The 144,179-nt window shown below is 40.6% G+C and overlaps 2 protein-coding genes across 3 annotated transcripts in view; one reads left to right on the top strand and one right to left on the bottom strand.

Annotated features, from left to right (window-relative positions):
* Nucleotides 1–27,564: 27,564 nt before the first annotated feature.
* epas1b (endothelial PAS domain protein 1b) lies at nt 27,565–111,146 on the bottom strand. Of its 2 annotated transcripts, XM_058650896.1 has the most exons (16): nt 110,673–111,146; nt 77,432–77,622; nt 61,191–61,336; nt 59,138–59,225; nt 55,318–55,436; nt 54,726–54,925; nt 44,309–44,415; nt 37,681–37,828; nt 37,226–37,434; nt 36,935–37,143; nt 35,808–35,924; nt 34,684–35,219; nt 34,511–34,598; nt 33,774–33,867; nt 33,466–33,642; nt 27,565–32,641 (listed from the first exon to the last, which is right to left on the bottom strand). In XM_058650896.1, the coding sequence occupies exons 1-16, from the start codon at nt 110,696–110,698 to the stop codon at nt 32,490–32,492; spliced, it is 2,607 nt and encodes an 868-aa protein (XP_058506879.1). In that variant the 5' UTR covers nt 110,699–111,146; the 3' UTR covers nt 27,565–32,489. The 2 variants fall into 2 exon arrangements, with proteins under 2 accessions (XP_058506879.1, XP_058506880.1); XM_058650897.1 differs by lacking the exons at nt 77,432–77,622; nt 110,673–111,146 and adding an exon at nt 61,465–61,733.
* A 25,582-nt stretch (nt 111,147–136,728) lies between these two features.
* Nucleotides 136,729–144,179, top strand: part of LOC131474297 (uncharacterized) — an 8,602-nt gene continuing 1,151 nt past the window's right edge. The window contains exons 1-3 of the mRNA XM_058652092.1: nt 136,729–136,964; nt 138,389–139,184; nt 139,589–139,693. Coding sequence (XP_058508075.1) covers nt 136,762–136,964; nt 138,389–139,184; nt 139,589–139,693 — 1,104 coding nt within the window. The 5' untranslated portion in view covers nt 136,729–136,761. The remainder of the gene's footprint in view (nt 136,965–138,388; nt 139,185–139,588; nt 139,694–144,179) is intronic.

Below are 144,179 nucleotides of genomic sequence, written 5' to 3'. Positions count from 1 at the left end.
CGGGACAGAGGAAAGTATGCTGAGTACTGCCTATTTGTGAGAGGATGCCTCCGTCAGAGTAACTATGTTAAGATATCAATAGTTGGTGTATCTATGTTGTCCAAATACATGTCCATGTTTGGATCTGTAGGAGGGGGTTCAGAAGTATAAAGTTTGGAATAGTATGCTTTAAAGACTGCATTGATCTTCACCGGACACGTTGTCAGACCACTTGACTGATCATTAATTTGTGCGATGTGTCGTGATGCCACTTTGAGCTGGAAGGCCAGCAGTCGGCTCGCCTTGTCGCCATATTACATACAGCATCTCTTTAGATCTCAGTGTGATGCTGTGACTTGGTGTCTCGGCATCATGCGGCGCCGAGCGTGCAGTGCAGCAGCGTGTGTGTGTCGCTGTGGGTGGTTGCCACGGTGACATCGGTGTATGTGTGGGAGACGAGTGCTCACGCCAGCGTACCGTACAGCGGCAGTGAGTGGCCAGGACGGTGTCGGGCATCGCTCAGGGTGGCGTTCACGATCAAGAGAAGCAAACTTACCATCATGCCGGAGTCTGTCGGAAAGGGGAGCGCGCACCCTGACTGTAGAGCTTTATTCCGGTATTACCGGAAGTGAACATCCGTCAACCCCGAGTGCACAATGATAGGGGCCAATCGGTCCCAATTAACCTCAGTATTGCATGTATGTCCTTTATAATTAGTTTCATTTGATGTATTTTGCTTTTCTGTAACATCTACATTTTTTTGTTGGGGTTTGATTGAAGTGCATCAGTTGGAGGGCTGAGTTGTTTGTGTTCCGAGTAAAATGTCTACTCTAGACTTACTGTACCTGTAAGGTGGTACGGTCCACTATGGGTGCATCACCCAAGCGCCTTAAGAGAGGCAGCTCCTTCAGTCTGGGGGGGGGGGGGGGGGGGGGGATGAGAGGACGCAGAATGAAGAGTTGGCCTCTAAACTCAGTAGAGTGTTGTTGCGTAAAGGCCCCTGTTGTTACTTTTCGGTCGTCTACAGTATCATTGAGTTACTAGTGATTCCTTTTTTTTTCCACTGTAAATACCCGCACGGTGTCAACTTGGGAGCTGGACATATGCCAAATAGAACTCCTCTGTATTACAACCTCTGCTGAACCATCCTTGTCAAAAACAGACCTCCTGTCACGGTACCTTTCCACACTCAGTATGCTTTTTTCTGCATTCTCTGTAGAGATGAGATCAAACTCAGTTTGAAGATTAACCTTTTGCTGATGCAGCTCTGGTATAGGAGTTATCGCATATTGCCTATCGATTTCAGATATTTTATCAGTTAATTCAATTTGAGTCTTCCTGTATTGTTTCTTAGAGTAAAAGGAATATGAAATGATTTGCCCTCTGATGGTAGCCTTTAGAGCTACCCAAAGTAATGAAGAATTTATTTCTTCAGAGTAGTTAAAACACAAAAAGTCTTCAATAGCCTGCGTTATAGTAGAGCAGAAAAAAATCATTGGACAGTAGTGACGTATTGAGTCTCCATTGTGGGGTCCCCACTGAAGGGGAGTCAAATCTAAAATCAATTAACACAGGGGAATGATCTGATACAACTATTGCAGAATATTCAATGGAGTGAATAGATGGTCGTAACTCTTTATCAATGCAAAAATAATCTATCCTTAGAATAGGCATGATGTACATGTGAGTAGAACGAGTAGGCCCTGGTGTCGTTATGTAAGACTCTCCAGGGATCACAGCTTCCATAATCCTACATGAATGACTGTAGTGTTGTTGCCATTTTTGATAGATTGGTCACTCTTGGGCTTGAGTGATCCAGCTGAGTGTTCATTACACAATTTAGGTCTCTTCCAAAAATTAAATGATGCGTATACATATTTGTAATAGTGGATAAGAGCTTAGCCATGAATTCAGCATTGTCAAATTTGGGAGCATACACACATACTAATGTAACAGGTAAGTGGAATAATCTGCCTGAAACAATGATGAAGCGCCCATCACAATCAGGTACTATGCTCTCTGATATAAACTGGATTTTTTTAGAAATTAAAATGGCAGCCCCTCTGGCTTTTGAATCAAATAATGAATGAAATACTTGCCCTACCCATGGACATCTAAACCTTGTATGATCATTTATCATAAGATGGGTCTCCTGAAGGAAGACAATGTCAGCCCTAAGTAGTTTAAGGTGTTAAAACACTTTTGCCCTCTTAACAGGTCCATTTAATCCTCTCACATTCCATGAAATGAACTCGACTTGTAGCTTATCCCTCCCACCATGACTATTTATTTTACTCATGTAGGTATATTAATGTATGGGATAAACAAATAATAACAATAATAATAATAATAATAATAACCAGCTCTTAAACAGACGTTACGTAGATTAGAAAGAAAATGGCGTTCCAATAACCTAGAGGAATTTTATATAGCCTGGAAAGATGGTTTTGTAGCTTACAAAAAGCCCTACACAAAGCTAGAGTTGCCTATTATTCTTCTCTAATTGAAGAAAATAAGAATAATCACAGGTTTCTTTTCAGCACTGTAGCCAGGCTGACACAGAGCCACAGCTCCACTGAACCATCTATTCCTTTAACACTGAGCAGTGATGACTTTATCAACTTTGTTGTGAATAAAATAACATCAATTAGAGAAAAAATGGATCATCTCCTCCCTCATATTGGGACTGACTCATCTTTTAGCACAAGAGCTTTAGAAGCACCAGGTGCACAGTTAGACAGTTTCTCCCCTATAGATCTCCCTGAGTTAACATCATTAGTTTCATCATCTGAGCCATCAACCTGTCAGTTAGATCCTATCCCCACCAAACTGTTTAAAGATGTGTTTCCTTTAATTAACAGCTCTATATTGACTCAAATTAATCTATCCACTTCTATTTTATGAAATTATAATATTCCATACATGGTAATTATGTCATTCTTAAGGAGTGGAGGATGAATCAGAGGAAGGAGTGGTGTTGCCAGAGATCCAATGCCCTCGGTCAAACCCTGACCTTGTCACTCTTGAAGGGTTAATAAGTTCTGCAACATCAACTTTGACTCTTCGAGAACTCTACAATCACACTCTTTATTTGGTGCAACAGCTGTGTTCTCGGAGGTGAATAAAATGATCAAAGCTTAACAATTTTGTCATTTCTTTTGTGTTTTGACTTTTTGACACTCTGTGAAAGCCTGCGATGTAATGGCTTTAACAGCCAGTACATCTGGTTCAGGCATAAGGTATTTGAACGCTGTGTAATCTACACAGTGTGCAGTAGGGAATGTAATCGTCTGTGAGCACGCACTGACGAGTGGATAGCAGATTCTGTGAGTGGGCATCCTTTCGATACATGTGTGGTCAAAATGAACTGTGAAAGATTCCCTCTCTGCAAGGAGCAGGTGCCGGTGGGCCTGGCCAGTCAACCACTGCATTACATCTGGAACAGCAAGCAATCCATCCCTGGTTGCTAGGAAGTTTCAGAAAGAACATGTCAGTATAGATGAATGCATTTGCCTTATCCAAGTGCAAAAAAAGATGGTATTATATAATCTTTAATGCAACGAGCAATTAATACATACAATAAACCCACATGGGTAAGGGTTAACAAATAAACATTGCTCCGATTTCTTAATCAAACTAACCTTCATGATCTTGCAGAAAATCCTGAAAGTGTATTTTATTGAGCCACTTTCACTCATCGATGGGGACAGGTGAGACACAATGTACCTAGAAAACACATCAGGGTTAAGCATTATTGCATTTTATAATATATCCACAGTATACTTTACATAGGTGGGCATCCAGCAGAATTGGATTGTTAGGTACTTACGTCCATCTAATGCCAGATTTCCACTTTTGGGTCCCAGATTGACTTAAACAGAAATATATAGACTACTGTCTTTTTGTTAATTGTCATTCTATCTCTATAAATAATGTTAAATATAAAGCACCTTGGTCCTGCGATGGACTGGCCAACTGTCCAGGGTGTACCCCACCTTTCGCCCGATGTAGCTGAGATTGGCACAGCACTCTCCGCGACCCTCTGGTGGAGGATAAAGCGTAGATGATGACTGACTGATGACTGACTGATAAAGCACCTTTAATGTTTGAAGTACTAACCTCGCAGTTTTGGGTTAAGGTGACCTAAAAAACCATCTTGGGAAAATTGATCAGTCATTAAAATAAAGATAGTTCAGTCCCTCTTTAACTCAAATAATCATCTTAAAAGCTATTCAGGGATTTTCAAATGATATCGAACAATCAAATAAAAATATAAGCCAAGTTAACAAAACTAAATCTTTGCAGTTTACCTTATCATCACTTCCAGAAACAAAGAGGCCACAGCAAAGATCTTCATTCTGTTCCATGACATTAACTTTAATTAATAATTATAATAATTAACTAGCGTTAGCCTAACGCCGTTAGGTGAACGCCATGGTAGCATTACAAAGCAAAGCGTCGTATTGCTCTTAGTTACGTTAGTTATTCTACAGTTGACAGAGCTAATGTCTCAAAGATAATCTGACAAACGTTAGATACTTACAATTATTTAACTTTTTACCTAACATGTCGGCGCGCATGAGTGCAGCGGCTTATAGCTCCCGGAGTTATGCCCAAATTAGTTGGTTTCACAGCCGACTGTAATTATTCTGCTTGTGTAAACGAGCGTGCGAACTGACGGATTATATACAGCCGAACAGTACATATCGAGATAAGGAACTGTTTGGCTACGATTACAACAACGACAACAACAACAACAACTACAACCTCAGCTCCCGACTGGCATGTCTTCAGGGAAGCAGCTGATCGTCAGGGAGACATTGACCTGGAGGAGTACACATCCGCTGTCCTGGGCTACATCAGCAAGTGCGTGGAGGACGTCACAACCATCAGGACAGTGACAACATACTCAAACCAGAAACCCTGGCTCAACAAAGAGATCCGGTCTCTGCTCAAGGATAGGGATGCAGCATTCAGGTCAGGAGATGCACTGGCTCTCAGGGCAGCCAGGAGGGAGCTGATCGCAGGGGTCAAGAGGGCAAAATCCACCTATGCTCAGAAGGTCCAGGATCACTTCTCCTCCAATGACCCACAGAGCATGTGGAGGGGCATAAAATGCATCATGGACTACAACACTACAACAGCTTCTACGCTCGCTTTGAGAATCCCAGAAGCTCCAACAGCACCAGACTCACCCCAACACCAGGTTATGCGCCCCTCAGTGTGACCACGGCAGAGGTGAGGAATATCCTCGGGAGGATCAACCCCCGCAGAGCCGCTGGTCCCGATAACATCCCTGGGCGGGCGCTGAAAGGCTGTGCTGACCAGCTGTCGGAGGTGTTCACAGACATCTTCAACACCTCCCTCAGGCAGTCAGTTGTTCCCACCTGTCTGAAGACTGCCACCATCATCCCCATCCCCAAAGGCTCCACAGTGACAGGCCTGAATGACTATCGGCCAGTAGCTCTCACCCCGATAGTCATGAAGTGCCTCGAGAAACTGGTCAGGACTCACATCAAGTCAGTATCGACATCACTGTGGACCCCCACCAATATGCATACAGGAAAAACAGATCCACAGAGGACGCCATCTCTTCTGTGGTCCACACAGCCCTCACCTGGAGAGCAAAGGCTCCTATGTCCGCCTGCTCTTCCTCGACTTCACATCCGCTTTCAACACTATCATACCACAGACCCTGATCCATAAACTGTTTTCCCTCGGACTGAGCCCCCCCCTCGGCAACTGGGTCCTGGACTTCCTGACAGACAGGCAGGACAACGAGACTGAGGAACAGCTTCTACCCTGGAGCTGTCAGACTCCTGAACTCTCTGTAGCCCCCATAGCCTTGCTGCCCCAACCCCCCACGGACTGTACTGTTTGCACTGGTGCAGAAGGAGCGCATGTTGTGGGATTTCCTACCACGCGCAACTACGCGCAACTACGCGCAACTACGCGCAAGCAGGCACGCGATTTAAGTCCATGTGGACCAGGAGGAAGGTGTGAGACTGTGCGTTTAGGCCACAGGTGAACTGTTCATATTCCACTGCAATATGAACAATGCAATTGAATATGTCATTATTATCATTTAAAGTGACCGGTAAAAATTGATTATGACAGGATTTTTATGACCCTGTCAGTCAAAATGACAGACAACGAAAACGTCTAGCGCAACCTCTGCTCAGGACAGTTATTTAAATTCAATTACTTTACTCTATTTGTAACTCTTATACTCAGACAGCACCTTACCTCCAGAGGTTTTAAAGTTTTAAATCTTTTTTAGATTTTAGATTTTTTAAGTTTAAACTGTTGGTTCTTTTCTTTCTTACTTTGTTTTCTTTTTATTGTTGGGCTGACCGGGTTCTGGAGAGACTGAAATTTCGTTCTGACCTCATGTCTTAATGTGTGTTGGAATGACAATAAAGAAATCTTGAATCTTGAATCTATTTTAATCCTTGATGTCGACGGACAACGACTCCAAGCCCGTAGCGACTTCCGGGGCAATTGAGCTGTCGCTCCAAAACTCAGTAGCCAATCGGCAGACAGCTTCCTAAGGCCCACCTGCAAACAAAAATTCACGGCGCAAAGAACACTTCAGGGAGCGTAAACAACAAGTTAGGGAGCGCGAAGAACAAGTTAGGGAGCGCAAAGAACAAGTTAGGGATTGCAAAGAACAAGTTAGGGAGCGCAAAGAACAAGTTAGGGAGCGCAAATAACCACTTAGGGAGCGCAAAGAACAAATGTATTTTCAAACAATAAAATAGTATATTTTTGAATGATTAAATCAATATTTTTTTTGCTTCTAAAAAAGTGTTTCTTGCTTCGTGAAAAGTGTTGTTTGAAAATATTGGCACAAATCTAATTCCATACTCCTCACCTGTAGAACCAGCTCCCAATGACAGTTCAGGAGGCAGAGCCTCTCTCTGTATTTAAAGGTAGACTTTTTGATAAAGCTTATAGTTAGAGCTGGTTCAGGGAAACCTTGTTGCTCGTTCTTCTCTAACTAAACTGAATAGTCCAGATCAATTTGGTAAATGATTCGTAAAATAGTGTAATATTAACTAAAAAACCACATTTGATCATGTGCTGGTGAAGGTTAAATGTTCATATAGCTCAGAATAGGCTTTATGAATATAATTAACAGTGCTGTCAAGAAAATCAAGTGCCTTTTTCACATTATGTTTTTAACCTCTGAAGACCCAAGCTCTTGTTTGGTGTGTATTTTTAAGATAAGTATAAAAACTAAGAATCATCTTTTGATATGATGTAGTTTTGGAGAAAAATGTTGTCCACATACAGGGACACTTCAGAGAACACAATAAAGTCACCATTGTGTAATAAAGTGCAAAACTCTTCTCAACTCTTCCCCGCTTCTCAAACCCAGATCCTCAGGTTCCTCGACCTGCTCATACAGTGCATCTGCACCTTGATATAAGTCCAGCACAATTCCATCTGCTGTAGTGCAAACAAACTGGGGTTGGCTTCATTGGCAGATATTGTCAGCATGGACAGGCTCCTGTAAATGGGATCATCTGCTCATCAATAGACTGAGACCTGCAGCCTTTCAGAATGTGATCCAGAAAAGGCCTCACCTTCCCTCAGGTCTTGTTTCAGGGATCGCCTCAGTCTGGGTGAATCTTTCAGTGATGGTAGAGAATCAGGCTTTGGACTAGTTCATCCTGAGACACAGGTGACACAGATGTGTTGAGTAGGTCCCTACTTCTAGCCAGTGATATAGCATTAGTGCAATATACAATCATTTTCATCAAATCTTTAATGAATAATACTGTTCTTCATAGTCCAGTGGGGTCCAGCCTTCTCTGACCTGCTCGGTTTCCTCCCCCTGCTCACCTCCAGTGCATTGGACTGTCCTTGGTGGCTTGGTTCTGGTGTTGGTTCTTCAGGGCAATGGTTTGAGCCATCAGCCTCAACCTGCCGATATTAATGGCAACGTTTGGGAGTGCGTGATCTGGCAATGTCGCGGTCTGAACGATAACCACGGTGACGTTTACGCCCCCTGCTGGACTCAGTGGGCTCATCCCCACTACTGTCTTCCTCACTGTCTACCCTCACCCATTAAGTCCACTGTGTGGGATCATTTTGGATTCAGTGTAGACTCCGATGAGAAACGTATGGATTACCTGCCGGTACGTGTCCATGCAGCCGCACAGGAAGTGACTGCACAGTTGGAGAGAAGGGTCTAGCTGCAGACCCGCAGACCACTCAACGACACACTCCCCTCACACTACACGACAAGTGACTGGGTCTGAAGCGTGATGACGTTTACGAGAGTATGAAAGTATGAAGAGAGAGAACCCGAAACAACCAACACGGGAAAAACACCAAACGGTACAAAATGACGGAGTAAAAGGTAAGAATGGATAAAAAACACATTTTGATATTGAACACTGTATGAATAGTCATTTGTATGCATTAAATCAATTAAGTTGATTAATTAACCAGTAATATTTGCATGCTGTAACGATAGCGATTGTAACAGCAAGCAAGACGTTTTTTTCTTTTATTTATATGTACAGGTGTGGGTTTCAGCACCCACAGCGTGTTCAGAGGAGGAAGGAAGAGTCAGCTGGTGGTGGAAAATAAGGCTTTATTGTCCCAAAAGAAACGTCCACCAAAACAATCACACACAAGTCACCACAGTCGCTCCGACAGCTGAGAGTGTGCCTGTGTCCTTCCGTGTTTTCCGCCCGTCTCTGCCTCGCTTCTGTCTGTGTGCTTATATAGCTGACTGATTACCTGATTCTGTCCAGCTGTCTGATCACCGGCTGAGCCACTCCTCCCTCTCCTCCAGCAGCCGCCGCTCTGCCACAACAGGTTATAACATTGAGACAGAGGGTCTCATTTTCAACCAAGAAGTGTATAAGATAAACTATATGCTCTTTATATATTAGTATTTATCTGTTTTTTAATCTTTAAATGACTCTGAGAAGTTGCACACAGCTTTGCTCATTTGAAAACTTGTGACCTCAGTTATACAATTGTTCTACTAAAGCCTGCATATATTTTAGGACAGGGAAAGTCTTACAGGCAAATGCAGTCCAGATCATTACTACTTGATTCTGGATTAAAAATGTTCCCATGTTAAAAATACAAAATACAATTTTATTTGACATTTTCTCTTATAGAGCAACACTACGTTCAGTGAAGGAGCAGACCCTGAGCTGAGGAGATGTGATTGTGCCAAACAAAGGGGAGCTTGTGTCTCATCTGCAGGGACAGCGACGGTCAAGTGTAGAGTACGGTGGTAAGTCCGTCTATATTATCAAATATTTTTTCATTTCAATGCTGAAAGGCCTTCATTTCCCCATGAGCCTTACATGTTATGAACTATGATGTTATGTCTGTTTGTCCTGACCATGGATAACTGTGACCATCAGACCCTCATCTCTTTGAACATCAGACACTCACAATTCTTCAACTTAAGTAAACTTAACTAATGCTGGAGCCATGTCATCTATGTGTACTCTACTTCATGTGTGTATAATCTTTAGTCCATGTGTATTTTATTTTCACTCTTGTTGAGAATTTAGATTTTGAGAAAGTTTCAAGATTCCTGCATTTTTATGTGGTAAATCTGATAATAATGTGGGTGGAGTGGCTCAGTGGTTAAAAATGTATTGTTTTGTTTGTTTCTTGAAACTTATGAATCACTTTTCCTGTCTGTCTTTTAGAATACAGTGTATACAAATGCCACCTTGACTGTGTGCAAAGCAGCAATTGTCACTGTGGCTTTGTGAAAAATGTTTTGTCTGTCAATTTAAACCCTGCTGCAAGACAGCAACCACAAATATTACTGCAACTTTGGCATCCATGGTGACTCCAGCCTCCACTCCAGTTTCCACAGTGACTCCAGCGTCCACAGCAGATCATCAGAAAGAAACATGTATGTTTACTATGGTACTGTGTCATTCTGAATTCAACATGGATCTCTTTTGGAAGTTGTTGACATTTGCATTTGAGACATTATGTAACAATTGTGATTGTGATTAAATGCTAAATCTAAATCTAAATCTAAATGTTAAATCTAAATATTAAATGTTACACCTAAATGTTAAATGCTAAATCTAAATCTAAATCTAAATGTTAAATCTAAATATTAAATGTTACACCTAAATGTTAAATGCTAAATCTAAATCTAAATCTAAATGTTAAATCTAAATATTAAATGTTACACCTAAATGTTAAATGCTAAATCTAAATCTAAATGCAAAATCTAAATCTAAATGCAAAATCTAAATCTAAATGTTAAATCTAAATATTAAATGTTACAACTAAATGTTAAATGCTAACTCTAAATCTAAATGTTAAATCTAAATTAAATGTTACACCTAAATGTTAAATGCTAAATCTAAATGTTAAATGTTAAATATTAAATGTTACACCTAAATGTTAAATGCTAAATCTAAATCTAAATGCTAAATCTAAATCTAAATGTTAAATTTAAATATTAAATGTTACAACTAAATGTTAAATGCTAAATCTAAATCTAAATCTAAATCTAAATGTTAAATCTAAATATTAAATGTTACACCTAAATGTTAAATGCTAAATCTAAATCTAAATCTAAATCTAAATGCAAAATCTAAATCTAAATGTTAAATCTAAATATTAAATGTTACAACTAAATGTTAAATGCTAACTCTAAATCTAAATGTTAAATCTAAATTAAATGTTACACCTAAATGTTAAATGCTAAATCTAAATGTTAAATGTTAAATATTAAATGTTACACCTAAATGTTAAATGCTAAATCTAAATCTAAATGCTAAATCTAAATCTAAATGTTAAATTTAAATATTAAATGTTACAACTAAATGTTAAATGCTAAATCTAAATCTAAATCTAAATCTAAATGTTAAATCTAAATATTAAATGTTACACCTAAATGTTAAATGCTAAATCTAAATCTAAATCTAAATGTTAAATCTAAATATTAAATGTTACACCTAAATGTTAAATGCTAAATCTAAATCTAAACGTTTAATCTAAATCTAAATCTAAATGCTAAATGCTAAATGCTAAATCTAAATCTAAATCTAAATGTTAAATTTTAATTTAAATGTTAAATCTTAATCCAAATGTTAAATTTAAATCTAAATCTAAATGTTAAATCTAAATATTAAATCTTAATATTAAATCTAAATCTAAATCTTAAATCTAAATCTAAATATTAAATCTTAATATTAAATCTTAATCTAAATCTTAAATCTAAATCTTAAATCTAAATGCTAAATATAAATCTAAATGTTAAATCTAAATTCTAAATCTAAACGTTAAATCTAAATCTAAATGTTAAATCTAGATGTTAAATCTAAATCTACTGAAGGACACTGAAGACCATCCCTACAGCAAAGACTTGGTGAGTCTCAGCATTTCTTTCACACATCATCAACCACACACAATCCTGACTCTCTCAGTCAGGCTTATGTGTGTGTCCATTTAGAGCAGTGATGTTACTGTGGCCAGACAAGAGGACACGTCTTCAAAGAGTCTTGTGCTACATAAGGAAGTGCAAATGATCATGGAAAGAAAATGTCTTATTCAAAGTACTTCATCACATGCATTCAGTGTTGCATATTTATGCATTGTATCATTAATTTAAGAAATGTTGCCAAACAGCAACCGTGTGAGTCCAGTTGTCTGTTAATTCATGTCATTACTCAGGAGGAAGGCGTGCTGCAATACCTTAAGGTGAGTGACAATGGCATTTTGTGTGGTGTTTATGTATTTATATATGAATACCCAAGCTAAACACCTTTAATATATTTATAGAAAATCATCAGAGGCAAAATTGTGTCTCCCTGGGCCAAGAAGGAGGACAGGGTTTTTTTGAAGATGATGACCAAGTGGACCAGGTGATGCACTTGTTGTCTGGAGTGGTTGAAAGTCCACAGACAGATGAGAAGAGTGCAGATCCTGTGGCTTTAATCATACAGAGGTGAGATATCAGACACTGACACTGATTACATAATATAAACTGTTGTATGATATATCAAAATGATATAACAGTGTTGACTTTGACCTTGTTTGGATAAAAGAAGCATTTTTGTCCATGTGTAGAATGAATGAATTGAGTTTTCCTGTGTTCCAGCAGCCATGTTTACATGCACACTGATACTGTATTTATAATCACAACTTTTGACATGAATGTGACGCCATAGATGTTTGTCAGATAAAAAGAAAAATCCACCAATCACGTTTTTGGAAAACAATCAGGACTTTGAGAGATTCAGTCTAGTAGGGACGACAATGTCAACATAACAATAATTACAGTGTGTCTCTCACATCTTAGAAATGTACTGAGTATCTCAAACAGATACATACAATCCATCTCTTTTAATAATTAACACTGTTAAATCTGTAAAAACAGTGTTTGAATTACTGTCAACTTCTAACTGCAAGTAGGTCCAGCTGCAGACCCGCAGACCACTCAACGACACACCCCCTCACACTCTACGACACACCCCCTCACACTCTACGACACACCCCCTCACACTCTACGACACACCCCCTCACACTAGACAACACTCTGATTGGGTCACAGAAGAGACTGCGTCTGAAACGTGATGACGTTTCTAACGTGATAACGTCTACTTTTATTGAAACTTTATTTACACACGCGTATTTCACAGACACTTGTTGACAAGAGACTTTTATCCCGGTGTGCGACAGAAATGTGTTGACTTTTATGAACACAGAAATGTTCTTTCTGTGCAATTTGTGAATAATTAATGGAACTTTGTAAACTATGAAATGTTATAGCCAAACTGCTAAAATATATGTGTGTGTGTGTGTGTGTGAGTGCATTTATTCATGTGATCAATCACTTTTAAATTAGAAGAAGATACTGGCACATAGCTTTGCATTTTCCACTTTATAGATGAAAAGAAAGTATCTGTTAATCAGAATAAAAGATCTCTTCCATAGATGTGCACTGTCCCCCTGGTGGATCTTAGACTGCACTGCAAAAATGTTTCAGCCAAACATCTCAGTTCTGAGAGGAAATCTGAATGTGTCTCATAAAATCTGTATCTCATGTTACAGCAGTTTGTCCTGCTTATCACATGTGTAAACACTACAAAGTGACATTTCTGCCTTTTATTCTTCTTTTACAGGCTATAAATAAGTGTCAGCATCATAGACTTTTCTTTTTTCCCTCCTTAAGCACTTATATAACTGAGGAAGAGGAAGAGAAAACATGCAGTGACCAGGATTATTTGTGTGTGTGTTCTCTCAGTGCAGAATAATCACTGTCCCTCTGTCCACTTCATCCTGTCAAAGGGTTTATTTTGCTTCTCTTGCTGATAAGCCCTGAAACTCTGAAACTGAAGGAGTTGGAGGCGTCAAACACTCAGTGATTGCATAAGCTCTTTGTCTGTGTGCAGGACAATCGCTGAAAACACAGTCGTGAGCTGGTGACGCAGTGATTGTGTCGCTGAATGAATTTCCCACCGAAAAACAAAACACTCAATGATTATATTATGCAACACTTCCATTGTGTTTTTTTTGCCTGTTCCAAGTGTCCCCCACATCTACACATGAAGGAAACTGGTGTTTGAGAGTCTTAAAGGGATACTCCGAATTATTGTTGCATTTAGTACTGACGCTCCACCCTCAGCACATTCATGTAAGTCAGCGAGGGTTTATCTTCACATCTTTGCTTAAGGGAATTATGCACAGTTCATAGCATGTGACGAAAAAATGACAATACAAATATAAAAAATATAGACTACTCATGCAATCAGAAGACGGAAAGAATATGCTATTAATCTACTATTGATTCTTTGTTTGCATTATAATGACACACTTTTCCTGTTTAATCTATCTAATAATCACCATAAAGTAAAGTACATAAAATGAAAGGTCCCACAGGCATAATGAAGGTATGCAGCGTATGAGCAGTAAACCTGGCGTGCATTTAATTCAACCGTTCCTCATTAAATCCACATTTAACAGATCATTGAGGACTTTGAAAATTAGTACTAGAGACATTTTGTGACATTATGGACAAACTCTGGCACCAGGGTGACATTCATGCTGACGTGGTCGCTACATTATACAAGTTTATTTATACAACACAGCATTTCTCAGTGTAATAAAAAGAGAGAGAAATACAGCAGCAGCATCAAATATATGAAAGAAATAATAGAACACAATAAAAAGGTTTAAATACAGAAGAGAGATAAAGTTGCAGTGATGGCTGAGGTGCAGCAGTGATTATCATTTTACTTTTATTTAAAAGCAGTGGAAAACAGGCTCGATTTTAAATAATGGATTAATTTAGCAGACCTGCACTCTTCTGGGAGTTTGTTCCAGATATCTGGGGCATGAAGGCGGCTTCCCCATGTTTAGTCCTGGTTCTGGGGGCACAGAGCAAACCTGACCCAGATGACCTTAGAGGTCTGGATGGTTCATACTGAACCAGCAGGTCAGAAATCGATTTTGACCTCAGAAAGGCGGGGATGTGTTCCACCTTTAAAATCATCTCAGAGTCCATGACAAATTGAGTTTTTGGGTTTTAACACGAGGTTCAGAGGATGATGCTCCAGCTTTATCAACTGTGCAGTCGTGGGCAGCTGAATTCAAGAGTGGTAGTGAGAGCCTTGAAGATGAGCCAAGGTCTGGACGTCCTGCCACAGCCACCACCCAACAGACATTGATGTGTTCCCCACATAGTCAGTGCTGTCAGTATCCCCAGTGAAGGAGGACAGAACAAGCTTGGCATGTTGAAGGTTTGCCACTATGGGGTGCCGTTTGTAAAGTGGCTCACGCTGAAAATAACGGCAACATTTTGTCACCTCTAGCTTCAAACAATGTTTAAAAAACTGGTATGAATTTTTGAGGGTCACTTTTTTGCACATTTATAACAATATTTGTCAACTTGGAGATATTTTAAATAGCTAAATCCAAATATTAAATGTTACACCTAAATGTTAAATGCTAAATCTAAATCTAAATGCTAAATCTAAATCTAAATTTAAATCTAAATCTAAATGTTAAATCTAAATATTAAATGTTACAACTAAATGTTAAATGTTAACTCTAAATCTAAATGTTAAATCTAAATATTAAATGTTACACCTAAATGTTAAATGCTAAATCCAAATCTAAATCTAAATATTAAATGTTACAACTAAATGTTAAATGCAAAATCTAAATCTAAATGTTAAATCTGAATATTAAATGTTACACCTAAATGTTAAATGCTAAATCTAAATCTAAATGCTAAATCTAAATCTAAATGTTAAATTTAAATATTAAATGTTACAACTAAATGTTAAATGCTAAATCTAAATCTAAATCTAAATCTAAATCTAAATCTAAATCTAAATCTAAATGTTAAATCTAATATTAAATGTTACACCTAAATGTTAAATGCTAAATCTAAATCTAAATCTAAATCTAAATGCAAAATCTAAATCTAAATGTTAAATCTAAATATTAAATGTTACAACTAAATGTTAAATGCTAACTCTAAATCTAAATGTTAAATCTAAATTAAATGTTACACCTAAATGTTAAATGCTAAATCTAAATGTTAAATGTTAAATATTAAATGTTACACCTAAATGTTAAATGCTAAATCTAAATCTAAATGCTAAATCTAAATCTAAATGTTAAATTTAAATATTAAATGTTACAACTAAATGTTAAATGCTAAATCTAAATCTAAATCTAAATCTAAATGTTAAATCTAAATATTAAATGTTACACCTAAATGTTAAATGCTAAATCTAAATCTAAATCTAAATGTTAAATCTAAATATTAAATGTTACACCTAAATGTTAAATGCTAAATCTAAATCTAAACGTTTAATCTAAATCTAAATCTAAATCTAAATGCTAAATGCTAAATGCTAAATCTAAATCTAAATCTAAATCTAAATCTAAATCTAAATGTTAAATTTTAATTTAAATGTTAAATCTTAATCCAAATGTTAAATTTAAATCTAAATCTAAATGTTAAATCTAAATATTAAATCTTAATATTAAATCTAAATCTAAATCTTAAATCTAAATCTAAATATTAAATCTTAATATTAAATCTCAATCTAAATCTTAAATCTAAATATTAAATGTTACAACTAAATGTTAAATGCAAAATCTAAATCTAAATGTTAAATCTGAATATTAAATGTTACAACTAAATGTTAAATGCTAACTCTAAATCTAAATGTTAAATGTAAATATTAAATGTTACACCTAAATGTTAAATTCTAAATCTAAATCTACATGTTAAATCTAAATATTAAATGTTACAACTAAATGTTAAATGCTAAATCTAAATCTAAATGTTAAATCTAAATATTAAATGTTACACCTCAATGTTAAATGCTAAATATAAATCTAAATGTTAAATCTAAATTAAATGTTACACCTAAATGTTAAATGCTAAATCTAAATCTAAATGCTAAATCTAAATCTAAATCTAAATCTAAAGCTAAAGCTAAATCTAAATCTAAATGTTAAATCTAAATATTAAATGTTACAACTAAATGTTAAATGCTAACTCTAAATCTAAATGTTAAATCTAAATATTAAATGTTACACCTAAATGTTAAATGTTAAATGTTAAATGTTAAATGTTAAATGCTAAATGTTAAATGCTAAATCCAAATCCAAATCTAAATCTAAATGTTAAATCTAAATATTAAATGTTACAACTAAATGTTAAATGTTAACTCTAAATCTAAATGTTAAATCTAAATATTAAATTTTACACCTAAATGTTAAATGCTAAATCCAAATCTAAATCTAAATGTTAAATCTAAATATTAAATGTTACACCTAAATGTTAAATGCTAAATCTAAATGTTAAATCTAAATATTAAATGTTACACCTAAATGTTAAATGCTAAATCTAAATGTTTAATCTAAATCTAAATCTAAATGCTAAATCTAAATCTAAATGTTAAATTTAAATTTAAATTTAAATTTAAATTTAAATTTAAATTTAAATTTAAATGCTAAATCTTAATCCAAATGTTAAATTTAAATCTAAATGCTAAATCTAAATCAAAATCTAAATGCTAACTATAAATCTAAATGTTAAATCTAAATCTAAATGTTAAATGTAGATGTTAAATCTAGATGTTTAATCTAAATCTAAATCTAGATGTTTAATCTAAATCTAAATCTAAATTTTAAATCTAAATCTTAAATCTAAATCTAAATATTAAATCTTAATCTAAATCTTAAATCTAAATATTAAATCTAAATACTAAATCTAAATCTAAATGTTAAATCTAAATTCTAAATCTAAATGTTAAATCTAAATCTAAACGTTAAATCTAAATATTAAATATAAATCTAAATGTTCAATCTAAAAGCTGGCCTTTATGCAAGCGAACATGACAGATCAGTCAAAGTGAGCCCCCTGGTGGCTGGCTATAGTCCCATACCCTTCATAAAAGTGACACTGAAAAGTACTTCAAACGTCCAAACGTGTTTATTATTTAAGGTATTTATGATCACGATAATCCATGCCCAAGAGTCCATTTCCCCAGATGAGATGGTTTTTATTTGTTACTGGCATTTTGAATTTGCATTTTAGTTAAATGTTTTGTTTCACCCGAAACATTTACATTTAACATTTAGATTTAGATTTCGATTTAGATTTAGATTTAGATTTAACATTTAGATTTACATTTAACATTTCACATTTAACATTTAGCTTCAACATTTAACATTTAGATTTAGATTTAGATTTAACATTTAGATTTACATTTAACATTTCACATTTAACATTTAGCTTCAACATTTAACATTTAGATTTAGATTTAGATTTAACATTTAGATTTACATTTAACATTTCACATTTAACATTTAGCTTCAACATTTAACATTTAGATTTAACATTTAACATTTAGATTTAACATTTAAATTTAGATTTAGATTTAGATTTAACATTTACATTTAGAGTTAACATTTAGATTCAACATTTAACATTTAGATTTAGATTTAGATTTAGATTTAACATTTAGATTTAGATTCAACATTTAACATTTAGATTTAGATTTAGATTTAACATTTAGATTTAGATTTAACATTTAGAGTTAACATTTAGATTTAGATTTAGATTTAACATTTAGATTTAGATTTAGATTTAGATTTAGATTTAACATTTAGATTTAGATTTAACATTTAGATTTAGATTTAACATTTAGATTTAGATTTAGATTTAGATTAAAGATTTAACATTTAGATTTAACATTTAGAGTTAACATTTAGATTTAGAGTTAACATTTAGATTTAGATTTAGATTTAACATTTAGATTTAGATTCAACATTTAGATTTAGATTTAGATTTAAGATTTAACTTTTAGATCTAGATTTAACATTTAGATTTAACATTTAGATTTAGATTTAGATTTAACATTTAACATTTAACATTTAACATTTAACATTTAGATTTAGATTTAACATTTAGATTCAACATTTAACATTTGGATTTAACATTTAAATTTAGATTTAGATTTAGATTTAGATTTAGATTTAACATTTAGATTTAGAGTTAACATTTAGATTCAATATTTAACATTTAGATTTAGATTTAGATCTAGATTTAACATTTAGAGTTAACATTTAGATTCAACATTAACATTTAGATTTAGATTTAGATTTAGATTTAACATTTAGATTTAGATTTAACATTTAGATTTAGATTTAACATTTGTATTTAGATTTAAGGTTTAACATTTAGATTTAGATTTAACATTTAGAGTTAACATTTAGATTTAGTTTTAACATTTAGATTGATATACAACAGTGCTAGCCACATTTTAAGGCAATAAAATAATAACCACAATATTGATAACAACATTAGCCCGTTTTCCACCGCAGGAATTTTGTCATTTACCTGGGATTTACCTGACATTACACCATTATTATAAATGACCCAGGGAAAAACTTTTCAGATTATGTTCCCATCCTAGTGGGGTTCCACGCTGATTGGTGGAAAATATTTTGCAGCTGTTTCCGCTTTGGCGACTTAGCAACTTTAGCGATATACTTTATTCTGCCGTCGGGATCTGATCTTCACCTGCCTTCACCTGCCTTCTCCTGCCTGCTTCACCTGCCTTCACCTGCCTTCACCTGCTTCACCTGCCTTCTCCTCCCTGCTTCACCTGCCTTCACCTGCCTTCACCTGTCTTCTCCTGCCTGCTTCACATGCCTTCACCTGCTTCACCTGCCTTCTTATCCTAGTTGGAAATCACAAAAACCAATTATGATAGTGACAGTTTATCGTCCATCGGCACCTTATTCAGAGTTCCTATCAGAGTTCTCTAAGTTCTTATCTGAGTTAGTATCCATCTCCATCTTGTTTTAACTTATGGTATTGATATTGATAACTTAAACATAGTTCCTCAAAACCCTCTCCTTACTGATCGTTATTTACTCACATTTAATTGTACAATAATGAACTACAATAACATAAATAAGAAATACTGTCTGATAATAATATGAATACATTCAAAGAGACAGTACAACCTTTATTTAACTCGGTGCCATATGTCAGTAGTTAAAGTTAGTAACGATCTTCTCTTGGCTTCAGATAATGGTCTAGTTTCTTTACTTGTCCTGTTAGATCTTAGTGCTGCATTTGACACCATTGATCATAATATTCTACTGCAGAGATTGGAGCAGACTCTTGGGATCACAGGTGCTGCCCTCTGCTGGTTTAAATCATACTTATCTGATAGATTTCAGTTTGTTCATGTTAATGATAAAGCCTCACTACAAACAACAGTTAATTGTGGAGTTCCACAAGGCTCAGTGCTTGGGCCTATACTTTTTACCTTATATATGCTTCCTCTAGGGAACATTATTAGGAAGCACTACATACACTTTCATTGTTATGCAGATGACACACAGCTATATTTATCAATGAGGCCGGATGAAATAAATCAGGTTGTTCAACTCCAGGAATGTCTCAGAGACATTAAGTCCTGGATGACCTGTAACTTTCTACTTTTAAACTTTTATACTCGGCCCTAAACACCTCAGAGAATAACTTTCTGATCACATTGTCACTTTAGATGACATCACCATGGCTTCCAGTTCCACTGTGAGGAACCTTGGAGTTAATCTTGACCAGGAAATGTAATTTGATTCACACATAAAACTCATTTCCAGAACAGCCTTCTTCCACCTGCAGAACATTATGAAAATTAGAAACATTCTGTCCTTACAGGATGCTGAAAAAGTAGTTCATGCTTTTGGTATATCTAGATTAGATTACTGTAACTCCTTATTATCAAGATGTTCCAACAAGTCTGTTAGAACCCTTCAGTTCATTCAAAATGCTGCAGCACGAGTTCTGACAGGAACTAGAAAGAGAGACCATATAACTCCAGTGTTAGCTTCTCTACACTGGCTTCCCGTACGTTTAGAATTTAATTTAAAATCCTCCTCCTCACGTAAAAAGCACTTAATGGTCAGGCCCCTTCATACCTGAAAGACCTAGTCTTACGGTCACAAAATACAGGTTTACTTGTGGTTCCCAGAGTCTGTAAGAGTAGAATGGGAGGTGGAGCCTTCAGTTACCAGGCTCCTCCTCTACTGTGGAACCAGCTTTCAATGACAGTTCGGGAGGTGGAGCCTCTCTCTGTATTTAAAGTTAGATAAAGCTTTTTGATAAAGCTTATAGTTAGAGCTGGTTCAGGGAAACCTGGACCATCTCTTAGTTCTGCTGCTATAGACCTAGACTGCTGGGGGATTTTCCTGTGGTGCACGCACATTTACTCTCTCACACTCAGGGTATGAATATGACTTTTTATATGTCATTAACCTTGTCTCTTTCTCTCCCTAGTTTGTGTCCTTCCTTCCTTCCCTCTCTCTCTCTCTCTGTATTCTCATCTTGCAGGTTGCAGGATCCAGATCCAGTTTTCGAGGCTATCCATATCATACATATCATCACCATTATTATTGTGCTATAATTAAAAGTCAATATCATTGACTGTATAAACTTGTAACTTGATACAGTTGTTGTGTATCTGCTCCTGGTCTCTCTCTCTCTTCTGTCTCTACCTCATCACCCTCTTGTCCTTTCTCTCCCCCCTTTCTGTCCCCCACCTCTCCTCTGTCCCCCATTTTCCTTTCACCCCAACCGGTCGAGGCAGATGACTGCATATGTGTGAGCCTGGTTCTGTCAGAGATTTCTTCTTCTGTTAAGAGGGAGTTTTTTCTCTGTTGGGGTTCTCTGCTCTCCTTGATGTTGTCTATGTACAGTGCCTTGAGATAATGTATGTTATGATTTGGCGCTATACAAATAAAATTGAATTGAATTGAATTGAACCTGAGCACACCTTTGCTAGACATGGGGACCCTCAATTCAAGCTATCCAAAGCTGTGCAGCGGGCTAGGTATGTTACAACAACCATACACAATTAAGATATACATCAAACCAGATGCTGTGCCACTTTCTGTTAAAACCCCCAGAAGGATTCCACTGCCGCTTGTCGGCCCAGTCAAGGGAGAGCTCCAGCGCATGGAAGCACTGGGCATTATCAGGGTGGAGGAGCCAACTGACTGGTGTGCTGGGATAGTGGTCGAACCCGAGAAGGACAAGAAGCAGGTGCGGCTGTGTGTGGATCTGACCGGCCTGAATGTATACGTGTGCCGTGAAATTTACATTCTGCCATCAGTAGAACAGAGCCTGGGAACACTCACTGGAGCAAAACTGTTCAGCAAGCTGGATGCCAACATGGGTTTTGGCAGATCCCAGATCAGCCAAGTACACTGCGTTTATCACACCGTTTGGGCGGTTTCACTTCAATCGTCTACCATTTGGCAATTGCCTCAGCACCTGAACATTTCCAGTGCAGGATGTTGGAGATCACAGAGGGGCTTGAAGGTGTGATATGCCATATCGATGACCTTTTGGTGTGGGGGCAGGACCAGGCAGAGCACGACACTCGACTCCATGCTGTGCTGCAAAGACTGGAAAGAGCAGGCATAACACTAAATGTGGACAAGTGTGAACTCTCAAAAACAGAGGTTTCCTTCCTGGGCCACATAATCACAACCACAGGCATCTGCCCAGACCCCCGAAAGACTGAGGCTATCTCAAAGATGAAGGAGCCAACAAATGTGAGTGAGTTGAGGAGTTTTCTCGGAATGGTCAACCAGCTGGGAAAGTTCATTCCCCAGCTGGCAGAAAAAGATAAGCCACTTTGTGATCTTCTCTCAAAGAAAAACTGCTGGGTTTGGGACGTGGACCAGGTTACAGTGTTCAAAACACTGAAGGAAGCACTGTCTTCTCCTCCTGTGCTGGCCATGTATGACCCAAACACAGACACCAAAGTGTCACTAGATCTTTTGCCGCCAAGGATCCAGCGTTTCAGGATGAGGCTGATGCGCTACTCATACTATATTGTGTATTCACCAGGGAAGTCTCTTTGGACAGCAGACACATTGTCACACTCTCCTGTCACATCGAGCATGCCTGCAGAAGAAAAAGAGCTGATGGAGAGCAACAACATTTATGTGGACTGTGTCATTGAAAGCCTGCCTGCCAGCCCTTTATACATTGAGAACCTGAAGGAGCAGCTTAAAGCTGACAGTGTATGCTCACGTGTTGCAGCGTTGTGCACAGAGGGATGGCCGGCACAAGCAAAGCTGAAACCAGTGCTGAAAAATGACTGGCTGGAGCGGGCCACACTCTCAGTGAAGGATGGCTTACTGCTGAAAGACGCACGGCTTGTAATACCATCAACAATGAGGAACGATGTGCTAGCCAGGCTACACGAAGGACACCTAGGTGTGGTGAAGTGCAAAGCTCATGCTCGTCAGAGTGTGTGGTGGCCGGGACTCAGCCAACAGGTGACTGACATGGTGCTCAACTGCAGGACATGTATACAGGAGCGACATAATCACAAAGAGCCACTGATGTCATCAGTGTGCCCCGAAAGACCATGGCAAAAGCTGGGGGCAGACCTGTTCATCCTGGGGAACAAAACCTACCTGCTTGTTGTGGATTACTTCTCCAGGTATGTTGAGGTGGCACAATTATCTCACACCAGATCCACTGATGTAATTGTGCACTTCAAGTCATTTTTGCCCGTCACGGCATCCCGTAGGTCCTGATATCAGATAACGGGCCACAGTTTTCTGGTCAAGCTTTCACCACCTTTGCAGCTTCCTATGGCTTCAGGCACATCACCAGCAACCCGAGATTTCCACAGAGCAATGGTGAAGCTGAATGGGCGGTCCAGACCATGAAAAACCTCCTGAAGAAGGCAGAGGATCCCTATCTGTCTCTACTCGCTTACAGGGCCACACCTCTCCAGAGTGGTTACAGCCTGGCACAGCTCCTCATGGGGCGACGTCTTCGTACCACAGTGCAAACTTTTTCATGGCAAAGGCCTGACACCACATATTTGCTTTGAAAGAAAGAGTGAAGGGACTGTCAGATGCTGAAAATTACAACAAGCGAAACCGTGTCCGAGCTCTCAGTTGTCTGCCGCCAGGAGAGCAGGTGTGGGTGACGGATGCAAGAGCATCGGGAAGAGTGCTTCACAAACACGCTGCTCCAAGGTCTTACTTGGTGGGGCTACGTCAAGGTGTTGTGAACGCAACCGCCAGGACCAGATACCCCTACACACGCCTGCTCATGACAATGGTTTTTCATCACAGAAACAACCACCAGAGCCATCTGGCCATACCACCTTCCCAAGTTTCACCTACAGAGACTCCTGCTATTAAAACTAGATCTGGGAGAGCCATCATAAAACCTAAAAGGGTTCATCTGTAAATTAGAAAATGGGACTCTGAAAACTGATGCTTAGTTATGATATGTTATATTATGTTTGATAAGTTTATAGTGACACTGGTGAGTTTAAGATTCAGTAATTACCTGATCACAGTAGACTGAATATTCACTAAGTGCATATGGTCACACTGTTCTGTTAAAGGTTTAATAGGAAAAGGCCTTTCAACACAAGAGGCAGAATAATCCTCTAAGGTCTGAAGAGACAAAGGCAGTCTACCCTTTGTTCTCTAGAAAGGGGAGATGTGGTGTTATTGTTTGTGTTTTATAACGGTTATTCAGTGGTATGTTTTACACTAGTGGGAGGTTTACTTAATAAAGCTCCCACCATCAATTATTATTGATATTTTTTAATAATATTAGAATTATATTATACTCCCAAAATTCAACCCTAATTTACACATCCCAACCCATTGAAGCTCCTCCCCCCACACATATTATAATTGGTTTATCATTTTTTCTTGTTTATTAAAATTAAACCGGTTTTGGGAAACAAACACAATCAAACGAAACTGTTCATCATCAACACATGAAAAATGCAAACCAGACAGATTACCAGGATTCTTTTCAGGAGTTCTGCATAAAAAATAAAAAAAAGTTTTCTATTATCTTAGAATCCATGAAATGTTTTTGTTGTTTTTGACAATTTACATTTACATATAAAATTTGCAATAGGAAATCTATATAAAATCAGTCAGATCCATGCTGTGCTTTTCATGGTCAAAGCTCACAGAACCTTTTAGAACTCGGACCAACCCCAACACTGGATTCCAAGATGGCTGCCACCATAAAACACTGCTACTTCAGCTGTTAATGTCCCTTCTGTCATATTTGTTTCACAGTAATTCAGTCGCACACATGGAGCAGTTTTTAACCACAGACATGATGCTAACAGTGGTTTGTTGTGTTACTTGCTTCATCAGTTTGGACAGAGACTTTTATTTTGAAAATTGTGTGGTTGTTTTATTGAGTGGACAAACACAAACCAAGAATTCTGGAGAGCCGTGTGCAGTTTTTTCTTTTTAAAGTAAACAGTATTCATGAAGACAACGCAGCCTGGAGACGGTAGGATTGGAGCCACCAGTTGTTTATCTTCACAAACATTTGCACAACAACAGCACAATCATTGTGCATCCTCCTCTGGGGATTGTTAATATCGTTCTCTGGGTTGTGTTGGACGAACGCCTGGTAAAGTAATTTTTAACTTCTTTATAGGATTCTCACTGACTCACTGATTTCCATGTCCATCACGTGAAGAACACAGTGAATTTAATACCCTGAGATTTAACTGTGTCCCTGACCTACACATGGGAAACTTGGTGGTGTGTTTACAGTGGGGGGGCAGTCCCAGTCAGAGCAGCTCAGCATGAAGCTAAACAAACTGTTCCTGGATCAGTTTATTGGACAACTGTCTTGAGACATGCTCAGGTCCCACAGGACGGGCAGAAGGACACATGGGTGGACAGACAGACCAGAATTATTTTGTTGTTGATTCTGTGTCTCCGAGGGTGGTTTACTTAAAAATAAGTAATGAACTGACTATTTAGAAAGTGGAAGCTGGAGAAAAAGAGGAAGCTGCTCAACCTGAGATGCCGGTTCCTCCCACATGTTTTCCTGACTCCCGACATGAAGGAAACAAAAGGCTCTGAATCATTTGTAAAATGCAAGATGTGTGTTTTTAAGTTTTGTGTTCCCGTCTTTGTATAAAGGAAGGAAGACAAACAAATAAGTTGAAAGTTTAACTTGTTGGCACAACATCCTCCAGCATCCGGCATCAGCCATTTCAAAGATCAACCATCTCCCACTCGCTGCTGTTCCTCCTTCACTCATGCACACATGCAAAAACTGCTGTCAGGAGATCAAAGATGAACTCTTAATAAAGCCAAATACACTCAAATATTCTGTGTCTACTTTACATGATAATAATAATGCTTAATGCTTTATTTATATAGCAACTATTAAAACACAGTTAAATGCAAAAGTGCTAAAAATAAATAAAATAGAGGAAAATAACCAGAGAAAGCACTCGGAGAGCACAAACCACAATGTTAGTACATTTATCTTACAAGGTTAAAATAATGGATAATTGTATCATAACCTAGACCATAACCTAAAACGTGTGTATTATTATTATTATTATTATTATTATTATCATTATTATTATTATTATTGATATTTTGATTATTGTCATTGTTATTGTAGTCTGGTTTCCTCACTGAAGCCAACCTGGAAGTGGCGGCATACAGAAGAACCACTATGGGTCAACTTCACAGGTTGCAAAAAAGAACTCAGTTTAAATGGAAGTCGAGGGCTTTATCCTCCACACGAGGGTCGCTTAGGAGCAGGAGCCAATTCCAGCTGACAACCCATCCAGGCTGGTCCTTAACCTAGGATTGAATCGACCTCAAATCAAATCATGTCCTGAAATACACCACGATCAACAACACGAGGGAGAGGTCTGAGGTACGAGACCTTTTGTCTTGTTGTGCCACGTTTGACCTATTTTTCTGCTCAGAATTGTTTCTAATGTGCAAGAATGTGTGTCACAATTTAAAGCAAAAAGACTTCAAACACAAAATCAAAGGTGGAGTTCAGGCTTTGAAACATGTTTTCCATGAAGCAGAGTAACAACACATCAAAAAGCTACTGAGTCACAGAGTAAAAAAAACAATGCCCCTACTCTTCCACTCGCCTTCTCACAAGTTTCCCTGAATAGAAAACATAAAAAAAATGTCGAAAATGTTCTTTAAGGACACCACAAGAATCTCTGGATTCAAATCTGCGTTAGAGTTCTGTTACCTGACGTCAAGCAATCCCACTGTGCAACAGTCAGAATCCAAACAAGGCCATTTTGGCAGGAAGGCATATTTCGACATTCACCACAGAACAGAGTTTTTAACATATTGGAATGAATAACATGGTAGTGAAGATATTGGGATATTATCACATAATAGGCTAATATTGGGATATTAACATAATATTAGCAGAGAATATTGCACCTGCACTGCATAACTTATTGTGATATCTGCTGCTACTATTACACATCCTGTTGCTGATTTTTGTCCCTTCAATGTTTAGGTCTTACCACCTAGTTTTTAAAAAAAATTATTCTTTAAAAAAAATAAAAAAATATTTTAAAACTTTTATATTGTCTTATTTAAACTTTCAGTATCGAGGAGAGAAGAAAAATGGTATTTGGATTTTTCTGTATGTCCCGTAGATAAGAAAAATTGACAGTCAAAGTATTTGAATCTTGAATTTCTGAATCTTGAATCTTGAATCTTGAATATGGGGCTTCAGGATCCAGCCTCGGTTGCCCTTCAGTAAGCCATACTTCATTAAAGTTAGAGGAGCAGGGTTTTAAACCAACAGAAGTAATTAAAACCACCACTGAACAAAGGAGTTCTACAGGGCTTTGTAATAGTGCCACTATTATTTGTTTCTAATGAGTTACCACAGAATGTCATAATGTTATAATAATTAGGTTTATTTAATGTATTTGTATGACTTTAACTAAAATGTGATCGAAAATCAGCATTTGAAAAATAATTTTAGATATTTTTATGATATTTTGCTTATACTAAAAGAAAGAGAGAAAATTATGTGAGTATATATTTTATAAAAAGTTAATGATCAAAAAAGAAAAATAATTTGCTACATTTAATAATCTACAAACATGTTTCTACAATAATGAATCAATTCCATCACAGCTCTGTTTTTTTCATATAACATAAAAATGTTAACATGATCATAAAAAAGAAAACAGGCTACAACAAACATGAAGCCGACGATGGAGGTAAGATTGGTATGCTTTAATAAGATACCAGTGCAGAAACACAAAACCTTTTATCAGGTCAAATTCCCCTGTATAGTAATAACAATAATGACAATATATGATAATAATAATAATGATACGATTAATAATAAGTTCAATAGAATCTCTTTTAGCACATTACAAAATGTAGAATTAGCTAATATAACTGTACTGTCTGATATTGACATAAACAAATAGTAGCTCAACATGGATCCCAGAAAAACAACAACAACAACAACAACAACAACGACAACATAACTTACACAAGAACAGAGATGATGCTGAAATTGTCTTTAAAGAGGACGATCAGTGATGAAAGAGTGAATTCAGTCCTGACACCTTATGTTTTACTTGGGAAAACTCAAACATCCTTCAAACAGTTCAGAGTGATTAGCACCCGGACCAGTTAGCGCATAGCATCCACTAGCGATTCACTTCCCTTTGAGATACGCGTTGTTATTTGTGCACCTTTTCTTTGTGTTTTCTCGTAACAGTTGTTTCAATACAAGGTGCTCATGTTTGAAATTAAAGTGAACAAAATGTTTTAAAACATTTTAGTTTCAATTTAGCTCATGTCTGCTTTGAGCTAGCAGAACAGACATGTAAGCAGAACTTCTCTGTTTATATTTATTTTAAATTCCACTTTCATGAAAACATTAACACTATTTAGGTCATATCTCTCTCTGGTTAAACTTAAACTAAACTTAAACCTTTAGCACTTGAACTCTTACTATGATTGTGTACTATGACCAAACACAACGTACATCTTTTTAGACGTTAAAATCGCATTATCTTCATCTTTACACACACAATGCAAAGATGAAGTAGGCAAGAATTTCCACTCATGTATTGTGAAATTCCTTGAAGGAGCTTGATCTGAAATAAAGAAAGATTGATAATCTTTGTTATTCTTCCAATAACCCCCCCCCACCACCACACCTGATTGTTGACAGAGGGTTGCAGAAAACAAATTGTGCCGCTGAAGGGTGAAAACACTTTTTATATTTAGTCAACCAGAGGTTCATAATAAGGCACATTTGCATTCAAATCAACTTTTAAAGAACATTTCAGCATAAACACAACATAAAGCAGAATACAGTGTAAGTGGATCCATGTGGTAAAAGTTGTACAAATGACACATATGTGGACTATGAAGCACCAATACTTGTAAATATATATACATATGTATATATACATGTATATGTATTTGTATATGTATATATACATATACATATACATATACATACATATACATATACGTATATATATATATACATATACATATACACACACACATATATATATATATATATATATATACATATACATATACATATATATGTATATCCACCTGGAAAAGTATGATTCAATTATGTGGCAACCTTAAATATTCAAAATGCTACATATCTGAAAAGTGAAGAAAAAAAAACTGATGTTTGCCTTTAAATGTGATTTGCTTTTCTTTGAATCTTCTTTAAAGCAGGAACACAAACTGTACTGGCCAGCAAACAGATTCAAAAGATATTATTTTACGATAAAACTCTCAGCAGGGGAATAATAAAAAATAAAAAAAACACAAGAGGAAACAGCACTGTGAGGGATCTACGTCTACGGCAGGTCGATAAGGACAAAGTACCAGGACAAATAAATCATCTTCAACATTAGTTTTAGCTTCTTTTCTTTTTCTTTTTTAAATACATATGGTAAATGTGTACAAAGCTCAATAATTCATAGTCCTAAGTGGTCACCACACAAGGACAGTACACGACGAGAGAGACCGACAGAGAGAAAACTGCAGAGAACTGTTGATGATATGACTCATTATCAATGCTGTGATTTTTGATTTCTATAATTAAGCTGCCTGGTAACGGCAGCCGCTCTGTGTCATGAATTCAAAAGGGAAAAAAAGAAAACTGGCTTTGTCCTAGTCGTGAAGAATAACACACACACTTCACAGGCTGCTGCTAACGCTGCTACATATACAGAGTGTTGAAGTAAGTGATAATGCTGCTGTAATAACACAGGACTGACCTCTCCTGAAGTGGCCTTTTATTTAATACCAAACTGGAGCACTTCAAACCCTTAGTGGCTCGAGTGTCTCCATCAGTGGCTTTAACGCCCGCTAATAATCCTCTGGCCGATTCAGCACATGGTGCTTTCTATAAATCTCACGGAGCCACAAACGCAGCAGGCAGACATTTGTTTCTACTTCTGTGGAAATCAATAAGTTACATAATAATAATATTAATAATAACAATAATAACAAAAATAATAATAATAGTAATAATAATAATAACAATAAACTATAAATAGGTTTCCCAGTGATTCGTAGCTGTAAAATGTAAATTAAATCTTCAGATTTTTGGACTCTAAGTTTAGTCTGACATTTTATTGCAAATTAATAAATTCCAGTTATAGGAAGGCTCATGGAATCAGAATGTATGTATTGTTATTAAAAGGTAATAACATAGAACAGTCTTTCTTGTCAAAGCCATATAGTATTTTTAGGCAATTAGACTATTTATTATACTATGCGGTGAAAATGGTTTGCATATGACACAGAAGTTAATATTTTAAAAATGTCTGCCTGGATCCGTGGAGGGGAAAACATTTGTAAAATCCTAAAGTGATTTTAAGGGCAGATGAGGCTCCTCCCCCTTTCTGTGCAAACACCTGGTGTGTTGATGATGATGATGATGATGAGGATGATAATGGCTGCTGCCTGCAACATTTCCTCACAGTGTATTTTGTACAAGAGTTCAGTTTGGTGAATAATGCTATATCTTTGCTGCTGACTGAGTATACTGAAGGTGTAAGAATATAGATCTATATATCTACATATATCTATATGTATATATATACATATATATATATATATATATATATATACATATATATATATATATATATACATATATATAATCTCAATAAGAAAACAAAGACAACAACCCTGTAGTCACATGCGAGTGAGAGAAACCAGATATAATCTCTTTGAGAAGAGAAAAAAAAAAAGATTCGACTTACAGTAGAGTACATGTATTGCGATATTGGCTTATTAGGGTATCATTCACCTTTGACACAGGCCGAGAGAGACAGTGGAAACAGATTTAATGTGTCGACATGGATTCACCACACACCACACACAACGTCTTTAAAACCATCGCAGAAACAGATGATGTTGAGATGATTCAGTCTGTTTGTAAATGTGACACAGAAGACAAACACAGCCATTTTGATTGTGCTTATTGATTCCCGCTTCTAGTAAGAGTCTTTAAAATGTAACTAAAGCTAAACTAAATCACTTTTCCAGGTGTAAACCAGTGTATATGTTTATCTAGTTAACGATATTTGCTGATCCAAGTGCAAATCTTCACAGTTCACAGTTCCATGTTGTATCTACTGCCCTCTCTGGTCAAACACCAGCTACTGCCTTCCACTGCTTCATCACCCTCTTGTCCAACTGCAAGGCTCGTCACAGACTCCTCCCCCTGTCGCTTCATCGTCTCTCTCTCTCTCTCTCTCTACCATAAGAGATTGTGAGGCTGCAGGAGTTAGCCTCACAAGAGTTAGCCTCACAACAGTTAACCTCAGAAGAGTTAGCCTCACAACAGTTAGGCTCACAAGAGTTAGCCTCACAACAGTTAACCTCAGAAGAGTTAGCCTCACAACAGTTAGGCTCAGAGGAGTTAGCCTCAGAACAGTTAGCTTTAATATGAATAGTTTTAATTACCCCAAATATTTTAAGAAATAGAAAGCATTGTATTTTTCTGCCAGTATGAGCTTATGGTCCATTGATGTTTCACGGTTTATACCTTGAAGATGCCACTGCTTAAGATTCTGAGGTTCTTCAACGACTAACATCGGAAAAGTGGATCATAAAATGAGACTTTGAACTGAAGAAATGTCAGTTCAGACATTTTAACATAGACTTTTTATATATTCTACACTTTTAATTTGGAAACTATGATAGATTCAATTACATAATAACTTCTTGTGTAGAAGAAAAGAAGTTCAATCTTATGCTACAGTCTCGGTAACTGCTGCTGTGACAGTTGAAAACCACTCCAAACGCCTCCTCCCTTTGAACAGTTAGTGATCGATTGGAATCAAGAAGCAGAATCAAAGAGCATTATTTGTGAAAAATCCTTGGTTCTTCAGAACCGATTCATGGCTGTTTGTTGCGCCTTTGACTAAGACTAGAAAAGTGGTCTGGTCTAATTGCTGGTCAGACACTGAGAGTTAGAGAACACAGTGCTTGTGTTAATGTGTAGGTAATGTAAGAGCATCTTCTCCTCAGAGCAGAGCTGATGAAGAGAAGGTAAGGCAGGGACTGAGCTGCATAGAGTTCACATCACAGGAAACAGGCTCTGGATAAGACACAGGTTTGAATCCCTTGTCTTTGAGATTGTAGAGATTGTGCCTGAATTCCACACTTCTAAAATACCCTGTTCACACCAAAAGTTCAGCCTTGCGTGTCTGAATGTTTAGCCCAGACCCGTGTCCACACTGAACACAGGACCTGGGTCAGGCTTATTAAACTGTCCCACATTGACCTTTTCTTACCAAGTGACTGGGGTTTTCATTTGTGTAGGTCCTCGATGGGTTTGGCTCAATGCAGGGACACTTTTGTATGATGGAGGTCAACCTGCACATGATCCGAGTCAAGAATAAAGAGGGCGTGTTTAAGAGGCTTGACTCCTGAAAGCATCAGTGTACAGAACAACAGAGAAGGCAGAGTGAGCTAAATAAAGCAGGAGCTGGTTGTGAATACTATTCCCTAAAATTAGCTTAGCCTCTGGGCTGTCGAAGGCTCAGAGGCATGAAGGTGATAAACAGGACTCAGGCTGTAGGTTGAGGTTTAGGGCTGGGGTTAGGTCCGGGTCTTTGGTGGGGTTTGAATGTGGGAGACTAGGTGGCCTGGTCCAGGGCTCTCAGCAGGTCACAGCCCTGGAGGAGGTGCAGGTTTCCCTGCAGAGGGACGTTGACCTCGCAGTCGTAACGGGTCAACTCCGGCAGAAAGGAGGGCTCAAACGAGGGGCCCAGCAAACGACTGGCTATACCTGCAACCACAGAGAATCTGCATGTCAGTGAGTCCACGAACAATTCTGCTACCAAATGTCCATCCATGAGTCCAAGACAGTGTATATGCTGATGACATTAGCATTTTTACAAGTTGTTTCCTCACCAAATTACAGACTGAAATGATTTGATAAGGAAGTATGTTTCCCCTTTTCCACAGACAGGAATGCTGTGTTGCATTAATCAAGGCAACAACAGGAAATTAAGTTTCAGTGTAGAGGCTGGAACACATGGCCACATCCCACCGTATAGGCCGTCCTGCACATTGGCCCTTTTTGCTTGATCATCGGCACCTTTTTAGCTGATTCAGCACATGGTTCAGAGGTGTTCAGTGACAGAAAAGCCTCTGACTGACTGTCCACTGAGGGAATAAGTGCCTATGAAGAAAAGCTACTGCCACCTGCTGGCCAGGACAGTAACTGTACCTCACAGTTTACATAAATCCACAGGAAGTTTCTTTTCCATGAAAGACGTACCTACAGTTCTAGGGACTTTTTTTTCAGATGTAATTATGATGCACATAAAGCGCGATGTAAAATAATAAATTATGAGGACGAGGCTGTGTTGTTGATGTTTTGACTGCACGTCATCAACAACACTCTGATTGTGACTGCAGTGGAACTGTATACCACACAGATCACCGGGAATAACTCCCCCGGGTAATTAAGTTCCTGGTAATGTTGGTGGAAAGGGGGCTACAGACGACTGATGGCTCAAGTTTGCTTGGTTTGGTTTCATTGGTTAACTGTAGTTTATTCAGTGGGTTTTATTGGTGTTGTTCTAGTTTAGTTTATTTGCAGCTCACCCTCCATCTTGTGAGATGGTGCAACGTTATAATCGAAGTAGTTGCAGCTCTTCAGTGGAAAGCCTTTCTCACTTGCGGCGCGTGTCCCGTTTCCTGGGTACTGACACTTCCTGTGTTGCTGCAGGGAGCTGAGGTGTGAGGGCAAGCTGCCCGCTAACATTCTGCTCACTCCCGAATCTGAGAGAGGACAGCGAGGTGACACAGGAAAATCTGTCAAACGTGGGTGTGTGTGTTTATTTAGTATAACTTAAAAAGTATACAGTTATACTTAATATATACTTTAGTATAAGCATAAGAAATACAGCTACCTGTCAGTGATCCAGTGCTGAGGGAGCGATCCATGTCCATGCAGCTCTCACTCCTCATCTTCTTCCACATGAGATCTGAAGGCTTATTTTCACCCTGAAGAACAATAATAATAATAATAATAATAATAATAATAATAATAATAATAGGAAGTCTTGGTCTGATGATAACGTTTACATTGTTATGTTACATAAACAAATATGGGATTTTACTTTATTTTCACATGCAGTCATTTTCAGCTTGGTTGGTTGAACAAGGTCCTTATTTCCACATGACTCTGTGTATGAAAATGCTTTTATTCCTATGGGAACCTCTGTCAACTCATGACAGAGGTTTGTTACACGTACATTAAAAGAAATCTGGACAGACCGTAATTCGTGTCACAGAAAGTTAGCACGATGAACTAGCCAAGAAGTGTTGTTCATCATCATCATCATCAAACTGTGATAATGTATAATTGTTAAACATAAACTACAGTTTAATGTAGGGTGTATTTCATTAATAAGTAATTCTATTTAAAAGTCCAAATATTGTATGATAGGTATTTGCTACATTCATAAAGATTTTTATGTCAATAAATAAATTGATAATACTATAATTTCAGGTGAGAGTTTGGAACAGGTGAGGGGTTGAAGGAGGGCAGAACACTCACTCACTGAAGTCTCAGACAGGAGAATCTCCAGAGATCGTCTGAAATAAACTTAGCTTGAGTCTTGGTCTTTAATGAGCTAAAACTCACCACAGCCATCTGGTTGAAGGAGCGCTTGATACTGTTGTTCCTGGCTGGACTCATGTCTCTGTAGGCTTGTACAAAGTTGTCCACAGACCTACACACAGATGAACACATTTAACATTCGTACTGGTTCCAGTGTTTGTTAGATGTAATGATCTAATGTAAAAGTAACTTCTCACCTCTGCTTCTGCATGACGTGTGCCATGTCCTGTTGGCAGGAGTCCATCAGGTAAGACTTGGTGACTGGGTGCTGTTGTTGGTAGGTTAACAGAGGATCCGGGGGCCACTGCAAATTCTGCCTGCCACCCATAGAGGAGAGGGGGGTGTTTGCCGGGGCCTGGTACGGTGGGTTCTGCATGTGCCCCATCAAATAAGATGCTGTGCGGGGGTTTGTGGGCCCCTGGTTGGAGCCTCTCTTCTCCCCTGTGGCCCAGGATGAGGCTGCAGCAGGCCGGGGCTGGTAGTGACAATGGGGTTGAGGAGGGTTGGACAGGGGCTGGAGGAGGCTGGTGACATTGCCAATGGTCTGCTGGGATGCCTGGTTTGTTTGTGGAGGGCTGCTGCTGTTGATACTGCTGCTGCTCCCCCTCATGGATCCTGCGGGACTCCTCTCCAGGGACTCAGACTCTGGGATGATGGGGTTCAGCTGGAAGTCCTCCCCGTCCATGGGGATGTAAGGAGCTAAAGTCTCCAGGTCCAAGTCACTAAAGTCCATCTGGAAAGTATGACAGGACAACAGTTAAAATTTAAAAAAATGATTGCGTGAGGAACACATGGATGTGATGGCTCTGCTGCTCAGATGGTCCCTGGAATGGCCAAACAGGAAAGTGTGAGCCTCACCCCCACAATACACTGATTGTGGAACGGTTGCATTGCATCTCTGATCCAGTGTCAAAGATGATACACAGGTAGCAAAGTGCACTGGTTACAAACGTCTGTGCGGAAGGTTGAAGTGGATACGCAGCACTTCAGCAGAATTCAATACAAGCGGGAGAGGAAGCAGGAAAATGAAACATCCCATGTTGCCACCACATTGTATTTCACTTAAACACAATCCTTGCTAGCCCAGAGTGCTCCTGTTTCTTCGGTGGGTAGAAATATTGCTTTGTTTGTTCTGTTTACAACATACACAGTAGAACCACGAGCAAACCTAGTCCCGCGACTGCAGCACAGCTGCACAGCTGAGATGAAACCAGTGTAACTTGTCAGAGCTGTGCCGATCAGAGCGCAGCACAGTTCTGCAACCAGTGGAAGACGTTGAATAAAAAACCATTATGTTGATGATAGGAGGAAGAAGACAAACCTCAGTATTTGCAGACGTGCTGTTGCCCTCTGTTGTGTCCAGAGCAAACAGCCTCTCTGTCAGCTCCACCCTCAGGTCACTCTCCACTGTGCTGTAGTAATCATCTGAGCTGTTGGGCTGCAGGAGGACGACGGCGACAAAGAGGAGAGAATATAAAAATTAGAGAAAAAGGAACCATTCACTCTCTCTGAGCCTTTTCCTTCCAAACCCACTGTTAGTGGCCTCTGACCTCACACTGAATCACTTAAAAAAATAATAATGAAATGAACAGCAGCAGTTCCCCAATCACAAGCTCTTCTTTCACAATCAAATATGCTGGAATACCATCATTTTATTTACAGCAGGTGTCATGAACTATGACAAAGCAGAACAATGGACTCAAATGCAGGATTCTGGACACGATTCAGTCAGTAAACGAGTTTAATTCCAGGCAGAGGTTCGGTACACGGGAGGTCAATAAGATCAGGCAGAGGTACAAAAAAAACGTCAGGCAAAAAGGCAAGGTCATAAAAGGCAGGCAAGGTTCAAAAACACGAGAAGACTAGACTATGGCTGTGACAAAAGAGTGCTGGGACGTGAGCTATGAACTACAACAAACTGGCGACGAGACAAGACACAGAGGGGAATATAAGCAGTGCTTGATTAGGGAGTGATTGCATACAGGTGTGGAAGACACAATCAGGGATCAGGTGCACGCAGACAAGGAAGGGGGCGGAGCAGACAGGAACCTGAAACAGAGACATGGGTGAGTGATTTCAAAATAAAACAGGAAGACAAGACATGGAACATGAAGGGAGAAACAAAACAAGATACAAAAGTGACAGATCATGACAGTAGGACTGCAACTAACAATTATTTTCATAGTCAATGAATCCTCTCCAATCTGTTAGTTCATAAAAAAATATATATAATAGTTGTTCCCAAATGTTGAGATACGCAAATGTTTTATTTAGTCCACAAACCAAAATGATGCAGTTTTAATCTCCTTGTTTTTGTTATGTGGAGCAAAGAGAAGCTCAGTGGATATCTTTCATATTTGATGGGAATGTCCCTGCTACATTTCCCAAATACCTCCATATGCAGCAACCACTTTTAAATAACTCTTCTAAATCTGAGTGTGTTGTCACCGTGGAGCAGCTGCTGAGGCTTGGAGTACCACTGGCTGCTGGTGGATTCTGCCGTGTTGTTGTCGAAGCAGCAATGTTAGATCCGTCTCCGGAAGTGGGAGCTGAGGATTTGCCTGACGTGAGATTGACAGGTTTGAGGCTCTCTCTGGCCCAGGACGGCGGTCCTAGTGGGAGCATAGCTTCTGCAGACACCTCACACTGAGAGTGGCCTGAACAAAGACATGGAAATCAGCGCTGAACTGTTTCTGAATAAATGTACATAACAAAGTAATGACGGAGGTGACCACACACCAAAGTCCAGGGAGATGATCGTGTCTCCAGGTGTTGGAGCCAGCTGTGCCAGGTCCTCTGGCTCCTCCTTCAGTTTGGTGAAAAGGGCGTCTCCTGGCTCTCCGGTCACACCTGCACCTCCAGCAGTGAAGAAGTTGCTCATGTGTCGAGGCTTGAACAGAGACTCGGTCTGCTGCAGGGAGAGAACCATCGACTTCTCCTCAACGTCACTGCAGGAGTAGAGCACATGCAATCATAATGTCAGCTGGGGGTTGTGAAAGGACACAGGTTCACGCCCACACCCTCATCCACTTCACCTGAAAGAGCGGATCATGACAAAGGTCTAATAATATACAAAAATATGTGAAGACATCATGAAAGGTTATAGGAAAATAGGGCATCATCAAAAACATCATGAAAACATCATAGCAGTCAATAAAAACTGTAGCGTACTCGACCATGAAACATGGACTTACCTGAGGACATAGTTGATGCACACGATGCACTGAGGCTGTGAGGTGCGGCTGTTATAGATCACAGTTCCCTGGGTTTCCACCCAGATGTAGCCTCCAGTCTTAGCGAGCAAACGGTACTGACCACTCACTGCCTGACCCTTGGTACACACTGTAGAGAGAGAGAGAGAGAGAGAGACGGTATGAACTGGCTCAGTTGACAATGATGATATTGAGGCTAAAGGCCCACCAGAAAACACAGTACATTATTGTATTATTGTATTTTCACTGCTTGGCTGATTAAAGGTGTGTTTTATGGCTGTAATGAGGGACACACTTCTCGTCCCAGCGCTGCTGACTAAGCACAAACCTTCCATTTGTCCATTTGTAAAGTAAAACATGAACATTTAAAGGCCGGGTCCAGGTTTCATTCACACCAAAATTCTTTCCACAGGTTTTTATCACATCCTATTGCATTAAATTGCATTAAATTTCCACCTTCAAACATGCAAATGTTACATGTTTGCCTGGCAGCAGAGTCACTTTGTTTTGAATTGTGTTCCAAACACTGACCCCGTTTATGCCTTTGAACGGTCGGCGATTCAAGCTCCTATGAGCGTTTGAACACACAGACTCATGGGAGCTGTCATTTTTCATTAACCTTGAGGACATTTTATTGTAAATTGCTGCAGAACTTCAGCTCATAAATGACCAATTTAAGGCATACTATGAAGAACTCTACACGTCACAAACCCCCATGAACGCAGCCCAAACCCAGGCCTTCCTGGATGGCCTAGAATGACCAAAAATGAGTACAGAAGACCAGGCCACGCTCGATGGCCGAGTAAATACGGTAAAGATGACAATCCTGCCTCGGTTATTTATTTCAGATGATCCCCATCTTATTGACCAAGTCCTGGTTCAAAGTGCTGAACAGTTATATTACCTGCTTTATTTGGCACAAACTCCACCCCACGGTTTAAAAGAGCTTACCTGGAGATGCCTAAGGAAGCAGGAGGACTGGGTCTGCCTCATTTTTTACAGGCCACTACTGTATTACTGGTCAGCTAACATCTCCATACTGAATTACTGGATTTCTACCTATGAAAACAAAGAAGGACCAACATGGGCTTCTATGGAACTTAATTCCAACCCTTATCTATTCTGAGTGGCTCCTTACCTGTCAGTGTAAGTCTTTAAGGTCTGAGCCCAGAGATCACAACCTTCCCAACAGTCATATCTTCAGATACTTACAGGTACGTAATTTTGTGAAGAAACACTTCCCATTTCCCTCCTTACCATTTATCATATTGGGCCTGGACCCTACGATGAAAAGAAGACTGTCTAAAATCTACAAAAGAGTACTGGGCATTAGCCCGCGTCAGTGGGACAATGCCAGACTGGCATGGGAAGAAGACCTGGGTGCTGCACTGTCTGACGAGACATGGCTTGGTCATATGTTCTGGTCTTGCAATTCACTTCATAACTTGTTAGTGGGGTTAGGGTATTTGAAGCAATCTCCTCCATTTGTAACAGAACAGTGAATTCTGATCCAACAGTTGCTATTTCCGGGGTGTTTCCATCAGAAGAACAACTTGCTGTCCCTCAGGCAAACGCTGTAGCACTGATCACACACTATTCTTTAGTGCTGGAAGTCTGTGAAAGCTCCCTCCTTCACACACTGGGTCAAAGAGGTACTCTCAGTGATCCCATCAGAGAAGTTGAGATATAATCGGAGTCATTTATAAAAACCTGGGCCCCCTTCATAGCATATCCCTCACGTGATGTCATTCTCCTTTACATATCTATGTACTGCCAATTGGATCTGGTGATGTATGGTCTGATGTTTGTAGTATAATGTGGGCCTACCTCTACTTTTGTTTTTCTCTTGAGCCTTGGTGGGTGGGAGGGGCTGGGTTTGTAATACATTGTATCTTTGTTGTTCTGTGTTTCGTAAAGTGAAACTCTATAAATAAAGTGCTTCAAAAATAAATAAATGGCCAAGTATTTTTTTAATGGATGTAAAATGAACTAAGCAGAAAAAAGTGGGATATTTGACTCTGAGCAGAGGAGGATATGAGCTGGCCTGAGTCCAAAGTTCAGTGCTGCCGTGGGAAAGGAGCTGGACTGTGTGTGTGTGTGTGCGTGCGTGTGTTGCATAAGCTGATGTCACATTACATGTTGCACAGAAAGCTGGGGGCATGTGTGGATCAAGTCACGTTGGCCAGAGAGCAGCTCCTCTGCACATGAGCAGAGTTCTGATAAATACATTAGATTATTATGATTATTTAAGTTACTCAAAAACCTAAATCATGTTGGGGCCACCAAACAAACAAAGATTCTGAGAGAAACCACAAAAAACTAAAGATTTAAATAAACTTGCCAATGTGTGTGTGTGTGTGTGAATGTAATGTTAAGCCAGAGGTCAGAGGAAGCAAGGAAAAAAAACGACTTGTGTGTCATCCAACACAGAGAAGTCAGCTACTGAATCCAAAGAGTCACAGTGGAACCAGCTTCTGTTATTCAGTTTATAATCCCGCCATCTTCTACCGCTTCATCCTCCACAGGAGGGTCGCGGGGGTGCTGTGCCAATCTCAGCTGACAGAGGGCGATAGGCGGAGTCACAGGGTCACACCCTAGACAGTTCACCTGTCCATCGCAGGGACACACATAGAGACAAACAACCATTCACTCTCACACTCATGGTCAATTTAGAGTGTCCAATTGACCTAATCCCCATATTGCATGTTTTTGGACTGAGGGTGGAAGCCGGAGAACCCACGCACACAGGGAGAAAATGTGAGCTCCATGCAGAGAGACCCATGTGCAACCGGGGCTTGAACCCGCGTCTTCTTGCTGCAAAGGCAAGAGTGCTAACCACTACACCAACCGTGTGGCCTCAGCTTATTATAACAATAATAATAATTCTTATAATGATACTGATAATAATACTAATAATAAGAATACATTTTATTTGTAAGCACCTTTCAAACACTCAAGGTCACTTTACATCTTAAATAAGACGATAAATGAAAAGGAAACGAAAATGAAAAGTTAAGTTAAGAAAAGCTAAGACACACAAACGGACAAATGAAAAAGATAAAACAAAACACAGTAGATGGAGTTTAAGAATGAATACTGTGAACGATAAATTGAGACACGGCTGTGCAGTCACAGCCTTAGCCATGAATTCCTAGATGAATGGGTTGTAGAGTCATGGATTGGCTTCACACACTCACAGTTTGCGTCAGCGTCTCTAAAACGAAGCGAGAGCTGAAGCAAACTCAGCAGCTACCGAGCTGGTATTACCATGAGTGACAAGTGGAGGAGGTGAAGAACGACAGCGCCAGCCAGGGAAAGATTTTCAACACATTGTGGAAACAAAAATCCAAGGAGTGGACCATTTTTGGGTTTTATAAGAAGGAAGGAAAGCTGGACAGAAGTAATCTGTGTCGAGCGTTCAGTGCAGAGGTTCTTTTTTCTGGTTCAGTCCAGAGGTTCTTTGGCCTGGCCTGGTTCAGTCCAGATGTTCTTTGGTCTGACCTGGTTCAGTGTAGAGGTTCTTTGGCCTGACCTGGTTCAGTCCAGAGGTTCTTTGGCCTGACCTGGTTCAGTGTAGAGGTTCTTTGGCCTGACCTGGTTCAGTCCAGAGGTTCTTTGGCCTGACCTGGTTCAGTGTAGAGGTTCTTTGGCCTGACCTGTTTCAGTGCAGAGGTTCTTTGGCCTGACCTGGTTCAGTCCAGATGTTCTTTGGTCTGACCTGGTTCAGTGTAGAGGTTCTTTGGCCTGACCTGTTTCAGTGCAGAGGTTCTTTGGCCTGACCTGGTTCAGTCCAGAGGTTCTTTGGTTTGACCTGGGTCAGTGCAGAGGTTCTGGAGGAACTGATTTCACTTCCTCCTCAGGTGAAAAAGGTAATTGAAGGCAACTTAAAAACCTCTGGACTGAACCAGACCAAAGAACCGCTGCACTGAACCAGGTCAGAACCAAAGAACCTCTGCACTGACCCAGGTCAGACCAAAGAACCTCTGCACTGACCCAGGTCAAACCAAAGAACCTCTGGACTGAACCAGGTCAGACCAAAGAACATCTGGACTGAACCAGGCCAGGCCAAAGAACCTCTGGACTGAACCAGAAAAAAGAACCTCTGCACTGAACCAGGTCAGACCAAAGTGCTCAGGATCAGGACTGATTTTATTTCCAGAGACAATGAGTCTAAAAAGAGAATTTCTTGAAATTGAACGTCTGATAAGGTTAATGCAGTCTTTCCATTACAGTAATTAATTTGACGTTACTTTGTGTATTAGTTATTTGTCAGCACCTGTACAGCCTCCTTTTGTTATGTTTCCTCGTGCACAGGCACACTCCTTGTTTCATTAAACTCCTGACTTTCCCCTAAACCGGTCCAGTTATTGTATTCCACCTTATTTCTAATTCCAATCATACGTTACACACATGTTGGATATTAATGACTTGAGGGGACATTGCATTGACTTACATTCATTTCCTGGAGACTTACTTTAACCTTAACCACAATTACTACTGGCCTAATCCTAATCCTAACCCTAACCTCAACCTAACCTTAAAACATATCTTCACTTTAAAATGTAGTCACTTGATTTTTGTCCCCACAAGGAAGACAAGTCCCCATAATGTGACTGTGTAAACAGTTTTAGGTCCCCACAACATTAGTAATACCCGCACACACACACAGCCATTATGTCACTGGCCTTCATTGTGAAAGTAAATGACCATGTTTCTTGTCGTTATCTCACTGTTCAAAGTCTCTAATGATCTGCTGTCAGTGGAGATAAAAGCCATGAGACACACACACACACACACACACACAGTGTCATTAGATAGTAATAGAGGCCACCTGGTTCCTGGTTCCCTGTCCACTGTGCAAACCTTATCAGACCATCAGTGGCTGGACTTAATTTAATGAGTCATCTTTTTACTATGACCCTGCTCCACATGCACACACACACACACACACACATACACATACACAGTCAGGGGTGTGCGTGTCTTCCTTAGAGGATGATTCAGTGTGTATGCAGTGTGTAAGTAGGCTACGATACGATTCAAGGAAAATACTTTTTATTTTGGAACGTTTTGATGCAATACAATTATTTCGTTAATGTCATTTCATTTACAAATAAATTATAACTAAATGCTTGGGACCTCAGTCCCAGCATGGCCCGGCCCGGCACGACTGGTTTGGTTAGGTTTTCATTACTATAGTACCTCCTCAAAATGGGCGGAGTCATTATATCACGGCTTTCTATATGCGACACAAACACAAATATGTGACTTGTAAAGCATTTGTTTTCAGTGAAAGTGAATCATTGACAGAATGGTTCAGTCTTTCAGTCACTGAACTGAAATACCAGTGAACGTGGTGACGCTGGTGCTGTCTCACTAAGTCTTTTTCACTTTGATCTACAGTTGGACATTGTTGGCTTTGACGTCGCGCTCATGACGCTTCAGTGACGACACACTCTGACCAATCAGAGGCTGGCAGTCTGATGACATTGTCACAGTATCGGCTTAGCTGAACCTCGTCAGAGCAGGAACTAAAACCAGGTTCTATCACTGATGGAGGAGCAAAGGAAACCAGGAGAGTCGTGCTACAGCTGTATCATAGAAAAGCAAACTTTGCATCTGTTGAACTGTGAATCTCAGCAACATACCTGCTGAACAATATTGTAACAGAGCAGTTCTGTACGTGGAATCATAGCATGAGTGTGTGTGTGTGTGTGTGTGTGTGTGTGAAGTCAAACTAAATAAATAATTAATAAACTCATGTTGCAAACCGGAAAGGAACCTTTCGGCAGTCCGAGTTGCCGCACGGACTATAAAAAAGGCGGCACACAACATCAATAATGAAGTGAAGCGAAGACGCAAACTGAAGCAGTGCTTAGCGCAGAAATATCCAACCCCGTGCAAACAAATCTACAAACGCCAGAGAGGCAGCCGGTAAGACACCAAGCCCATCAGGAGACCCAGCGGACAATTGAAGTGAAATGTTTGTGCAGGCGATAGCCGCTAGCGTTAGCCACGGGGCCGAACCGGCAGTGCGGTCGTTAACCCTATAAATGCCAGTGTGTGTCATGTTTGATTCTCATTCATAATTTAATGATGTCATGATTGTTTAAGTTAAGAACATGATTGTTGAGTGAGCTAATATGTTGCAGATAAATTAGTTAAAATGATTATGATATTATATTATTGTGGTGACATTATTTAAATTAAGTAAATGTAAAATATTTAAAATCTGAAATTAACTTAATGAAATCCCTAAATGCATTAATAATAACAGTGGGAGAATTTATGTTGCACTTTGTTTAATTTAAGAGGAAAAAGGAAATAATTGTTAAAAAATTTATATTTTCCAGAACATTGTAAAAACAACCTTTTTCTTGTTTATTGTTTCAAAAGGTTTTTCACCTACCTACCTGTTTGCTTGCAAACTACCTGTTTGCTTGCAAACGACCTGCTTACCTGAAACCTTAAAATCACAAAATAAAAGAAGATAAGAGGAAAAGAAAAGTGTGGTTATTGAGTGCAACTCTGGGTAGATGTCCAACTCCTTCAAGTGGAGATTGCACAAAGAAGGGGAGAACTTGACAATGTGTGTGTTGCATGTGCTTACAGTTGTGGTGGCTCTTGGTGATGCTGTCAGAGTCCAGGGCATGGTAAAAGTCGTAGATAGAACGACCCAGAAGATCCTCAGGAGTGTAACCCATCAGGTCTGTTACCCTGCAACACACACACACACACATTAGAATGTCTTCATTCCAAACTCCTCTGTGATTCACTTCTTGCACGCCAAGCTCATTAAGCTTCTTGCTCTGTACCTGAAAAGTCTTGAGCGTGTGATTTGGAAAGCAAACAGAGAAGTGCAGCCGATCCAAAAATAAGAAGCAGCTGGCTTCATTTACCTCATTAAAATACCCCACTTGTTTCAGGGGTTAAATACAGGATCACATTCATATGAAATCCAGGTCCAGGTTTAGTTCCACAAACTTAACACCAAACACACAAGGTTGGTTCTGTGTGCTCCGTGTTAATCACAACTGTGAGGGAACAAAACCAACCGACACGAAACGACCCCTGAACACAAGGGTCTATGGGATATAATGGCAGGAAAGCAGTGATGTAGTGGAGTGTAAACAGCTGGACACTGTAATACCAACAATAATGGAACCAACATCTGTCGTTAATCACACTTTCATTTGCTGCACTTGAAATCAGTAGTTTAAAAAAAAAAAAAAAAAAAACTAAGGAAGCGTCCATAAATGACAAGTCCAAAAGAGAGCAATGTCAGCTATTCTGAAGACTGGAACTTAAAGATGATTTTCATCGTTTTCTTTTTTGGCATTTTAGTTTCATACTCTGTGGACTCTGCATTAACATCAAAGAAAGTTATTTTATTTTAAATATGATATAAAGTGCAATCAGATCAGGCTAAAAACACACAGGTCTCACTCTGTAGTTTCCAGTTAAGCTGACGGCTAGGTGTAGCATGGCACACACCATTCTGAGTCTTCTTCTGTGTACTGGATTCCTCTACTATTTAAGGGTCAAAGGTCGGGAGCATGAACTGTGGAACTGTGTGGAACAGTAATTCCTAATTAAACTCCTGATTACATTATCTTCTGAGGAATTCAATTACAACTTCAGTCAAACTAATGTTTCCAGGTATTTGAAAAGGGCAGTTTTAGTCAGATTTTTATGTTAAGTCATGTAAATGGCTGACTGTGAATGTGTGTGTGTGTGTGTGCGTGTGTGTGTGAGATGTTTACTGACTTATATTGTTGTTGTTTTTTTGCTTTGATTGTTCATCAGTTCCTTTTTGTTGATTATAATTTCTTGTATTGTAACCTGTATGTTTCCCTGTCTAAGGAACATGGTTGGTTCATAATTCATCTTTGATTGTTTGATGTTTTACTGTGATTATCAATATAAATTTGTTGCTATCTTGCTCTTATTCTGAAAGGCTCTGGCATGCACACACACACACACACACACACACACACACACACAGCGCAGGGAGCGCAACGGGCAAGCGATTTCGCTATCCAGTTCCGGACCCTGGCTGTCGACTCGGGCTGGAATGAACTAGCCCTAATCGACGCCTTCCTGCATGCCCTCACCCCATGTCTTTGCGGACACCTTATCACGCTGGACATTCCCCAGGACCTTGACTCCCTCATCACTCTGGTCAGCAGGTTGGACAATCGCCTGCAGGAGCAGGAACGTGACCGCCGTGCAGACATTCCCCCTTCCCGTATGGGTCAGCATCTCGTGGTCGGTCACAGTCTGGAGAAACCTCAAGCCTTATCGGACACACCTGCCAGGCCTGAGAGCCACTCTAACCCTGAGGAACCCATGCAGGTCGGTCGGACGCATCTCTCCTCGACCAAACGCAATCGGCGCTTGTATGGGGGCCTGTGTCTGTACTGTGGGGGTAAAGGGCACCAGAGAGAGGACTTCCCAGTAAAAGGCAGGGCTCACCAGTAGAGCACTGGTGAGCCCCACCATTGTCACCAAGAGTCTCTTCCGTCCAGAGTTCAAGGCACTCATCTCCACTCCTCATGTTCGCCGTAACGTCCACGTCCTCATCGACTCTGGGGCCGACGCCAACTTCATCTCCAAGTCCCTAGCACAGGAGCTTGGAGCCCTGCTGCAACCACTGTCTCCACCACTGGAGGCGCACACCCTGGATGGTAGCACCCAGCCACCAAACTGTACCGGTTCTCCTGACTTTCCCCGATGGACATAAGGAACACATCCGGCTTCACTTCCTTAACGATTCCATCCACCATCTCATCCAGGGGCATCCCTGGCTCCAACATCACAACCCTGTGATCAACTGGTCAAGTAACTCCATAACTAGCTGGGGGAAGGGCTGCAACCGGGGGTGTCTCTCATCTGCCTCTCTGTCTTCTCTCCCTAGGTCTCCAGTGGTCGCTGCGACGTCTCTTCCAGCTACCGTCACGGACCTGTCCTCAATTCCCCCCATTTACCTCAACCTTCAGTAAGACCAAAGCCACTGCTCTCCCTCCGCATCGTCCCTATGACTGCGTGATAGAGCTTCATCCCGGTTCCGTTCCTCCTCATGGTCATCCGTTTTCTCTTTCTCAACCCGAAACCATTGCCATGAATAAGTACATTCAGGAATCTTTTTTGTGGGGAAGAAGGATGGTACCCTGCGTCCCTGCATTGATTATCGCGCCCTCAATCGTCTCACAATCAAGAACCGTTATCCACTTACGCTTATGTCATCTGCTTTTGAACTCCTCAAAGGAGCCACTATTTTCACCAAGCTCGACCTCCGCAACGCTTATCACTTGGTTCATATCAGGGCGGGGGACGAATGGAAAACTTTTAACACTCCGTCGGGGCATTATGAATATCTGGTGATGCCGTTTGGGCTCACCGACGCCCCAGCTGTCTTCCAGTCATTTGTTAACGACGTCCTCCGCGATATGCTGAATGTCTTCGTCTTTGCGTATCTCAACTACATTCTAATCTTTTCCCCTGATCAGATCACCCATACCAACCATGTCCACCAGGCGCTGGAGAGACTGTTATCACCTATACGTGAAGGCAGAGAACCTGTGCGAATTTCACGCACGTTCGGTTTCCTTCTTGGGGTTCATCATTTCACCCGGAGAGATCCGGATGGACCCCGAGAAGGTCCGAGTGGTGCGTGAATGGCCGGTTCCGGGCTCCAGGAAGGCCCTTCAGCGCTTCCTGGGGTTCGCAAACTTTTACCGCAAGTTCATCCGCAATTTTAGTTCTGTCTATGCTCCCTTACATGCCCTCACCTCTGTGTTGTAGCCCTTCCAATGGAACCCAGACTCGAACCGTGCCTTCATGGAGCTTAAACGCCAGTTCACCTCTGCACCAATTCTCCGTCACCCTGATCCTCACTGTCAATTCGTGGTGGAAGTGGACGCCGCAGACTCCAGGGTGGGGGCCATCCTGTCTCAAAGGGCGGGTTCGGACCAGAAGCTCCACCCCTGTGCCTTCTATTCCAGGAAGCTGTCTCGGGCTGAGAGGAACTCTGGGCTCGAGGAATGGAGGCACTGGCTGGAGAGGGCGGAGCAACCGTTTCTGGTCTGGACAGATCACCGCAACCTTGGGTACCATCGAGCAGCTAAACGCCTCAACCCCAGGCAGTCCAGGTGGTTGCTTTGATTTACCCGCTTTCACTTTGTCGCTTCTTATCGTCCTGGTACACGTAATGTTAAGGCTGAGCTTTTGATGCCCCTGATACTATTGACTCTCCTGTCCCCATTCTTCCCCCTAACCTGGTGGTGGGTTCTGTCATTTGGGACGTCGAGGAGCGGGTTAGGCGTTCTCATCGCTCTGACCCACCCCCGGCGTCTTGTCCCCCTAACCGTCTCTTTGTCCCAGTGTGTCTCCATCCACAGGTGCTTGGTTGGGGGCATGCGTCGAAGTGGTCTTGCCATCCAGGAGAATCAAGCACCGCTGAGCTTGAGGGTCGGCGCTTCTGGTGGCCGGGCATGCGCCGTGACATTGGGGAGTTTGTGGCGGCCTGTCCAGTCTGTGCCACATGCAAGCCTGTCATTTCAACCCTCCTTCCTCTGCCAGTACCATCTCGGCCCTGGTCCCACATCTCCCTGGATTTTGTCACCGGGTTTCTGCCATCGGAGGGTAAGACCTGCATTCTGACTGTGGTCGACCGATTCTCCAAGATGGTGCACTTCATTCCCCTGGCCAAGCTCCTGTCGGCTAAGCAAACAGCAGAGATGATTCTCAGGGAGGTGTTTAAGCTCCATGGACTGCCCCTGGACATCGTTTCGGACTGGGGCCCCCAGTTCATATTTCGGTTCTGGGCGGAGTTCTGCCATCTCACCGGGCCATTATATTTTATATAATTTTAATTGTTCAATGTAACTAACCCATGCACTACTATTGATATTGTTGTCCACCTCGCTCTCTCTCTCTCCCTCTCTACCTCCCTCCCTCCCACTCACTCCCCCTCCCCTTGTCTGTCCACTCCCTGTCCCTCTGTCTGGTCCGGCTGCCCACACCACATAATAATAAAACAAATAAATAACTAGTACCGCAAGTGGTAATGAACGGGTTCGAGCTCGAGGGCTCGCGAGTCTCCGTGCGCCCACGTCGCCGCGTGAGTCCTCGAGCTCATCTCCCGTTCATTCACAGCTTGCGGTACTAGTTATTTTCAGTCCTAGTTATTTTTCAGCGGCGTCCCTGCGCAAAGTTAGAGGGCGTTTCCTGTTTAAAATGGACAACTTCCTGTTGGGTGAAAGGCGTGTCCGTAAACGTGTTCAGGTTAGTTTCCTTGTCTCACAGATCAAATTTTGTGCAGATTGTACAATGTACGGCTAAATTAAAGGGCACTTCCTGTTTAAAATGGCCGACTTTCTGTTGGGTTGGAGTCGTGTCCGTAAACGTGTTCAGGGAAGGACCCTTGACTCACATCAAGTTTTGTGCGGATCGGAAAATGTTACACTTTACTTCCTGTTTCAAACATTCTACTTCTTGTAGGGAAGTGACCTTTTACAGACATGTTCAGGATGGGTCTGAGGTCTCACATATCAAGTTTCAAGTGGATACAACAATCCCGGTTAGAGCAGCATGAAAACTGTAAATGTAATTCCGTCTGCCGTCACCAGTGGGTGCTGATTTTGACATGGAATATTTTCATATAGATTTGTAGGCAGCTGCCTCCATCATGTGGCGAAAAAAAGGTACTGCATGAAAATGAATGAGGAACCACTCAGTTGAGTGATTCATTTGCAGTGTTGCCATGGCAACACCGTTGAACGATTTGTTATCATATTCAGCACACATCATCATGTGTTTTGATTGTTTTCACTAATTTTGAGTTTGATACGATGAACTCTGTAAAAGTTATAAGCAAAATTGTGAATTTGTTGTATTTTCTGTTACCACCAGGAGGCGCTGTTTTCAAAATGTAAAGTTTTTGGCATCTTCAGCAAGGGCCCATCATCGCTCGTCACAAGTTTGGTTAAGATCTGACCTTCCATCGCAAAGTTTTAAGAGTTTGTTGTGTGTTGCGAAATACCAGACGTCATAGTGATCCTCAACTTGTCCACAGTGACCTCACCAAGTTTGAAGGTGATCCCATGAAAGTTGTAGGACAAGTTTGTTCAAATACCATTGGTGCGAAATGGCCAAAGTCGGCAAAAAATGTACATCCCAACCTAAGGAACGTGTGTACCAAGTTTCGTGCATGTACATTAAACGTGCTCCTCAGGACAAGTTTTAGGGGTTATAAGAGTTTCGCCTTTTGTTGTGAAAAATATGAATGAACGCCAACTTTGGCGCCCCCTATATTGAATGCCATGATACTTATTGAAAAGTTCAACTTTAGATCCTCAACTTGTCCACAGTGACCTCACCAAGTTTAAAGGTGATCCCATGAAAGCTCTAGGACGAAACACCAGACGTCATAGTGTCTGCCGTCACCAGGGGGCGCAGTTTTTGAAAGTAAATATTTTCATATAGGCGTCTTCAGGGCCGGACTATCATCAATCCTAGCAAGTTGTTCAGATTGGACTTGGATTCGCAAAGTTGTAGCAGTTTGTTTTTTTGTCGCAAATATCTGACTTTGCAGTGTTGCCAAGACAACACCGTTGAATGATTTGTTGTCATATTAAGCAAGTATCATCTACCATGTGTTTTGGATGTTTTCACTAATTTTGAGTTTGATATGATGAAAGTTATTACCAAAATTGTGTATTTTTTGTATTTTCTGTTACCACCAGGAGGCGCTGTTTTCACAGACTCGCCCTGCGCACAGCAAACCTGTCCGACATGACAAGGCATGCAGTCAACCATATTACATGTGCTAGGTACTGGGAAGGACAGGTTAAAAAAAATAAAAGTACATGTCTAACACATGGAAATCTGACAATATTTACAAAGATTTACAGAGACAGAATCATCACATTTACATAGTCCTAACTGTCAATGACATGTGATATCTGTCAGCTCACAGGATAGAAACTATTGCAGTAGTTTGAACAACGTTTATCAATAACAGATCTAGGGACCCTGAGGGCTCTATGAAGAGGTCCCAGAGGGTTCTATGAAGAGGTCCCAGAGGGTTCTATGAAGAGGTCCCAGAGGGTTCCCAGAGAAAGGAATGAATGTAGTTAATGTTAATATTAATGTTGTGTTATTTGCATTAAGCAGTTTGTTTTGTTTTAGTCAATCTATCCGTTTGTTGTTCATAAGCTCTGGAGAAAGTTAGCGACGATAAAGTCCACTAGCTTCAATGCTAATGCGTTGGCGATAAAGTCCATTAGCATAACAGAAGTGAGATGGGTGTCGGCATGACCAGAAGCCTCTGTCTTTGTTAAGAAGTACAAAAACAAATTCAATGTTTCTGGTTTTAAGACCCACAATACCACGAAACATGCAGAAACTTCAACTTGTATAATTTTGAAAAAATGTAAACGAAATTTTCTTCGTTTACTTGTTTTGAGCTGGGCGACTTGTTGCTGGTTGAGCTGTGGCGGGTCACACTGAAGAAAATACCTTAAACAATAATGACTGAAAAACAAAACATCCTGAAATGGTAACTCCACTTCATGTCTCTGATCATTTCTTCATATCCTACTCTCTCCCACTCTCCCAATCTGACGATCTCATCTCATCAGATACTGCACTCGTCGTAACATTCGCTCTCTCTCTCCCTTCTCTCTCTCCTCAACTGTTCTATCAGCACTTCCTTCAGCTGACTCCTTCTCCCTCATGCATCCCAAATCCGCGACAGACACCTTCCTCTCTACTCTGTCCTCCTCTCTTGACTATCTCTGTCCTCTTACTTCACGGCAAGTTCGTAAGTCCTCCCCAGCCCCGTGGTTGTCTGACTCAGTGCGTACTGAGAGAGCCATGATACGGGCAGCAGTAAGGAAATGGAAGACGAGCTGCTTTCCTATCATTCTCTTCTCTTCACCTTCACTGCCTCTATCTCTGCAGCCAAACAATCTTTCTATCAGACTAAAATTCAATCCTCTTTCTCTAACCCCAAAACACTTTTCTCGATCTTCTCTAACCTCCTTGACCCCCCCCACTCCCCCTCCTCCCTTCCACCAATTCACTTTGTCAACTACTTCACAAAAAAGTAGATGACATTCGCTCTTCTTTCTCAACCCCACCTCCTGATCTCACCACTATACTAACCACAAATCCATCTCCTTCTCTATCCTTTCACCCCTCTATCTCATGATCAAGTTCTTTCCCCAATAACCTCTGCCCGCCCCACCTCCTGCCCCCTTGACCCCCTTCTCACCTTCTTCAGTGAATTGCTTCTGATCTTCTTCCTTTCCTCACCCATCTCATTAACACATCTCTATCATCTGGTTGCTTTCCTGACTCTCTTAAAGAGGCCAGAGTGACCCCCCTCCTTAAAAAACCCACCCTCGACCCGTCTGAAGTAAATAACTGCGGACCTGTCTGTCTTCTTCCTTTTCTTTCCAAAACTCTGGAGCGTGCTATCTTAAATCAACTCTCTTCCTACCTTCACCGGAACAACCTTCTCGATCCTCTTCAGTCTGGTTTTAAAGCAGGTCACTCGACCGAAACTGCACTTCTTGCTGTCACTGAGCCAGGGCTGTCTCTCTCTCCTCTGTTGCTCATCCTCTTGGACCTTTCTGCAGCGTTTGACACAGTTAACCACCAGATCCTTATTTCCTCCCTTCAAGAACTAGGTGTCTCAGGCTCTGCACTTACCCTACTCTCGTCCTATCTTCAAAACCGAACATACAGAGTAACCTAGAGAGGATCTGTGTCAGAACCCTGTCCTCTAGCTACTGGGGACCCTCAGGGTTCTGTCTTGGGCCCTCTCCTCTTCTCTTTGTACACCAACTCTCTAGGTTCTGTTATTCACTCTCATGGTTTTTCCTATCACAGCTATGCCGATGACAACCAACTCATTCTCTATTTTCCCAGCTCCGACACACATGTAGCAGAACGGATCTCCGCTTGTCTGACCGACATCTCTCAGTGAATGTCTGACCATCACCTGAAACTCAATCTCTACAAGACTGAAGTTCTTTTTCTCCCAGGAAAGGGCTCTCCCACCACAGATCTGACCATCACCCTCCACATCTCTGTGGTAGCTCCTTCTCATACCACAAGGAACCTGGGTGTGACACTTGATGACCATCTCTCCCTCACTGCAAACATTGCTGCAACAGTTCGATATTGCAGATACATGTTACACAACATCTGAAGGATAAGGCCTCTTCTAACCCAGAAGGCGACACAGGTTCTGGTCCAGCCTCTTGTCATCTCACGCTTGGACTACTGCAACTCCCTCCTGGCTGGTCTCCCTGCGTGTGCCATACAACCTCTGCAGCTCATCCAGAATGCAGCAGCTCGACTGGTCTTCAACTTACCAAAGTTCTCTCACACTACACTGCTCCTCTGCTCCCTTCACTGGCTTCCTGTAGCTGCTCGCATCCGCTTCAAGACTCTAGTGCATGCGTTCCATGTTACAAATGGATCCGGTCCAGCCTACATCCAGGACATGATCAAATCTACAGCCCGCCCACTCCGATCTGCATCGGCAAACCGGCTTGCTGCCCCCTCACTGAGAGGATCGCAGAGGCATTCGCAGAACTCGAGACTGTTTACTGTCCTAGCTCCCAAATGGTGGAACGAGCTCCCCATCGACATCTGGACAGCAGAAAGCCTCCACATCTTCCGCCGCGGACTAAAAACACATTTCTTCTGACTCTACCTTGACTTATTCGACGACGAAGACAAGAAAAAAAAAGCACTTAATTATACATCGCACTTATGACGAGCACTTTATAGTTTGGCTTACTTGAAGCTCTTACTTACTTCTAGCTCTTGTTTGTACCCAAATGTTTAAATGTACTTATTGTAAGTCGCTTTGGATAAAAGCGTCTGACATGTAATGTAATGTAAATCCTGTGTGCTTGGATTGCTGAGAAAAACCTTGTTGTCCATTCTTTCATAATCCTTCCTTTCATCCCTTCAGTCGCTGCCCAACACAAGCTCAAGGGAACTTTCTGTCCCGTCACTAATGAGTCTAAGTCCCAGCTGAACGCTGAGGGCGACCCACCTACAGTGAACTTATTTGCGTAATTGGAGGAGATTTTTTTTTGCCTGCTATTAAATTTTACAAAACAGAAAAGAAAAAGAAAATGGGACCTTGTTTGTAGCACAGCTCTCACATAAAGATTACAGCTCTGCGTGCATGTGTGTGTGTGGCTTTGGCCCGGTGGCTCAGTGTCGTGACAGCCTCTTATTACAGTATTAATGTTTCATCCGTGGCTTCCACTGACGTTTCTGCCAAGTCTCACTGATTTCAGTCTGCAATCAGGGAACAACATTCCTCTGTCTGTCTGTGTGTGTGTGTGTGCGCACACACCATCTTACTTTATTTAGAGTGCCTGATGAGTTCTGAGGCTTCCAGTGAGCAATTACATTAAATTACATTACATTACATTACATTACATTACATGTCATTTAGCAGACGCTTTCATCCAAAGCGACTTACAATAAGTGCATTTAAACATTGGGGTACAAATAAGAGCTAGAAGTAAGAAAGAGCTTCAAGCAAGCCAAACTATGAACTGCTAGTCATAAGTTTTTTTTTGGTTTTTTTTTGTCGTCGTCGTCGCCTTAGTCAAGGTAGAGTCGGAAGAAATGTGTTTTTAGTCGGCGGCGGAAGATGTGGAGGCTTTCCGCTGTCCAGATGTTGATGGGGAGCTCGTTCCACCATTTGGGAGCTAGGACAGTGAGTTCTCGAGTTCTGCGAATGCAATTATTTGATTATATTCATTTTATTGTTAAATTGATTGATGACTTGTTTGTAATGTAAACGTATCTTTGTGAAGACATTTTGTCTGGTCCTCTTTAACTTTAATGGGCTTTTTCAGGGTTAAGACCTGGGGTTAGCACAGTTGTGACGGTTAATGTTAGAGGGTAAGAGGGGAATGCATTATGTGTTATGTGTTATGTGCGCTCCTCATTGAGATATATTGTGTGTGTGTGTTGCAGCAGCGCACCTCTCGTCACAGTAGGTGAACTTCATGTCCATGCTGTGTCTGCTCATGAAGGTCTTGCTGTCCAGAGGTGTGTCGATGTTGGACGGGTGCGGGATCGGCTCACACATCAGAACGGCGCAGGTGAGCGGGGGCTCTTTGAAGCCGCACAGCACTCTGGGAGGACAGCTGTTCATCCTCAGGTGTCCGGTGCAGTGCAGCACCTACAGGAAAAACAGTGGTCAAAAGTTCACAGACAACAAAGTTATCATTTCATTTGTGTGAGTCATCATCTCTGAGATTAAACCTTTAAAAACAGTGCTTGTATAACTCATATAACATGCTGCTTGCTGGGGTTTAGAAGTCATTTTAAACATTAATGAAATGTAATGTTCAGAAGGACACTGTGACCTTGACATTTGAACATGTTTCGTCACACAAATCTAAACAGGATTCTGTCAGTGGTGTTCTCTCTCTCTCTTCTGTCAGATCTAACTGGTTAAGGCACACGGGAAAGAAACCCGGCCTGTGTGTGGCGCTGTAGCACTGCTAAACCAAAACCAGAGAAGAAGACGTGTGTGCTGTGTGCACACTTCACAAACAGTGGCTCTCTCACCTTCCAGCTGGCTGACTTGAGGTTGACAGTGCGCCCCCTGTTGGTCACAGTGCATTTCATCCTCATGAAGAAATCCCGCTCTGTGGTCAGCTCTTTGCCTTTTTTGCCAAAGCCACTGCCTGAAAAACAGATGTGGTTTCATGTGTTCATTTATGCATGTTTGTGTTATTTATGTTGGACATAAAAAAAAAGCTTTTTCAATATTTATTTCAATTTCAGTTTCACTCATTAGTTTCCCAACTTTACACGTAAATCACTAAATAACCAGTTCATGTCTAACCCTAAACCTTAACCTAACTTAGGACCAGGTTTTGGTCTCCATGAGGACTGCAGGTCCTGTTTGTGACAGGAAACACAGACACAGACACTGTGTGTGTGTGTGTGTGTGTGTGTGTGTGTGTGTGTGTGTTGAGAACAGTTTGTCCAACTAGGGAAAAACAAGTGTCCTCATTTGGGAACAGGCTGTTTCCTGGGATAAGTGGAGACACAGTTATGGTTAATGGGCTAGTTCACTGTGTGAGGACCTGACTGCACTGTGCTCACCATGAGCTTCATTTTCTTGCATTGCTGCTGTCAGACAGCCTTTTTCACCAGGCAACTGAGGTTTGTAGTGTGTGGTAAAAACCACTCACTGTATGCACCAAAGTCCACAGAGAAAATCAGTGATTTTACATCATGGTACACAAAGGTTGTGGATTAAGTAGTTAAAATTTGATTTGTTTTTGAAATGTTTAGTTTGGATTTACCAAAGCTCTGTCCTCTCTGACTCATTACTACAAGCACAGTTCCAGTTGTTTTGGGGGCGGAGCTTTGGCGAGAGTCCAACCGTAACTTTTGTGTGACTTCCTGCTACAGTCAGTGTGACACACGTCGCTCAGTCTCTGACAGATGATACCCGGAGTCTTTTCCTGTCTTCTTGTCCTCGTGTTCTCAGCTCACACACAAATGCACACACGCGTGCGCTAGGGCTGGGTGATTTTATCGATTCTGCGATTTATATCGATATATATATATATATATATATATATATATATCGTTTCCACAGAAAGTATCGATTTTTCAGCCGCGAGTATCAAAACATTATGTCCCATTCAAATCCTCCGTGTTCCGCCTGGCACTCTGCTCGCTGCCCATTTCCCCCGCTCGCTTTTGCAGGAAGAGCGATTAGGTCCGCCAGCCGCTAGTGTCGCTGTAGAGCAGGGCTCACCAACGCAGTGCCCGCGGGCACCAGGTCGCCCCTAAGGACCACATGAGTCGCCCACTGGCCTGTTCTAAAAATAGTTAGTCTAAATTTTTGTTTTTTTCATAATCCAACAGCCCACGGAACAGAATACCGTTGACTTCATCCAAAAAGGTGTAAAAATGACCGAGATACAGCCCGTTGAAATCTCCCCTCAGGTATCCGAAAATAGGCCTGGTCCTAAGAACCAGAGTCACTTGGGTTTTTCGAGGGGTGGAAAAAATCGGAAAAACAGAAAAAAATCATAATCCAACAGCCCACAGCCCTTGGCGGGGACCAGAGGAACAGAATATCGTTGATTTCATCCAAAAAGATGTGTATCAAACTGGTAGCCCTTTGCCTTAATCGGTACCCAGGAAGTAGCTCTCGGTTTCAAAAAGGTTGGTAGCTAGTTACCCGTCTAGATACTCCCTTTACACAGACGCAGACGTGTTCATCTTCCTGTTTACCCGAGGAGATTCAAGAAAATGGCGGGTAGTATTATAAGTCCAGCACCATTATATTTAAAAGCAGATGTGTGGGAGCATTTCGGTTTAAAAAAAAAGAAGGAGTGCGAGGACTTGGATAAAAGTATTGCGGTTTGCAAGCTGTGTCACACAAATGTGAAATAGAGTGGAAATACCACCAACCTACGAGCCCACCCAAAACATCACCAACCGGACAAGGTCTTTGTTTTTTTTTTTGTCCAGCATTTGCAAGCTGTAGACTCTCTGTCCAGTCAGAGCCATATATTGTGTATGTGGGATGTATTTGAGACGTATGTGATGTATGGGAGATGTATGTGATGTATGTGATGTATATGATGTATGTGAGATGTATGTGATGTATGTGAGATGTATGTGAGATGCATGTGAGACGTATGTGAGACATATGTGGGATGTATGTGAGACGTACTGTTCGTGAGACGTATGTGATGTATGTAAGATGTATGTGATGTATGTAAGTTGTGTCTGATGTATGTAATGTATGTGATGTATGTGATGTATGTGATGTGTGTGATGTATGTGATGTATGTGATGTGTGTGATGTATGTGATGTATGTGATGTGTGTGATGTGTGTGATGTATGTGATGTATGTGATGTATGTAAGTTGTGTCTGATGTATGTAATGTATGTGATGTATGTGATGTATGTGATGTGTGTGATGTATGTGATGTATGTGATGTGTGTGATGTGTGTGATGTATGTGATGTATGTGATGTATGTGATGTGTGTGATGTATGTGATGTATGTGACGTATGTGATGTATGTGACGTATGTGATGTATGTGACGTATGTGACGTGTGTGATGTGTGTGATGTGTGTGATGTGTGATGTATGTGATGTGTGTGATGTGTGTGATGTATGTGATGTGTGTGATGTGTGTGATGTATGTGATGTGTGTGATGTATGTGATGTGTGTGATGTGTGTGATGTGTGTGATGTATGTGATGTATGTGATGTGTGTGATGTGTGTGATGTATGTGATGTATGTGATGTATGTGATGTATGTGACGTATGTGATGTTTGTGATGTGTGTGATGTATCTGATGTGTGTGATGTATGTGACGTATGTGATGTTTGTGATGTGTGTGATGTATGTGATGTATGTGACGTATGTGATGTTTGTGATGTTTGTGATGTATGTGATGTATGTGACGTATGTGATGTATGTGATGTTTGTGATGTTTCTGATGTATGTGATGTATGTGACGTATGTGATGTTTGTGATGTGTGTGATGTATCTGATGTGTGTGATGTATGTGACGTATGTGATGTTTGTGATGTGTGTGATGTATGTGATGTATGTGACGTATGTGATGTTTGTGATGTGTGTGATGTATGTGATGTTTGTGATGTTTGTGATGTATGTGATGTATGTGACGTATGTGATGTATGTGATGTTTGTGATGTTTCTGATGTATGTGATGTATGTGACGTATGTGATGTTTGTGATGTGTGTGATGTATCTGATGTGTGTGATGTATGTGACGTATGTGATGTTTGTGATGTGTGTGATGTATGTGACGTATGTGATGTTTGTGATGTGTGTGATGTATGTGATGTATGTGACGTATGTGATGTTTGTGATGTGTGTGATGTATGTGATATGTGACGTATGTGATGTTTGTGATGTGTGTGATGTATGTGATGTATGTGACGTATGTGATGTTTGTGATGTGTGTGATGTATCTGATGTGTTTGATGTATGTGACGTATGTGATGTTTGTGATGTGTGTGATGTATGTGACGTATGTGATGTTTGTGATGTGTGTGATGTATGTGATATGTGACGTATGTGATGTTTGTGATGTGTGTGATGTATGTGATGTATGTGACGTATGTGATGTATGAGATGTTTGTGATGTTTGTGATGTATGTGATGTATGTGACGTATGTGATGTATGTGATGTTTGTGATGTTTGTGATGTTTGTGATGTGTGTGATATGTGATGTATGTGATGTTTGTGATGTGTGTGACGTATGTGATGTGTGTGACGTATGTGATGTATGTGACGTATGTGATGTATGTGATATTTGTGATGTGTGTGATGTGTGTGATGTATGTGATGTATGTATGCGGACGAGGCTGTGACTGACCAGTTGTCTTCAGGCTGAGATTCTCTCTGATCTCCTCGTGGTCACATGGATGTGTGAAGTCAAAGATGCTGTGACCAGTGAGCTCCACCTGAAACACAGTTAAGTGTCATTATTAAAGCTGGAATAGGCGGGTTTTTCATCAGATATTGATCAGATATTGATCAATATTGATCAGATAGTGATCAGATAGTGATCAGATAGTGATCAGATATTGTTTAGATAGTGATCAGATATTGATCAATATTGATCAGATATTGATCAATATTGATCAGATAGTGATCAGATATTGATCAGATAGTGATCAGATATTCATCAGACAGTGATCAGATCCCCAGTGTCCACATCAAGACCTGACTGCTATACAGTCATACTTGTCATTCCAATGTTAAAAGTACTGTAATGATGTTAAACAACAGCACATTTAACAATATATAACATTTTGACTGGCGATCTGTGACCCCGCCTATCGCCCTATGTCAGCTGAGACTGCACAGCGCCCCCTGCAGGAGGGTTTCCTGTGGAGGATCAAGCAGTAGAAAATTAATGCATAACATTTTGACTATTTTTACGGTAATTCTGAAACAACCATTATTTCTAACTAATTTATGGACCTTATTTAAAAACTGTCTCCTATGACCCATCTTTCGTAAAAGCCTGGTTTTCAGAACATTCTCCTCGTGGCCACCAGAATGCAGTTAAATGACCCAGAAACCCACAATGTTGTTGTTGTTTAATCATGAGGTTTACAGAACTTCCATGTCTCTTTACTGTTCTCTTTTATTTGAATTTCCCCAGTGTGGGATCAATAAAGTCTAATTTAATCTAATCTAATCTAATCTAATCTATACTAATATTGTCAGAATAAATTTCAAATTGTAGACACTTTATACATAAAAAAATGCAGTTGTGTTTGGTTAAGTTTAGTTAAGTTAAGTTAAGATTTACAGTGTCACAGCAACAAAGAAAGTTAACACTAGCATGGAAAACTCTTTCATGTTTTATCTGTGTTCATCCTCACTTTTAAATATATGACCTGAATGATAAGTGCAGGCGCATACATAAAAAGACTCTGTGTGAAACAACAACACCTGTGCTCACAAGAAGAAAGCTGCACATATTAACTGTCATTCACACTCAGATCAATGAAACTTATTTCACATTTGATAAAAACAAACAGGTTTGGCTGAAAGTGTTTTTTTCCCTGTTGCCGTTGGTTACAGCCACGTTTCACTGAGCTTCCATTAACTGCCTCCAGCTGCTTCTTGGCAAAGTGAGCATGCAGACTGATGACGTACATTTTACCTCAGGTTATTGCCTAACTGGTCTGAACGTTAAATGTCAAGTGTGTAACATTTATTTAAAAACAAAATATATATATATATATATATCATAAAAGACCCAGAATTATGTTGATATGATTCTTTATAATACAAATGATTTGTATTTCATACCTGGACTCTCAGTGCTGGCCCACACAGGAGCTGCACTTTTAAACCCTCGTCCTTTCAACCCAGCAGAGCCAGAGGCACTTTAATGAACTGTGAGTGAGTGAGTGAGTGAGTGAGTGAGTGAGTGAGTGAGTGGTTGTATAACAACTGTCCATCTAATATTATCCATTTTAAAAATCATATCATTTTAAACTAGAAATAAGTTAGTTCTACCATCTTGTGTCAATCGATTTGTGAACGGCCATTTTGAACGTCTTAGCAGATATTTAAATGAGAGGGTGGAGCTGACGGACTGATAGCTTAATAATTAAGAGTGCACCTAAGGCCAAAAGGGACTAAGAAGAGAATCACAGTTAAGTTGACAAGGCCCGACCATTGGTCTAAGTCAGGTCTTGGTTTTGTTTCTCAAACACTGGTTCCGGACCCACAGATGGCTGATTTATGTGGATGAGTTTGCATAAAAATGAAGTTGTAATTTATTTAGCAAACTTATTTTGGAAATGATTTGTTTACTATGCACACGTTTGTCACTCTTTAAAAAGTTCTCGCTGTGACGCGTAATTAAAGAAGCCTCTCACGTTGTCATGTGGTGTGCGCTTGTGTACCTGCGTGAGCCCCATGAACTTGTTGATGTTCTCAGACAGGAATATCATGTCGCCGTCTGACGTTACCACGGTGATAAAGCCCTCCAGTGACTTCAGGTACAGACTGTCCATCTGTCCGTCCTCATCGCTGTCACTGCTTCTGTGACCTGAGGGAGAGACACACGGAAAACACTGCAATCACTTCTCTTATTCAGTGATGACAATTACTATCACTTTAAATGTGTGTGTGTGTGTGTGTGTGTGCGTGTGTGCGTTTGTGTGCTTATGTTCAGACATGTTTTCCTTCGATGGGCTTTGGCTCGGGGCCAAAACAAAGCAGCGCAGCTTCTTCCTGTGTCTCAGGCCGCTCTTGATCTCCTGATCTCCTGACCCCCCCCAGCTCCTGATCTCCAGATCTCCAGATCTCCTGATCCACAGCGCTGACACAGCTCAGCTATGATGAAGCAACTGTGGTCAAACATTTACACACACGCTGCAGAGCGTCCACCAAGTCTGAAAAACTGATCTAAGAAACGTCGCAGAGTGCCTGACTCAAGACGGGATGTGTGTGTGTGTGTGTGTGTGTGTGGGTGTGGTGGAGGGTGGGCCTGCAGTTCCTCCAGTGTGCTTCCCTGAGATAAGAAAAGTCAGTCTCTCAAGGCTCTGGATGAGGCTGGGGGCTTGAGTTTGGAGCCAGGCCCAGATTGTGTTCTGCAGCTTGGGGGTCTGCAGCTTTCTCATGGGCCCCAGGGAGCTGGGGAGGACTCTAGGGGCCTACTCCAAAAAGCAGCATCACCTTTGGCCTAAATACTTAGCTGTGATTACCGGTCATTTGGAGCAAGTTGTACTTGTCTTGTGTCTCTCTTGTTGTCGTGTTGTGTAACTGTCCTGGTTGCAGAAATAATGGGGTGCTGGAAAGACAGCGGCTGTTCTGATAATGGTTTCCTCTCTGGCTTTTTTTCTCATGCTTGTTCTGTTGAATGAAGTGAGTACAGGCTCATGTGAGCTGTTGTTTGTTTACCTGATATTCATTTGAAACAAATGAATATCAGGGTGCGTCACACAGAGCAGCAGCAGCAGAGGAAACCTCACTCACGTCATGTAGCCTCTGATCTGGGGGCGACAGTCGACTTTCATGTTTTTATTTCACAACAATGGATGAGGAAAATGAAAAGGCAGATTTAGACAAAACAATGTGAGATGCTCAAATGAAATGAAAGTGCTGAACTGGACACAGAATATAATATTATCTATATATTACGTATTACACGACCTTTGTCAATGTAGAAAAATGAGTGTATTAAATATGTAATTAAATAAAATAAATATGTATTAAATATATCGCAGATTCTTTATCCAAAATATAAGAACATATTTATTTGACTCATGTCACAATATTTAAACATAATATCTATATTCTGTTTTTGATTGTTGTATCATGTTTTATCCATGTAAAATGCAATATTTGAAACACTTTAACTTGTAATCTTGCATCATATACACGTGTTTTCTAAACTATCATCACTTCAATCCCAACATAAATCTGACAGTCACATCTGTACAACAGAGGTCTGGGATAAAAATTACAATCTCACACACTGCTATAGTGACATTAGATTAAGATGGAGTCAGAGATAAGGTGACTCTAGTTATTATTATTGTTATTTACATAATAATAATAATAATAATAATAATAATAATAATGATAATAAAGTAAATAATAATAATGATCGTTTATTATTATTAGTGTTATTATAATTATTATTGTTATTATTATGTAAATAATGATTGTCAAGTAAATAATAATGATTGTTTATTATTATTATAGTTACTGTTATTATTATTATGTACATAATAATAACAATGATCATAAAGTAAATAATGATGATCATGTATTATTATTATTGTTATTATAGTTATTATTATCATTATTTTGTAAATAATAATAATGATCGTTTATTATTATTGATATTATAGTTATTGTTTTGTAAATAATAATAATAATAATAATAATAATAATGATGATAATAATAACAACAATAGTGATCATAAATTAAATAATAATAATGGCCGTTGATCGTCGTGATGGCGGCCCTGTCCTGACTGCGTACAGTCAGGACAGTCATGTCCTCGTTATTTAATTTTTTTCATGTTTTTCACTCTGGTTTATACAGTGATTGAATGATTAGTTGTTGCTGTGCTATAGTACAGTGTAATATTTGGTGTGTTAAATATTGTTTATGTTAAAGATCCATCCATAACATTTTGCTTATGTTCAGTAAATTATAATGACATTTAACAAAGTCATTGTGTGGTTTCTGCTCTTCAACATGTCAGTGTGTGTCTGAGCAACTGTCCTGTGAGTGTGTGTGTGACAGAGATGCTGCACGTGAATGGGAACGTACGCATCATCATCCAGACTAGGAAACACAATATAAAGAACATTTCATTTTTATTTTGCAGTGAGAAACTCAACAGTGGTGTGATGAAATGCAATAAATATATATTATCTGCATATATGTATGGACATGATATTTATATGGTGACATCATATTTTGGATATGGTCATAATATGATAAAACATACTGAGACATTGTTTTGTATCGTGTGAACCTGAGGCCTCAGAGTGACGTCAGTAATAACAGTGAAGGTTCAGCACAATCCCAGCTCGAGCGCCTCCTAATCTGCACATCAGCATTCAGGAGCTGCTGTTGTGTAACCGAGGTGGTTTCCTACAGCGGCTCACACACACACACACTGTGTGGCGCCACGGCAGCCGTGTGTTATGGCTAGCAGAGGTAATGCCAGCAGCGTCCGACGATGGGCAGAGCTCTCTGCTTCCTCTCCAATCACTGCTGCCATCGTAGCGCAATCAGACCGGCTCTGATAACACTATCTGCAGACTCCTCCTCCCTCATCCACTGCTTTCCTACCCTCATTACCTTTACCCCTCTTTCTCTTCCATCGTCTGCTCCTCTTTTATCTTTGACAACTGTGGCAGAATCTTTAGGAACTTTGCACTTTCCACTATAGACATTTTTTTAAAGGCCCACTTCTCTTCTAATCTGGGCAGAGGTAAGAGTCATATTTAAAAATACCCCAAACACCAAAGAGACCACAGGGTGTTTTTAACCCGTTCACAAACAGCTGATTTATGTACACACAAACATGACCTCTTCTTAGCCAATGTACATTGAACACATTTTCAAATCTGATTTTATTTAAAAAAAATGTGTGCGACCACAAACACAATGAACTTTGTGAGTGATTTTCAATGTTTTGAATCCTGATGACATGATCCGGTCCAGACCAGGATCTGAGGTCACGTCACGGCTGTTGTGTTTGTGCAATGTTTTGTGCTAAGAAACGTAAAAAACTGGATGAAGTCACGGCCGAGAAGACAAGTTCTGAGTCCACGTCCCCAATTATCATAAATAACAGCTGATCTATGTTCAATACTTACAATTTGAAATCATGAAGACATGAATTGTGTCTGTTAATCTGTCACACGACAGGATAATCTGTTCAAATCTGACAGCCACGAGTGTCATGAAACTGCTTTACAGTAAAAAACACACACTTTTTGTGCTTGACTTTGAAATAAAAGTGTAAATGAATCCGAGGCCACGTTTGTGATTTTACTTTAACTAGAATCATTAAAAAACTATAATTCATGTGATTTATGGTTTTACATTTGTATCAGTAGGGCCCCATAAAGTCTTGGTCAGGCCCTGAGTGAAAGTATGAGGTTAAAACTGCGACTAAATCACAGATCAGAGGAAATGAGACGAAACGTCACAGTTCAGGTTTGTAAGCATCATTATGTCACTGTACCAAAAACATCACGTTACATAAGGAGACGATCATGAGAGACGAGCAGGTTCTTTTAAAGATTACGATCAGATGGCGTCACACAGCGCAAACATTCAGGAATTACACAGACAAATAGAAATGTCAAACATCTATTTGTTCAGGACTATTTTTCATTTGGTTGCTGTGATCTCATGTTGAACACAGACACACTGAAGGATTTCCAGAACAATAGCTCTGTGTCTGTGTCAAACTTCCTCAGCTTCTAATTTTAAAGACCGAGACAGAGGACGGGGAGACAGGGAAAATCAAAACTAAAAAAGCTCCGACAAATACTTTCCAATGTCGCTTTACAGTTCGTCTCACACACACACACACACGTACGCTAATCTGCCCTACAGCGTCATCTCATTGTTTGTTTGTTTGTTCTTTTAAACACAATAATAATACAGATTATCTGGATTGGTTCATCATGTCTATATCTACTATGTCTCTATAACTTTTTAATGTGCCACACTTCATGACTTATTATGATCTTATGAAATTCATTATTATTCACACAAAAAATATGTCTTATCTTTTAAGGTGACATCGAATGCTTGTATCACACATATATGTTAGTTATGGAGGTCTACTTACATATATTAACTTGTTTTCATGGTCACATATATGTTAGTTATGGAGGTCTACTTACATATATTAACTTGTTTTCATGGTCACGTATATGTTAGTTATGGAGGTCTACTTACATATATTAACTTGTTTTCATGGTCACATATATGTTAGTTATGGAGGTCTACTTACATATATTAACTTGTTTTCATGGTCACGTATATGTTAGTTATGGAGGTCTACTTACATATATTAACTTGTTTTCATGGTCACATATATGTGACCATGACCATTACAGATCAAGATGGCGCCACGGACGGCTGCCTCGGTGCTTCGCTCCGCAGTACTTTGTTTGTTTTTGTTTATTTGTCGCGTTCTAAGTTGTCCCTCCATCATCCAATACACTCGAGAGGAACTTTTACAGTCTGAGCATTCAACTGGTCACACTTTTTCGCCGTTTCCCAGCGATTCTGGTGTTTTCACGGAACTTTTAGTTGGAGGAGCAGCAGCTCTCTGTAGGATGTTCAGGAGACGCAGACGGGGCAAGCGAGCCGGCGCGCTCGTTAAGCTCAGACAGCGGGGTTTTCGGACAGCGCTCCCGTCTATACATCTGGCGAATGTCCGCTCCCTGAACAATAAAATGGAGGAACTGCTGCTTCTCAACAGTAGAAACTCGGACCTTCACAGATCTGCTGCCCTGTGTTTTACTGAAACCTGGCTCAGTGAATACATCCCGGACACCGGATTACATCTTCCAGACTTTCAACTTCTCCGTGCGGACCGCGTAACGGAGCTCTCGGGGAAGAGGAAGGGAGGTGGAATCTGCTTCTATATTAACGAAGGTTGGTGTACAGATGTCACAGTGTTGCGCAAATCATGCAGCCCTCACTTGGAGTCTTTTTTCATAAACTGCAAGCCGTTTTATTCACCGCGGGAGTTCTCCTCGTTTATTCTGGTTGGTGTTTACATCCCACCTCAGGCGTGTGTTACTGAGGCTTTACAACACTTGGCTGACCAGATAACGGACATGGAGAGGAAACATCCAGATTCCCTGCTCATTGTTCTTGGGGACTTTAACAGAGCAAACCTCAGCCGTGAACTGCCAAAATACAAACAACATGTTAAGTGTCCCACTAGGGACAAAAACACTCTGGACCATTGCTACACCATCTTAAAGGATGCATATCGCTCTGTCCCCCGTGCAGCCTTGGGGCTCTCTGATCACTGCATGATCCATCTTCTCCCAAACTACAGGCAGAAATTCAAATCTGCTAAGCCTGTAGTGAAGACTGTGAAGAGGTGGACCACAGAGTCAAAGTTGGAGTTACAGGCCTGCTTTGACTGCACAGATTGGAGTGTTTTTGTGGCTGCTGCTACAGATCTGGATGAACTCACTGACACTGTGACATGCTACACCAGGTTTTGTGAGGACATGTGTGTGCCGACCAAAACCTTCTGCACATACAACAACAATAAACCTTGGTTCACTGCTAAACTAAGGCTGCTTCGTCAGGCCAAGGAGGAGGCCTACAGAAGTGGGGACAGAGTCCTGTACAATACTACCAGGAACTCACTGACAAAGGAGATCAAAGTGGCAAAGAGGTGTTACACTGAGAAGCTGAAAAACAGGTTCTCAGCTAACAAGCCTGCGTCAGTGTGGAGAGGTCTACAAGAGCTCACCAACTACAGGAGACCATCCCCCCACATAGCAGCGAACCGTGAACTGGCTGACGACCTGAATGTCTTCTACTGCAGGTTTGAGAAGCCAACATTCACACCCATCACCCGATCCAACATCAAACAACCCTCATCTCCCCCTGCACCACCATCACCCCTCCCTCCTGACCCCCCACCATCACTCAGGATCTGTGAAGAAGATGTGTGTCAGCTCTTCAGGAAACAGAAGTCCAGGAAAGCTCCAGGCCCAGACGGCGTGTCACCCTCCTGTCTGAAGGTCTGTGCCGACCAGCTGGCCCCCATCTTTACTCAGATCTTCAACAGATCACTGGAGCTGTGTGAAGTCCCCTCCTGCTTCAAACACTCTACAATAATCCCGGTCCCCAAGAAACCAGCAATCTCAGGTCTAAATGACTACAGGCCCGTGGCCCTGACGTCTGTGGTCATGAAGGCCTTTGAGAGACTGGTGTTGTGCCACCTGAAGGACATCACAGGCCCCCTGCTGGACCCCCTGCAGTTTGCATATCGGGCAAACAGGTCAGTGGATGATGCCATCAATATGGGTCTGAATTACATCCTGCATCACCTCGACTCCCCAGGGACATATGCTAGGATCCTGTTTGTGGACTTCAGCTCGGCGTTCAACACCATCATCCCGGACATCCTGCACTCCAAACTCACCCAGCTCTCCGTCTCAGCCCCCACCTGTCAGTGGATTACAAACTTCCTCACAGATAGGAGCCAGCAGGTGAGACTGGGGAAAATCACTTCCAGCACCCGGACAATCAGCACTGGCGCCCCCCAGGGATGTGTGCTCTCCCCACTGCTCTTCTCCCTCTATACTAACGACTGCACCTCGAGTGACCCATCTGTCAAACTCCTGAAGTTTGCAGACGACAAAACAGTCATCGGCCTCATCCGGGACGGTGACGAGTCTGCATACAGACGGGAGGTGGAACAACTGGTCCTCTGGTGTGGTCAGAACAACCTGGAGCTGAACACGCTCAAAACTGTGGAGATGACAGTGGACTTCAGGAGTAACTCCCCTGCTCTGCCCCCCCTCACCATCCTCAATAACACTGTGTCTGCTGTGGAAACCTTCAGGTTTCTAGGATCCACCATCTCCCATGACCTAAAGTGGGCACCAAACATTGACTCCATAGTCAAAAAGGCCCAGCAGAGGCTTTACTTCCTGCGACAGCTCAGGAAGTACAACCTGCCCCAGGAGCTGCTGATCCAGTTCTACACAGCAATAGTCCAGTCTGTTCTCTGCACCTCCATCATCGTTTGGTTTGCATCAGCCACCAAACAGGACAGAAACAGACTGAATCGCACCATCAGGACTGCAGAGAGAATCATTGGTGTCAAACTGCCCACCATCCAGGACTTGAACACATCCAGAGTCAAGAAACGGGCAGGTAGTATCTCTGCAGATCCATCACATCCCGGAAATAACCTGTTTGATCTTCTTCCCTCTGGCAGGCGTTACAGAACACTGTACACCAAAACTGCTAGACACAAGAACAGTTTCTTCCCCCAGGCCGTCACATTACTGAACACTTGACCAGTTTTTTTGTTTATTTATCTATTCACTATCTGCACTTTATCGTTTATATATATATATATATTTAAAAATAAACCGGACCTCTGGTCACCTTTTTTATTCACTCTTGTCAAATGTATGTTAAGTTATGTTGATGTCTATGTTTCATGTACAGCGTGTGTTTGAAAAACCGGAGTCGAATTCCTTGTATGTGTTACATACTTGGCCAATAAAGCTGATTCTGATTCTGATTCTGATGTTAGTTATGGAGGTCTACTTACATATATTAACTTGTTTTCATGGTCACGTATATGTTAGTTATGGAGGTCTACTTACATATATTAACTTGTTTTCATGGTCACACATATATGTTAGTTATGGAGGTCTACTTACATATATTAACTTGTTTTCATGGTCACGTATATGTGAGTTATGGAGGTCTACTTACATATATTAACTTGTTTTCATGGTCCCGTATATGTTAGTTATGGAGGTCTACTTACATATATTAACTTGTTTTCATGGTCACATATATGTTAGTTATGGAGGTCTACTTACATATATTAACTTGTTTTCATGGTCACGTATATGTTAGTTATGGAGGTCTACTTACATATATTAACTTGTTTTCATGGTCATGTATATGTTAGTTATGGAGGTCTACTTACATATATTAACTTGTTTTCATGGTCATGTATATGTTAGTTATGGAGGTCTACTTACATATATTAACTTGTTTTCATGGTCACATATATGTTAGTTATGGAGGTCTACTTACATATATTAACTTGTTTTCATGGTCACATATATGTTAGTTATGGAGGTCTACTTACATATATTAACTTGTTTTCATGGTCACATATATATGTTAGTTATGGAGGTCTACTTACATATATTAACTTGTTTTCATGGTCACGTATATGTGAGTTATGGAGGTCTACTTACATATATTAACTTGTTTTCATGGTCACGTATATGTTAGTTATGGAGGTCTACTTACATATATTAACTTGTTTTCACGGTCACATATATGTTAGTTATGGAGGTCTACTTACATATATTAACTTGTTAACGGATTAATTAATCCGTTATTTTTAATTAATTAATTAATTAGTTAATTATAATTAATTAATTATTAACGGAACCCTGTCCTCTAGCTACTGGGGTCCCTCAGGGTTCTGTCTTGGGCCCTCTCCTCTTCTCTCTATACACCAACTCTCTTGGTTCTGTTATTCTCTCTCATGGTTTTTCCTATCACAGCTACGCCGACGACACCCAACTCATCCTCTCTTTTCCCAGCTCCGACACAAATGTAGCAGAACGGATCTCCGCTTGTCTGACCGACATCTCTCAGTGGATGTCTGACCATCACCTGAAACTCAATCCCAACAAGACTGAGTTTCTTTTTCTCCCAGGAAAGGGCTCTCCCACCACAGACCTAACCATCACCCTCGACAACTCTGTGGTAGCTCCGTCTCATACCGCAAGGAACCTGGGTGTGACACTTGATGACCATCTCTCCCTCACTGCCAACATTGCTGCAACAGCTCGATCTTGCAGATACATGTTGCACAACATCAGAAGGATACGGCCTCTTCTAACCCAGAAGGCGGCACAGGTTCTGGTCCAGGCTTTTGTCATCTCACGCTTGGATTACTGCAACTCCCTCCTGGCTTGTCTCCCTACGTGTGCCATACGACCCCTGCAACTCATCCAGAATGCAGCAGCTCGACTGGTCTTCAACTTACCAAAATTCTCCCACACTACACCTCTCCTCCGCTCCCTTCACTGGCTTCCTGTAGCTGCTCGCATCCGCTTCAAGACTCTAGTGCTTGCGTTCCATGCTACACACGGACCCGGTCCAGCCTACATCCAGGACATGATCAAAACCTACACCCCAGCCCGCCCACTTCGCTCTGCATCGACAAACCGGCTCGCTGCCCCCTCACTGAGAGGATCGCAGAGGCATTTACAGAACTCGAGACTGTTCACTGTCCTCGCTCCCAAATGGTGGAACGAGCTCCCCATCGACATCCGGACAGCGGAAAGCCTCCACATCTTCCGCCGCCGACTAAAAACACATTTCTTCCGACTCTACCTCGACTAAGACGATAATGACGACGACAAAAAAAAAATATATATATATATATATATCGCACTTATGACTAGCACTTCATAGTTTGATTTACTTGAAGCTCTTACTTACTTCTAGCTCTTATTTGTACCCAAATGTTTAAATGCACTTATTGTAAGTCGCTTTGGATAAAAGCGTCTGCTAAATGACATGTAATGTAATGTAATGTAATGTAATGTTTTCACGGTCACATATATGTTAGTTATGGAGGTCTACTTACATATATTAACTTGTTTTCATGGTCACATATATGTTAGTTATGGAGGTCTACTTAAATATATTAACTTGTTTTCATGGTCACGTATATGTTAGTTATGGAGGTCTACTTACATATATTAACTTGTTTTCATGGTCACATATATGTTAGTTATGGAGGTCTACTTAGATATATTAACTTGTTTTCATGGTCACGTATATGTTAGTTATGGAGGTCTACTTACATATATTAACTTGTTTTCATGGTCACGTATATGTTAGTTATGGAGGTCTACTTACATATATTAACTTGTTTTCATGGTCACACATATATGTTAGTTATGGAGGTCTACTTACTTATATTAACTTGTTTTCATGGTCACATATATGTTAGTTATGGAGGTCTACTTACATATATTAACTTGTTTTCATGGTCACATATATGTTAGTTATGGAGGTCTTCTTACATATATTAACTTGTTTTCATGGTCACATATATGTTAGTTATGGAGGTCTACTTACATATATTAACTTGTTTTCATGGTCACATATATATGTTAGTTATGGAGGTCTACTTACATATATTAACTTGTCTTCATGGTCACGTATATGTTAGTTATGGAGGTCTACTAACATATATTAACTTGTTTTCATGGTCACGTATATGTTAGTTATGGAGGTCTACTTACATATATTAACTTGTTTTCATGGTCACGTGTATGTTAGTTATGGAGGTCTACTTACATATATTAACTTGTTTTCATGGTCAAATATATATGTTAGTTATGGAGGTCTACTTACATATATTCACTTGTTTTCATGGTCATGTATATGTTAGTTATGGAGGTCTACTAACATATATTAACTTGTTTTCATGGTCACGTATATGTTAGTTATGGAGGTCTACTAACATATATTAACTTGTTTTCATGGTCACGTATATGTTAGTCATGGAGGTCTACTTACATACAGTATATTAACTTGTTTTCATGGTCACGTATATGTTAGTTATGGAGGTCTACTAACATATATTAACTTGTTTTCATGGTCACGTATATGTTAGTCATGGAGGTCTACTTACATACAGTATATTAACTTGTTTTCATGGTCACGTATATGTTAGTTATGAGGTCTACTTACATATATTAACTTGTTTTCATGGTCCCGTATATGTTAGTTATGAGAGTCTACTTACATATATTAACTTGTTTTCATGGTCACGTATATGTGAGTTATGGAGGTCTACTTACATATATTAACTTGTTTTCATGGTCACGTATATGTGAGTTATGGAGGTCTACTTACATATATTAACTTGTTTTCATGGTCACATATATGTTAGTTATGGAGGTCTACTTACATATATTAACTTGTTTTCATGGTCACATATATGTTAGTTATGGAGGTCTACTTACATATATTAACTTGTTTTCATGGTCACATATATGTTAGTTATGGAGGTCTACTTACATATATTAACTTGTGTTCACGGTCACATATATGTTAGTTATGGAGGTCTACTTACATATATTAACTTGTTTTCACGGTCACATATACAGTATGTTAGTTATGGAGGTCTACTTACATATATTAACTTGTTTTCATGGTCACATATATGTTAGTTATGGAGGTCTACTTACATATATTAACTTGTTTTCATGGTCACATATATATGTTAGTTATGGAGGTCTACTTACATATATTAACTTGTTTTCATGGTCACGTATATGTGAGTTATGGAGGTCTACTTACATATATTAACTTGTTTTCATGGTCATGTATATGTTAGTTATGGAGGTCTACTTACATATATTAACTTGTTTTCATGGTCACATATATGTTAGTTATGGAGGTCTACTTACATATATTAACTTGTTTTCACGGTCACATATATGTTAGTTATGGAGGTCTACTTACATATATTAACTTGTTTTCATGGTCACATATATGTTAGTTATGGAGGTCTACTTACATATATTAACTTGTTTTCATGGTCACGTATATGTTAGTTATGGAGGTCTACTTACATATATTAACTTGTTTTCATGGTCACATATATGTTAGTTATGGAGGTCTACTTACATATATTAACTTGTTTTCATGGTCACATATATATGTTAGTTATGGAGGTCTACTTACATATATTCACTTGTTTTCATGGTCACGTATATGTTAGTTATGGAGGTCTACTAACATATATTAACTTGTTTTCATGATCACGTATATGTTAGTTATGGAGGTCTACTAACATATATTAATTTGTTTTCATGGTCATGTATATGTTAGTTATGGAGGTCTACTTACATATATTAACTTGTTTTCATGGTCACGTATATGTTAGTTATGAGGTCTACTTACATATATTAACTTGTTTTCATGGTCCCGTATATGTTAGTTATGAGAGTCTACTTACATATATTAACTTGTTTTCATGGTCACGTATATGTGAGTTATGGAGGTCTACTTACATATATTAACTTGTTTTCATGGTCACGTATATGTGAGTTATGGAGGTCTATTTACATATATTAACTTGTTTTCATGGTCACATATATGTTAGTTATGGAGGTCTACTTACATATATTAACTTGTTTTCATGGTCACATATATGTTAGTTATGGAGGTCTACTTACATATATTAACTTGTTTTCATGGTCACATATATGTTAGTTATGGAGGTCTACTTACATATATTAACTTGTGTTCACGGTCACATATATGTTAGTTATGGAGGTCTACTTACATATATTAACTTGTTTTCACGGTCACATATACAGTATGTTAGTTATGGAGGTCTACTTACATATATTAACTTGTTTTCATGGTCACATATATGTTAGTTATGGAGGTCTACTTACATATATTAACTTGTTTTCATGGTCACGTATATGTGAGTTATGGAGGTCTACTTACATATATTGAAGGTGACATAGACCGGAAGCTCCAATTAACGCTGCGTTTGTGTGTGTATCTGCGTCATTACCTCGTTTATGAAACCCTAAAGTTTCAGAACAAACAGTTCAGCCACTGCTGAGAAAATAGTGTTGTATTGTTTTCCTGGGCTCTGCGAAGCGGATCGACACTTCCTTAATTTGATGTCGTCATCAGAAATCCTCACCACCGTAGCGCCTCCCGGTGCGGGCACTAGTCCGGGCACATCCGGTTGCGTACATTCAACCGCAGAAGAAGAAGAACTACTCTCGTTGTAGCTGCTGAGATGCAGAGCATCCACCGTGCCAGAGGGGGAGCTGTGTATCTGAGAGCTGGCTTATCTATTACGTCACTTCCAGGTACCTGGCCAATCACAGGACAGTAGGAAAGCTCTCGTTGGCTGGCCAATCACAGCAACTGTTTGGTCTGAAACAGCGCGGCTGAGGACAGCGTCAGTGAGGAGATATTTTGATCGGCTCATTTGCAGCGATTAGGAGGTTTTTAATCATGAAAACAAGTTAATATATGTAAGTAGACCTCCATAACTAACATATATGTGTGATACAAGCATTCTATGTCGCCTTTAACTTGTTTTCATGGTCACATATATGTTAGTTATGGAGGTCTACTTACATATATTAACTTGTTTTCATGGTCACGTATATGTGAGTTATGGAGGTCTACTTACATATATTAACTTGTTTTCATGGTCACATATATGTTAGTTATGGAGGTCTACTTACATATATTAACTTGTGTTCACGGGTCACATATATGTTAGTTATGGAGGTCTACTTACATATATTAACTTGTTTTCACGGTCACATATACAGTATGTTAGTTATGGAGGTCTACTTACATATATTAACTTGTTTTCATGGTCACATATATGTTAGTTATGGAGGTCTACTTACATATATTAACTTGTTTTCATGGTCACGTATATGTTAGTTATGGAGGTCTACTTACATATATTAACTTGTTTTCATGGTCACATATATGTTAGTTATGGAGGTCTACTTACATATATTAACTTGTTTTCATGGTCACGTATATGTGAGTTATGGAGGTCTACTTACATATATTAACTTGTTTTCATGGTCACATATATGTTAGTTATGGAGGTCTACTTACATATATTAACTTGTTTTCATGGTCACGTATATGTGAGTTATGGAGGTCTACTTACATATATTAACTTGTTTTCATGGTCACATATATGTTAGTTATGGAGGTCTACTTACTTTTTTAACTTGTTTTCACGGTCACGTATATGTTAGTCATGGAGGTCTACTTACATATATTAACTTGTTTTCACGGTCACGTATATGTTAGTCATGGAGGTCTACTTACATATATTAACTTGTTTTCATGGTCACATATATGTTAGTTATGGAGGTCTACTTACATATATTAACTTGTTTTCATGGTCACGTATATGTTAGTTATGGAGGTCTACTTACATGTATTAACTTGTTTTCATGGTCACATATATGTTAGTTATGGAGGTCTACTTACATATATTAACTTGTTTTCATGGTCACATATATGTTAGTTATGGAGGTCTACTTACATATATTAACTTGTTTTCATGGTCACATATATGTTAGTTATGGAGGTCTACTTACATATATTAACTTGTTTTCATGGTCACGTATATGTTAGTTATGAGGTCTACTTACATATATTAACTTGTTTTCATGGTCCCGTATATGTTAGTTATGGAGGTCTACTTACATATATTAACTTGTTTTCATGGTCACGTATATGTGAGTTATGGAGGTCTACTTACATATATTAACTTGTTTTCATGGTCACGTATATGTGAGTTATGGAGGTCTACTTACATATATTAACTTGTTTTCATGGTCACATATATGTTAGTTATGGAGGTCTACTTACATATATTAACTTGTTTTCATGGTCACATATATGTTAGTTATGGAGGTCTACTTACATATATTAACTTGTTTTCATGGTCACATATATGTTAGTTATGGAGGTCTACTTACATATATTAACTTGTGTTCACGGTCACATATATGTTAGTTATGGAGGTCTACTTACATATATTAACTTGTTTAAACGGTCACATATACAGTATGTTAGTTATGGAGGTCTACTTACATATATTAACTTGTTTTCATGGTCACATATATGTTAGTTATGGAGGTCTACTTACATATATTAACTTGTTTTCATGGTCACATATATGTTAGTTATGGAGGTCTACTTACATATATTAACTTGTGTTCACGGTCACATATATGTTAGTTATGGAGGTCTACTTACATATATTAACTTGTTTTAACAGTCACATATACAGTATGTTAGTTATGGAGGTCTACTTACATATATTAACTTGTTTTCATGGTCACGTATATGTTAGTTATGGAGGTCTACTTACATATATTAACTTGTTTTCACGGTCACATATATGTTAGTTATGGAGGTCTACTTACATATATTAACTTGTTTTCATGGTCACATATATATGTTAGTTATGGAGGTCTACTTACATATATTAACTTGTTTTCACGGTCACATATATGTTAGTTATGGAGGTCTACTTACATATATTAACTTGTTTTCATGGTCACATATATATGTTAGTTATGGAGGTCTACTTACATATATTAACTTGTTTTCATGGTTAAAAACCTCCTAATCGCTGCAAATGAGCCGATCAAAATATCTCCTCACTGACTCTCTCGTCAGCCGCGCTGTTTCAGACCAAAACCACACCCCCAGAACGTGGACTGTGTTGTGATTGGCCAGCCAACGAGAGCTTTCCCACTGTCCTGTGATTGGCCAGGTACCTGGAAGTGACGTAATAGATAGGCCAGCTCTCAGATACACAGCTCCCCCTCTGGCACGGTGGATGCTCTGCATCTCAGCAGCTACAACGAGAGTAGTTCTTCTTCTTCTGCGGTTGAATGTACGCAACCGGATGTGCCCGGACTAGTGCCCGCACCAGGAGGCGCTACGGTGGTGAGAGGAGTGGTGAGGATTTCTGATGACGACATCAAATTAAGGAAGTGCCGATTCGCTTCGCAGAGCCCAGGAAAACAATACAACACTATTTTTTCAGCAGTGGCTGAACTGTTGTTCTGAAACTTTAGGGTTTCATAAACGAGGTCATGACGCAGATACACACACAAACGCAGCGTTAATTGGAGCTTCCGGTCTAGGTCGCCTTTAATGTTTGTAACCACCGACTGAAGACTGTGTGTGTGTGAGCGTGTGTGCGTGTGCGTGTGCGTGTGCGTGTGAGTGTGTGTATGTGTGTGTATGCGTGTGTGGTGTGTATGTGTGTGTATGTGTATATGTATATATGTGTGTGTGTGTGTGAGTCCATACCTGTGGCCAGCAGCTTGCGTGTGCGCAGGAAGCTGATGGTCAGCCTCATGATGGAGGCCTTGTCCAGGTGAGCGCTGATGCTGTGTGGGAGGGGCAGCTGGTGAGCCAGCTCATAGAAAACCTCTGTCTCTTTGCTACGTCTGCATCGGGCGGCGTCGCGGGACTTCTCCTTCCGACGCTCCGAACTACTCCTGCAACAAGACCATAGTTAGCTTTGTTCCTTTAAGTTCTCTCTGTTCTCATAGACCAGGAGTCTTCAACGTTTTCCAGGCCAAGGACCCCCAAACTGATCCCCTACTTATATATATTGTATAAAATTGTGTTTTATATTAAATTGGTCCTATAGTGCCATGTATAAATGTACCTTGTTATTGTGCATTCAATACTAAGATATTCAAATAATACACAGACACACGGGGATGCAGAGGAGGGAAGCAACATCGGGACGGGTTTATGGAGAAGATTTAAGCAGAGTCTCCCCTCTCTTGTTATGGTCAGTGTACGGTCTCCTAGCAACAAGATGAACAACTAACGGCATTAACGCAGAGCCCCGCAGAGTACCGCGAGGTCCTGGTACCTGGTATTGTTGTGATTCCTCGTTGATGGGACAGGTGTTGTGAATGAACCGGTGCCCAGCTTCAAAGAGCTCCTGTGTGTCGCGGAATGTGTGCATTGCTGACTGAAATACATCTTCTGCCTCCATCTGTTCACTACAGTGTGTTGGATTCATGTTAATGTGTATTTAAAGACATTTCAATTTGTGGAAAAAAGTGCAGGGGGAATATAAAAAATGTCTAATCAAACAAAACTTTCGTGACCCCCCTGCTGACCCCCTGTTGAAGACCTCCGTCATAGACAAGATTAACACATTAGTCTTTAAACAGATTAAAAAACAAGCATTCACCAAACCCACTAATCAACCAAGTTCCTTCCTTAGACCATACAACTGGAAGTTTTCACAACAGTAGCGTGGAAGCATCTATTAGCATTCCATGTAGAAAGTCAGTTCAGAATAAGGTGGGATTATTGCTGTTCATGGAAATGAAGTCACCGAAAGTTTTTGTTCATATTTCAAACAGATTATTTTAATTCAGATGAGGATGATTTACATTGTTTAGATTTTTTCTAGGATTGGGACGATTTAGAGTTTCTTATTAACTCAATCAATTGGGAGCAATGGGGATCCAGCCCTGGACCTGTTCGCCCTCCAGTTACAAGACAAGTTCCCTTCACACTAGACCACTGGGTTATTGATAATTAAACTTCATTTAGGCAACATTTAATTCTGACTGTCAGGGAACTCTCAAAACTGCAACATGCAATCAACTACTGTAGTACTATTATAATTCATTTTTAACCAGTGTAGCCAACTCCTCCGTAAGGAAAGTAGCTGTCCCTCGAAACTGCTAAATGACATCATCACATCATTTGCATAATTGACCATGTGAATGTAATTGGAATGGACGCTGTAGGAGACTGTGACGTGTGTGATGTGCAAACACCTTTACGACACGACACATGCTTTAACGTCACAGTCTCCAAAAGTCTCGAAAAACACCAGAAAAAGTTCATTTTTAAAGAAAGAGTCATGAGAGGGCTCTGAAAACTCGCTACATATAGCAACAGTCGTGCTTAATTGGCAACACTGCAGAAAAGTGAAGCTTGAGTTGCTTTGTAAACCGGACTGCATGAACAAAAACAGCCATTTTTGAGTCTATTGATGTCTGTGCTATTTAGGTCAATTTTCAAACACTAAAGTTACAAAAACAAAACAATGCAAAGACGATGATTCAGCTTCACAGACTAAGATCTTACTTCCATGTTTTCTTATACCTCCACAAACAAAAGGAGGATGTGATGCAAACTGTGTGGACATCATTAATAACACCAGATATAAATGTAATCAGTAAAAAAATTTATTAAATCATATATTAAAGAAGACATAGCCCGGAAGTGCCAATTAGCGCTGCATTATTGTGTGTATCTGCGTCATAACCTCGTCTATGAAGCCCTAAAAGTCCATAACAATCAGTTCAGCCACTGCTGAGAGTTCAGGGTTTGATTGTTTTCCTGAGCTCTGCGAAGCGGAACAGCACTTCCGTTGACTAGTTATGTCACTGGCGAATTTCACCACTCCTCTAAACAGCAGCGCCTCCTAGTCCGTTTTTGACCATAAAAATGACTTCATGTTTGTAAGTATACCTCCATATCTCACATATAAGTGAGATAGGACCATGCTATGGCCGCTTTAATATTAGACATGTTTTAATGTCACAGGTGCACACAAGGAGTCTAAATGTCCAGTTTTAAGCCATGTAATTAAACCAGATCATAGGGCTGCAGCACACTATTATTTCTTGATCATTTTATATTTAGTTATTTGGTCCATGAAAGGTCACAATTGACAATATCCTCGACTTGTTTTGCCTAGAACACGAAGACATTCAGTTTTTCTGGTTAAAACAGAAAATACTCACATTTAAGTAGCTGAAAACCTGAAAACTTGCATTTATGAATCATGAATACACTGAAATGTGTATATTTAAGTCCACTTTTATGTGTTTGTTTTGATTGAGAAGGGCTTATTCAGTGCAGGAGGAGATGAGTCAAAAGAGAAAGAAGACATTTACTCTTTAAGAGGAGGAGAAGGACAAAGTTCAACCAAAAGACAAAAGACTAAGTCTACATGTCAGGGAAATCAAGTCTGGCCTCATGAGCTGAAATTAAACGAGTTAGATTCTGATGTCAAAGCTCATAGAGAGAGCACAGCACAAAAAAATCCATATAAGGAAAAACCCACAGAGTTTGGCTGAGTTAGGTCCTGTCTCTCGCACACACACACACACACACACACACACACACACAGTACTGAGAGAATGACAGCTCATCAATATTTAAATATCACTACCACAACATTATGTAACATGCATGCAGTGATGGACCATGGCCGAGGGAAACAGTCTGCGTCACAAACACAACATGTTGGCAAATCAAAATCAATGACAGCAAATGCAACAAACAGCAGATAAACTGTGATGCATCAGCACAAACCCAGGAATCAAACACAATGAGGGATTTTCATTTCTTTTCTAAATTATGCAAGTTGAAATTTCTAGGAAGCCACTGCATGCTTCAAATCACAGTATTGTGGGTCTTAAAACCATAAACTTTGTATTTGAATTAGAGTTGTTTGATTTCTGTGAATCGATTAGGCTCCTCAATGTTACTGCTGCTTCAGAAGCTGCGTGTGTTTTCACCGTTGAATGAAAAACACACTGCAGAAGAACTAAACTGTGGCTGTTACAGCGCTAATCTTTGGCTGAGGCTTCTGATCTCACTTCTGCTCACTTCTGCATTTAAGCTAGCTGACTTACTCGCTAACACATTAACATTTAAGATAGCGGACTTTATAGCTAACACACTAGCATTTAAGCTAGCGGACTTTGTCACTAACACACTAGCATTTAAGCTAGCTGACTTTATAGCTAACGCACTTGCATTTAAGCTAGTGGACTTAGTCGCTAACACACTAGCATTTAAGCTCCAGACGTGAAGCCTTTAAAATCTTATAAAGACAAAATGTTATTGAAAATCAATTCACAATGAAGGGCGGTCATTGATGGCAAAAATGCTATTTTAAAATTCAATGTCAAATATTTGAATATGGCTGCATGGTTGGTGTAGTGGTTAGCACTCTTGCCTTTGCAGCAAGACCCGGGTTCGAGCCCCGGTTGAACATGGGCCTCTCTGCATGGAGGTCACATGTGTGTCCCCCTGTGTGTGTGGGTTTTCTCCGGGTTTTCCATCTTCCTCCCACAGTCCAAAAACATGCAATATGGGGATTAGGGGATTAGGTCAATTGGACACTCTAAATTAACCATAGGTGTGAATGTGAGTGTGAATGGTTGTTTGTCTGTATGTGTGTCCCTGCGATGGACTGGTGAACTGTCCAGGGTGTGACCCCACCCATCGCCCTTTGTCAGCTGAGATTGGCACAGCACCCCCGCGACCCTCCTGTGGAGGATAACATGATAGAAAATGGATGGATGTAAATATTTGAATATTCTACAGCACAGTGCATGAGAACTAGTGAAAGTAATACAGGGTTCACGGTGTGTTGAGCTCATGAGACGCATTCAGATACCCTGGTAAATGTCATCACTTCTGCTGGATCTACAGCATATTCATGAAGCATTTATGTCAGACTCTGACCAGTATTGGCCCAGTACTGAGCTCAAACTGGATTATTCTAGTGCAAACACTTGCTCATGCTCTCGAAGCACACGACCAAAGTCTTCACAACAAGCCAGAGACAAAACACCGTAGAAACAGAGACAATGGCCAGAGGTTAATGAGCAAGTCATGGAATAATAACAGGGATAATTAAGCAGTTCCTCTCCAGAAAATGACTTCCTGTGTTTTGGGTGTGGAGCTTTGAGGTGCGGGCTGATCGTATTTGTACAAAATCCCTCAGTCCTACATCTACCACAAAATCAGGAAACACACAAGGTTCAACCTTTATTCTCAGGTCACTAAATGTGATACACATAATAATATTATTCCCTGGAATACCCTTTCCAGAGGTTTAAACCCGAATGGAAACACGAGGAAACATTTGAAATTATAATCCAGTTCTGCTGGTATAAATATTTTCATTTCATTTCATATTTCATATCTATTTGAGTTAAAGTACACCACAAGTGTCCGTTAATGATCCTAATAAGCAGTAACCTTGCAAACAGCTGTGTGTCATGGACAGGGCAACACAAGCTCAGTATAGTTTGAGTGGTCAACTGTCTGCATTTATGTAAGCACTTTTCACTACACACACACACACACACAACAACAACAAAATAATGTAGTAACAAAGTAAAGTAACCAAAAAGTACAAGAAAAATGACAATAATCCAATTGGAATAAAATCTCCACGTCTCTGTAATTCTACAACGCTACATGTCAACAAAGTATTTCTCTCTGAAAACAGATGTGAACGGCTACAGCACCTCTACCTGGACCTTTTTTAATTTCATGTTTACATTAAAATGACACAAATACATTTGTAATAAATGAAGCAGACATCACATGACTTATAACGTCACTTGAAGTGAATGCCCGTTTAACTCACATTACATGTGTCGTACACAATTAATTGCAAATGACACGCTAACGTTTAATTTCATACCAATTCAATGTTACGTTAGTTGAACATTAGCGTAATTGAACCCAGTTACTGTGCGTTTACCTGAACTACCTATATGGTACCTGAACTATCTATATGGTACCTGAACTACCTATATGGTACCTGAACTATCTATATGGTACCTGAACTACCTATATGGTACCTGAACTACCTATATGGTACCTGAACTATCTATATGGTACCTGAACTACCTATATGGTACCTGAACCATCTATATGGTACCTGAACTACCTATATGGTACCTGAACTATCTATATGGTACCTGAACTACCTATATGGTACCTGAACTATCTATATGGTACATGAACTACCTATATGGTACCTTAACTACCTATAAGGTACCTGAACTACCTATATTAAGGCATAATCTGTTCTGACGGTATTGAGGAAACATTACGATTAATATAACGTAGCGTTTAATACTGCAATTAATTGTGAAATCAAGTCATCGTGACATCCCTACACACACGGAGATAAAAGAATAAGATTCAGTTTTAAACTGTGTCTAAAAGTCAAATCCTCACATGGCAGCTTCTCCACTCCCAGGTCACAAACATATCTGTCTCTTATTGAGTGTTTTTGTCTTGACCACTGTTTAATCATGTGTTTTATGCTGTAGACAGCATTAATACCCAATGGTACTCCATGGTATTCCCTGTAGACAACAAAGCCATGCAGAATTCAGCATATTTTATTTAAAGAGCAGTTTAATTTTTCATCAAGATTAAATTATGACATTTTGACATTTTTGTACAAGATAATTAACATTGATATTTTTATTTATTGTTGAATCAGTTTTTATAAAATCTGTTTCTTTCTTTCTATTTTTATTTGATCTTTCATACTTTTCACAATATTCAGCTTTTACTTGAACTACACCATCTCTTAATTCTGATACTTTGACTTTTATTACAGAAGCTTTTGATTATGGCTGATTTGAAGCTCAGGAGCCGCACTGACAGCATGTCACTTTAAAATCCTCTCCGTGAACAGACTCCTGTGCAGAGTCACCATGGACCACACACTTAAGAATCAAAAACAGTCCAAACTAATACTCAGTGGTGTGATATTAAAGAGTTTGATTGATTTTTTGAATCCTCATTTTCAGTCTGTGGTCACATAAAACATAAATGACATTCAATAATTTTTCTTTTGAAAAACAGCACTGCGTTGAATGTCATCCTTTACCAACGGTTAATATTGACGCTAAGGTTGCCACGGCAACAGGTGAAAAGGCGTCGTGTGCTTTCAGTTTTCAGTGCACGTTGTCCAGAACATCTGGAAACATCAGCACTCTTGATGAGTTTCATTTTAAAATCAGCTCAGTAATAACAACCTTTAAAAAAAAGGAACTATGGGATAGATTTGTCTGCATTTGGTCACAACAAGTTTTATTGTGTGTTATATTGTTTTTGTCTTAACCACTGTTTAATCATGTGTTATATAGCCCAATTTGAGGCGGTCAACGGTTGCCTCCATTATACGCATCTTTCAACAAACCAACAGGTAAGTATTGCTTCTTATTGCTTCTATTCTCACTTGACATGTCAATAAGGCCATACAGTAATGCATATGTTCTCTAAAGAATGCAACGTCTTCCTCCCTCTGGGGGAAGAGGAAAGCTCCTCAATAATGATCAAGAGCTTGCCATTGTAGAAATGGTTGTTGCGAATAATGCAATAAAACTGCATGAAATTCAAACTAGAATTGTGGAGGACCATGAGATGTTTGACAATATCGATAGCATCAGCCTCACAACCATTACGTGGACATTGTCCAAACACAGAGTGTGGATGAAGCAGCTCTATACTGTTCCCTTTGAGAGGAACAGTGAGAGAGTCAAGGAACGACAATATGTCCAGGTATAGTGTATATTCAATTCAATGTTCAGTAGGTAACCTACACAGTAATAGGTTACAGTACAGTATAGTATACAGTAATGACATGATTTACATAAACTTTGTTTCAGAGAGTTATGGAATTGGAGGCCAACCCGGCCCCTCATGAATTCATATACATAGATGAGGCAGGATTCAATCTGGCCAAAAGGCGTCGACGTGGACGAACTGTAATTGGAAAAAGTGTTTCCACAATTGATGTGCCAGGACAGGGAGGGGCAAACTGTAGGGTCCCCGGCTGAATGATGGTCAAACTCTTTAACTGATGGTTCACAAGTGTTTATTTTTGAGCTGAATAGATGGTAACGTTGCTCCATTAAAACCTTTGACACCTTAAACACACTGAACACACCGTAAGAGCTATGGAATAAAACAAAAATAGTATTACCAACATCATAATGTTCAAAAATATTAAAAAAGTGTGTTTTTAACCTTTAATTGAAAATTAATCCTCATTCACAATCATGTAGAATCCCTTTTAACCTGGTTTAGCTCAATGACAACCTCAGAATACAGTGCAATAAACAAACATATTTAACTTAAAATTCAATATTTTTAACTGTCATTTTACAGCTTTAACCTCAGGAATTGTTACTAATACACACACAAATAATTTATTGTAATAATAATAATAATACAAATAATTTATTATTACTAGCAAACAAGCAAATGAAATAACTGTCCCTTTCAGACCGACAGACATGACCTACATCGCACCAAAACAGCGTGATTGCTAGCTTAAAATACACTGGAATAAAACAATGCAAAACTATAAAAGGACATCACATTACTATTGAGCATTAAGCACAACATTAAAACGAAATGATGACAAAGCTTGTGCCCTTATCAGCCAGGTGCTAAACGAACTTATTAGTAGACATTAGCAGACATTTTTGCACTTTTAATAGACCCGTTTATGCCGTGCGAACGCTTAACTATCCGCAGCTTCGTCTTTTTTCCTTTTCCGGTTACACTCTATCAAAATAAAAGCACCAACCTAAAAACAGGAAATAACGGTAAAAGGAAACAAGTTAATTCGAAGAGATTACTTATGAAATAAATAACTATAGAAACAACACATATGCTGTGGCATATTAAAGGTCATTTACACAAACATTACCACGTGTGCAGCAATTGCAAATGCAGGATTACTCCTTCAAAGATGTCAGGTTGGACCCTGCGATACCGAGCGCCTCCTTGCCTTTCTCAATGATCTCCACCAGCGCCTGGTTCCAGAGCAGGATCAGGAGGGTGAAAACATGAGGACCTTTGTAATCACCTGGGACAATGTGGCTTTCCATCGTTCGCAAGCAATAACAAAATGGTTTGAAGTCTTAGTTGAAGTTTTAGTTCCTGCCCTTTTTATCTGGGCTTTTTGCTGTTGTTTTTTTGTTCAGAATGCTCTTGTGTGTTTCATGGATATTTTGTTCACTGTAAGCAATACTGTAAAACTTTTTCTGTTCTATCATACTGTAAACAGTATTTCTACTGTACCTTCTGTAATAAACACTAAAAGGAAAAGAAAAATGATTTGCTTTTTATTGGAATGCTTTTGAATGTGAACATTACATGTGGACATACAGTTCCCAACCAAGATGTTTAGTGTAAAAACGGTGGATTGCATGTTTTGCATGCAAATACCTGTAAAACTGAAAAAAAGTCTATGCAGTTTTTGTAATATCAACAATAGCCAGTATTTTGAAACCTGGTGTACTTTGATTAACTGCTTGTTCCTTGTGAAGTGAAAACAGAATAATTTCATTTTGAGTCAGATTTCCAGAGTTTTGGTAAAGTTAGTGTGTGCAGAGAAAGATGAGTTCTATTTTGAAATGAAGAGTTAGTATATGTTTAACAAAATGTGTTTTTGAGAAGAAAATTATCCATTTGGCCAATTGTGTTTTGTAGGTGAGTCTGTGTTAAGAGTTTAGAAAAAGTATCTGAAGTATGGGTAAGCGCTGCAATACCTGGCCCTGTTCATTCATTCATTTCTTTTTTGTTTTTGAAATGATTTGCTTTACTTTACAAAAACGACAAAGCCAGGACACAAGTGAGATTTGTCTCTTAAATTTGAAATTTTTGTTCAAGATTATTAAGATTAATACTTTAGATGAGATGAAAATAGTCACTGAGCTAAATTTACTTACTCTGTAAATTTTATGTTTAATCGGTTTTTATAAAATGTGATTTTACCTTCTTAAATTATGAATATCTTTGTAAACTAGATCAAAATTTTGATTTGTGGTCAAAAATAATCTAAAATTGCAACCCTAATATTTATGTTAACGCAAGAAAACATGTAAATATCATTTATTAAAAGAAAAAAACTTCAAAAAAATAAAGGCAATGTCTCAATTTTATTATTTCTATTATGACTTTATATTTTGACTTAAACTACGTCCTATAGGATCATATATACACAGTTGAAACCAGAAGTTTACAAACACTATATAAAAAGACAAATATGCTTTTTTTCTCACTGTCTGACATGAAATCAGACAATCACTTTTCCTGTTTTAGATCCGGTAGGATTACCAAAATTATTTCTATTTGCTAAATGCCAGAATAATGAGAAAAGATTTTTTTATGACTTTCTTCAAAGTCAGAAGTTTACATACACTAAGATTATTATGTCTTTAAACAATTTGGGAAAGCCCAAATGAAGATGTCATGTCTTTGGAAGCTTCTGTTTATTGACAGCAATTGAGTTAATTAGAGACACACCTGGATGTGGATGTATTTTAAGGCACACCTGAAACACACTGCCTCTTTGTGTAACATCATGGGAAAGTCAAAAGAAATCAGCCAAGATATCAGGAAGAGAATTGTGGACTTGCACAAGTCTGGTTCATCCTTGGGTGCAATTTCCAGATCGATTCAGAAGCATGATGCTTCGGGTCATTGTCCATTTGGAAGACCCATTAGTGCCCAAGCTTCAACTTCCTGGCTGATGTTGAGATGTTGCTTCAGTATTTCCACATAATGTTCTTTCCTCATGATGCCATCTATTTTGTGAAGTGCACCAAACCCTCCTGCAGCAAAACAACCCCACAACATGATGCTGCCACCCCTGTATTTCACAGTTGGGATGGTGTTCTCAGGCTTGCAAGCTTCCTCTTTTTCCTCCAAATGTAACGATGGTCATTATGGCCAAACAGTTTGATTTTAGTTTCGTCAGACCACAGGACATGTCTCCAAAAATGAAGGTCTTTGTCCCTGTGTGCATTTGCAAACTGTAATTTGGCATTTTTATGTTTCTTTTGGAGTAATGGCTTCTTCCTGGCAGATGGTCTTTCAGCCCATGTCGGTACAGTACTTGTTTCACTGTGGATAATGACACACTCTTACCAGCTTCAGCCAGCATCTTCACAGTGTCTTTTCCTTCTGTTCTTGGGTTGATATGCACATTTCGGACCAAAGCACGTTCATCTCTGGGACACAGAGCCCGTCTCCTTCCTGAGCGGTATGATGGCTGGACATTCCCATGGTGTTTATACTTGCGTATAATTGTTTGAAAAGATGAACGTGGCACCTTCAGGCATCTGGAAATTGCACCCAAGGATGAACCAGACTTGTGCAAGTCCACAATTCTCTTCCTGATATCTTGGCTGATTTCTTTTGACTTTCCCATGATGTTACACAAAGAAGCAGTGTGTTTCAGGTGTGCCTTAAAATACATCCACAGGTGTGTCTCTAATTAACTCAAATGTTGTCAATAAACCTATCAGAAGCTTCCAAAGACATGACATCTTCATTTGGGCTTTCCCAAATTGTTTAAAGGCATAATAATCTTAGTGTATGTAAACTTCTGACTTTGAAGAAAGTAATAAAAAATTGTCAAAAAAAATCCTTCTCTCATTATTCTGGCATTTAGCAAATAGAAATATTTTTGGTAATCCTACCGGACCTAAAACAGGAAAAGTGATTGTCTGATTTCATGTCAGACAGTGAGAAAAAAAAGCATATGTGTCTTTTTATATAGTGTATGTAAACTTCTGGTTTCAACTATAAGTGTATAATACACAATCATCTCATCACTTCATATATTCAGATATTTATTCCTTTAACGCTTGTTAATTCAAACACACACACACACGCTAGGTCCAGGCCCACTTTCTGGTATTTATTTATTTCTTTTGATTTGAAAGCATTTGATCTAAAATTCAAACCTTGAAAACATTCAAAGTCAAACATCTTTAACAACGCTGTTCAATCTAATTTTCAATTAATATAAGCCTTTGTATGAAGCGTGTAGTTCCTGCTTGTGTGTGTGTGTCTGTCTGTCTGTGTGTGTCTCTGTCTGTCTGTTTGTGTGTGTGTGTGTGTGTGTCTGTCTGTCTGTCTGTTTGTGTGTGTCTCTGTCTGTCTGTTTGTGTGTGTGTGTGTCTGTCTGTCTGTTTGTGTGTGTGTGTGTGTGTCTGTCTGTCTGTTTGTGTGTGTGTGTGTGTGTGTCTGTCTGTCTGTCTGTCTGTTTGTGTGTGTGTGTGTGTCTGTCTGTCTGTCTGTCTGTCTGTCTGTTTGTGTCTGTTTTTTTCTATTTTTCAGTGACGTTGCAGCACAGGAAATGTTAAAAATGCTGTTTTTTTAAACTTAGCCTGTTGTCATATCCGCTCTGTATGTGGATTTTTGAAGAGAAAGCATGAGGAAAAAAAAAGGTTTCATCATTGAGAGAAGATGCATGTCCTAAAGAACAGATGAATAATAATAATAATAATAATAATAATAATACATTTAATTTAAAAGCGCCTTTCAGGTCAAGAACTTTCATCTGTCATCATTATGTTACACATGTAAAGGTCAGATATTGTGTAACTTTTCCCACTTCCATTTTTTCTTTCATCTTCTATTCTTTAAAATAAAAAAAAATGTATTGGTTTTATTTGATTATAACTTTATGTATGTGTCATTTTGTAACGATAAAAACTCAAGCCAATGAAAGACAAATACAAAGCACAAGCTTATTATTAAATGAATAAATGAGTATAATTATGAAAATGAAGAAAAGATGACTTTCCTACATGCTGTCACAGCCCCAATGCAAAAAAAAAAGTTATTACTGTTAAAAACTCCACTGAACAAACAGAATACCTGAGCAGGCGACACTCGCTCGCTCGCTCACTCACTCACTCACTCACTCACTCACTCACTCACTCACTCACTCAGTTCACCTCTGAAGAAAAACAAAGTGAATCGTGAATGAACTCTGTGAACTCGGTGTCTGTGTACCACGCCTTTATCTGAATGACAGCGCTGATTCTGGTCTGGAGAGCAGATAACATTTTTGGTTCTGCTCCGATTCATTGGCACAATCTCGCTGCTGCTTTCAGAGCGACCTGAGGCCGGGGACAATGCGGGTTTCCATCGTGAAAACCTGCAATCACGCAAACGTCGTCTTTGTTATTGTCCACACTTTTTTCTACATACACGACAGCTTCAGTTACATCAGTTACAACTGCAGTGAGCCTTTGTTTCCATGAGTAACAGCAAAATAACATGTGTTTCCTTTAAAAAAGAAGCAGGAAAAGTTCTGTCTGATGATGACAACATTTTTATAACATGCTTTATAAAATACAACAATAACCGTATAGTTTTTATTGTCTTGAGCTTCACCAGAGTGAGGTTTCACAAAAGTCAGTTATGCATATATGTGTGTGTGCATGTTATATGAGATTACACACAGTATACACTTGGGAAATTAAGGAAAACACTGATCAACACACAATAATCAAAGCTTAATATTCACTGAATATTCTAACGTGCAGCTCATGACAGTTTAAATAATGCAGGGCTCACAGCGTGTTGAGCCAACGTGATGCGTTCAAGAAACCTCAGAAATGTCATCACGTCTGCAAACACACAATTTAATTTAGTAGAAAAAGTGTTTTTTATCAATGTAACATTGATCAATATGTTGTTAAAATATAAGAGTAAGTGATGAATAATCATGACTAATGCCGATCATTTAGATGCTCAACCAACAAAGCTGTCTGTTAAGGCTTCACACGACCTTCAGCAACACATCAGAACTGAATCAGATAAAGACAACGCACAAGCAGCTGTTACTCATGAACTGTACCATGGTAATCAAGCTGCAATCACTGGATATCAGATATGTGTGATATCCCTGATGCCAGTGCATCAACAAGTGACAGGAAGACTTTTATTACTGCAACATGTCATAACTCTAAAGCTGACACCTATCACCTTCCCCAGGTGTCGACCAATTCTGTTTGAATTAAAGATAGATCATGTTTATATTTCTGTCTCTTTTGCTAACACAAAGTTTCTTTGACTGCAGGTGCCAGCTTGTTCTGCCCAGGTCCATTACTGACTACACTGCTGCTGTACACCTGGGAGCCAATGCCAATTTAATACATTCACATTCACACATTCACACCAGTCAAAAATCTGTCAAAAGTCACACTTAAAGTGTGGACTGAGGTCAAACAGTGTTGCTCTGGTGCTTGGTGAAGGATTAGACTTTGTCATGTATCACTGACGGACGGCAGAGAAAGGCCGACAGCACATACCTGACATTCTGAAGCTCTGTGGCAGAAGTAACACTGTCTCTGTAAACCACACACTCTCACACACACACACACACATTGCATTGACTTACATTCATTTCCTGGAGACTTACTCTAACCTTAACCACAATTACTACTGGCTTAATCCCAATCCTAACCCTAACTTCAACCTAACCTTAAAACATATATTCACCTTAAAATGTAGTCATTTACATTGTGGGGAGTTGATTTTTGTCCCCACAAGGAAGACAAGTCCCCATAATGTGACTGTGTAAACAGTTTAGGTCCCCACAACATTAGTAATACCCGCACACACATACACAGAGAGACACACACACACACACACACAGACACACAAAGAGAGAGACACACTCACACACACACACACACACACACACACACACAGACACACTCACTTAGGCCTTGAAGTTCCTAGAGGAACATAGGCCATCGACGAAGCTCTTCCATCCTCTCCGGTCTTGGGCCCTTCGCTCCAGATGTTGCCACGACAGCCCTTCGTCCTTCATCTCCTGTTCTGTGCTTCTTCTCCAGGTGGTTCTCGGTCTGCCTCTCTTCCTCCTGCCCTGTGGGTTCCACGTCAGTGCCTGCTTAGTGATTGACTTCTTTCTTCTGAGTGTGCGGCCTATCCACTTCCATTTCCTCCTCCGGATTTGAGTACTATTGTGTCTTGTTTGGTGAGTTCCCACAGGTTGGCATTAGAGATGGTGTTGGGTCAGAATATTCTCAGGAGTCGTCTGAGGCACTGGTTCATGAAGGTCTGTAGTTTATTGAGTATGGTGGTAGAGATTTTCCAGGTTTCTGAACAATAAAGTAGAACAGTCTTTACGTTTGAGTTGAAGATTTGTAATTTGGTCTTGAGTGACAGATTTTTTGCTTCCAGATGTTGTTTAGCATGTTGAATGTTGTCCTTGCCTTTCCGATCCTTGACATCATCCTCCGTACCACCTTCAACAGAAATGATGCTACCAAGGTAAGTGAAGCTGTTTACATCCTCTAGCGGGTTTTGATCCATGGTGATGGGTGTGTTGTTGTTGCTGTTGATGCGCATGGCCTTTGTTTTGATGCGTTTATTTTGAGTCCGAACAGGACAGCCATTTCCACCAGTTTTCCAGACTTTTCGTGCATCTGCTGGTGTGTGTGTGCCAGCAGTGCTAGGTCATCAGCAAAATCTAGATCTTCTAGCTGCTTCATCAGACTCCACTGTATGCCGGTTCGTCTATTGTTGGTGGTTTATTTCATCACCCAGTCTATGCAAAGGAGGAAAAGAAAGGGGGAGAGCAGGTATCCTTGCCTCACACCAGTCAGGACCTCAAACGCCTCTGATATGCTTCCTTCGTGGAGGACTTGACATCTTGTCCCTTGATATGTGTTCTTGATGATCTTTATGATTTTTGCTGGGATCCCATAGTGGGCCATCAGTTTCCACGGCATTTCCCAATCCACACTGTCAAACACTTTTTCAAAATCTATAAAATTTACGTAGATCGGCGAGTTCCATTCAATGGACTGTTCAATAATAATCCTAAGGGTGGCGATTTGGTCTCCACAGGATCTGTTGTTCTGAAAGCAAGCCTGGTTTTCCCTCAGTTTCTCATCGACTCCCTTCTGGAGTCTTTCCAGCAGTATATGGTTGAGAACCTTCCCAGGTGTTGACAGGAGCATTATTCCTCTGTAGTTTTTACACTCCCGGAGGTCTCCTTTCTTTGGGATTTTGACAATGTGGCCATCCTTCCAGTCAGATGAGACATTTTCTTCCTCCCAGATGGTTTTCATGAGGTGGTGAAGCATGTAGGTGGAGGTTTCAATGTCGGCTTTGAGAGCCCCTTGGCGCAAACTCACCAGCCCCTGCCCCAGCGTCCCGCCACGCCGGAGGCTGAATGAACACACCACTCTCAAACAGCTTGTAAACCAGTGGCTCACTCTTAAGGAACACAACCATAGCTTTGTTCATACGAGATACATAAACTTCCTCAACAGTAACTGTAACATCTATCCACACTCCCTGCCGGATAGACTGAACCACCCAACACCACCTGACAGCAACACGGATAATCACATCGTCTGAGAAAGCGGAACCATTGGACTACAGTCCATCTGAATCTCTGGCATAAAGAATTTAAAAACTTGAACTTTGAAAGAAACGCATGATTACTACGATGTGTGGCATTTGACCCAGAATTGACTCCGGCTGCACTGGACAGTAGATTTAACTGCTGAAGGCAGGTGAACAGGTGAAGGCATCACTTCATACTGTCAAATATCTTCCAACAAAGGTTTAAAAAGCTTTCACAAACTCAAAGAAACATTAAACTTAGAGAAAAATGACTTATTCAGATATCTTTTATAATGATATGAAGATGAAAATATTAGAACCACGACTTTCTACGATGTATGTTCAATCAAGATGGGAAAAGGAAGCTCATTCACATGATCTGTAGATGATTAAGACACAAGCTCCCACTTCAAGCTCAGCTCTTTGGAGGGAATTTACTTGGAAAAATATTCTCAACGTATTACAACAGACGTGAACGCGGTCAGTGCTGGAGACTGTGGTCATTTTCATATCTTTTGGTTCAAATGTCCTAATATATCTTCTTTGCCGGAAAAGCCGGAAAAGATATTTGCTACAAATATTATTAGCAAGCCGCAAAAAAGCTAGAAAATTGATTATTGGGGACAAGGAGTCCCCAACAATCCTTGATTGGATAGAAATCATACAGGAAAGTTACACAATGGAACAACTGAGCTTTTCCCTGACACATGCAGCTAAGACGTGTGAACATTCCCACAAACAATACAAATAAAGTATAAAAGTTTGAGTTATCACACACACATCACTGATCTATACAACAACAAACAAGTCTGAAGTGTGTCTTTATGTGCGAGCCTCGTCTGTTGACATGGTCGTAAAAGGAGACGACAGCATCATGATCATAGTGTTCAGGGTGAGCAGAGGAGCGTTACTTTGCAATCTTGAGTTTATCCTATAGATGTCGCTAGAACTTACAAACTTTACCTTTAAAAACCAAGTTCATTCAAAGTTGATTATATAAATTTCAGAATGTAGATGGTGTGACAGTAACTCTCACCTCCTCCATCAACACCTGTTCATTCTGACTTTCTCCACTCACTCACAGCTTTTTTACAATCACTCGTCTTTCTCTGTCTGTGATTAACTTGTCAGTCAGTGCGTAAACACACAAGCCTGAGGGGACGTGAGACAAAAGGCAAACACTCAGAGAGGACAGAGCCGCTGGACATCTTGTGTCCTTGTGTTTCTGTGCTGGCAGTAACGAGACGGTTAATAACAGTTTTTTCCCCTGTAGCTGTCTCCATCTGCGCCGCACAATGCTTCATCTGTTTGTGTCCGCCTGCAGACGTGAGGAGATCGAGTGTGTGTTGTTGGGAATTATCACAAACTGCATCAGGGCTGGTGTAATGAAAGAAAATGAGCTTCATGTGCTTCCATAGAACTGTGAGGTGGCCTTTTAAAAATGAGTGCTAACAAACTACTGATATTATTTTTGGAACATTTCGATAAAAGCATGAAAAGCTAAATAAATGATTGTTGACTCACATTAAATAAAGGTGCACGCACTAGAGAAAGAAGGAACTCTATCAAAGTAAAATCATAAAAAGATGTCGTTTACATCATAAATTTGATTAAAGTTCCACTCATTATAGAGAAAATACAATTTGTAAACTGCTGTTCTTGATGTTTTCCGTAGTTTAATGGATGCACAAGTCTCATTTAATATAATCTAATTAAATTTTTTTTCATATAAATTGACAACTGAAATGTTACTATTAGATTTACAAACACACCAGATACCAATGTTCTAAAGTCCAGCACATGTTGAGCTAAGATTAGCAGCTAACCTGCAAGACGTATTCAAAGACACTGGGAAATGTCATCCCACCTCTGTGGGATCAGCTTCGACATGCATTCAAGAAACCTCATAAATTTAAATATTTAAATCCATCTCTAGAGGCAGTTGCAGGTTAACGGCTCATGGATGTTTTTCTCTTCTGACAAATACACAGCTAACGAATCAGAGTGTTGTCGATGACGTACAGTCCAAATCATGGTGACGTATACTTTTCTCAACTTCTGCGATACGTCATGTGAGCAAGTAAAGTTACCGACCCACAATGTTTGGCAAAGCTTGATTTTGCTATAGGTTGACACATAAACCGTGTACATGTAAAAAATCTGTCAAAATGGGAGGAGCCTTACAGAGACTGTGAAATAGCTTCAGGTCATCTTTGCTCATGTGGTCAACAATGAACCTGCTGAACACAGACTGAAATACAAAACAAACCATCATTTATTCCAATACACTAATTGTGTTGTTTCTAAATGTAAGTAATCAAAGTATTATTCTGCATCATACAACAATAAAAGCCAGTAAAATCAATACCAAACTAGGGCTCGAAAGATTATCAATCAACTGATTATTATTCGTTCACTGAAACTGAATCACTTTTGGTTTGTGGACAAAAAAAGTGGTGATTGTTGTTGATAATTATAATGGCTGAAAAAAAAACCATGATTATCCTCATTAAACCTGACAGTGAATGAAAGACTCTGAAGTCAACATGTTGACACCTGAAACTTCCACAGTGCAGGTGTCAATAAATCAGAAGAGACGAACAACCCCGTCTACAGTGTGGCTACAAGTGTGTGCGCTGAACCACCGTGTGAACGCGCACGCACGCACACACACACACACACACACACACACACACACACACACAGACTGATGGTTGATGGTTGTGATAACAAGCAAAGAGGTGCTTATAGGAAACAGGTCAGGTAACAAGAGCAGGTGTAACACTGAGGTGAGAGAGAGAGAGAGAGAGAGAGAGAGAGAGACAAAGAGAGCGAGAGAGAGAGAGAGAGAGGGAGAGGGAGGGGGAGAGAGAGAGAGAGAGAGAGAGAGAGACAGACAGAGAGGACATGTTTTGGCTGTTGTAGCACAAAAACTGGAACTCCAGACTGTTTCCACTAATCATCCACAGAAGATGAAATGATCATCTGTTATGAACAGAGCTCGTTGTGAACTGTAAATCATGTGTTCTTAACCTTTAGTTACTATTCATATCTTTGTGGTCTTTAATCTTTCATTTTTACTCTGAATGAAAGATTCTACTCTCCAATATAAAGATATTTTGGGTCAAACGAGTCCAAACAGTTTGCCCACACCCCCCCCCCACACACACACACCTTTCCTTGCTTACAGTGGGTCTTCCTGTAGTTGTGGCGCCTGGCCGAACACAAACACAGAGCAACAATACAACGCTGGCTAATCTGTGATCCTGCGGAACATGGAGTTCTGGAAACACAGCCAACACCCCCCCCCCACACACACACACACACACACACAGCAGAACAAACAGCCATCCCAGACAGGGGCCCCGACTTCAGCTCAATCAAGGGAAGAACGATGCTGGAGATTGCTGATGATCCTGATAGTCCATGAAAGAGAGGCACGCACACACACACACACACACACACACACACACACACACACACAGAGTAATTCTGGCACAAACAAACCCTCCCACAAAACACTGATGGTCGGGATAGACAGACTGAGAGAGAGAGAGAGAGAGAGAGAGAGAGAACACAGGTAGTGTGACTCAAACCTCCATCAGTGAAGTGAATGAACTCTGTGGCCCAGGTTAAACAGTATTAAACCGGGATAAACCAGGTTAGACAGGGTTAAACCAGGTTAGACAGGGTTAAACAGGATTATGTAAGTGTGATACTTCATGTCCATTTGTTCCTATTTTGTTACGTTTTAATATGAAAGGTGATCTTCTACCACTTTATCCTGCACCTGAGGGCCATGTGGGTTGCTGGTGCCAATCCCAGCTGACATAGGGTGACATGGTCTCACCAGACAAACCAGGGATACATTAAAGGGTTAGGTTATAAAATAAAATACAAATCCCAAGCTTTGAACATCTCACTGAGCACTGAGCAATCCATGGAGTGGTAAGGATGGATGGATGGGTGATGGATTGATGATGGATGGGTGATGGATGGATGATGGATAGGTGATGGATGGATGATGGATAGGTGATGGATGGATGATGGATAGGTGATGGATGGATGATAGATGGGTGATGGATGGATGATGATGGATGGATGGGTGATGGATGGATGATGGATGGATGAGAGATGGGTGATAGGTGGATGATGGGTGAGCTCCTTGGGGTTGATGATGGGGTTTGTTCATTAACATTCTCTAACTCTCTGTAATTATTTGGGACTGGACAATAACTTAATAACTTAAATAAAACAAAGTACAACATGTATTAATATAATATTAATACACAACGCTTTGTGTTTTTCTGTTAACAATGAACCTTGTCTTCAACTTTAAAGAGAAAAAGTCATATTTTACTCATTCTGTCACAATATTTTAAATACACTAGAAAATACCACCTCTTACATTCACTTTTTTTAGCTCTCACATTCACTATTTTTGGCTCTGACATACACTTTTTTTAGCTTTTACATTCACTTTTCTTCGCTCTCACATTCACTTTTTTTTTTAGCTCTCATATTCCATATTCACTATTTTTGGCTGTCACATACACTTTTTGTGCATGTGTGTGTGTGAAGTGTTTTTGAGTGAATGCAAGGTACAAAAAAAGTATGTGTGAGAGTGGAAGGCCTTCCGGTCATGTGAGGAAAAGCAGGAACTGTGAACAGGTAGCGCATCATGACGGCTGGGAGAGAACGAGAGCGCCTCAACCAAGCTGCCACTTTATTGAACAGTCTGCTATCTTCACCAGAAGCCATTCAGAATGTATCAAATAATACATCACTTCAACAACCTGCTACAACCAGACATGCCTCAGTTGACGATGAAATCACGTCACTGTTCCCCTCTGGTCGTAGCAGTACTCATAACACAGGAAGTCATAGTGTAAATGTAGCGGAATGTAACGGTCGCTAATGATCATTGGTTTGGCTTCCTCTTCTTGTTTTGATGCATGGTTTAAATTTGAAGTTTATTTGTGGTGGTGTGAGGTGACTGGCATGCTTGTTTTATGGACCGTGATCACAGCTGTGACGACACATGAGACGACACATGTGACGACACATGTGACAGCAAAGGACAAAACCATGTCCTGAAATGCAAAGTGAACACACGGCAGACTGCGTGTAATCTATAGAAAAGGATTCTGAGACTTAAGAAGAAAGGAATGCAGGTTTATTTTTTGTCCCACTTATTCTTCTCATTTACCAGTTTACAGAACATGTGTGTGTGTGTGTGTGTGCAACATTTACTTATCTGCTTTTACAATCAATGTCAGCATTTATCTGCAAGAATCTTTGGAGGCATTCATTCTCTGAAGGTTTAGAACTTGTTCTTCAGGAGGGAGGAGTGGGGGTAGAAAACAAGCCCACATACACAGCTGAGCACTGCTTCATTTTCACAAACACAAAGTCACTCCATGGAGAGGGCAGCAAACTGAGAGGGAGACAATCATCTTTCACCACTTCACATGACCACAATTCACTCGCTTTGTTGTCCTTTACTGGACGTTCTTACAAGCAGAATGTTACATGTGTGTGAATGGATGAACAAGCACACGACAACGCAACTTAAACACACACACACACACACACACACACATTTAACAGACCCACAACCTCAACCAACACTGTTGCCACAGAGGAGACGAATATTCGATGAATGGATTATTAATCAATACATCGATGAATCAGTTTGAGTCTTTTTTCAATAATTCATATAAAGTTAATTAGATTTTTCAGCTTCACAAAGTTCATGTGAATATTTTCTGGTTTCTTTGCATTGACCTGTCACAGTCCAAACAAGGACTCAATGAATCCAGGAAATAACAGAAGATGAAAATAATCTTTAGTTGCAGCTTACATCACGTGACTGAGTCTGCAGCTGAGTTTACAAGCAGGAGGAGTCAGGAGGAGTCTAGAGGAGTCTAGAGGAGTCTGGAGGAGTCTGCAGGAGTCTGGAGTAGTCTGGGGGAGTCTGCAGGAGTCTGCAAGAGTCTGGGGGAGTCTGCAGGAGTCTGAAGGAGTCTTGAGGAGTCTGAAGGAGTATGCAGGGTCCTGGACCTGAGCCAGGTGAAACACAGTGGATTGTGGAGCATGGGAAGAGGAAGAGTGGGAGCTGGTGGAAAGGAAATAGGAAAAGGCGGGGACACAGAGTTCTGAAGACGCAGAGAGAGGGACATATAGGTTTGGTCAAATGACCTCAAACATGGAGGAACGGGGGAGGAGGGGGGGCAACAACACGAGCAGGGGGAGGCAAAGCACACAGCAGGGAGTCTGGAATAAATGTGAGAGAATATGGTGCAAACAAAAAGATACATGAGGAAAAACAACAGAGAGACTGAGGAGATCAAATTAACAAAGGGAAAGAAGCCGACAGGTTTCCCACACCACCTCCTCACTTCACCTCCACACTTCACCTCCTCACTTCACCTCTTCACCTCACCTCCTCACTTCACCTACTTACTCCTCACTCCACCTCCACACTTCACCTCCTCACCTCACCTCCACACACCACCTCCTCACTTCACCTCCATACTTCACCTCCACACACCACCTACTCACCTCACCTCCACACTTCACCTACTCACTTCACCTACTCACCTCACCTCCTCACACCACCTCCACACTTCACCTCCTTACTTCACCTCCTTACTTCACCTCCTCACTTCACCTCACCTCACCTCCACACACCAGCTCCTCACATCACCTCCACACACCACCTCCTCGCTTCACCTCTGAGAATACTTGTTGACACCTCCTCATACCACCTCCTCACTTCACCTCTGAGAATACTTGTTGACACCTCCTCATACCACCTCCTCACTTCACCTCTGAGAATACTTGTTGACACCTCCTCATACCACCTCCTCACTTCACCTCTGAGAATACTTGTTGACACCTCCTCACTTCCCTTCCTCACACTTCAATTCCTCACTTCACCTCCTCAGTTCACCTCTGAGAATACTTGTTGACACCTCCTCACACCACCTCCTCACTTCACCTCCACACTTCAGAATACTTGCTGACACCTCCTCACTTCCCCTCCTCACACTTCAATTCCTCACTTCACCTCCTCAGTTCACCTCTGAGAATACTTGTTGACACCTCCTCACTTCACCTCCACACTTCAGAATACTTGCTGACACCTCCTCACACCACCTCCTCACTTTAGAATACTTGTTGACACCTCCTCACTTCACCTCTGAGAATACTTGTTGACACCTGCAGTGTGAGAGGCTGCCAGCGCCCTCAGGCTACAGCTTCATATTTACAAACTCACTGTGTGTCTGAATATTGGTTTTAACGGAGTGATTAAAACAAAAGAGAAGAGAAACAGCACAAGTTTGTTTCTTCTATGTTTCAAGGTAAAAGCTGCAGAAGTTTCAGTGAGTAAATAAGTCAGTCAGTAATGAGTGAAAGGATAAACAGCAGGTCCTTATTGAAGGACCTGGTTTAGGTCAAATAAGAATCCATATTCCTGGGTTTAACACTGTCTTTGTGTTAAAGGTACACTATGCAAGGAGCGCCGCTGAGCTTTGAAGGAGCATTGAAACCACCTGGGTTTGATTCCACCCGTGGTCCTTTGTGGTCTGTTGTGTTTCCCCCTTTCACACAACTCTGTCCGATCCAATAAAGACAAAAAATAATAATAATAATTTGAGAAAATACAGTACAGGCAGGACATTAGTGTTTAATAACCCCATAATAACCTTTCAGCAGGAGAGAACGACAAATAAATGCTTTCCAACAATCCTGCCTCCTGCAGCTTGAACTGTTTATCTCTTATTGTAATCTTAGCTTTCTGTCCAATCATAACGCTCACTGGTACATGATGTCAGGTCACACTTCAGGTGGACACGGCGTGACGCACACACTGAGCTGATGTTGAAGTCACTGCTGCCAATTAACACCGATCAATATCCACAATAATCCTCTCCATATCTTTACCTTTAATGTCAGTGGTGGGAATCACAGATACACACAAATATCGTGACGCAGCAATTCTGCAGTCGTCCATAAGTTACAAGACAATCGTTGACTCATGGATGATGATCTGATTGGACACTCAGCATTAGTCACGGTCAGAATCACTGGATCAGAAGCTAAATATTTGTTATACACTTGGAGAGTTAGGTCTAGGTTAGGTGTTCACAGCTTTGTGTTTTAAAAGATGTCAAATGACCGATATCTGAGAACAAAGAATGTGGAAGAGTCGTCTGTCCACCTTTATGACACTGTCACCTTCTTCCGTGGTCCATTTACTTCTGGTCCCGGGTGTCATGAAGTCGTGATGCTGGTGTTGGGGATCAGCTCATTCAAGATGGAGGACGAGGACCATAAGACTTTGTCTTCTCCTCAAAGACTCTGACTCTTCTTCTTTCTCCAGTCGGTTTGGGTGCAGGAAGGACACACGGACATCAGCTCTTCAGCTGAAGATCGTTCAGTACAGAGCAGAAAGAGAATCCTCTGTGATGATCTCCAGGCAGACCCATCAGAGGCAGAGACACCAGAGCCTAAGATCCAGAGCCAGGTTAGCTCCAACTAGCTAACTTTGTAAAGAGGAACCTGAGCAACAGACTCAAGTCTCAATTTCTTAATAAATAATGAATTATTCCATCAGTAATTATTAATATTCAAAATTCATAAAGTTGGTTCCCCAACAACAACATAATAATGTAAGTCACATTACCAAAACAAAATCATTGTAATTGAACAGGGTCACTACTACTGTTCAGGTTCAGTTAAAGTTCCAGGGTTTTCTCGGGCCCCTGCTGGTCCTCAGAGAACAAACCACAACAGTCCCATAGCTGAAAAACATCCTGCATCTGTATCTGTAGCACTTCACTTAATTACCCACGGTAATCTCAGTGTTCACCCTTTAATCTCTTATTTTTTTGTCTGGCCGCGATCAACTCCATATGTTTGTTTTCCTCTCTACAGGAAACAAGTGGACTTTTATATATATACATACATATATATATATATACATATATATACATATATGTATATATATACGTATATATATATTTCTAAACTTTCCATCAATGTCACATGGAAATCTGAAAATATTATGAAATATTTATATACGTTGAATAGAAAATTCAAATACAATACTGTAATTGGCTTCTCTGAACTTGAATCTCTGATTCTGTGAACATCAGACAGATGTACTTCACTAAAAAGATCATTGTTCTTATATATTTAACAGGATTTTACATGTGATAATTTTAAGGGAAACATGAAGTCAAGCTTAAGTCTGTGATATCTTTGTTTCATTTTACATCAGAGCACATGCTGACCTCGTACACACACATTTACTAAAGAACAGCTTTGTCCTGACACACGACACTATGAAGTAGCAGAAGCTCCGGACTGTGAGGGCAGTAGATCTCAGAGCTGTGACGGGGCAGGTTGAGCAGCGCCTGCTGTAAGTGGTGTGACGTTGGGGTAGCAGTGCGGAGGCTGACTGGTTCTCTGTGTGAACAGAACCGACAGGCTTACTCTACACTTACTCCTGCATCATCACCTCTTTGTCCCCGCGATCATTTCTCTGTTGCTTTTAAAAAAACTGCTCTTCATGACAATGAAAAAAAAAAATCACTGTTTCGATGTCGTCTCTTTTCCACATTTTGCACCAAAAGCAAAAACCTACGACGAGGATTCATGAGCCACAACTGTGTTTTACAAAGACCTAAAAAAAAGATGTCACACTTGGAATGTTAAAGAGTAAACTTCCAAGTGTGACTTTCTGCAGCTTTTTACAACAGCAAATACAATTTCATAATATTTAAGACCAATGTCAAGTACAACAGACTTGAAATTTATACCAGAAAGTAAATTAATGTATTTGCATCTGTCTACTCTATGTTACCAAAGGTTAGAAAAACGATGTTTTGAGCATCTTAAAGCATCGAAATGCAAAACGTTAGTGATGAGAGTTTCAAAGTTATAATACAAGAAAAAAAAGATGTATGAGATATGGAAATTAGAGCAAAAATATGCAACACATAATAAAACTCTGGTCACTATAATAGGAGATCTCTAATTATCTGTCTAATATTTTAAAATATATAATTTAGTTGTGTTATCTAGTCATGAATGTGTAGAGCATCTTTACATTTAACTTTAAATTATAGAAGCTAACGTTTCCCCACAGCCAAGTGTACTGCCATCTACTGGCTGTTTGTAGGTTGAAAATAACTTTACCATAAATAATACTTAACTACGTTTATTCCACACCTTACATTTTAACGTTAGGTTTTTTTAAGGCCTAAAAATAAAAAAATAAAAAAAAAACATCAAAACCCTGTGATACACACATCGAGTCTTCACTGACTGAGCGGACTTTAAAAACTCACACACACACACACACACACACACACATACACACGGATGGACGTGGACTTCACTGTAAGAGTTTTAATGACAGGAAAATGAGGACGAATTAATCTACACAATAACAATTTTTATCTTTACTTAAGATTAAATTGGGGGTTTACTTTTATGTTGCCAGGTTGTGACCACACACTGTAGCAGAATAAACTGTTACACACCTGCTATGATAATAGTGATCAGTCATTTCTGTGTGCCTGGCAGCTGCCCTGCACTTTGACCTTTGAACATTGTTTCCAGCGGAATCACATGTTGAAAGGAGCGTGTGGATTTCCACACTGGCCCCCGACAGTTATTTCTGGTGAGGTTCAGGCCACAATTTAAACGATTCACATGAACATTTACAAATGTGGAGGTGGAGGCCGCAGTCGGCGCTCCATCAAATAAAAGCAACTGCATTAAAACTGAAACTAAAGCAAATAACAACGTTATTGTGGATGCAGCGTAATAGATTCAAATCATGATGGAGCATCACCACGTGAGACACAATCACAACACTGTGCATTCATTGTTGTGTTATTATGAATGTATCACTTCACGGCTCAGATATCATCTGCTGCTGCCACATCAACACAGCTGATGTGTCAAATGTCACACCTCAGTTTCCCTGACAGCACAGTTTTATTGATTGATTAGTGTCATTATTATTTTTATTCTTATCCTGCTCATGTCGTTTTCACAGACACTGCAGCAGTCAGTGAGAGGACGAGTTCACATCGACACGGCTCAATCGTTGATCTGACGTTTGTGGTGAAATAAATATGATGGTTTAGCATGGCTAACTAACAGGCTAGCTGCTTTCAAACTTCACAGAGAGGACAGGTGTGTGTGTGTGCATGTGTGTGTGTGTGTCTACAGTAAACACAGTGTGTGTGTGCGCGTGTGTGTCTACAGTAAACACAGTGTGTGTGTGTGTGTGTGTGTGTGTGTGTGTGTGTGTGTGTGTGTGTGCGGGTATTACTAATGTTGTGGGGACCTAAAACTGTTTACACGGTCAAATTATGGTGACTTGTCTTCCTTGTTGGGACAAAAATCAAGTCCCCACAACGTAAATGACTACATTTTAAGGTGAAGACATGTTTTAAGGTTAGGTTGAGGTTAGGGTTAGGGTAAGGTTAGGGTCAGGGTTAGGATTAGGCCAGTAGTAATTGTGGTTAAGGTAAGAGTAAGTCTCCAGGAAATTAATATAAGTCAATGCATCAGAGATAACTGTGGTGACTGTACAACTGTATAACTGTTATTTACGTTATTATTATTATTTTGTTATTTATTTCATTTGCTTCACATTCCCTGCTTTATACAGACTATAAAGACTATTATAAGACTATTGATGATTTTCCTCCAAGTACCACGAGAGGAACCTTGCGTACCTCTGTTTGAGAAGCATGGTATATTCTGGTATATTACAATATAACACTGTGGAAATAATGTTAACTATTAGCATGTTTGATGTAAACTAGGGATGTCCCGATCTGATATTGATGTCGGTTATCGGTCCGATATCAGCCAAAAAACGAGTATGGGATTATATCGGAGTGCCTCTAAAATCTCTGATATAATCGCTCTGATACAACAGTCCATTCCGCTCCAGCTCTTCTATCCATGCAGTGCCCGTTGTGAGCACGTGGCCTCTGCGTGTTGGATGCATGTGCTACTGCTATTTCAGAGGTTAAACATTTTTCTTTAACCTCTGAAATCAGAGGCTACGAAGCCACACGGCGAGCGCGAGTTAGCCGTTAGCACCACGCTAGCTCATCATGAGGCAAGCTGCTAAAACAACATTATTTCATAAACCAGCGCCACCTGTCGACTTTCAACAGCCTCCGTTTTTTAATTACACCCCAAAAAGCACACCCCAGTCTCCGGGTTTACACTCACCCTGTGTGGGTTGGGCTAATCCAAAATAGTGAAAACAAGGGGGGTGTTCTCTGAAGACACGCTGTTACATGTGAAACACAGGTGCTCTGAAAACACCCCCATTAGCATTTGGTACTTTCCACTTGACGAAATGAACCATAGACTGCATGAAATTAACATGGCAAAAATTAGTAAATGAATTACTAATGAATTAGTAAATTCACAACACATTGCATCGTGATATCAGAATCAAATCATGAGGCCAGCACACATACACACACATAAGTTTGATATCTTATTTAATTCAAATTCTCTTTAATGAATCCTGAAGGCATTTTATTTAGACAGAAGTACTGAGCTAAAATTTATTTTTTATGCTAAAAATAAGCAACCAAATATACTTCAAGTCAAGTTTGACTCATTTATATGACAGGTTTGTCTTTGAAAAAAATGAGTTAAAACTGGACAAATGACTATGAATACTAGGTTATATAAAAATCAATTAATGCAAGAAAAAATATGAATGAATTAAATAAATAGTCCAGTTCATGTACAGTGATAATGATAATTAACTAATCAATACATGCTATAAATATTTCTGAATGATATCATTGTTTCATTGTAAAAACAAAGTCACATTTAGATTTTTATGCACCTTTGTTTGGCGTGTATTACAGGAAATGTCAAAAGAGAAAGCAAAAAGAAAACTAGGAAAGTTTCACATTTGTTTAGTGTCAGCGGCAGCAGTGACAGTAAGTGGACACTTACACGTAAACATTGCAGCGAGTATGTCCTCCCGTGTCAACGTGAGTTATAGACTCATGAAAGCGCTCCAAAATAAATACAATATAAATAAACACCACATCCACATCATGAATCATGCTGCTTTATCAGCACAGCTGTGACTACAGGCAGCAGCAGTAACAGCAGCAGTAACAGCAGCAGCAGTGACAGCAGCAGCAGCGAGTGTTACTGGATAACAAACACACAATAACAAGTGGAGCAGAAAGACAGTGACCTCTCACATACTTTCAGGACACTTTGTCTAAAATGGCTGATGAAAACCTGTTCATGTTCGTGTCCGTGTCCGTGTCCATGTCCATGTCCATGTTCATGTCCATGTCGTAGGGGGTAGAGTGGCTCAGTGATTAAGACCAATACCCTGTGTGCGAAAGACACCATGGTCGCGATGGTCGCAAGTTCGACTCCACCCCTGGCTGATTGTACTTAATACCATTGTAAGTTGCTTTGGATAAAAGCGTCTGCTATTACATGTAATGTTCAAAACAAGTGAAAGAATACTGTAGTTTTATTTTTTGATCTATCACTGAATTTCATTTTAAATACAAATACTTGTACAATAACCTTCTTTTATATTTGAATCCACTTTGTTGGAACAATGACCATAAAACTGCAGAATTGCACAAATGCAAAATCTGTCTCGTCCAACTTTCACCGTTTATTTTCATTATGGCAACAGCAAGTCATCTTAATGATGTCACAAAGCATTACATGTAATAATAAAGGAGATAATGAAGTACCCATTCATTAAACTCATATTTTTCTTTATAAGAGAAATACAGACTATCTACTGTTGTAACTGTTATTCCTTACACTATTGTGCAAAGTCATCATATCACAGTAATATATTGCTGAGTAATGATTCCTGCTCAACACTGATGAGGACGCAGTCACGAGGTCGACAGGATAAACATGGATATCTGTCCCTGCTGCTGCTGCTGCTGTTACTGCTGCTGCTGTTACTGCGGCTGCTGTTACTGCTGCTGCTGTAACTGCTTTGTTTACATAGATTTTAGCACATTTTCACCGTCTGTGATGTGACTGTGAAAACAGCAGCGTGGTCAATCAGTAATGGAGACACTGGTACAAGCATCATTATGCAACATGGGGCCCATGACCTCATCACCACTCACAACATGCACAACACTACATATATATTTAAATATAATACACGCATGTGTGTGTGTGTGAGTGTGTAGATACAAATGTATATCTATGTGTGTGTGTGTGTGTGTGTGTGTATAAACGTATGTATATATACTGTATGTATGTGTATAAACATATGTGTATACATATGTATGTGTGTGTATAAATATATGTATATATGAATGTGTGTGTACAATCATATGTATATATATATATATGTATGTGTGTGTATAAACACATGTATATATGTATGTCTGTGTGTGTATAAACATATGTATATACATATGTGTGTGTGAATAATCATATGTATATATGTATGTGTGTGTATAAACATATGTATGTATATATGTATGTGTGTGTGTGTGTTTCAACATATGTATATATGTATGTCTGTGTGTGTGTATAAACATATGTATATACATATGTGTGTGTGTGTGTGTATAATCATATGTATAAATGTGTATGTGTGTAAACATATGTATATACATATGTGTGTGTGTGTGTGTATAATCATATGTATAAATGTGTATGTGTGTATATAAACATATGTATATATGCAGGAGCGTACCGTGGGGTTTCAGTCAGGGCCTTCAGTAAAAAAAACACAACCACATACAAGACACAATATTATGCACTATATTCACGAGACAGTTGATCTGCAACAACCATAGCGCACACGCACACCACTGATAGGCTACTGCATCATTACCAAAACATCTTCCGTTATGTCACTCAGCAACCGCAATTTCACAGGCGTCAGCTACGCGGGGAACACGTCCCCGGCACTATTTATGATCAACAGTTTTGTCCTCACCACTTCTAAAAAATGTTATCAATTTATCATTAACACTCGAACTACCGTAAATGATGTAACTCTTCGGTGTAGGTCTTCCTCTTGAAATAATTTCCTTCTTTTCTCCAAACGATCGCCGTGAAAAGTGCACACGAAGGAGATCAGAAACATGATGGATCGGTGGTGTTAATGCAGTGATCATAGCTTACTTCAAAACCCGCCAAAGGTTCAAACGTCGTTGATGATGACAACAGCGGGGGCTAGCGCCAGACACATCACTGGGCCTGGGGCGTTCTGTACACGACACACGTCAGTCAAAGTTATAACCAAATAGGAAATGGCAGCTTCAACGATAGGCCAGCAATTCTACTAGAGCAGGTCCACTGAGCTATGATGCGTTTAATGACATCCAGGAAAATCCAGCTCAGCTTCACAAATAATAACCATATTCTTTCTGGAAATATAATCATAACATACTGAAAAAGTAATTGAATTCAGACTGTTGTTCAGACACACATACATTTGATTATTAAAAAATAATAATAACAATAATAATAATAATAATAATTATTATTATAATAAAAAAATACTTTTTTGATATTGTCATGGCCAGCAGAGAAGGCCCTGCTGGCCCTGACAGCGCACCACTGTATATATGTATGTCTGTGTGTGTGTGTGTGTGTGTGTGTATAAACATACTGTATGTATATATGTATGTCTGTGTGTGTATAAACATATGTATATATTTGTGTGTGTGTGTGTATAAACATATGTATATATGTATGTATGTATAATTATATGTATGTGTGTATAAACATATGTATATATGTATGTGTGTGTATAAACATATGTATATATACTGTATGTGTGTGTATAAACATGTGTATATATACTGTATGCGTGTGTGTGTATAAACATATGTATATATACTGTATGTGTTTAAACATATGTATATATACTGTATGTGTGTGTATAAACATGTGTATATATACTGTATAAGTGTGTGTGTGTATAAACATATGTATATATACTGTATGTGTGTGTATAAACATATGTATATATGTATGCGTGTGTGTATAAACATATGTATATATACTGTACGTGTGTGTATAAAAATATGTATATATGTATGAGTGTGTATAAACATATGTATATATGTGTGTGTATAAACATATGTATATATGTATGCGTGTGTGTGTATAAACATATGTATATATACTGTATGTGTGTGTGTGTATAAACATATGTATATACTGTATGTATGCGTGTGTGTGTATAAACATATGTATATATACTGTATGTGTGTGTGCATAAACATATGTATATATACTGTATGTGTGTGTGTGTGTGTGCGCATAAACATATATATATGTAATGTATGTGTGCGTGTATAAACATATGTATATATGTATGTGTGTGTGTATAAACATATGTATATATACTGTATGTGTGTGTGTGTATAAACATATGTATATATACTGTATGTCAATAGAGGAGGAACACAAAGTGGTCAAAAATCCTCTCCACTACAGGAATGCAGAGTTGCAGGTTGTATCACATGTCTGTGACAGGCAGCTGGAGACCTTCAGCACTGATCGATTATTGATTGTTGCCTTGGAGACACAAAGTTTCTGTTTTCAGTGACTAAAGGAAAAACAATGTTTTCTTGTTATGCATTAAAACTCAGTTGTGACTAAAATACATGATGATTTGATTGATCATGTTCAATATGATGAACAATCACCACATGAGACATGTGAACCACATTCTAATGCAAGGATGACCACGTGAACAGAAGTATGATCCCAGACATGAAGTGTCTGCACGGCATCCTGTTTGGAGCAGTGGCTCCTCTGAGGCCAATACATCAACAACAATGTATCATTATTCAATAGAAATAAAGTTAATTAGGTTCATTTTATATTGATGTGTTTGTAATGTTTATGTACAAACACTGAGATGCTTCTCTGTGGAACAATTAACTGGAATAATTTAATAATTTTCCAAATTGATCAATTATGACTATTTAAAAATGTTATTGTTGTGCACGTGTTGGCTGTATAATCCAGGCTTTTGTATAACCATAACTTCAGTGTTTCTTTGAGCTACATTGTGAAGAAACACACGTAAATGTATTATTTGTGGTAATGTAACCTGTTGTTCTTTTCACTGATAAACTCCTTTATAGGCCTTTTAAAGGCTGCGTTACATTTAAAGTGACGCAATTTTCAACGAGTTGGTGTTTTAGCGCCGCTGGAAACCCCCGCACTTACCTCTGATGAGGCTAATTGCAGCCACTCTGTCATCGTTAGTGCTTTTAAAAACACATTTACATTGTCACAAGGCTTTCCTTCTACTATAGCCAAATTAAACACACTCTCTCTCTCACACACACACACACGCACACACTCACACAGAGGCCGAGTCACATGCTGCTCCGCTGCAGCAACAGGTCTCCCTCTGTATCTCTAACACACACACACACACACACACATACACGCTCTGAAGAAAGTGAATAAATCAATAAAACACTGAGATAAAAATGTTTCTTACCTCTTCTTCTCCTTCTCTGCTGTCATGTCTGCTCTTCCAACGCTGTTATTCCCCGACAGGCAAAGTTAAGCCCAGGTTTAAAGAAGGAAAAATATAAAAGTGAGGAGGAAAAAATATGTGTGTGTGTGTGTCACATGAAAAGGCCAGAGTTCAGAGTTCAGCGACAGATAATGTAAGGTTAGTCCATGAAGCGCTGAAGGTGCTGGTGCTGGTTCTGGTTCCGGTGGGGCCGCACAGTCTCAGAACACTGCCGAGGATTGTACAGCCTCTCACCCGCAGAGAAGAGAGGGAAAACCAACACCTCCACACACACACAGACCGAGGCTTGGACGCTGGTTAAAGCCGATGAAGCGCTGCTGTGCCGCCGCCTGAAGCCGCCGCAGGTCCCGCTGCTTGTGAGAAAGTCGCAGAGTCGCCGCTGCTCGGTCTTTGACCTGCGGTTCAGCTGGCACCGTGACAGTCACCGCCCTCTGCCATTGGAACCGCGCCTCCCTTCACGGCTACTTAGGGAGCCCCGCCCCCTTCGGTCAGTCCTCACACGCAACAGGTGGAGAGAAGAAGAAGAAGAGGCGTGTTCCTGTCAAAAACAAAACAATAATGAAAGGTCCGCCTTAAAGGCACAGTGTTACATGATTACCGTATTATTTATGTAGCCTTCAGTTCGCATTAAAACTCACAACATTGAGCTATTGTAAATACATGGTGGTCCAAAATGGCCGCCTCCAGAGAGCTGACCCGCCTCCTGATATTAATATAATTCAAAATCTGTTGATGAGGATGATGATGATGATGATGGTGAATTGATATGTTTACAGGAAAATACCACATCCATCAAATGAAAGTTCTTCAGTCCAAACCTGATATTTATTTTGTACAGAGTTGTGATGTCGTCACGATCACTGAGGTCTGCACAAAGATCTCTTCTTGTGTTAACTTGGTCAAGATAAACACACACACACTGGGCCTGTAAAAGAATATTCCACTGAAAAGCAGTTTGTACACACTCCCTCTGTTGATTAAAATGTACAATGTGGAAAATAGATCATGTTTTTGTTTAAGAATAAAAACTCTCTTGCAGGAATGGGTAAGCTTCACATGGTGCACCCTGAGAATAAGGGTCAATACAAATGAATTGAAAGGATGACCTAAAAAGTACTGGTACGCAAATAAAGCAATGCAGGTAATTCACCGCCTGACCCAGAACACATGAACACATGAACACATGAACACATGTACACATGAACACGTACACATGAACACATGAACACGTGTACACGTGAACACATGAACACATGGACACATGTACACATGTACACATGTACACATGTACATGTGAACACGTGTACACATGAACACATGGACACATGAACACATGGACACATGTACACATGAACACGTACACATGTACACATGAACACGTACACATGAACACATGAACACATGAACACATGTACACATGAACACATGTACACATGAACACATGAACACGTGTACACATGAACACATGTTCAAGTTTGCGACGTCAGCTTCTCAGTACTGTAATTCCTAAACGGTTGAATAACTGCCACATATCCAAAGTGAAAGTTATCTTGGAAAAAGGAGCACAAAGGGAAGTATTCACTCATTGAACATTGTTTGATATAAAATCAAAATAAATCCAGGTGGCCTGATTATCCCGATGGTCCATTCATCTTCTACCACAGAGAAGCCCAGACTTCCCTCTCCCCGGCCACTTTGTCCAGCTCTTCCGGGGAAATCCCGGGGAGTTCCCAGGCCAGCCAAGGGACAGAGTCTCTCCAGTGAGTCCTGGGTCTTCCTCAAGGACTCCTCCCAGTGGGACATGCCTGGAGCCTAGACACCCAGTGGGGGAACTAATTTCAGCTGCTTGTACTTGCGATCTCGTTCTTTCAGTCACCACCCACAGCTCGAGACCATAGGTGAGGGTAGGAACATCGATCCATCCATCCATGGTCTCGGATTTAGCGGTGTTGATTCCCATCCCAGCTGCTTCACATCTGGCTGCAAACCACCGGAGTTGAAGATCACGACCCAATGAAGAAGCAAACAGGACCACATCATCCACAAAAAGCAGAGACCCAATCCTGAGTCCACCAAACCAGACCATAAAAGTTATGAACAGCGATATGGACTTCCGGGTTGGCATGTCATTGGCATGGCGTTGGCATGTCGTTGGCATGGCGTTGATAGAGCCGTAGAATGACTTCAAGAACTGTTAAACTAGAGAAAGCCATGGAGCATGACAATGAGGGTAATGCTAGTTCACCTAGTTCAGGATGGACTCTAGCACACCGAAGCTAATCTGTGAACAAGCTTCCACACGGAGTTTAAAGAGAAAGCTTAGCTGATTACACTCAGTTCAACATTCCAGGACGATCTGAAAAGGGAGCTGGCTCAATTCAGGGATGAGTTCAACCAGACTTTGAAGGATATCAGATCTCAGATGACTCGAGTCAAGGAGGCAGAACAGCGTGTAGCATAAGTAGAAGAACACTCAGAACAAATCAGACAGATGCATTATCAGGAATATAGCGTAATAATGCTCAAGGTAAGTATGTTACATAACGCAGTACAAAGAAGCTGGGTCATTGCATAAATGAAAAAGGAGAACATACAATTTTTTTTTTTGGCAAGAGACACATCTTTCTAATCCAGAACATGAAGCAAAAAAAAAAATGTGGGAGTGGCTATATTGCTTTCCAACAGAGTTCAGTTTCATATTTATTGTTTATTTTATTTCGGTCATGTCAGTTAGATCACTCATCATCACACATCATCTTAGTGTAGTTCACACAATACACATAACCGAAAGGGAAAGCGGGAGAAGCAAAAGCTTATCTAGTCCCGCCCCATTAGCCACAGAATACATATTTTCATCGTACAATACATAATTTTTCTTTTTCTTATGACATCTTGACAAAAACATGTTTCAGCATCAGGTAGCACTCTATCTATATGACTTCACAAATTAAAGACAAAGAAGGTCACTATATTTTAATCAAAGGCAAACTAGACCTTAAAGAAGTCACTTTAATAAATGTACAAAGATAAATTGTTTATTAAAAAGATATTTATTAGTCCTTGAGTTATCAGGCACCCTGATCTATGAGATTGCAATATTGTAAAATCTGTAATTAAACAGAATTTTTATGTTTATTTTACAGATTTTTTACCTGTAATTTTTAAATACATCAGTATTTCAAGACAATATATCAGTTGAATTTAAGTAAGTGGAAAAGGTAAATAGTGCTGCAACAGTTGATGATGTTTGCAGAGACCCCAGTCTCACAGTCTGGGGTTTCTTATGGCGTATTTCCACCGGCTCTACTCACCTCGCCTCGCCTCGCCTCGCCTCGCCTCGGCACGACACGACACGACACGACACGACATGATTAGGTTGCATCTCCACTTAACGTGGGCAGAGTCATCACTGCACCGCTGAGTGAAACTGCGGTGACTTCATTTTATACGCGACACACACAGAGTGACTAGTGACTTTACACCAGACTTCTGTAGTTGTTGGAGATTAACCCACGTTTTAGGATCGTTAAGTAGTTTTAACTGATCTACAGTTGGGCTTGATTTATGTGTGGGACGTCTCTTCCTGTGATGGGACTCTGGCCAGTCAGTGACCGGCAGTCTGACCAATCATCACATAGTACCTACTTAGCACGCTTGGAACCTCGCCGGAGCAGGTACTAAACATAGTACCTGGTACCAGGTACTATGCTAGTGGAAACGCTACTTAAACCGTGCCGTGGTGTGGCGAGGCAAGTAGAGCCGGTGTAAATGTGCCATTAGTGAGAAAATCCTTTTTCCAGGTACCTGTGAGAGGGGGGAGGCCCAGGGTGTTCAGTTTGGAGATCAGAATGTCTGGGATGATTGTGTTAAATGCCAAGCTGTAATCCACAAAGAGCATCCTGGCATAGCTCTGCCGTTGTTCCAGGTGGCTCAGCACAGTGTGCAGAGCTATGGCATCCTCTGTGGATCTGTTCGCCTGGTATGCGAACTGGTGGGAGTGGAATGTGGGGGGAGGCAGTCTTTGATTTGCTTCAGAACCAGTCTCTCGAAGCACTTCATCAATACAGGTGTGAGGGCAACAGGACGGTAGTCATTGTGGCTGGTTGAGGGTTGAGGGTCTTTGGTATGGGGATGATTGTGGCTGATTTCAGGCAGGTGGGGATGACTGCATGGGCCAGGGAGAGGTTGAAAATCCTGCAGAAGATGTGGGACAGCTGATGGGCACAGGCTTTGAGCACCTTGCCAGGTACTCTGTCTGGGCCTGCATCCTTCCTAGGGTTCGCTGCTAGGAGCACACGTCTCACATCCTGCTCTTCTACAGTGAGTGGGGGGTTGCTGGAGCCTGGTGAGGGTGGGGGCAGGGTTGGAGCAGGTGAGTGTCCCTGTGGTGTTTCAAATCTAGCAAACCATAGAAACCACAGATTTCGTCTCCAAGTTGAATTAAAACTTGGATTAAAACCCAGTGTGTCTAGAAGCTCCACAAACTCCAAATGTTTCAAAAAGTTTAAAAAATACAAGCAGCAACACGTCATGCTTGCAAGCTCAACCGTCCTGCGCGAAGACAAAGAAGCCACGCTTGCCCGTGCATGTCACATGATCACTGATGCCATCATGGCTCTGCCATGGACGTACCAATGTACTCTGCTGCTAACACTCCACCTCCAGTGGCAAATGACGACTACAGTGGTGAACTCCCATATTTGCGAGAATTATTTGCATTTGTCCAACCTGAAAAAGCACATTAAGGTATGTTTATTCATTCATTCATTTCATTTTTCATTCAGTGAAGCCACAATGTCAATGTTATTTTGCATTAATTATTTGTGCGGGTTCAAAAATCTGGTTAACGTCACAGCCAGCCAGGCTAACGAGTGCTAGTTAACTTTGCTGATTAGCCTGTGGTGATATTTAACTACACCGATGATTTTCTAGTGGAATTAAGTCCACACAAAACTCTTGAAGACATGTCCATGATACTGAAATGGTTTCCGGTGAGGCCTGAGTTGTGGCCGAATATTACCTCAGGTAAGTTAGCATTACCTGAGGTAATTAATGGCAGGTTACAGAGAAGCGCTTAGCATTATTCTCATCTTGACAAGTACCATGGTGTAAATGCATCCATGATGGTGCATACAGTTCATTGATATAATTCATTTATATCCATAATTCATAGTTATTTACATTTATATATTTACATGTTTACATTTCATATTAATGTTTGGTTTCATGATATTGAGTGACACATGATTGGATTTATGTGATTATTCTTATGTACATTATCTACAACCCTGGTCTCGCCTTATTGTGGAGACGTAGTTTGGTTACTCACTTCCAGTTCTTCCCGACAGAAATTGACAAGATGCGCGAACTGTTAGACGACTTCACAGTCTTTTCTGATTATTACCTGAACTTTATAAGGTTTACGTTCTTTGCAAAGACATTGAGGACAAGTTTCAAGGACCCTGCTATTTCCTCATTTGTGGCATACAGTCAACGAGGTATTTTCTGTTGCTGTATAATATTATTTTTGGTTTGTATCTAATTGTATTGCTAGTTACATATGTGTAGCCTATGTTTGTCTGGTCTGATTTTACTTTATTATTTGTGCTAATTGTAATATTTTATGTGTACAGTTTTCACGGTGCTAATGAAGATTTGTACGCTTCATTAAATCAGTTAAAGAAAGCCACTTGTGTCTGTCGTGCCTGGAAGGAATCAGACATGGGTTTGTTAAAGTTGATATTGGATTTGAATTCATTACCTTAAAAATCAGTGGTTATCAGCTAATTTAGGCTAATTATGGAAAGATAATATCAAATAATGGTAATTTGACTAGTAAATTTTTAACCATGTAGCTTAAGTTGTTTGGCTCATTAAATGTCTTTCTCTTACTGTTTCAGAGAAAGCATGTAGGCCACCTCAAAATATATGAAGAGAAAAATTTCTCCTGAGACTCTTCAAACTGGGGACCACCAGGACTGGGTCTCAGAGGTCCATTGACAGAGCTATCCTGAAGTAACAAGATTTTGTGAAGGAATTGCAGCCTAATGCGAGAATGAGGTCACGGCTGACCCTGTGCTCCATGATTGATGATGCCAACATGGGAATGAAGAAGGCTGTGACTGAGGCCATGACTGAGGCACTGTGCTTGTCATCTACTCAACCTAATAGCTACAGCTAATGCCATGAAAGCAACATCCAATGAGGCATACAAGAAAGTGTACCGTTCAACATATGGCAAGTGTGATGCACTTTGGAACAAATGTGGAAGATCAACCCTTGCAGCAGAAACTGTTGATGATGCTTGCGCCCTCCAGCTGCTGCGCCTAAATGCTACCAGGTGGAACTCCTTGTTCCTTGCAGTGGAAAGACTGCTAAAGGGTGAGGGGGCTCTTAGAGGCAGCTGCACCAACTTGAAGGTTCCAATGTAAGTAAGAATTATGTGTTTTATTTTATTTTATCTTATTTCATCATAATTGATCATGAAGTCTTTAATATATCTGAATTTAGGAATTTATTTTTCCGATCCTTTCTTGGTCACTGATAAGTTTTGTCCCAACTTCCACTTATCATTGCTTCATTTTACTTAATTTCTCATCCAGCAACTGTTTTGTTTACTCAAATAAAATGGTTTTAGCGTTATCATAAACAATGGTGTGGTGTCTGTGTTTTCATCACAGGTTCAATCCAGCTGAACTTGTCTTCCTCGCAGAGCATGCTGCTGTCATGAGCCACCATTACCACCTACCCAGGCAACCAACATCATGCAAGCAGAAGCAAACGCCATGATGTGGTGGCTACTTCCAACCATCAACCTTGACAGGGTCGAGTTGCCACTGAAGTACTGCAAGCCTAAAATTAAAGAGTCATTTTCATCGCAGCAACATTCCGTACAACATGGACAAAAGGATGAATTCACAATCAAAACAGGTAAGAAATCATAGGGATAGTGAAAAAATGAAATGTATATTTTGAATCCCTCTGCACAACAAATGTACCCACGGTTAATAATAAATAAATCTTGAATTATGGATGCATGGATAGTATATAAAATAACAAACCTTAAAAAAAAAAAAACTTAAATTTGGGGTCATAACATGTTTCAGAGTTCTATTAGATCTATACATTATATTTTCATCATCACTATTTCAGGAACTGACTACATCAGACAGCACATCCAAGAACCCTCCCTTCAGCAAGCAGATGCTAGCCGGTCCAGTTTGTCCGGTGATTGTTTTTACTTCTAATATTTAGGTACATGAAAATTACTTTTGATACTTAAGTACAGTAAATGTCATGTACTTTTAAACTTTTACTTATTCTAAAAGTTTACTTTAACTTCTACCAAAGTCATTTTCTGGTCAGATACTTTTGCTCAAGTATCGCTTTCAAATACTTTATATAAGACTGGCCACCTTCGGTCTCCAGTGAGCCTCAGTCAATGCAGAGCATGGAGTGTTGGAAAGCTGTGCTGACAGTGGATTATCATCCATTACCTGTGTAAAGCCTTTTCATTGAAACACTGTAAAGATAATATGAAAAATATATGGAGGAATGCAGAGTATGTATGAATGTGCCTTGATATGACTATTAGAGCACACATTTTGAACAATCAAAAAACACTATTTGTTAAATGTACCTGAGGATGCAGAGATTGTATAAAGTGTTTGCCTTTTGACTACACCATGCCAAATGTAAAGCAACACTCTACATATACGACATATACTAAACAAGTGACACAGGAATAGTCTCTCATGCTGGATCTCCGCAACCAGGTGTCACACTGTGAGTGGCTAATTGAAAGAAGATTGGCTTGAGTAGTTGAAGAGAAGAGGCCTGGACTACAGAAACCCTCCCTAAACTGCTCTCTGGGCTTCATCCTCATCATCTTTCCAAACAAATCCTGTGTCGTTGCAGGTTTGTAGTAGTTTTGTTTATTTAAGATAAATAGTAATTGTAATATTGTTTGGGAGACACTGTTTATCTTTAAGTTAAATTACAAGGTAGGAGAGTGAAGCCATTTTGTTTCATGGTTGGTGGTTTAGAAGTGTCCACCATATGTGTAGCGACAGTTTTCCTATAAAAGGTCGCTAAGAGGCTTAGGTGGGCTCCAGGCAGTTACGCGTCATTCAAATGAATCCAAGTCCAGTGATGTTTATTGTTTGACGATTTATTCTTGGTTGTATGATGATTTATTCTTGGTTATTTGACGATTTGACGGTAAACAGAAAATATAAATCAGGAACGCCACTAACCCCCTTTCTCTCTTACCCCGCCGATCCGAGTGCCCAGGTGTATAAATTAAACCACACCCATGTGTCAATCAAAAACGGAAGTGACATGACCAAAAAACAGTATGAGTGACCTTTCAAAATAAACAATAAACAAACAGACCAAATATGCATTTTGGCCCCTACAATTCCGGCCCCTAATTATTATGTTTCAAATAATAATTACAATTTCGACATAATCAACATAGTATATAAATATATTTTCTTGATCTTCTTTCTTCATTATTTGTAATCCAATATACGTTCTCTAAGGAAAGAGTGATTAGTCAAAGTCAAGTGTTCAGGAACAAAGTCAAGGGGTCAAAAGTCAGTTTGGGTCAGTCAATGATCCTCTGCCTCCAATAGTAGGCAGACTTTGTTGATGGGCCTGGTCAGAAATCCGGTCTTTGACTTGATCCGAAGCTGACGTACAAGTCCCTTTTTGTCCATAATGGTCTCCACAATCCTTCCAGTCAACCAGGAGTTGCGAGGCGCAGAATCATCCACAATGACGACGATGTCTCCTGGTGTGAAGTTGCGTCTTATGTTGGACCATTTCTGTCGTTCTTGTAGTTGGGGAAGATATTCCTTAATCCACCTTTTCCAAAATAAGTCAGACATATATTGAACTTGCCTCCATCTGCGGCGAGCATATAGGTCTTCCTTCTGAAACTGTCCTGGTGGCAGGGATGGCGTAGTTTTGAGAAGCAGAAGGTGATTTGGTGTGAGTGCTTCAAGGTCGTTGGGATCTGTAGAAGCCTTTGTGATTGGACGACTGTTGAGAATAGCTTCAGCTTCACATAGGACTGTGTGGAGTCCCTCCTCATCTAGACTTTGCACATTTAGTGTTGAGTTGAGAACCTTCCGCACTGATCTGATTAATCTTTCCCACACACCTCCATGGTGTGAGCCAGCAGGGGGATTGAATATCCAGTTTATTCCCCTTTGAAGCAGTATGTTATGGATCTGACCTTGATTCCATCCTTCAATAGCTTCCTTCAACTCGCGCTGTGCTCCCACAAAATTGGTTCCATTGTCTGATCGTAGTTCTTTTACTTGGCCTCGTCTGGCTATGAAGCGCCGAAGGGCATGGATGAAAGAGTCTGTGTCAAGCGATGAGGCCATTTCAAGGTGAATTGCTCTTGTAGCCAAACAGGTGAAAATAACACCATATCGCTTCACGACACTTCTGCCACGCTTCACTCCAAAGGGTCCAAAGTAATCGACTCCAACGTTTGTGAATGGTGGTTCATCTGGAGAGACTCTATCCAGGGGTAGATCAGCCATATGCTGTTGTCCAGGAGTAGCAGTTATACGCCGACAAACAACACATTTAGACAGGCTTTTCCTGATCAATACTGTGGCACCAGGAATCCAATATTTCTGACGCAGTCTGGATAACATATGGTTGCGACCACCATGTCCCACCTCTCCATGAATATGTCGTAGAATGAGGTCAGCAATGTGAAAGTCTTTGGCCAGAATGACAGGATGTTTCATTTCTTCTGGCATTGCTGCTCTGCTTAGGCGACCACCAACTCTTAACACATCTTTGTCCAGAATGGGGTTGAGTTTATGAATGTGGCTTGTCCTTTTAACATTCATTCCTTTTTTCAGATTTGAGATTTCATCTCCAAATCTCTTCTTTTGGCAGAAGCGGATTATCTCAATCTCTGCATTCTCCAATTCACCGATTGTGAGACGGATTTCATGGGTGTCAAGATTTCCTTGCAACGAGAGAACACCACTTGCTGTTTTCCTCTTCCTGATTCGTTGCAGAAGCAGTCCTTTGATTCGGAGCATCCATGCTACTGCCCTTTTCAACTGATTCCAGGATGAGAAGTAATGGATGAAGTTGGTTGTTGGATCCACTACTTCAGGTTTTATTTGAGCAGCATTTACAGTTATGCTCTTGACTTCAGAGTCCTTTGGTGAAATTGCATCCCATCCATCAGGGTTCTGAGGCCACTCTTCCTGAGGACCAAGAAGAAACGGAGGTCCGTACACCCACATTTCCTTCTTTAGGAAAGCTTGGACTTTCAGACCTCTGGAAGCCATGTCTGCTGGATTGTCATTTGTGTTGACGTACCTCCACTGATGTTCATCTGAGGCTTTGGCAATTTCAGTCACTCTGTTAGCCACGAATGTTCGAAATCGTGTGGTCCTGTTCTTTATGTACTTGAGCACAGAGGTGCTATCAGTCCAAAATGTAGATTCTGCTAGTTCCATCTGCAGCTCTTTTCTCAATAATGTGTCCATTCTGCTCGCCATGGTAGCAGCAGTCAACTCCATGCGAGGGATAGTGACTGGCTTCAAAGGAGCAACTCTGGCCTTTCCCATCACAAATGCACAATGCGTTTGTCCATGGTTGTCATGCAGTAACAAATAACTCACAGTTCCATAACCATCCTGACATGCATCAGCAAAATGGTGTAGCTGGGCAGATGTTACCTCTCCGAAGTTTGTAGGTTTGAAGCATCTGTTGACTTTGAAGTTTTCCAGGTTATGGAGTTCCTGAATCCAGCTCATCCATTCTTGCACAATAGAGTCTGGTATCACATCATCCCAACCAGTCTTTTCCCGACACAATTCCTGCAGGATCCTTTTTGCAGTCAGGACTACTGGTGCCAACATGCCAAGGGGATCATATACAGAACTGACAGTCGACAAAATCCCTCGTCTTGTGAGTGGTCTGTCTTTGAGGATGATTTTGAACTTGAAGACGTCAGACTGAACACACCATTGTACACCTAACATCCTCTCAACAGGTAGTTTGTCATGGTCCAAATCCAGATCCTTCATTTCTTTTGCTCTTTCCGTTTCAGGTATGGCAGCCAATACATGACGACTATTGCTTATCCACTTGGTGAGTACAAAGCCTCCCTTGAAGCAAATGGCTTTTAACTCGTGAAAGAGAGCTATTGCGTCCTCTTCTGAAGCTGCTGAAGCGAGGCAGTCATCCACATAAAAGTTGTTCAAAATGGTGTTGATAGCTTGTGGGCTGAACTGGCCAGTGTTGTCTTCAGCACATTTCCTCAGGGCAAAATTTGCACAACTTGGAGATGATGTTGCTCCAAATAAATGCACCGTCATTCTGTATTCCACCATGTTCTGACTGTAATCTCCATCAGGCCACCAGACGAACCGTAGCAGGTCCCTATCTTCATTTGGTACTTGCACTTGGAGGAACATTGCTTCGATATCCGCAGCGATGATAACAGGTTCTTTACGGAATCTAGCTATGACTCCAATCAAGGTGCTGGTGAGGTCTGGTCCCTGTAAGAGCTGAGAGTTCAGTGAAACTCCTCGATATGTTGCTCCACAGTCGAACACCACTCGAAGTTTTTTCTTTTGTGGATGCAAAACTCCATGGTGTGGTAGATACCATTTTCTGCCATCACTACGTTCCAAGATTCCTTCTGGTACTTTCTCCGCATAGCCCTTGGATATCATGTCAGACATGAAGTTGGTGTACTCCAAGTGATAGCATGGATCTCTCTGGAAACGCCTTTTTAAGTTTAGTGCCCTCTGTTCAGCGCAGTTCTTATTGTCAGGCAAGCAGATTTCCCTGTCCTTCAATGGTAAACCAAAGCAGTAATGTCCATTAACTAGCTTTGCAGATGTTGATACCAAATCCAAGAACTGCTGATCTTCTTTTGAAGGCTCTTGGTCATCTTTGACACACTCAGGAAAGTCAATCTTGAACTGCTGCTCCCACTGCTCATCAAGTGCAACAACTGATATCCTGTTAACCCTGATCTCTGACTGCTCCTGAGCATAATCATCTTTTCCTCCCAGAGGTCCGTTAACTGTCCAGCCGAGCATTGTTTCGACGGCATACGGTCCATCTCCCACACTCCGGATGACTTGAAGTGGTTCCAGAGCTTTTGGTACATCGGAGCCAATCAACAACTCAATCTCACAGTCCAGTTCAGGTAAGTGAATATTCTTCAAATGATGCCACTGATTGATGTCATTTTGATGTGGGATGTTTCCTTTATGCACAGGCATGGTCTTCTGAGTGAACACACATGGGAGATCACAGAAATCAGTGCCATGAAGTCCTGTAACCTCTAGGCCTGAAACAATGCTGGTTTCAACTACCTTCTTTTGACCCATTGTTCTCAGAAGAATATTAGATTTTCTTCCCTGGAGATTTAGCTTAGTCATTAGCCCCAATGTGCAAAATGACGCAGTGCTTCCCGGGTCAAGGAATGCATATGTATGCACTGTTGTGTTCCCCTTCTTGGCCTTTACTTTCACAGGCACTATTGAGAGTTTGCAATTGTCTTCACCGGCCCCAGTAAGACCACTTGTCTGTACCGAGGCTATGGCTCTGATGTCAGCTTCTTCTTTTGTTTGAGCTTGATGTTTGTCCATTTCAAATCTCCTTTGGTGGATATGCAGCATCTGAGGATGCTTCAAATTGCATATGTTGCAGCTGAGTCGCTTCCTGCAGTCCTTGCTCATGTGTCCTATCTGCAAACAACCAAAGCAGGCTCCATTTTCTTTAAGGAAAGTGATTTTCTCATGATGTGCTTTCTTTTCCAATAGGAAACACACCTCCAAAGCATGTCCACCTCCACAGAACAAACACCTTTTTACAGCCGGCCAACTCTCCATTTTCCTCGGTCCATTTCCATTTTTCTCATGTGCAACTGTCACAGTGGTTGCAAATGTACTTCCTTTGATTCTTGGATGAGGTGGTTTTGACATAAAACTTCTTCCATCCTTGCTTGGTGTTGGAGTGTCTCTGATGTCTCCAAATACTGGATCAGTTGCAATCCTCACCTGTTTTTCAAGGTAATTGACCAGATCCCTGAAGGTAGCCCTTTGTTTGTACCTTTCCTGAAAATCACATGCCACAGATCTCCATTTATCCCTCAGTCGATATGGCAGCTTCTTAATTATAATTAGCAGGTTAGCTGACATGTTGAGCTCTTGCATGTTGTTGAGATCTTCCATGGCATTGCAACATCCTCTTAGAAACAGAGTGTATGCTTGTAGTGTTTTTGTGTCATCTGGTTTAATTGACGCCCATGAAAGAGCCTTCTCCATGTAGGCTGTAGCAATTTTATGCTCGTTGCCAAAGTGCTCCTGCAGTAAAGATTTTGCCTTCCTGAATCCTCTGTCTGCTGTCATATGAAGGCAGCTCCTCACCATTTCTCTTGGTTGTGCTTCTGTATATTGTTCCAGATAATAAAGACAATCTGTGGGGTTTGGGTTCTTGCTTTCAATGTTGTGTTCAAAGGATTTTATGAATGTTTGAAATTGAAGTGGGTCACCATAAAAACGACAAATCTCCTTCTTGGGCATTAAAGAGAGAGACTGTTGTTGGACCATTAATGCAGTGATGTCATTTTGCTTTTCCATGATGCTAAGCATGTTGCTCTGTTCACCATTGTTAGGAGCAGGCAATGTGGCTGGTATTGTAACATGTGCATCCATAGTTAATGTATTTGACTGAACTGTCACTGGCACTGTGGGGAGAGATTGGGTTTGAGTACTGTCTCCGTCAGCAGTGGCAGTCATTTGTGTTTTCTTTTCATGTTGTTTTTTCTCCATATACGAGTTCATACCATCCGACACTCTTGATCTGTGGCTGCACACACCAGATCTACTTGAGGCTCCAAGAATCTTCATTTTTGCCATTGTAGCAGCAAGGTTTCCATCCAGCTCCAGTTGCTCTTTTTTCCTCCTTAGCTGCTCCTCTTGTGCTTCTATGGCATGTTTATCTTTTAGCATTTGTTGTTTTACAATAAGAGCAGCCATTTCAGCCTCAGCCTTGATGCATGCAGATGAGGTGGTGGAAAATCTTGAGCATGAAGAATGTGATTTGTGACTCCTGTTGGTAACATTTGACACACTGTCACTTGGTTTAATTTCATCCTGCATGTCAGATATTGCTTTATTCTGTTGAGAAGGAATGGCAGTTGGAACATCAGAGTGTGGTATATCTTCCTTTAATTCAACAGGTGCAACAGGTGCCTCTTCTTCAGGTGGAATGGGAGAGTTGACTGATTGTGCAGCAAACACATCTGCAGTCACATTTCTTGCTTGCTGAAAGTGTCTTTCAGTCTCAGAGAGCCATGTTTTTACATCATCAGTGAAGTCTGTGTTGTGTTTTATTATGCGTCCAAACCACTCATTTTGTGTTACCTTTTCCTCTTTGGGAAGTAAAACAATCACTGACTCATGTGCTGCCTTTGCATTTTCATCCAGTTGTTTGAGTTCATTCAGTTTGAATTGCACTTTCTTTGCATTTTCATCATTTTTCATGAGCTCTTTAATTTCGCGTGAGAGTGCTTTCATTTTTGTCACATTAGATTGACGTTGCTTTTGAAGAGTTTCCATTTCGCAAGCCAGCGCTTTGGCTGTAAGCTTGACCGTTCTCTTCTCCGTATTTTCCATTTCATTTGCGTCACTCATTATGTGAACTTTCAACGTGCACAATTCACCAAAGCACTGAGCAACAGACACAATGCAATCCGTAATGACATTGATTCAGCCACAATGCGATTTTCAACACAACAGCACAGCACGGCGGCCACTGCTCACCACACAGTCAAATCAGCCCAAACAATTGCCGATCGCGACAAACGAAGCACGCGCAACACAAGCCCAAACAAACAGTCCCCAATGGACAAAACGGCAGCCTCTCCAAACTGTGTTCAACTTCAAACAAATACACAGGAGGATCAACCAACATACCGTTTCCGATGGCTGTGATGCGCTGCTGTCACTTATGTCTCTGATCCAAGGCGTCCGCGGAAAAGAGTCCAATGTGTTGCATAGTTCGTTCAGTGCAAAACATCGAGATCCAAGCGGTAAGAGCAACGTTGAATTCCGTCCATGCCGTGGTGTTTATGGATTGATTTTCTGTTTACTAATTGTAGCGACAGTTTTCCTATAAAAGGTCGCTAAGAGGCTTAGGTGGGCTCCAGGCAGTTACGCGTCATTCAAATGAATCCAAGTCCAGTGATGTTTATTGTTTGACGATTTATTCTTGGTTGTATGATGATTTATTCTTGGTTATTTGACGATTTGACGGTAAACAGAAAATATAAATCAGGAACGCCACTAACCCCCTTTCTCTCTTACCCCGCCGATCCGAGTGCCCAGGTGTATAAATTAAACCACACCCATGTGTCAATCAAAAACGGAAGTGACATGACCAAAAAACAGTATGAGTGACCTTTCAAAATAAACAATAAACAAACAGACCAAATATGCATTTTGGCCCCTACAATATGTATTTACATATATTAATGGGGTGGACAAACTATTAAGAACACTTTGAAATGTACCAGTGAAGTGGCTAAGTGTATTTTCTGATTGTAATTATATTGTCTTGGTGTTATTATATTATTCATTGATATCTCTGGCAAGAGGCTGATTGTCAGTGCACTGAAGGCTTTGTATCCCTAACTTTATAGAAGGGTCTTTATTATTATTAATTTGGTTTGTAGACTTTAATACCATTGTAAAGGTAAAGCACATACAAGGAAATTGGCCATTCAAGTGTGATAGGGTTCTCTTTAGCCTAACTGGGCAACTCAACCTAGTGGTCATGCATTTTATCTCAGGTAACATGGACACACTGTTCTCATTCTCATTTTTAGGGTTCGAGCAACAAGGTTGCAAGAAACCTATTGAAACTGGAAGGATTATTATTATTAGGGTTCGAGCAACAAGGTTGCAAGAACCCTCTTGAAACTGGAAAGATTATTATTATTATTCTTATTATTCCCCCAAATGAATTGCCTTTTTGAGGCCTTTTCCATACCCCAAAACTCACAGATTTTTGTGACCGCATCAATCGTGGTGTAAATTTACGTCTGAAAAAGGTTCGGGGAATGTGCGTCAAAAATTGAATGTGGGAGGGGCCAAAACGTGCGAAGCGACCTGTCAAAATTCACCATGAACAACACAATTATCGCACATGCACGAAAATCGGTACACATGTGTAGAAGGTCGGGATGAAGAAAAAATTACATTATGACCATGATCCAAACCCAACAGGAAGTCCGCCATCTTGGGTTGATTGGCCATTTTTTGGCGATTTTGGCGAATTCGCAGCAATGGTATTTGAACTAACTCCTCCTAGACTTTTCGTGCGATCACCTTCAAACTTGGTGAGGTCCCTGTGGACCAGTTGAGGAGCTCACGGTATCAAAAGTTTTTTCAAATGTCGCACGGCGCACGAGATAGGGGGCGGCAAAGTTCGTGATGATTCTGATGTTTCGCATCAGAAAAACAAAACTCTTATAACTTTGGGATGGAAGGTCCGATCCAAACCAAACTTGCTACCATTGATGATGGGCCATGGCTGAAGACGTCTATGAAAAAACGGTGAAGTTTGAAAACAGCGCCTCCTTGTGGTGAAAGAAAATACACAAAAAAATTTTTTTTTTACGATTTCGGGAATAACTTTTACACAGATAATCGTACCGCACTCAAAATTGCTGACAACAGTCAAAACACATGGTAGATGATGCGTGAGCAATATGACGACAAATCGTTTAACGGTGTTGCCATGGCAACGACGCAAAGTCGGATTTTTGGGACAAAAAATCAAACTGCTACAACTTCGTGAATCCTGGTCCGATCTGAACCAAACTTGCTAGGATTGATGATAGTCCGGCCCTAAAGACGTCTATATGAAAATATTAAATTTCGAAAACAGCGCCCCCTGGTGACAGTAGACAATATGACAGCTTGTATTTCAATTTTCTCCTCCTAGAGCTTTTGTGCGATCACCTTCAAACTTGGTGAGATCAATGTGGACGAGTTGAGCATCAAAAGTTATCAAAAGCTTTTTAAAATATTGTATGGCGTACGAGATAGGGGGCGCCAAAATTGGAGATAATAATAATTTTTCATAACAGACAATGAAATTCTTATAACTTCGCGATGGAAGGTCTGATCCCAACCAAACTTGCTATAGTTGATGATGGTTAGTTGCTGAAGACGACTATGTTGCTGAAACGGTACATTTTGAAAACAGCGCCTCCTGGTGGTGGTAGAAAATTCTAAAAAAACAAACTGTTACAACTTTGCCAATCCTGGTCCGATCTGAACCAAACTTGCAACGATTGATGACAGTCCGGCCCTGAACACGTCTATATGAAAATATTCATTTTCAAATACAGCGCCCCCTGGTGACAGCAGACAGAATTACATTTATAGTTTTTGATGCTGCTCCAACAGGGATTGTTGTATCCACTTGAAACTTAGTATGTGGGACGCCAGACCCTTCCTCAACATGTCCGTAAAAGGTCACCTCCCTACAGGAAGTGGAAAGCCCGAAACAGGAAGTAAAGTCTTACATTGTCCGATTGACACGAAACTAGATATGTGAGTTACTGGACCTTCCCTGAACATGTTTACGGAGACGCCGTTGACCGAACAGGAAGTCGGCCATTTTAAACAGGAAGTGCCCTCTAACTTTGCCGGACGTTGTCCAATCTGCACAAAACCTTATATGTGACACCAGGGACCTGTCCTGAGCATGTCCGTAAAAGGTCACCTCCCTACAGGAAGTGGAACGCCCGAAACAGGAAGTAAAGTCTAACATTGTCCGATCTGAACAAAACTTGATATGTGAGTTACGGGACCTTCCCTGATCATGTTTCCGGAGACGAACAGGAAGTTGGCCATTTTAAACAGGAAGTGCCCTCTAACTTTGCCGTACGTTGTCCGATTTGCACGAAACCTTTTATGTGACACCAGGGACCTGTCCTGAGCATGTCTGCAAGAGATGACCTCCCAACAGGAAGTGGAATGCCCGAAACAGGAAGTCAACTCTAAGATTGTCCGATCTGCACAAAACTTGATATGTAAGACAAGGGAAGTTCCCTGAACACGTTTACGGACACGCACTTGACCGAACAGGAAGTCTGCCATTTTAAACAGGAAGTGCCCTATAACTTTGCCATACGTTGCCTGATCCCCCTCGAAATTTGGAACGACATGCGCGGGGACGCCGCTGAAAATAACTAGTACTGAAAATAACTAGTACCGCGCGCGGTGAATGAACGGGTGAGAGCGCGAGGCATGCGGGGAGCCGTGGCACACGGCGACCCGCGTGGGTCGGCTCGAACCCGTTCAGAACCGCGCGCGGTACTAGTTATTTTTAGGGTTCGAGCAACAAGGTTGCAAGAACCCTATTGAAATGCAAAAGATTATTATTATTATTATTATTATTATTATTATTCCTAAAAGTAAATCGCATTTTTGAGGCCTTTCCCATACCCCAAAACTCACAGATTTTTGTGACCGCATCAATCCTGGTGTAAATTTAAGTCTGAAAGTCGTTCGGGGAAAATGCGTGGAAAATTGGAAGTGGGAGGGGCTAAAAAGTCACGCAAAAAACTTCTATTAGGTCAACTCATGTCGGGTTTAACATATGTGAACGAAACTTGGTACACACGTTCATTAGGTGGGGACGGTCAAAAAAGTCGATGACGACTTTCCCGTGAAACCTACAGGAAATCCGCCATCTTGGGTTGATTGGCGATTTTTTGGCGATTTTGGCGAATTCGCAGCAATGGTATTTGAACTAACTCCTCCTAGAGTTTTCGTGCGATCACCTTCAAACTTGGTGAGGTCCCTGTGGACCAGTTGAGGAGCTCACGGTTTCAAAAGTTTTTTCAAATGTCGCATGGCGCACGAGATAGGGGGCGGCAAAGTTCGTGATGATTCTGATGTTTCGCATCAGAAAAACAAAACTCTTATAACTTTGCGATGGAAGGTCCGATCCGAACCAAACTTGCTATGATTGATGATGGGCCATGGCTGAAGACGTCTATGAAAAAACGGTGAAGTTTGAAAACAGCGCCTCCTTGTGGTGAAAGAAAATACACAAAAAAAAAGTTTTTTTACGATTTCGGGAATAACTTTTACACGGATAATCGTACCACACTCAAAATTGGTGACAACAGTCAAAACACATGGTAGATGATGCGTGATCAATATGACGACAAATCGTTTAACGGTGTTGCCATGGCAACGACGCAAAGTCGGATTTTTGGGACAAAAAATCAAACTGCTACAACTTCGTGAATCCTGGTCCGATCTGAACCAAACTTGCTAGGATTGATGATAGTCCGGCTCTAAAGACGTCTATATGAAAATATTAAATTTCGAAAACAGCACCCCCTGGTGACAGTAGACAATATGACAGCTTGTATTTCAATTATCTCCTCCTAGAGCTTTTGTGCGATCACCTTCAAACTTGGTGAGATCAATGTGGACGAGTTGAGCATCAAAAGTTATCAAAAGCTTTTTAAAATATTGTATGGCGTACGAGATAGGGGGCGCCAAAATTGGAGATAATAATAATTTTTCATAACAGACAATGAAACTCTTATAACTTCGCGATGGAAGGTCTGATCCCAACCAAACTTGCTATAGTTGATGATGGTTAGTTGCTGAAGACGACTATGTTGCTGAAACGGTACATTTTGAAAACAGCGCCTCCTGGTGGTGCTAGAAAATTCTAAAAAAACAAACTGTTACAACTTTGCCAATCCTGGTCCGATCTGAATCAAACTTGCAAGGATTGATGACAGTCCGGCCTTGAACACGTCTATATGAAAATATTCATTTTCAAATACAGCGCCCCCTGGTGACAGCAGACAGAATTACATTTATAGTTTTTGATGCTGCTCCAACAGGGATTGTTGTATCCACTTGAAACTTAGTATGTGGGACCCCAGACCCTTCCTCAATATGTCCGTAAAAGGTCACCTCCCTACAGGAAGTGGAACGCCCGAAACAGGAAGTAAAGTCTTACATAGTCCGATTGACACGAAACTAGATATGTGAGTTACTGGACCTTCCCTGAACATGTTTACGGAGACGCCGTTGACCGAACAGGAAGTCGGCCATTTTAAACAGGAAGTGCCCTCTAACTTTGGCGTACGTTGTCCGATCTGCACAAAACCTTATATGTGACACCAGGGACCTGTCCTGAGCATGTCCGTAAAAGGTCACCTCCCTACAGGAAGTGGAACGCCCGAAACAGGAAGTAAAGTCTTACATTGTCCGATCTGAACAAAACTTGATACGTAAGACAAGGGAACTTCCCTGAACACGTTTACGGAGACGAACAGGAAGTTGGCGATTTTAAACAGGAAGTGCCCTCTAACTTTGCCGTACGTTGTCCGATTTGCACAAAACCTTTTATGTGACACCAGGGACCTGTCCTGAGCATGTCCGTAAAAGGTCACCTCCCTACAGGAAGTGGAACGCCCGGAACAGGAAGTAAACTCCAAGATTATCCAATCTGCACAAAACTTGATATGTAAGACAAGGGAAGTTCCCTGAACACGTTTACGGACACGCACTTGACCGAACAGAAAGTCTGCCATTTTAAACAGGAAGTGCCCTATAACTTTGCCATACGTTGCCCGATCCCCCACGAAATTTGGAACGACATGCGCGGGGATGCCGCTGAAAATAACTAGTACTGAAAATAACTAGTACTGAAAATAACTAGTACCGCGCGCGGTGAATGAACGGGTGAGAGCGCGAGGCACGCGGGGAGCCGTGGCACACGGCGACCCGCGTGGGTCGGCTCGAACCCGTTCAGAACCGCGCGCGGTACTAGTTATTTTCAGTACTAGTTATTTTCAGTACTAGTTATTCTTATTATTCCTTAAAGTAAATCGCGTTTTTGAGGCCTTTCCCATACCCCAAAACTCACAGATTTTTGTGACCGCATCAATCCTGGTGTAAATTTACGTCTGAAAAAGGTTCGGGGAATGTGCGTCGAAAATTGAATGTGGGAGGGGCCAAAACGTGCGAAGCGACCTGTCAAAATTCACCATGACCAACACAATTATCGCACATGCACGAAAATCGGTACACATGTGTAGTGGGTCAGGATGAAGAAAAAATTACATTATGACCATGATCCAAACCCAACAGGAAATCCGCCATCTTGGGTTGATTGGCCATTTTTTGGCGATTTTGGCGAATTCGCAGCAATGGTATTTGAACTAACTCCTCCTAGAGTTTTCGTGCGATCACCTTCAAACTTTGTGAGGTCCCTGTGGACCAGTTGAGGAGCTCACGGTATCAAAAGTTTTTTCAAATGTCGCACGGCGCACGAGATAGGGGGCGGCAAAGTTCGTGATGATTCTGATGTTTCGCATCAGAAAAACAAAACTCTTATAACTTTGCGATGGAAGGTCCGATCCGAACCAAACTTGCTACCATTGATGATGGGCCATGGCTGAAGACGTCTATGAAAAAACGGTGAAGTTTGAAAACAGCGCCTCCTTGTGGTGAAAGAAAATACACAAAAAAAAAGTTTTTTTACGATTTCGGGAATAACTTTTACACAGATAATCGTACCGCACTCAAAATTGGTGACAACAGTCAAAACACATGGTAGATGATGCGTGATCAATATGACGACAAATCGTTTAACGGTGTTGCCATGGCAACGACGCAAAGTCGGATTTTTGGGACAAAAAATCAAACTGCTACAACTTCGTGAATCCTGGTCCGATCTGAACCAAACTTGCTAGGATTGATGATAGTCCGGCCCTAAAGACGTCTATATGAAAATATTAAATTTCAAAAACAGCGCCCCCTGGTGACAGCAGACAATATGACAGCTTGTATTTCAATTATCTCCTCCTAGAGCTTTTGTGCGATCACCTTCAAACTTGGTGAGATCAATGTGGACGAGTTGAGCATCAAAAGTTATCAAAAGCTTTTTAAAATATTGTATGGCGTACGAGATAGGGGGCGCCAAAATTGGAGATAATAATAATTTTTCATAACAGACAATGAAACTCTTATAACTTTGTGATGGAAGGTCTGATCCCAACCAAACTTGCTATAGTTGATGCTGGTTAGTTGCTGAAGACGACTATGTTGCTGAAACGGTACATTTTGAAAACAGCGCCTCCTGGTGGTGGTAGAAAATTCTAAAAAAACAAACTGTTACAACTTTGCCAATCCTGGTCCGATCTGAACCAAACTTGCAAGGATTGATGACAGTCCGGCCCTGAACACGTCTATATGAAAATATTCATTTTCAAATACAGCGCCCCCTGGTGACAGCAGACAGAATTACGTTTATAGTTTTTGATGCTGCTCCAACAGGGATTGTTGTATCCACTTGAAACTTAGTATGTGGGACCCCAGACCCTTCTGGAACATGTCCGTAAAAGGTCACCTCCCTACAGGAAGTGGAACGCCAGAAACAGGAAGTAAAGTCTTACATTGTCCGATTGACACGAAACTAGATATGTGAGTTACCGGACCTTCCCTGAACATGTTTACGGAGACGCCGTTGACCGAACAGGAAGTCGGCCATTTTAAACAGGAAGTGCCTTCTAACTTTGCCGTACATTGTCCGATCTGCACAAAACCTTATATGTGACACCAGGGACCTGTCCTGAGCATGTCCGTAAAAGGTCACCTCCCTACAGGAAGTGGAACACCCGAAACAGGAAGTAAAGTCTTACATTGTCCGATTGACACAAAACTAGATATGTGAGTTACGGGACCTTTCCTGAACATGTTTCCAGAGACGAACAGGAAGTTGGCCATTTTAAACAGGAAGTGCCCTCTAACTTTGCCGTACGTTGTCCGATTTGCACGAAACCTTTTATGTGACACCAGGGACCTGTCCTGAGCATGTCTGCAAGAGATGACCTCCTAACAGGAAGTGGAATGTCCGAAACAGGAAGTAAACTCTAAGATTATCCGATCTGCACAAAACTTGATATGTAAGACAAGGGAAGTTCCCTGAACACGTTCACGGACACGCACTTGACCGAACAGGAAGTCTGCCATTTTAAACAGGAAGTGCCCTATAACTTTGCCATACGTTGCCCGATCCCCCCCGAAATTTGGATCGACATGCGTGGGGACGCCGCTGAAAATAACTAGTACTGAAAATAACTAGTACTGAAAATAACTAGTACCGCGCGCGGTGAATGAACGGGTGAGAGCGCGAGGCACGCGGGGAGCCGTGGCACACGGCGACCCGCGTGGGTCGGCTCGAACCCGTTCAGAAAAATTGTTTTACATTATGAATAACTGATGCACATGAATTGTGTTTCATTCCTATGATACATTATTATTATTATTATTATTATTGTTATTATTATTATTATTATTATTAATAATAATAATAATAATAATAATAATAATAATAATACATTAAATTTAAAAGCGCCTTTCAGGTCACTCAAGGACACTTTACAAACAGAATTAATCAAAATCACCCAGTTAGCTAAAAGCAAGTTAAAACACATAAAGTCAACACAAATAATTAAAAAAAATAGGGCAGTGACGGTAAAAGCAGGGAGGTTAGAGGGAGTAGGCAGTCCAGAACAGGTGAGTTTTGAGTCTTGCTTTGAAGATGGGGAGAGAGTCACAGATGCGGAGGTCAGGTGGTAGGGTGTTCCAGAGCTGGGGAGCGCCATAGTGCTGAGGTGAGCAGGGGGCACAGAGAGGTGGATGGAGGAGGAGGATCTGAGGGATGTGGGGGTGATGACGTGCAGGAGGTCAGACAGGTAGGGAGGAGCAAGGTTGTGGATGGCCATGTATGTGTACAGGAGGAGTTTGTAATTAATGCGATGTTTTACAGGGAGCCAGTGGAGGTGCTGGAGGACGGGGGTGATGTGGTGGTGTGAGGGGGTCTTTGTGATGATACGGGCGGCTGAGTTTTGGACCAGTTGGATTTTATGGAGAGACTTTTGAGGGAGGCCGAAGAGGAGAGAATTGCAGTAGTCAAGACGGGAGGTGACGAGGCTGTGAACAAGGACGGCGGTGGAGTGGGGGGCGAGGGAGGGGCGGAGTCTGTTGATGTTGCGGAGATGGAAATAACCCAGTGCGGGTAGTGATGTTGATGTGTGAGTGAAAGGAGTGTGTGCTGTCGAGGATGACACCCAGACTCTTTATCTGAGGGGAGGGGGAACCTGAGGAGCTGTCAATGGTGAGAGAGAAGCTGTGAGCTTTAGAAAGGGTGGATTTAGTGCCGAGGAGGAGGATTTCAGTTTTATTGCAGTTTAATTTAAGAAAGTTTGAGGTGAACCAGGTTTTTAATTCAGAGACAAGAGGTGAGGGAGGGTAGTGTGGAATTTGGTTTACAAGAAAGGTAGAGCTGGGTGCCATCCACGAAACAGTGGAACTGGATATTGAATTTACGGAGGATGTGGCCAAGGGGGAGGAGATAGATGATGAAGAGAAGGGGCCCCAGGACAGATCCTTGGGGCACACCTGTAGTGACTGGGGAGGGTTTTGAAGTGAAAGATTTGAGAGAGTGGAACCAGCTGAGGGGAGTGTGGGAGAAGCCAATGGAGGAGAGTCTACTAATGAGGATGGGGTGTGAGATAGTGTCGAAGGCAGCACTCAGATCAAGGAGGATGAGGATGGAGACAGAACCAGAATCAGCTGCAATGAGGAGGTCGTTGGTGATTTTGATTAAGACGGGGGCGGACACCAGACTGGAAAGGCTCGTAGAGTGAATGGAGGGATAGGTGAGAGTGAAGTTGGGTGGCAACAGTTTTTTCTAGGATTTTTGAAATGAAAGGTAAGTTAAAAATGGGGTGGAGGTTATCGTAATTGTTGGGGTCTGAACCGAGTTTCTTTAATATGGGGGTGACAGCGGCAGTTCTGAAAAGTGAAGGGACTATGAGGGGGAGCAGGGAGGAGGAGCAGGATTTGACTAGGGTTGTGGGGAGGGGATCGAGCTGACATGTGGTGGGCTTTGATTTGTGTATGAGGTCGGAGATTTCTGAGATAGTGGGAAGAAGAAAACTGGAGAAAAGATGAGAAGGAGGAGGAGGTTCAGATGGGGAGAGAGGTGGCAGATTGTGATGTAGGTGCTGATGAATGTTATGTTATATGCATTTGGACTATCTGGGTATCTCATAGGACTACTGGAATGAAGCTAAGTATCACTTCTGTGGGTCTTTCTTATTTGGTTGCTATTTCATTAATTGCTATTGTATCTAGCTGGGTTGCTTGACTTTTGTGACTTTTGACTTGTCTGTTTAGTTAAGGTGAAAGTTTTTTAAAGATATTTTGTCTGCTAGGTCAAAGAGAAAGTTGTTATTGTTGCTGTTTTGACATAGTTTCTATTGAGCCATCACCATCACCAGGTGAGAAGTTTCACTGGCTACAGGGAGTGGCCAACACAGCTGCAACCATCACCACCTAATCAGGTGTCTTTTAAAAAGCAGCACTCACTTTGAAGCGGCAGCTTTAGCGGCAGACTCTTCAGACGAAGACTCAGGAAGACAAAGACAAAGGAGTCTACACCGGAGTCTAACAATGAGGCTAAGTACCTGTCTGCAAGTGTTTTCTACCTTTCACATATGTGCCTTTTTTCCATTCCTGTTCATGTCTCTTCTCATAGATACTACAAACCTCACAATCACTCACAGCATCACCATAACCTGTCCTCACTTATCTATCCCACCCACTCCACACACATCCAACACCTTGTCGCAGGGGGCCTGTGGAACTGCCAGTCTCCTTGCTCTCACTGAGACTTGGATAACACCCTCCAACACAGCCACCCCTGCGGCTCTCTCCTCCGCCCACTCCTTCTCCCACACACCCAGATCCACTGGAAGAGGTGGCGGGACAGGTCTGCTCATCAACCCCAACTGGACTTTCACTCTTTACCCACTGCCACACTTCTCTTCACAGTCGTTTGAATTTCATGCTGTAACTGTAACTCACCCAGTAAAACTCATCATTGTACTGTCCACCAGGCCCATTGGGACACTTCTTGGAGGAACTAGATGTCCTCCTCTCAAACATCCCAGAAAATGGCCCACCACTTGTTCTTCTTGGTGACTTCAACATCCAGGCAGAGAAGTCATCTGATCTACTTCTTCTACTTTCGTCTCTTTCTCTCTCACTTGCTCCTTCTCCACCAACTCACAAAGCTGGCAACCACCTTGACCTCATCTTCACCAGAAACTGCTCCACCTCCGACCTCACGGTAACTCCACTTCATGTCTCTGATCATTTCTTCATTTCCTACTCTCTCCCACTCTCCCAATCTGATGGTCTCATCTCATCAGATATTGCACTTGTCCGTCGTAACATTCGCTCTCTCTCTCCCTCCTCTCTCTCCTCAACTGTTCTATCAGCACTTCCTTCAGCTGACTCCTTCTCCCTCATGCATCCCAACTCTGCCACAGACACCTTCCTCTCTACTCTGTCCTCCTCTCTTGACTCTCTCTGTCCTCTTACTTCACGGCGGGTTCGTAAGTCCTCCCCAGCCCCGTGGTTGTCGGACTCAGTGCGTGCTGAGAGAGCCACGATACGGGCAGCAGAAAGTAAAAAATGGAGGAAATCAAAACACCCTGACGACCTGCTTTCCTATCACTCTCTTCTCTTCACCTTCACTGCCTCTATCTTTGCAGCCAAACAATCTTTCTATCAGACTAAAATTCAATCCTCTTTCTCTAACCCCAAAAAACTTTTCTCGATCTTCTCTAATCTCCTTGACCCCCCCCACCCCCCCTCCTCCCTCCTCCCTTCTACCAATTCACTTTGTCAACTACTTCACAAAAAAAGTAGATGACATTCGCTCTACTTTCTCAACCCCACCTCCTGATCTCACCACTCTACCAACCACAAATTCAGCTCCTTCTCTATCCTTTTTCACCCCTCTATCTCAGGATCAAGTTCTTTCCCTAATAACCTCTGCCCGCCCCACCTCCTGCCCCCTTGACCCTATCCCCTCTCACCTTCTTCAGGCAATTGCTTCTGATCTTCTTCCTTTCCTCACCCACCTCATTAACACATCTCTATCCTCTGGTTGCTTTCCGGACTCTCTTAAAGAGGCCAGAGTGACCCCCCTCCTTAAAAAACCCACCCTTGACCCGTCTGAAGTAAATAACTACAGACCTGTCTCTCTAATTCCTTTTCTCTCCAAAACTCTGGAGCGTGCTATCTTTAATCAACTCTCCTCCTACCTTCACCGGAACAACCTTCTTGATCCTCTTCAGTCTGGTTTTAAAGCAGGTCACTCGACCGAAACTGCACTTCTTGCTGTCATTGAGCAACTCCACACTGCCAGGGCTGCCTCTCTCTCCTCTGTGCTCATCCTCTTGGACCTTTCTGCAGCTTTGACACAGTTAACCACCAGATCCTTACTTCCTCCCTTCAAGAACTAGGTGTCTCAGGCTCTGCACTTACCCTACTCTCGTCCTATCTTCCAAACCGAACATACAGAGTAACCTGGAGAGGATCTGTGTCGTAACCCTGTCCTCTAGCTACTGGGGTCCCTCAGGGTTCTGTCTTGGGCCCTCTCCTCTTCTCTCTATACACCAACTCTCTTGGTTCTGTTATTCTCTCTCATGGTTTTTCCTATCACAGCTACGCCGATGACACCCAACTCATTCTCTCTTTTCCCAGCTCCGACACACATGTAGCAGAACGGATCTCCGCTTGTCTGACCGACATCTCTCAGTGGATGTCTGACCATCACCTGAAACTCAATCTCGACAAGACTGAGTTTCTTTTTCTCCCAGGAAAGGGCTCTCCCACCACAGACCTAACCATCACCCTCGACAACTCTGTGGTAACTCCTTCTCATACCGCAAGGAACCTGGGTGTGACACTTGATGACCATCTCTCCCTCACTGCCAACATTGCTGCAACAGCTCGATCTTGCAGATACATGTTGCACAACATCAGAAGGATACGGCCTCTTCTAACCCAGAAGGCGGCACAGGTTCTGGTCCAGGCTCTTGTCATCTCACGCTTGGATTACTGCAACTCCCTCCTGGCTGGTCTCCCTGCGTGTGCCATACGACCTCTGCAACTCATCCAGAACGCAGCAGCTCGACTGGTATTCAACTTACCAAAATTCTCCCACACTACACCGCTCCTCCACTCCCTTCACTGGCTTCCTGTAGCTGCTCGCATCCGCTTCAAGAATCTAGTGCTTGCGTTCCATGCTACAAACAGATCCGGTCCAGCCTACATCCAGGACATGATCAAAACCTACACCCCAGCCCGCCCACTTCGCTCTGCATCGGCAAACCGGCTCGCTGCCCCCTCACTGAGAGGATCGCAGAGGCATTCGCAGAACTCGAGACTGTTCACTGTCCTTGCTCCCAAATGGTGGAACGAGCTCCTCATCGACATCCGGACAGCGGAAAGCCTCCACATCTTCCGACACCGACTAAAAACACATTTCTTCCGACTCTACCTCGACTAAGACGACGACAAAAAAAAAAAAAAAAAAAAAAAAAGGTATAAATCGCACTTATGACTAGCACTTCATAGTTTGGTTTACTTGAAGCTCTTACTTACTTCTAGCTCTTATTTGTACCCAAATGTTTAAATGCACTTATTGTAAGTCGCTTTGGATAAAAGCGTCTGCTAAATGACATGTAATGTAATGTTATGGATTTTCTGGTTGAATTAGTCCATTATGGAGTTGCTGAGTAAGCTATCACAAATTAGGAAAATGGATGGATTTACAGTGCAGTATCATTTCAAATTCATTCATTCATTCAGTCATTCATCAACAATCATACATTCATACACACAGCCTAATTTGTTCCTCATGTATTTCTGAACACCCTCAGGTTGCAACTGCTCTTCAAGTGCATGCTCACCACTGTCTACAAGTATGGCTTTCTGGATTTCACGTCTCGACGACTGTCTGACAACAGCTGGCAGAAGATTCCATCAGAAATCATTGAGAAAGAGGTAAGTGACAAAAAGTGACAGACTTGAAATGATACGGCTGGTGGTCAGTGAAATCCATCACCAGAAACGCCTCAGTGAGATTGCAAGAAAGATGGAAGAGACGTACCCTGCTGTATTCACAGATGTCATGTAGGCAGTGGTTATGACTCACTCACTAAACAGAGCAGTTGTCAGCAGAGTTGACAACTTAAGGAGAAATGAACACAAAGGTAAGCAAAGGAGAGGATAACAACTTCTGGTTTAAGCAGACGCTGGCGTGACTTACTGACGCTACTTACCTGTAACTTTTAAAGTGTTTTACGGACAAATGGACTGTAATTGCACTTAAGTGAGAGTCAATCCATTCATAAATCCATCCACTACCCTCTGATGTTCATTGGTTCTGTTGTCACTCTGTTGTGTTTGTGTCCGAGCATGTGAGTGAGCTAACATCAGCCTCGCCTAGCTACCGGTTTGATTCACCTCCAGGCTCCACGACTCCATCCCGTCGTCCAAAAAATGGAAGGTATAAGAAATATAAACCAAGTCTATGAGACTATAAGCCTGTCTAAAGAGGTGAGTTTTGAGCCAGGATTTAAAGATGGAAAGAAAATTAAAATAAAGCGAGAGTAACCATGTTAAAAAAATGTATTCGCTCTTTCACTCACTCACAGACTTTCATCTTAGGAGACATGGCCACAGTGCCACAAGTCTCATCTTGAAGTGAAAGTGGTTGTCGAAGAAACACTGCTAGAGATGTCTTTTCAGTGTTTAATGAAATTTACTGTTTATTTTTGAAATCTATGAATCTATTGATTATTTTCTCATTTAATCGAGTATTCTTTTGTCCAGAAAATGGTCAATCAATGTCAATGGTCAATCAATGTTTCTCAAATGTCTTTTCAGTTTAATGATTTGGGGGTGGAGTGGCTCAGTGGTTAAGACTGCCTGTGGTTAAGACTCTGTGTGCAAAGACTTCATGGTCGCAAGTTCAACTCCACTCCTGGCAGGTTGTACTCAATTCCCTTGTAAGTCGCTTTGGATAAAAGCGTCTGCTAAATGACATGTAATGTAATGATTTTTTTGCCCTTGTTTTAAACCATTTGTTTTAAAAGCGTTGGTGTCTCTCACTGGTATACGCAGAGGATCAGCGGCGGGTGACAGTGCTGCGGGACACTGCCTGCTCCCAGTCACTGATTCTGTCAACCTGTGAAACCAGTGCTGTCATGCATCGTGTCCATGTTCAGTCAAAAAATCTGGTATTTTCCCCATTCATGGTTTTGACCTCATTATGGGGAATGACAAAGTTTATCCTGTTCATAAGGTTGTGAAAGGTTGGTGATTTGGCTCAGATATATATACACATCATTTGTTGAAAGGTACTTTGAAGGAGTCTGAGGCTGTGCTGAAGCCTACTGCCACTCATCCGCCAAGCTCTGATCCAACCTTGGTAAAGTGTTTGGTGTCAGCTGTGGAAGATGTTAAACGGTGCTCTGATAAACAGAAGTTCTACATTGAGAGTGGTGTAATAATGCGGGAACATGGGGAACACTTCATCAGATCGTTATGCCTGGAGAGTGCAGTAAACATGTCATGGAGCTTGTAGCAACCAATAACGTAATAACGGCCAATAATGTAATAACGGCCAATAACGTAATAATTTAAATGTAATAAAACCCATAACGTAATAAATTGCCAATAATGTAATAAAGTTGTTGAGCCAATAACGTAATAATTTTTTGCCAATAACGTAATAACTTATTACATTATAACGTATAACGTAATAACTTATTACGTGAACATCTAAAATCTTCAAACAGGCCATTAATGCACAGATATTCACATCATTGATTCGCAACTGCCTTTTCTAAGATTTTAGGAACAAAAAGGGAAGATTAGATATAGGTTGGTAATTAGCCAAAACATCTGGGTCAAGGGTCGCAATTTTGAGGGGTTTAATAACTGCTATTTTAAACGTTTGGGGCACATATCCAGTTAATAAGGATAGATTAATTTGAGTCAATATAGAGCTGTAAATTAAAGGAAACACATCTGTGGCAGTGGGGTATGGTTAGAGCGGCGACTGCTGGAGGAGAGGGAGGAGTGGCTCAGCCGGTGATCAGACAGCTGGACAGAATCAGGTAATCAGTCAGCTATATAAGCACACTTGTAACCTGGTTCTGGTCTCTTGCAGTAGGCTGGGTCCGCAGAGAGACGTGAGGAGAGACAAGTGGAGAAACACAGAAGGACACACGCTCAGCTGTGGGAGCGACTGGTGACGTGTGTAAGATTTTTGGGACAATAAAGCCTTATTTTCCACCACCAGCTGACTCTTCCTTCCTCCTCTGAACACGCTGTGGGTGCCAAAGCCCACAACATCTTTAAACAGTTTGGTGGGGATAGGATCTAACTGACAGGTTGATGGCTTAGATGATGAAACTAATGATGTTAACTCAGGGAGATCTATAGGGGAGAAACTGTCTATATGTTCACCTGGTGCTTCTAAAGCTCTTGTGCTAAAAGATGAGTCAGTCCCAATATGAGGGAGGAGATGATCAATTTTTTCTCTAATTGATGTTATTTTATTCACAACAAAGTTGATAAAGTCATCACTGCTCAGTGTTAAAGGAATAGATGGTTCAGTGGAGCTGTGGCTCTGTGTCAGCCTGGCTACAGTGCTGAAAAGAAACCTATGATTATTCTTATTTTCTTCAATTAAAGAAGAATAATAGGCAACTCTAGCTTTGTGTAGGGCTTTTTTGTAAGCTACAAAACCATCTTTCCAGGCTATATAAAATTCCTCTAGGTTATTGGAACGCCATTTTCTTTCTAATCTACGTAACGCCTGTTTAAGTGCACAAGTATTGGAGTTAAACCATGGTGCTCGTCTCATCTGATTCACCACTTTCTTTTTCAGAGGGGCAACACAATCTAATGTAGTACGCAGTGAGGCTGCTGTACTATCAACAAGGTTATCTATGAGGGCGGGAGTAAAATCACAAAAGGTACCTTCAGATGTACTGACATATGGCACCAAGTTAAATAAAGGTTGCACTGTCTCTTTGAATGTATTCATATTATTATCAGACAGTATTTCTTATTTATGTTATTGTAATTCATTATTGTACAATTAAATGTGAGTAAATAATGGATCAGTTAGGAGAGGGTTTTGAGGAACTATGTTTAAGTTATCAATATCAAAACCATAAGTTAAAACAAGGTCGAGGGTGTGATTAAGGCGATGAGTTGGTTTATTAACGTGTTGAATAAAACCTATTGATTCCAACAGCGAGTTAAATGCGCAGCTAAGACTATCACGGTCAACATCTACATGGATGTTGAAATCCCCTACAATTATGATTTGATCTGTCTTAAGCACTAACTCAGATAAGAACTCAGAGAACTCTGATAGGAACTCTGAATAAGGTGCAGGTGGACGATAAACTGTGACTATCGTAATTGGTTTCTGTGATTTCCAACTAGGATGAGATTGATTAAGAATAAGGCTTTCAAACGATGAATATCCTGGTTTGGGCTTGGGATTGATTAATAATCTAGTATTAAAAATGGCTGCTACACCTCCTCCTCGGCCTGAGCTTCTAGGAATATGGGTATTAGCATGAGTGGGTGGAGTTGACTCATTTAGACTAATGTAATCTTCTTCATGTAACCAAGTTTCAGTTACACAGAATAAATCAATACAATTGTCAGAAATTAGATCATTTATTAAAACAGATTTTGAGGAGAGAGACCTAATATTTAATAGTCCACATTTAAAAGTGGTATTATTTGACTCTATTTTATTGTTAGTATTAATCTTTATTAAGTTAGAATGTCTAACTCCTCTTCTGTTTGTTATTGATTTATTTACTTTAGTTTTTACTTTAGTAGGTCGAGGGATAGACACAGTCTCTATAGGGTTTTTAATTGGTGACTGCTCAAAAAGAAGCACAGAGAAGCATGAAAGACTGCAACTCTGTGTCCTGGTCTAAACTCTGGATTGTCATGGGTTTCTAATAAAATGTCCTAAGCTGCTAGATAAGAGAGCTGCTCCATCCAAAGTGGGATGGACGCCGTCTCTCCTCATGAGACCAGGTTTCCCCCAGAAGGTTTGCCAGTTATCTAAAAACCCAATGTTGTTTTCTGGACACCACCTCGACAGCCAGCGATTGAATGACGACATGCGCTATACATGTCATCACTGGTCACATTGGGCAAAGGACCAGAGAAGATTACGTTGTCAGACATAGATTGTGCGTACCTACACACAGACTCAACATTAACTTTTGTGACCTCCGATTGGACTAATCGAGTGTCATTACTGCCGACGTGAATAATAACTTTACTGAATTTAGGATTGGGGTTGCCATGCGTACGTGGTTGAAATCCCCAGCCAGGATGAGGAAGGCATCTAGGTGGGCTGTCTGCTGGTCACTGATGTGCTGGTGGAGTTCTTGCAGTGCCTCGCTCCTGTTGTTGTTGGAGCCAGGGGGGATGTATATTGCCA

The sequence above is a fragment of the Solea solea genome, chromosome 15 (genome assembly GCF_958295425.1).
Source record: "Solea solea chromosome 15, fSolSol10.1, whole genome shotgun sequence".
NCBI lineage: Eukaryota > Metazoa > Chordata > Actinopteri > Pleuronectiformes > Soleidae > Solea > Solea solea.
The sequence above is the reverse complement of the archived record's forward strand: the minus strand, read 5'-3'. Positions and strand labels throughout refer to the sequence as shown.

What these genes read in the sequence shown, in the direction of transcription:
- epas1b (XM_058650896.1), bottom strand. Translation starts at nt 110,698, where the DNA reads ATGACAGCAGAGAAGGAGAAGAAGAG. An exon ending in TCAAGTCAGCCAGCTGGAAG is followed by an intron (nt 54,926 to 55,317) that starts GTGAGAGAGCCA and finishes TTTTTCCTGTAG; the next exon opens with GTGCTGCACTGCACCGGACA. An exon ending in CAGCACTGGATCACTGACAG is followed by an intron (nt 33,643 to 33,773) that starts GTAGCTGTATTT and finishes GTCCTCTCTCAG; the next exon opens with ATTCGGGAGTGAGCAGAATG.